General features: G+C 41.5%; 1 protein-coding gene and 2 pseudogenes across 1 annotated transcript; 2 read left to right on the top strand and 1 right to left on the bottom strand.

Moving 5' to 3' along the window:
- Positions 1-46,670: 46,670 nt before the first annotated feature.
- On the bottom strand, positions 46,671-47,360 carry LOC119562615. Its single transcript, XM_037875839.1, has 2 exons — positions 47,277-47,360; positions 46,671-47,213 (listed from the first exon to the last, which is right to left on the bottom strand). Exon 2 carries the CDS (start codon positions 47,101-47,103, stop codon positions 46,708-46,710), a length of 396 nt encoding a protein of 131 aa, XP_037731767.1. The 5' UTR covers positions 47,104-47,213; positions 47,277-47,360; the 3' UTR covers positions 46,671-46,707.
- A 1,999-nt stretch (positions 47,361-49,359) lies between these two features.
- On the top strand, positions 49,360-96,070 carry LOC119562610 (annotated as a pseudogene).
- An 8,345-nt stretch (positions 96,071-104,415) lies between these two features.
- LOC119562608 lies at positions 104,416-113,719 on the top strand (annotated as a pseudogene).
- The last annotated feature ends 30,460 nt before the right edge of the window (positions 113,720-144,179 follow it).

The following is a 144,179-nucleotide window of genomic DNA, read 5'->3' as shown; positions in this document are numbered from 1 at the left end:
CATTTTAATTGTGCGCAGAAGAGTTACTTAAGTCGTCTCTTTAAGTTAATATAATAAAGTCAGGTAAGTGCTACGTTAAGTTTAAGATGTTGTGCATTGATCTTAGTTTAAAGTACGTAAATTTTGAAGGTATTTAATGGGTTCCGTTAGCCGAAAGTGGATGACGAAATGTTTTGTGCCAAAAAAATCCTGCAAAGGGTTAAACACAGCTATTAAAGGTAAATATGCAAATAAACAAATAAAACGCATTTTTTAAACATATGTTTCTTCAGGAGCGTTAGCCAAGGATTCAGAGGACCCGGACAAAGGTTTAAGAACGGCGATGACTACCGTTAAAAATAAGCTTACGAAACAAAAAAACAGAAACAATAATAGTCCAATTTTTGAAAATTTAAGTAATACCATCTAATTTAAATGAAATTAAATATGTATGTATTTTAAATTCTATATTTTCATAATTGAAAACTCATCGGAAAAATTCTGATTTTAACAAGTGATTTCACTTGGGACGTGTCACTTGCAAGTGATTTCACAAGTGAGAACTCTTTGAAAAATTCTGATTTTCCCAAGTGATTTCACTTTGGACGTGTCACATGCAAGTGATTTCACAAGTGAAAACTCATGGAAAAATTCTGATTTTCACAAGTGATTCACTTGGGATGTGTCACCGGCACGTGACAGGCCATACGAAAAATGAGTATAAGGAACAAGTGAAATCCCGTAGGACTTCGAAAAACATCCCATACAACTTTCTATATTGAGCATCACTTGTTCTTCAGTTGTGCAAGAGGACATGTCCCACGTGATTCCCACGTATGTAGATTTTGAACCTGCAGTTCTTTATTAAATGAACATACCATGCAAAAGGCAGCAAGTGCGCCAAGCGGAAGAATCACTCACAATTTATCACAGTTTCGCGCTGCCGAGTGATCTATGAATTGCGTGCTCCAACGATGAGCTTCTAGCTGAGGGTGCTCCGACACTGAGCAAGTCAAGCTCCAAGTGTGACGGCAATCGGGGTGCTCCTGCGGTGAGCTCCAAATTGGACCTTTTCCAAGAGTCTCTGTTCGGCCGCCAAATGTTTTCGGTCCTGCCTGGTTACTCCTGGAACGCAAGTCTCAGGACTGCAAAGGCGCAAATTCGCCGCTAGTCAGATCAGTCGATTTTCAACCATACTTAATTCTTTTCTTATTTTTCATGGGTATCGATTCTACTCGATCATCGATATCAGCATCGATATTTATCAATGCGATACTATAATCGATATAGGCTTTAACAAATTACAATTCAATGTTTTCCAAAGTGAACTAAGCTTTATACTTCGAGTTTTTCATCCGTGCCGTATCTTTTGAAGCTTTCGGCGCTAACATACTCCCGGCCTTGGAACCTTTTTCCAACTATTCCTGCTCGCAGGGTAGAGGGCAAATCTTGGGAACGTTCCTCTTAAAGAGTCCCGAAGACGTTCGAATGGTATCCACCCGAACCATTCCGTCCGGTCCTGGGTGTGTCTCTGCAATACGGCCTAGAGCCCACTGGCCCGGAAGAGTGTTGTCCTCAGTGATGAGCACAAGAATTCCGGGCTCTATATTATTGAAGGCTGTCTTCCACTTAGATCGTTCTTGCAGCAATGTGAGGTAATCCAACGACCAGAAAGAGCGGTGAACTGCTATGATCCTTTTCCACCGATTGGTTGCTGAGAGCTTCACATCCTCGTTACTTGGTTCGGCGAGTCCATTTAATGGCTGACCAATTAAAAAATGGCCTGGGGTGAGTGCTTCGAAGTCATTGGCATCTAACGAAAGCGGCTGAAGCGATCTGGAATTCATTACCGCCTCTGCCTGAACGATCGCCGTAGACAGTTCCTCGTAGTTAAGCGAAGCTCCATTGAAACATCTCACAAGTAGCTGCTTGGCGACCTTGACCGCGCTTTTCCAGAGCCCTCCAATACGGGGCGAGCGAGGCGGTATAAAGTGGAAGTCCAGTGCGCTCGAATGGATGTATTCCGTTGCACTCTGCTTCTGGGAAGTGGTCCCATCAGCTTGTGTGCAATTCCGTACTGTTTTGCGAGCTATTATTCTCGCATTGACGACCCAGTAACTCTGTCGCACAAAAGCGCATACAGTTTAATGATGCCCCTTCGTGGCATAAGGGGCATCAGATTGCGAAAGTCGACCACCTACTCGAATTAGCTCTATGCCCTGAACTTTGTGGAGAAAAGGATTGAGGCCTTGGATTTTTGTTGACCTCTTCTTGGAAATGGAACCTCTACATACGTTAAGCCACCGTCCACTTCATCAGCGGTTAGAGGCCGATCCTTAATTACTTCGACCTTAGCCCGACATCGGCTCCATCTATATATGTATCTGAACACCCGGATAAGCTTAATAAATTGCGTCTATCTTACAGAGTGAGCTCGCTACCAAGACAAATTTCGACCGCTGCTGCTCTGGGAGTTCTTCTTTAGCGACCCAACGCGTCGATGGCCATTTATCCATAGACAGCTTCAAAAAGGGGGGCCCTTGCCACCACATAGACAATTCTTTTAGTTCAATAGTCAACAAACCGCGCTACTCTATATCGGCTGGATTCGATTTAAACTCAACCTTAAACCAATCTCTTTCTTGGTCGTCTCTTGAATAATTGCTACTCTATTTTGCTACGTAGGTTTTCCATCGGCTAGAATGTAAGGAGGTCCAACCCAGGACCGAAGTCGAATCCGTAAACTAATTAGTTTCAGATACTGCCCTTGGACAGCACTTCCATATTATGTCCGTTTCTTCCGTTAAAAGACGAGCGCCCTCTAGTTCCAGTCGAGGCATTGAAGTAACGCTCGCTGGAGATACCTTGGATTTGGCAGCTATGGACGTGACATGAACTACTCCAAGCGGGTCAGTCGCTCGAGCGTATATGCCCGCTCCGGAGACCAACGAGGAAGCGCCGGAGAATTCGGAAAGGTCCAGTGATACTATAATGATTGTGGTTGGGACTACGGTTCTAGGAAGTTGGCCAATTTCTACTTGACTTAATTCTCTTCTATATTTTTCCCACTGCAGGGCCAAGATTGGTGGTAACTCCTGATCCCAATCGATTTTTAACCGCCACAACTCCAGCATGAAGATTTTTCCTAAAATTATGACTGAACTTAGGAAGCCCAGCGGGTCAAATAGTTGAGCTAACTTAGACAGCACCCTACTCTTTGTAATAATTGTCGTTCCGTCTGCTGAGTAGGAAAACCGAAACGTGTCCTCAGCTGCTGACCAACAAATGCCGAGAGCCTTGGTGTCGGCCGTTTTGAAGACTAGAAGCTCCGAATTTAAAGTTCTATCCCTGTAAGAGTCGCAGTTAGAGTGCCACTTTTGAAGTTCGAACCGGCCCAAAATCAGTATTTCCGAGACTTCCTTTTTTAGGTTAACTAAATCAGCTATAGATTCGGCTCCGCACAGCATGTCATCTCTACAAAAGTTTCGCTCTATTGCACCCGTAGCCATGAGGTATTGCTCACCGTGAAGCTAAGCTAAGTAGCGTAGGCAGCGCACTGCAAGGAAGGGTGCTGAGTTAGTGCCATAAGTAACAGTCTTCAGGCGCAATACATTTATAGGCTCTTGGGTTGTTGCCCGCCATAATATGTATTGATACAGCTGGTCTTCAGGTTGAACTAGAATCTGTCTGTACATTTAAGAGATGTCGGCGGTTAAGGAATCGGAACCTGGACAAAGTGTTGAGCACATCTGGTTGCAGGAAGGGGCCAACGAGGCCTATGTCATTTAGAGACCTCCCATTACTGGTCTTACAAGAGGCGTCAAATACGACTCGAAGCGTGGTGGTTAAGCTGTCAGGTCGAATGACTGGGTGATGCGGAAAATTGTAATTTACTTCACGCATTGTCTCCGAAGGAACCTCTTCAAGATGATCAAACCTGCGATATTCTTCTAAAAATTCGGTCCAACTAGCCTTAGTGCCATGAGTTTGAAAAACAGATTCACTCCAATTAGCGTGTTAATTTCCTCTGCTGAGTAATATTACGGGTCAGCCTGCTTTATTTCTTCGGGGACTTAAAACCCACCCGCTGCAGTTTATATACTTAGCGATTTTTGACCATACGCTGGACTCATCAGTTGCCACAATATTTTTCTCTCGAGACTTAAATGTGGCTCTTACTTAGCCCGATGTTCTAGTTTCTGCATAACCTATCCCAGTCAATGAATGATTGATCTTTTGGATGTCGAGCTTCAGCGTGGCCGCAAAATTAGTTGACTACACGAATCGAGCACGCATCTGCATAACTGATAGTTGCCGTCTCGGTCTTGAACCGGCACTGCTGCTGTCGCTAAGAAGCTTGTCGATCGGTTTGAAAAGAGAGCGCTATGCACGCACTGGAGCTCAGCTCTTGCGTTGCCTGCCTCTGGATCTCCTCTATGTAACAGGTCATGATGTGGCTTATGACAAGCGGCACATCGCGCCGCGTTGCTCTGTTTGGCCTTATGGCGCTTGCCGAAGCACAGCAAACACAAATCATGCCTTTCGACTTCTTGATATCTTTGAACCGGGGTTAGGGATCTAAATTCCTGACAAGCCTTTACTCGATGAGGTGCTGAACAGGTATGGCAAAGCCCCGGGCAAGAGTTTGGTACGGACGCCACTAAACTAATCATTTTGGTGTCGCCTTTACTCTGGAATCTACTGTTCGCTGACCCCTCGATTATCTAAAAATGTACATAGCAATGGCCACGACGGTAGTTTGTGCAGTCATATTCTTGTTCCCATCTCTCTAGCGATTCCCCATCTAGCTTACTGCGCGCTAATTGAAATATAACTGCATTAAGAATTTCGGAATCTGTTCCTAAAGATCTGAGCGCGGTAAGATGGGAATTCACGGAGTTCACTAGGCCGCGTAAGGAATCGGCATCAGCAACCCTTATACCAACCCAATATGAGAGTGCACTATCAGAGCTCGGTTTTCAAACAAACCCTTTAGCAGCTGAATAGCTTTCCGATATTTACTCTGTGACAATTCCAAGTAGTCAATTGTTCGCAGGGAATAGGTCCTTAACATGATTTCAGGTGTACAAATTTAGTAAGCTCGTCCAAGGTGGCATCCGAATCAACTAAAGTGGTAAAGGACTTGAAACAACTAGTCCAACCCGTATGTTTGCCATTAAATTCTGGCAACTTTACAGATGGCAACTTTGCCACAGGTGTACCGATGATTAATGCACTGTTTCCTCCCGACCAGACGCCAGCGATGTTTGCCTCCCCTTACGACCAAGTGCCCTAATATGGCAGCCTTGATGCAATAGCTATCCTTAAATCCCTGTCTACTGTAACGAACTGATTTTGTGTGTCTGCTCGCTACGAGATTCGTGCGGTTAGCTCAGAAGATTGTGTGTTCGTCCCACCAAATTTATATGACGTGGCTGCCAGTAGATCAGTGAGAAAACAAAGGGTTCAAATGGTAACAGTGGGATTTATTCTCGTGGTATTAGTACAGCGGGTGTGTGGCTGGGCTGGGTTCTGTATGTCCTTGCTCTGGTTCCGCCGGCTGATGGTGCTCTTCTTTCTGGCTTGTCGATGCGTTGACTCGGCTTCTGCTGGCTCCTGGGTTTCGGGACGCTCGTAGTGGCCGCCTCTGCTTGCTTGCCGACGCGCTGCCTCGGGGTCGCTTGTTGCGCCTTAGACTCGCAGAGAGTTCGGCCTTGTGGGCTTAGGGAAGCGTCACCGTTCTCAGACTAGGTTAAAAAAGCCTTGCTCTCCAGGCCGACGCCTTTCGAGGCAATACCTGTCCTTTGCTCTGTCCCGGACGGTCCCGCTAGGTTCTTGCTCAGATCGCGCTGACAGTCAAGGCTGCCGCCAGGAAGCTGTCTAGCAGTTCACTTTGCTTTACGCCTAGAGCAGACGAACGTTCCACCCGGCTTCACCCTAACGCGTGACGTCCGCGACGCTCCTGCGCTCCCCAATGAGCTCCGCGCGGCGATGGTAACGTGGCTGCCGGAAATGTCTGCTGGCGTCGCTGTCGATGTCCTCTGCGCTGTCTTCTGACCAGTATCTCGTCGTTCTGGCACTCGGGGAGTTGGCCAGTTGCTGTTCGGGAACTTCGCCGGTAATCGCAGGGCTCTCCAGGCGACCGCCTCTTGAAATCGCAAATCGATCTACCGCTCGTCCGTCACGCCAGGTCCTGCTTGGTCGGGCAAGGTACGCTGGGTCTCAGACAACTTTCCTTCCCAAACTGACGGTTCTTTGTCGTAGGACTCTTCCGCTTGTCTCTGATAGACCCGCCGGGCGACTCGCCAGGGTGTGGTCGTGACAAAGTTGGAAAACGAACGCCTTGACTTAGCCGTGTGATGCTTTCTGGAACTCAGCCACTTGTGTCTTAATTCGGAGATTCCTGATGTCCCAATCCCGAACGTCTCGACGTGGCGATCTTGCTCCTTGTATGCTTCCCACGGCGCTGTTTCCGACGACTCGCTTGGTTGTGGCTCCCTCGTAGATTACTTGCTCGACTGACTGTTCACTTGGTACTTTAACTGATCTTGAAGGTTTGACTCCTCGTGATCGACTGATCCAGCTGCCAGCGCTCTGCGGCCTTATATAGGGCCTCCGGGATCCATTATTCCCCTTTTGCGCACGGCCCGCTGGATCTCTCCTCTCCGGGTCCAAAGTCCGTGCCTCCTGGTTGACCCACTTCTCCTTCACGTACCGCTCCCCAACCGATGCTCTGCCCACAGCTGCCTTCCCGCTGATTCCCGTGATGCTTGTGCCACGCCTGTGTGCCGCTCCACTGCCGAGATGTGGCACTTCTTCTCCCGGTCCAAAGTTCACGGGAGAGTCCAAAGTCCGGTGGAGTTCCGTTATCCGCTTTTGCACACGGCATTCTTGCCTTGCCCGCGAAGTCTCCATTCTCTCTCGATCTCCATCCTTGGTCTCCAAACTCTCTCATTCTCCATCCAAGTCTCCAAACTCTCTCGCTCTCCACCCTTGGTCTCCAAACTCTTCTCGCCGCGCCGTTACTACGCGAATTCGCCGCGTATCTGGTAAGCGGCCGGCCATCTGCTGCTGCTTCTATTTGTGGGGAGTTATTCAACTCCTCACCTTCCCCCCTTACTTCGGGAAACATTTAAAACTTGTTCCTACTCTCCGGCGTTTCCTTTCTTATCCTAGCCTTCGAGTCCTTGTGATTCCCGCTCCCTCGTTGCTCCCTCAATGCTCCCTCAACGCTCTTAACTCCGTTGAGTTTCCACAGCGTTGGTCATCCTCCTCGTAGCAACTTGAATCTCCCGCGCCGATATTCTCCCTGGCTCCACTGGGACATCGATACTCATGGGCTATCGATCCCCAGCTCGCTGCTCATTGCTGCGTTCCACTCCTTTTGTTGGTTCCTCCGCCTGGTCACACCATTCGTGCGTGATCGATGTTCATTCGCATATCGTTATCGACGGCGTTGCCACCTGCTCGTTGCGATATTTCCACCTTTGGCCGATATTACCATTTTCGTGTACCCATCGATCGCACTTTTATCTAGTGCCAATCGATCGCCTATCGAGGCGCCCCCTTCCCTGGCTCGTGGTGATTTTGCAACTTTTGATCTTACCGCACAGCTTCTGGCTGATCTGTCTTTTCCATTTTATCTTCTCAGCTCCTTCCAGCCTATGCCGTTCGTTGCCCTCAACCTCAAGTACAATGGCCCCAGCGGCCTTGAATAACGTCTGGCCTTCGTTTGTAGCAGAGCTTTTCTGGCCGTGGTGAGTTGCATTTTTGGTTTAACCGGCATTTACATTTCTTTCCTTTCAGGGTTTGCCCGTATTTTTATACCCGTTACTCGTAGAGTAAAAGGGTATACTAGATTCGTCGGAAAGTATGTAACAGGCAGAAGGAAGCGTTTCCGACCCCATAAAGTATATATATTCTTGATCAGGATCACTAGCCGAGTCGATCTAGCCATGTCCGTCTGTCCGTCTGTCCGTCTGTCCGGATGAACGCTGAGATCTTGGAAACTATGAGAGCTAGGCTATTGAGATTTGGCGAGCAGATTCCTGAGCTTCTTACGCAGCGCAAGTTTGTTTCAGTAGAGTGCCACGCCCACTCTAACGCCCACAAACCGCCCAAAACTGTGGCTTCTACAGTTTTGATGCTAGAGTAAAAATTTAAACTGAAATGAATTGTTCTCATCAATACCTATCGATTGACCCAAAAAAAAGTTTGCCACGCCCACTTTAACGCCCACAAACCGCCTACAAACTTCAAAAAATCGTAAATATGAACGCGGATATCTCGGAAACTATCAAAGATAGAGTATTGGGATTTCAGATTTAGATTCCGTAGCCTTGTACGCAGCGCAAGTTTGTTATGCGAATATGCCACGCCCACTCTAACGCCCACAAACCGCCCAAGCCTGTGGCGCCCACAACTTTTATGCTAGATTAAAAATTTTAACTGTAATGTATTGGTCTCGTCAATGCCTATCGATTGATCCAAAAAAAAATTTGCCACGCCTACCCTAACGCCCACAATGCTTAAATCTGTCTTCCGCCGGTAGGTGGCGCATTTAAATCTCGCTTTGCTGCTTGCATATCTCCATTTCCCTTTGGTCCCTTTAGCTGAGTAACGGGTATCTGATAGTCGAGGTACTCGACTGTAGCGTTCTTCCTTGTTTTTTCTCCTGTTAACTGTTGGTGCGCTGCGTGTTCCTATCTCTTGTGACCAACTGTCCTCCCCCTTTCCTCGGGTAACAACTAGACGAGCTCGTCCGGTGCTCCGTATAAAATCTCCGGATGCTACGGTGTATGTCTGGACTGCGCGCCTTGTTTTGCTTGTCTCCCTCCGCGCATACTCTCTTCTACGTGGCGTAATCGGTTGACTCTGGCTCGCGCCCGACGCTGAAACCTGTTGCCTTGCGGGTGGATCCCTTATTGTTACTCGTGTCTTTGTGTCGTTCTCGTAAGTGTCCTTTCCGCCTGGCGTAATCTCGGATGACTCTGGCAACTGCCCGACGCTGAATCCTGTTGCCTTGCGGTCGTCCATCCTTATCTACGTCCTTGTTACCTATCCTTGTAATTGTCCTTTATGCGTGGCGTGTGGATGACTCTCGCTTAGGCCTGACGCATAATCCTGTGGCCTCGCAGACTGGATCAATGTGAATTCCTTATCCATGTCCTTGTGACCTATCCTTATGGTTGATCTTCTGCGTGGCGTGTGGATGACTCTCGCTTAGGCCTGACGCAAAACCCTGTGGCCTCGCAGTCTGGATCAACGTGAAATTCTTATCCATGTCCTTGTGCTATCCTGATTGTCCTTTCCGTGTGGCGTATGGATGACTCTGGCTTCGGCCTGACGCCGAATCCTGTCGCCTCATACCTGTCGGTAGACATCTGACGTGTCTGCTGTCTGCTCGTTTTGTTGTCCTCGCCAACGTGAACTGTATTTTCTTTCTTCGACTGTGTGTGGCAAATTTTGCAGATCACTGGAGACAACCTGGTTAGGGCCATCGTACCTCGGGGCTAGTTTTGCAGCGAATCCTTCAGCCGCTTTGGACAGGTGATGCTCCTTGGCCCACACTATGTCGCCCACCGCTGGTGACCATTGCCTCCTTCTCAGATTGTAGTGTCTGGCTTGGTCCTGGGACGCCTTTTCCATATTTCGTCTCACGATCTCGAATACCTCCCTCAGTTTGTTGGCCTTTTCCTCAAGGATCTCCGTAGCTCGTCCAGTTCCTAGGGTTTCCTTGTCATATAGGCTGCTGGGTAGACGTGGTTCCCTTCCCTGGGTAAGAAACGCCGGTGTATGGCCGGTGGATTCCGATGTGCTCGTGTTCACTGCTAGCATAATCTCCGGCCACTTCTCGTCCCAGTTTCTCTGGTCCTGCCCTGCGAACCGCGCAATCATGGTCTTGACCGTTCTGTTTGCTCGTTCGGTCGGATTCTCTTGTGGTGTGTAAGTCGCGGTGAATTGTTGACTGATACCCATCTCAGCCAGGAAATTTTTAAATATGCGGCTTGCAAACTGTACTCCTTTGTCCGTTATGACCACCTTCGGGACCCCGTACCTTGCGATTATGCGCTCCCTAAACGCCTTTTTGAGCGACTCTGCTGTCGTACTGCGCAGGGGCACCAGTTCCGTGCACTTCGAAAATCTGTCTATCATGACCAGCAGCATTTGATTCCCGTGCTTAGATCTTGGTAGGGGTCCAACGAAGTCTGCACATACCGTGGCCCATGGTTCCTCCGGCACTTGGGTCAACATTTTCCCGGCCGCCTGCATCTGATTGGGCTTAAACCGCATGCAAATCTCGCATTTTCTTACTTGGGCTCGGGCGTCTCTATGCATGCCTGGCCAGTAGTATCGGGCTGCCAACCGTGCAAATGTCCTCCGGCTTCCTACGTGTCCCGCAGATGGTGCGTCGTGGTTTTCCCTCAACACTGTTTCTCGTAGCGACTTTGGGACGCACATCTTCCATGACGCGACGTCTTCACTGCCTACTCGGTGAGGTATGTTTCTGTACAGTGTCTCACCATCCATAACATAGTCCGAGTACTTCTGCGGTTGGGTCCTTATCTTTTCGCCCATGTCCTTGATCCAGCTGCACCCTCCTGAAGTTATTGTTGCCGATGCCTCTTTTACTCCTCGTAGCGTCTCTGGTAGCGGTTGTCTTGATAATGCGTCGGCCACCACGTTTAGCTGACCCTTTCTGTACGCTATCTCAAAGTCGTACTGTTGTAGCTCCAGGGCCCATCTGGCGATCCTTCCTGAGCCACTTCAGGGCCATGTGGTCGGTTACTACCTTAAAGTGGTAACCTTCCAGATATGGCCTGAGCTTCCGGATCGCCCAGACGATCGCCAAACACTCCTTCTCCGTTGTCGAATAGTTCTTTTCCGCGCCGGTCAGTGTTCGGCTCGAGTAGGAGATTACTCTTTCGCCCTTTTCGGTGTCCTGGGTCAGTATCGCTCCGATGCCGTAGTCGCTGGCGTCTGTTTGCAGGATGAAAGTTCTACTGAAGTCCGGGCATGCTAGCACTGGATCTGCCACGAGTCTTGCCTTAACTTCCTCAAACGCCATCTGGTGCTCTGGTGTCCACTCCCACTTACTGCCTTTGCACAGCAGGTCGTTCAGGGGTTTGACGATTCTGGAAAAATCTGGTACAAATCGGCGGTACCACGACGCTACTCCTAGGTATTGTCTGAGCTCTTTGACAGTCGATGGCGGTTCTAGTTCGGCGATGGCGGCTCCTTTTTCTGGATCTGTTCCTATTCCCTCGCTAGTCACTCGATGTCCCAGGTACAGCAGCTCCTTTTTGAAGAATTGGCATTTTTCTGGATTCAGCCTCAGGTTTGCCCCCTTTAGACGCCGGAACACTTCCCTCAGGTTTCTTTTGTGTTCTTCCAGCGTGCGACCGATCACTATTATGTCATCCTGGTAAGCAAATGCGTGAGGTGACATCTCGGGGCCAATTACTTGGTCCAAGACTCGCTGAAACGTTGCCGACGCCGAGTGAAGTCCGAACGGCATTACCCTCCACTGAAACAGACCTTTGCCTGGTACCGTAAATGCTGTATATTGCCTGCTACTTTCTTCCAGTGGGATCTGCCAGTATCCTTCCTTCAGGTCCAAACTGCTGATGTACCGCGCTTCTCTTAGTTGATCTAGGATGTAGTTTATGCGGGGCATTGGGTAGGCATCCTTCACTGACTTCGCGTTGATCTGCCTGAAGTCGACACACAGTCTCCACTTGCCTGTCTTCTTTTTCACCATCACGATGGGGGAGCTGTATGGGCTCTTTGAATGCTCTATGAACCCCATTTGGAGAAGCTCGTCCACCTTTGCGTTGATTTCCCCTTGAATTTTTGGGTTCTTTGGGTAGTATCTCTGCTTGATTGGCTTGTCGTCCTTCATTTTGATCTGGTGTTCTGCCAAATTCGATGTTCCCGACATTGTGCTGAAGTCTGCCAGCTCTGTTTCAAGGAACGCTGTAGTATCGTCCAACTCGTTTACTTGTTGAACGACTGCTACTGATAGCTTCTCCTCGAGCCATCCATTGTGTCGGTTCCTGGCTGGTATTATTATTTCGTGTCCAGCACACCTTATCTCGGTTCCGACTTGTTTCAGGAAGTTCCATCCCAACACTAATGGATCCACTACCCCGGGTAAAATCAACAGGCTCATGGTCACTTGTTTGTTGCCGAATTTGACCTCCACCTCGAGCTGCGCATTAATTCCGCCGCACCTTCCATCTGCCAACCTAACTTGCCGTCTCGTCCTGGTAATCTTTCCTAGAGCAGCAATATTGTCCGCCAATTCTTCGCTAACGAAGCTTGCCGTTGCTCCGGTGTCGATTGTGGCTTTGTAGCTTTTCCCACCAATCATCACAGCTGCGGACAACTGCTGCTTCTCCTCGATTAGCTCGCCCGTTAGTTTGGAGAGGTGGCATTGTGCGATCCCCGCTCGCCTCTCTGCGGCTGAGATCGCTGGCCATTTCCCGATCGTTGGCAGCAATCAACGCTCCTAGCACCCACCTTGCCGCATATCCAGCAAAACAGCAGCCGCTGGTTACGACATCCTCTAGCCCAGTGTCCGTTCCCACCGCATTTCCGACAGGCCTCCTGCGGGTCTGTGATATGGGTGGCATGTTGTGGCCTCTGTGTGTTGCTTGGCGGCCTCCACAAGGTGTTGTTTGGATGTCTCTGTTGCTGTGAGGGTGGTATGCCATGACCTCCGCGTGGTGCGTCTGTTGCCTGCTGTCGTCTGGCTTGGTGTGGTGGTGACCATTGGTCGTTTCCTCGTATGTCCTGGTTATCTGTCTCCTCGCATCTTCTGCATGTCACCTGTGTTGGTGACGCCGACTTGGTCCTTGAGAACTTGTTCTCCTGTGCGAAAACTTCCCGTTCCTTTTCAAGTTCTTCGTACTCGTCTGCTAATATCATCAGCGTGTCCAGGTCCGACACTTTGTATGCCCTTAGGAAGATCCTTAGACTAGGGGTGCAGTTTTCCTTGATGATCCTTAGGGTCTCTTTAGCGGAGTAATTAAGTGGCCTCACCATCGTCTGCATGTCGATCATGTAGTCCTTGAACGACTCGCTGAAGCCTTGCTTCCTTTGCCGGACCTGGTCCGCCAGCCTGGTGAAGAAATCTCTTGGCAGAAAATATATGTCTAAGCTTTCTATGAATTCTGCCCAAGTTCGCCAATGCTTGTTGTTGGCTATGAACCATTTCAAAGCCTTTCCTTTTAGCAACTCCGGCATCGCTCGAGGGATCATATCAAGATCCAAGCCGTACGTGTTGGCGGACCATTCTACCTGCTCCAGGAGTTCAAATGGTTTTTCCGCCCCGTCGAACCTGAACGACCATTCGCGGACCTGTTTAGCGACCTTTGCATAGTCCGACTGGCTTGGTCTCGGGGTCAGCGCTGCCGTTTTCTTATCTTGGCTTGATTCTCTCCTGTGGGCCTCTTTTTGCATGTTGTCAATGCTCAGGCTTGCCACCAAGTTGTCCCCTTCAGCGTTCGTTAGCGTAATGCTTGGGCCGGCTCTGTCGTAGTATGTTGCCTCCAGCTCGGCCCAGATGTCGACGAGTTGTGGATCATTCTCTGTTTCGGAGTAGTATTCCGATAGTGCCTTCCTCATGTCGTCTAGCCTGCCCTCCAGGGCGACATTGAGCCTCTGTGCGACATGGGCGAAGTCTTCCTTCTTGAGGCGGTAAATCCACTTCTTTCCCATTTTTACTGTGCTGTTCTCACTGTTGGGACAATCACGTTGGGCGCCAGATGTAACGAACTGATTTTGTGTGTCTGCTCGCAACGAGATTCGTGCGGCTAGCTCAGAAGATTGTGTGTTCCTCCCACCAAATTTATATGACGTGACTGCCCCGTAGATCAGTGAGAAAACAAAGGGTTCAAATGGTAACAGTGGGACTTATTATCGTGGTATTAGTACAGCGGATGTGTGGCTGGGCTGGCTTCGGTATCTCCTTGCTCTGGTTCCGCCGGCTGCTGGTGCTCCTCCTTCTGGATTGTCGACGCATTGACTCGGCTTCCGCTTGGCTCCTGGGTCTCGGGACGCTCGTAGTGGCCGCCTCTGTTTGCTCGCCAACGCGCTGCCTCGGGGTCGCTTGTTGCGCCTTAGACTCGCAGAGAGTTCGGCCTTGTGGGCTTAGGAAAGCGTCACCGTTCTCAGACTAGGGTGAACAAGCCTTGCTCTCCAGGCCGACGCCTTTCGAGGCAATACCTGTCCCTTGCTCTGTCCCGGACGGTCCCGCTAGGTTCTTGCTCAGATCGCGCTGACAGTCAAGGCTCCCGCCAGGAAGTTGCCTAGCAGTTCACTTTGCTTTACGCCTAGCGCAGACGAACGTTCCACCCGGCTTCACCCTAACGCGTGACGTCCGCGTCGCTCCTGCGCTCCCCAATGAGCTCCGCGCGGCGATGGTAACGTGGCTGCCGGAAATGTCTGCTGGCGTCGCTGTCGATGTCCTCTGCGCTGTCTTCTGACCAGTATCTCGTCGTTCTGACACTCGGGGAGTTGGGCGGTTGCTGTTCGGGAACTTCGCCGGTAATCGCAGGGCTCTCCAGGCGGCCGCCTCTTGAAATCGCAAATCGATCTACCGCTCGTCCGTCACGCCAGGTCCTGCTTGGTCGGGCAAGGTACGCTGGGTCTCAGACAACTTTCCTCCCCAAACAGACGGTTCTTTGTCGTAGGACTCTTCCGCTTGTCTCTGACAAACCCGTCGGGCGACTCGCCAGGGTGTGGTCGTGACAAAGTTGGAAAACGAACGCCTTGACTTAGCCGTGTGATGCTTTCTGGAACTCAGCCGCTTGTGTCTTAATTCGGAGATTCCTGATGAGCCCTGATCTTGATCCTTGTATGCTTCCCACGGCGCTGTTTCCGACGACTCGCTTGGTTGTGGCTCCCTCGTAGATTACTTGCTCGACTGACTGTTCACTTGGTACTTTAACTGATCTTGAAGGTGCTTGTGCCACGCCTGTGTGCCGCTCTACTGCCGAGATGTGGCACTTCTTCTCCCGGTCCAAAGTTTACGGGAGAGTCCAAAGTCCGGTGGAGTTCCGTTATCCGCTTTAGCACACGGCACTCTTGCCTTGCCCGCGAAGTCTCCATTCTCTCTCGATACCCATCCTTGGTCTCCAAGCTCTCTCATTCTCCATCCAAGTCTCCAAACTCTCTCGCTCTCCACCCTTGGTCTCCAAACTCTCCTCGCCGCGCCGTTACTACGCGAATTCGCCGCGTATCTGGTAAGCGGCCGGCCTCTCCATCCTTGGTCTCCAAGCTCTCTTATTCTCCATCCAAGTCTCCAAACTCTCTCGCTCTCCACCCTTGGTCTCCAAACTCTCCTCGCCGCGCCGTTACTACACGAATTCGCCGCGTATCTGGTAAGCGGCCGGCCATCTGCTGCTGCTTCTATTTGTGGGGAGTTATTCAACTCCTCACACTACATTCAAATTTTTGAGCGTTTTGGCCTTGTACCTCACACAACTGCACAAACACAGACTCCAATAAACTAAGCCGAGCTTCTAACTCTGCGGCGGTCATGCCCTGACTATTATTCCCTTAAAATTGCCATTCTGCTCCAGCGAACTTAAAAAGCCGTCACGTGATAAAAGGATCTCATCTTCCTTTTTTTTCTAGGGGCCATGTTTAATCTCTTTGTTGATGAAGGTTACGGGCTAATACACGCAAAATTAATTACCAAGTTCGATAAAATTTCAAGGTTACAGAAAAACCGTTAAGTCGCGTGCCGCGCTATCACTCACACACGCACGCTTCTCCATAAAGCTCAGCAATACACACCTTCAAGCCTGTGCACCGCAATAATGTACACGTGTGTGTGTATGTAGTGCAGACCTTTTTCTCAATTTGATTCCCCCAAAACCACGTGCTCCACGTTTCTTACTACAAATTTGCTGCTTAATGTAGAATTGGAACCTGCAGATCTTTATCAAATGAACATACCATGCAAAAGGCACCAAGTGCGCCAAGCGGAAGAATCACTCACAATTTATCACAGTTTCGCGCTGCCGAGTGATCGATGAATTGCGTGCTCCAACGATGAGCTTCTAGCTGAGGGTGCTCCGACACTGAGCAAGTCAAGCACCAAGTGTGACGGCAATCGGGGTGCTCCTGCGGTGAGCTCCAAATTGGGCCTTTTCCAAGAGTCCCTGTTCGGGCGCCAAATGTTTTCGGTCCTGCCTGGTTACTCCTGGAACCCAAGTCTCAGGACTGCAAAGGCGCAAGTTCGCCGCTAGTCAGATCAGTCGATTTTTAACCATACTTAATTCTTTTCTTATCTTTTATGGGTATCGATTCTACTCGATCATCGATATCAGCATCGATATTGCTTAATGCGATACTATATTCGGTATAGGCGTTAACAAATTACAATTCAATGTTTTCCAAAGTGAACTAAGCTTAATACTTCGAGTTTTTCATCCGAGCCGTTTTTTTTGAAGCTTTCGGCGCCAACATACTCCCGGCCTTGGAACCTTTTTCCAACTATTTCTGCTCGCAGGGTAGAGGGCAGATCTTGTGAACGTTCCTCTTAAAGAGTCCCGAAGACGTTCGAGTGGTATCCACCCGAACCATTCCGTCCGGTCCTGGGTGTGTCTCTGCAATACGGCCTAGAGCCCACTGGCCCGGACGAGTGTTGTCCTCAGTGATGAGCACAAGAATTCCGGACTTTATATTATTGAAGGCTGTCTTCCACTTAGATCGTTCTTGCAGCAATGTGAGGTACTCCAACGACCAACGTCTCCAGAATGATCCCGAAAAAGTTAAATTAACAATTGCTTACTTATTCCGCGGCGTGGGAGAAATCTCTTGATCGCCGCTGTGATGGCATTGGTGCTGAGGTCCGAAACCAGCTCCACACGACAGGACTTTATAAGGAAACATGGTTAGGTTAGGTTAGGTAGGAGTGGTTGGAGACTAAATATTAGTCCCCTCACTTAGGCCACAATGGGCCCCTTGTGATACCACATGATCTCTGAAAGATCCGTTTCCCTAGCTCATGGGTTTTCTGCCTTCGCGAAGTATTCTGTTCTTCTCAAGAAACATAGTAGTTTTTGAATGCTTACGTCCTGAATGGCCGCAAGGTTCGGAAGTGTGTAGCTACCTAGGGTTTGAAAGCGCTTTAGGTTATGCGCTGGGCAGAAGCATAGGAGGTGTTCGATGCTCTCCTCTTCGTCTATCTCTTTGCAGCTGCGGCAGAAGTCGTGGTTACTTAGACCCAGCCTTATCGCATGAGTCCCTATAAGACAGTGGCCCGTGACGGCATTTAGGAGAGTGGAGATGTCCTCCCTGCTACATTGTAGGAGAGTTTTTGTTCTTTTCGTGTTATAGTTTGGCCATGTGAGTCTAGAATTGTGGCATGTTGAGATTGAGTTCCAACGGTTGTTGGAAAGAGTATACAATCTCTGCCTGAGATGGAGCTTGCAGGTAGCCAAGGGGCATCCCTACTGTGTCCTTATCACGAAGGATATCGGCGGTTGTCCCCTGTCTTGCCAGCTCGTCTGCTATGCAGTTGCCCTCAATGTTGCGGTGCCCAGGCACCCAGATGAGGTTGATTCTCAGATGAGTGGCCATCTCGTTAAGAGATTTGCGGCATTCAGAGATTGTTTTTGAGCTCGTTGTGTAGGAGTCTAGGGCCCTGAGGGCAGCTTGACTATCCGAGAAGATGAAGATATCACTGTCTTTATGTACAGACGTGTTCAGGTGGGTAGTGGCTTCCTGAATTGCCATCACTTCCGCTTGGAAAACACTACAGTGGTCTGGTAGGCGGAATGAGACTTTTATGTCTAGTTCGGGGGAAAAGACTCCCCCACCTGTTTGGGAGTTAAGCTCGGAGCCGTCCGTGTATATGTTGACGGCGTTTACGAATTGATGTGGGAGGCTGTCCCAGTCTGAACGGGTGCGTATATAAATTTTGTATCTTCTTTCGAAGTTGACTATGGGTGGGACGTAGTCTGTATAACGTGGTAGGGGTGAATGTTTTGATAGGATATTGGAGTGACCCGTGGAGCCCGTTGTCCATGCCGCTGCTTCACGGAGCCTCAGCGCTGTTGCGGATGCCCAGCTTTTGGCAAGTAGGTCCAGGGGTTGGAGATCGAGAATTGTGTTTAGTGCCTCAGTGGCGGTAGTGCGCAGCGCCCCACTGATGCAGAGCTCTGCGCTCCTTTGGATCTTGTGAAGGATCCGGAGGTTGCAGTTCTTATCTAGAGAAGGCCACCAAACGATGTTTCCGTAGAGGAGAATGGGCCTGACTATTGCAGTTATAGCCAGTGAACTATCATGGGGGAGAAACCCCACTTCCTCCCTATGGCTTTTTTACAAGCGAAGAGGGCTATGGCCGCTTTGCGTGTGCGATCTAGGATGCTATCAGTCCAGAGGAGCTTTTTGTCAAGGATGACACCTAGATACTTTGCTTGGTTGCTAAAGGTTAGGCGCGTTTGGTGTAGTTTTGGGGGAATTAGAATTGGTACCTTGTACTTCCTTGTAAAGAGAACTAGTTCGGTCTTTTCCGGGTTAACTCCCAGTCCACAGCCAGCCGTCCACCGGGAAAGGGTGGATAGGGCTGTCTCCATTAGATTACAAAGGGTTTGCGGGAATTTGCCCTGCAGTAGGATAACCACGTCATCCGCGTAGGCTACCACTTTTGTGCCCGCCTCTTCTAGAAGTGATAGCAGTTTGTTGACCACTAAAACCCATAGAAGAGGCGAGAGTACGCCCCCTTGTGGGGTTCCTCTACTGACATTCCTGGTCGAGTGGGCCGATCCCATAGTGGAGTGCACTACCCTGCTGGTTAGCATGGTGTGTATGAGTCCCACTATGGGCCGCTCAATGCCCAGTTCAGTCAGAGCACCAGTAATCGCCGTTGGGGTGACGTTGTTGAAGGCGCCTTCTATGTCTAGAAACGCTGCAAGAGAGTATTCCTTATTGTGGAAGCCTCGTTCTATACTGTACACTAGAGAGTGGAGGGCGGTATCGGTTGATCTACCCTTACGGTACGCATGCTGTGCGTCAGAGAGTAGGCTATGGTGGATGGTTAATCTGATATGGGTGTCAATTAGCCTTTCCAGGGTCTTCAACAAGAAGGAAGAGAGACTGATCGGGCGGAAGTCTTTTGGGTTGGTGTGGGAGGGCTTGCCGGCTTTCGGTATAAAAATTACCTTAACGTCCAGCCACCTTTTTGGAATATGGTTTAGAGCAAGGCAGCCGTGAAAGATGGCTGTCAGCCAGGGAAGGGACATATCTAATGTCCGTTGTAGCTGGGCCGGGAAGAACCCATCTGGACCAGGTGATTTGAAGGGCTTAAAAGAGTTAACAGCCCACTGAATGCGGTCAGGGTTTGAAATGTTGGCAATACTCTGGTCGTCTAGACTCACCTCTATGTGGAGGTCCTCCACTACCTGGGTATTGTTAGGGAAGTGTGTGTCTTACAGTAGTTCCAGGGTTTCCTGACTGTTTTCCGTCCAGCCCTCAGCATTGGTTTTAAGATAGCCAATGGTAGCTGGAGCTTTAGCTAGAATTCTTCTGAGTCTGGATGCCTCCGCAGTAGATTCTATGCTACTGCAGAAGTTAGCCCAGGCTCTTCGTTTTGATATTCTTATTTCCTTTTTGTATAGGCTTAGTTTTGAATGATATAGATTCCAGGAGGATTCGCTATTGTTATATTTAGCTTTATTGAAGTAAGTTCTACACTCTCTTTTAAGGTTCGCCAGGGTTGGGTTCCACCATGGGGGTTTGTGCTTTGTTTTGACTGTTCTACTTGGGCAAGCCCTTTTTAAGGCCTCACCGCAGATATCAGTAAAAGTGTTAACTTGGTTATCTAATTCTTGACGGTTGCGTTCCTGTTGAGGAGATTTTTGTAGTATCCCCAGTTGGTTAATCTTAGATTAGTGATGTTCTCGGCGGGAGGATGGTCTAGACTTATTGTAAATTCTATGTAACGGTGGTCTGAGAATGAGTGTTCGATCCCCACCTTCCATGCTTCTAGTTGGTTAAGTAGGGGATCAGATATTAGAGTAATGTCTAGTACTTCCCTCCTATTTCTAGTGATGAAAGTTGGGTCATTACCTTTGTTGCAGATGAATAGATTTGATTGAAGGAGATAGTCGTAGAGTAACTCACCCCTTTCGTTGGTGTTTGTACTTCCCCATTGTGTGTGGTGAGAGTTAGCGTCCCCACCCAGGATGAGTTCCTTAGATGAGTGAGTGCGTATGAGTTGTTGTGTAGTGGTGTTTCGTCGTGAGCCAGATAGAATGATGCTATGGTGTGATGGGTGTGTTCGTTTAGCTCCAGTCTGACCGTGGTAAGGTCGCCTTCGCTAAACTGTGGAATAAGAAATGTGTTAAAGTGTGTTTTTGTAAGAATGCAGGTTCTGGTTTTACCCTTGTCCTTGGTGAAAAATAGCTTGTATAGGGGGGTTGATAAGCCACAGATGTTGTTACCAACAATCCATGGCTCTTGAATGAGGACTACGCCTATGTTGCCTGTTGCCAGGCGGGTGAGGAGGGCAGCGGATGCTGCCTTGCTGTGGTGCAGATTTATTTGCAGAAACTGCACCATCTTTGGGACTGGGGTCGGGCTGGGTACCCTCCGCTTCCTCCGCTATGTCCTGGAGGACAGAGCGCCCTGGTCGGGTTGTGTCCTGGGTGCACAGCTGTTTCAGGCTCTCCGTCAGCTCCGAGTCGGTTGACACGTAGCCGGTGAGGGTGGCCTCTTCGTGATCTGGTTCGTCGTCGCTCGGGGGTTCGTACGACGCGCAGGCAGCCAGGTTGTCTGCCGCTATCTTATCGGTGTCATATATGCGAAGCTGCACCTTATCGAACCCGTAGTTCACTCTGTGCTGTTGGGCTGCGAGGGGTTCCAAGCAGGCCTGGTTCAGGAGGATAACCACGCTCATGGTGAATCGCTCGGTTTTCTCCACCTTGACCACCTTCCAACCGTCTGTTGGAAGTTTTGGGTTGAATCTGGTCAGCAGGCTGAGTATAGCCTCTGGTTCCAATGGTTCCGACGGCAGCCACACCCTCGCTCTCGGTCGAGACGGGATGTCTGCAGCCTCACAAACTGCCAGCTTGGCCCCGGGGTAGACCTCGCCGACTTTGGTAATTGCAGCCTTGTAGAGTGCTGCCGATCTCTCGTCTTCGCAGGCGATCAACTTTACGTTGCCCTGGTACCACCCTGCATCTGTGCAATCGGGTGGCGGGCCTGGTTTTTCGTCCAGCACTTTCAAGGCCACTGTCGCAAGGGCCCGTCTAACCAGACCCCAATGGTTTCTTGGGATCCTTCCGCCTTCATCGCTCTGGTCGATGACTCCAATGATCTTCCGATCCTTTACCACTTCCGCAAAGGATCTCGACCATGTGCCGCGGTTGGTTACTTTGGCCTTCTTGCTCGCTGGTTGAGCTTACTCCATCGACCTCTCTCGCTTATTGCTGGTAGTCATAGCGATGTCGAAATATGGGATAACTGCCTTCGCCAAGGCTATGTCCTCTTGGATTTTCATGTAATCCAATTTCGATGTCTGATCCTCACGTATCGGATTGGTGGCCAGCCGTTTGAGGATCCTAGAAGCCTTCTTTCTTTCAAGAGGTCCTGCCTGGTTAGGTGGTACCCTCTTAAACTCCTTTGCCCTGGTACTCACCACGAGACCGGCTTTGGCGCTCCCCTCAGGTTGGAGTGGCTGGTTAGCCACACCTACGCTGGTGGGAGGCTTGGGCTTGTCGCTATGGCGAGTTGGGCTTAGCCGGCTGCGTGGTTCGCTGGCCTTGGCAGAGGTGGACGTCACATGGACTGGGGTGGTCAGAGCCGTGATCTTGCTCTTTCTCTCGTCGTTGGTTGCGACTTCCGACTTAATAAGAGTGTCGGGCTCTTGTACTGTGCAGTCTTTTGGTTTTTTATATTTTAAATTCTCCATTCTTAAATTCCCACGAGCTGCGGAGAAAGGACAGGTCCACCCGGGCAGAGATCCGCCGTACCCGGGTAAGGCTGACTTAGAACAGGCGGTCGCCACTTGCCTGAGCTCACCGTTTGAGACTGAGTTATTTGATGACTCGGGCTCCCAGCCAGATTGACTCTCGGCACGGTACGAGTGACACCTTAGTCCAGCCCGGGGTGAGATGAGTTGTGTGGGTAGGGAAGAGGTAGGTTCAAAGAGTGTGGGAAGGGGTGTGTGTGAGCTATTTGTCGGAGGCGGCAGCACAACCGCGACGTCGGTACTGCTACGGCGCAGATACCCGCTGACTGTCCGGGGCTACTTATTTGCGCTTCGTGTTGGGGGCTTGGCGGTAGCCGGGCCGTGTCCAACTTCCACGCTTATTCGTAGCTACCCTGGAGAACCAGGGCGCTCGCTATCCGCAACCTGCGACCCATTTGGTAGCCTTCAGCTCGGCGCCCTCAGAGCCATCCCACTAGCTCTTTGGCCGAATAAGGAAACATACAAGGACGCACAAATTAATTTTGCTCGGTTTTCGGCCCCTCTGATTAAAGTGCATCCGTATGGATCCTGCATAGTCCAGTCCAGTGCGCTCGAATGGATGTATTCCGTTGCACTCTGCTTCTGCGAAGTGGTCCCATCAGCTGCTGTGCAATTCCGTAATGTTTTGCGAGCTATTATTCTCGCATTGACGACCCAGTAACTCAGTCGCACAAAAGCGCATACAGTATGCCCCTTCGTGGCATAAGGGGCATCAGATTGCGAAAGTCGACCACCTACTCGAATTAGCTCTATGCCCTGAACTTTGTGGAGAAAAGGATTGAGGCCTTGGATTTTTGTTGACCTTACAGCTTCCTGTTTTTGTAATTTGGCTAGTTCTTCTTGGAAATGGAACCTCTACATACGTTAAGCCACCGTCCACTTCATCAGCGGTTAGAGGCCGATCCTTAATTACTTCGACCTTAGCCCGACATCGGCTCTATATAGATGATATGTATCTGAACACCCGGATAAGCTTAATAAATTGCGTCTATCTTACAGAGTGAGCTCGCTACCAAGACAAATTTCGACCGCTGCTGCTCTGGGAGTTCTTCTTTAGCGACCCAACGCGTCGATGGCCATTTATCCATAGACAGCTTCAAAAAGGGGGGCCCTTGCCACCACATAGACAATTCTTTTAGTTCAACAGTCAACAAACCGCGCTACTCTATATCGGCTGGATTCGATTTAAACTCCACCTTAAACCAATCTTCTTTCTTGGTCGTCTCTTGAATAATTGCTACTCTATTTTGCTACGTAGGTTTTCCATCGGCTAGAATGTGAGGAGGTCCAACCCAGGACCGAAGTCGAATCCGTAAACTAATTAGTTTCAGATACTGCCCTTGGACAGCACTTCCATATTATGTCCGTTACTTCCGTTAAAAGACGAGCGTCCTCTAGTTCCAGTCGAGGCATTGAAGTGGCGCTCGCTGGAGATACCTTGGATTTGGCAGCTATGGACGTGACATGAACTACTCCAAGCGGGTCAGTCGCTCGAGCGTATATGCCCGCTCCGGAGACCAACGAGGAAGCGCCGGAGAATTCGGAAGGGTCCAGTGATACTATAATGATTGTGGTTGGGACTACGGTTCTAGGAAGTTGGCAAATTTCTACTTGACTTAATTCTCTTCTATATTTTTCCCACTGCAGGGCCAAGATTGGTGGTAACTCCTGATCCCAATCGATTTTTAACCAACCTAAAATTATGACTGGACTTAGGAAGCCCAGCGGGTCAAACCGAAACGTGTCCTCAGCTGCTGACCAACAAATGCCGAGAGCTTTGGTGTCGGCCGTTTTGAAGACTAGAAGCTCCGAATTTAACGTTCTATCCCTGTAAGAGTCGCAGTTAGAGTGCCACTTTTGAAGTTCGAACCGGCCCAAAATCAGTATATCGGAGACTTCCTTTCTTAGGTTAACTAAATAAGCTATAGATTCGGCTCCGCACAGCATGTCATCTCTACAAAAGATTCGCTCTATTGCACCCCTAGCCATGAGGTATTGCTCACCGTGAAGCTAAGCTAAGTAGCGTAGGCAGCGCACTGCAAGGAAAGGTGACGAGTTAGTGCCATAAGTAACAGTTCTTAGGCGCAATAACTTTATATGCTCTTGGGTTGTTGCCCGCCATAATATGTATTGATACAGCTGTTCTTCGCGTTGAACTGGAATCTGTACATCTTAGAGATGTCGGCGGCTAAGGCATACCTATAAAATCGGAACCTGGTCAAAGTGTTGAACAAATCTGGTTGCAGGAAGGGGCCAACGAGGGCTATGTCATTTAGAGACCTCCCATTACTGGTCTTACAAGAGGCGTCAAATACGACTCGAAGCTTGGGGGTTAAGCTGTCAGGTCGAATGACTGGGTGATGCGGACAAATGTACTTTACTTCACGCACTGTCTCCGGAGGAACCCCTCCAAGATGATCGGTGCAACTAGCCTTAGTGCCATGAGTTTGAAAAACAGATTCACTCCAATTAGCGTGTTAATTTCCTCTGCTGAGTAATATTACGGATCAGCCTGCTTTATTTCTTCGGGGATTTAAAACCAACCCGCTGCAGTTTATATACTTAGCGATTTTTGACAATACGCTGGACTCATCAGTTGACACAATATTTTTCTCTCGAGACTTAAATGTGGCTCTTGCTTGGCCCGATTTTCTAGTTTCTGCACTACCTATCCCAGTCAATGAATGATTTATCTTTTGGATGTCGAGCTTCAGCGTGGCCGCATAATTGGCTGTCACAAAATTCAGTTGACTACCGGAATCGAGCACGCATCTGCATGACCGATAGTTGTAGTCTCGGTCTTGAACCGGCACTGCTGCTGTTACTAAGAAGCTTAGAGGATCTTGGATCGTTTCCAACATCAGCTCGTTCGTTGCCTGCCTCTGGATCTGCTCTATGTAATAGGTAATGATGTGGCTTATGACAAGCGACACATCGCGGCGCGTTGCTCTGTTTGGCCTTATGGCGCTTGCTGAAGCACAGCAAACACAAATCATGCCTTTTGACTTATTGATATCCTTGAACCAGGATTAGGGATCTAAATTCCTGACAAGCCTTTACTCTAACAGATATGGCAAAGCCCCGGGCAAGAGTTTGGTACGGACGCCACTAAACTAATCATTTTGGTGTCGCCTTTATTCTGGAATCTACTGTTCGCTGACTTCCGAACTTCTCGCCCTGCTAAGTTGACCCCTCGATTATCTAAAAATGTGCATAGCAATGGCCACGACGGTAGTTTGTGCAATCATATTCTTGTTCCCATCTCTCTAGCGATTCCTCATCTAGCTTACTGCGCGCTAAATGAAATATAACTGCATTAAGAATTTCGGGATCTGTTCCTAAAGATCTGAGCGCGGTGAGATGGGAATTCACTGAGTTTACTAGGCCGCGAAAGGAATCGTCCAAGGTGGCATCTGAATCAATTAAAGTGGTAAAGGAGTTGAAACAACTAGTGCAACCCGTATGTATACAGGACCTTCAAATAGAGTTTGGATACGCACAAAAAAGGTCAACGCGCAGGCAGTGTTGTGTTCTTAGCAGGTAAATGTGGCCATTTTTGACTTTGAATCAAGAATTTTTACAACAATATTTCGTATGACAAAAGTTGAGGAATCTCAATTTGTAATCGTTTTTAATAAAACAGAAAAAAAAAACTTAAAAAATCGGAATAAAAAAACACTTTTGCCCATAACGGTGGTATTTAGACATAACACGTTAGAAAGGCGTACAAAGTATTTCAAAGTACCTTTCTATCCACATATAGCACAAGCCTGTAGATTTAGATATTCATAAGTTACGGTTGTTTTTAGCTATTTATAAAGTGGTAGAACTTAAGTTTCTTGTATTTAGTTATTTAACATCATCTAAAATTCCCAGGACCTTAAAATAGAGTTTGATACGCACACATTTGACATTTCAAAAAAACAAGAAAGGAAGTTAATTTCGGCAGCCAAAGCTTGTATACCATTGCAGTTATAATTATTAAATTTAATTAGAAATTCCGAGAAATACAAAAATGATATTCCCAATAGTATAAGATAATATGTCAAAAACACCGAAGCTATAATTTGTTTTATATTATTTTCCCACCAATTTTCCGATCGTTCCTATAGCAGCTATATGATAAAGTCGTCCGATTAGGATAAAATAAATTCGAAATTCAGAACTAATAAAAAAATGGTTTTTCAAAGCATAAGAGGTTATATGTATGTTAAAAAACACCAAAGCTATAATTTGTTTCATTTTATTTTCCCATCAATTTTCCGATCGTTCCTATGGCAGCTATATGATATATTCTGACTAAAATCAGAATACCCTCTGCAAGGGTATAAAAACACCAAAGGTAGAATTTTTTTGTTTGTTTTTTTTTCGATTATTCCTATGGGAGCCATAAGATATAGTTGTCCGATCCAGCTGGTTCCAACTTATATACTACCTGCAAAAGAAATACAACTTTTGGGGAAGTTTCAGCCCAATAGCTTTAAAACTGAAAGACTAGTTTGCGTAGAACGGACGGACAGACGGACATGGCTAGATGAACTCGTCTAGTGATGCTGATCAAGAATATATATAAATTATGGGGTCGGAAACGTCTCCTTCACTGCGTTGCAAACTTCTGACTGAAATCATAATACCCTCTGCAACGGTGTAATTAAGAAATCTAAATGAAAACAAGGAAGAACGCTATAGTCGAGTATTTCGACTTTCAGATACCCGTTACTCAGCTAAAGGGACCAAAGGGACCAAATGGAGATATGCAAGCAGCAAAGCGAGATTGAAATGCACCACCTACCGGCAGTATACAGATATTAGCGTTATGGGCGTTAGAGTGGGCGTGGCAAATCCTTAATTACTTCGACCTTAGCCCGACATCGGCTCCATCTATATATGTATCTGAACACCCGGATAAGCTTAATAAATTGCGTCTATCTTACATAGTGAGCTCGCTACCAAGACAAATTTCGACCGCTGCTGCTCTGGGAGTTCTTCTTTAGCGACCCAACGCATTGATGGCCATTTATCCATAGACAGCTTCAAAAAGGGGGCCCTTGCCACCACATAGACAATTCTTTTAGTTCAATAGTCAACAAACTGCGCTACTCTATATCGGCTGGATTCGATTTAAACTCCACCTTAAACCAATCTTCTTTCTTGGTCGTCTCTTGAATAATTGCTACTCTATTTTGCTACGTAGGTTTTCCATCGGCTAGAATGTGAGGAGGTCCAACCCAGGACCGTAGTAGAATCCGTAAAGTAATTAGTTTCAGATACTGCCCTTGAACAGCACTTCCATATTTTGTCCATTACCTCCGTTAAAAGACGAGCGCCCTCTCGAGGCATTGAAGTGGCGCTCGCTGGAGATACCTTGGATTTGGCAGCTATGGACGTAACATGAACTACTCCAAGCGGGTCAGTCGCTCGAGCGTATTTGCCCGCTCCGGAGACCAACGAGGAAGCGTCGGAGAATTAGCAAAGGTCCAGTGATACTATATTGATTGTGGTTGGGATTACGACTCTAGGAAGTTGGCAAATTTCTACTTGACTTAATTCTCTTCTATATTTTTCCCACTGCAGGGCCAAGATTGGTGGTAACTCCTGATCCAAATCGATTTTTAACCGCGACAACTCCAGCATGAAGATTTTTCCTAAAATTATGACTGGACTTAGGAAGCCCAGCGGGTCAAACCGAAACGTGTCCTCAGCTGCTGACCAACAAATGCCGAGAGCCTTGGTGTCGGCCGTTTTGAAGACTAGAAGCTCCGAATTGAACGTTCTATCCCTGTAAGAGTCGCAGTTAGAGTGCCACTTTTGAAGTTCGAACCGGCCCAAAATCAGTATATCGGAGACTTCCTTTCTTAGGTTAACTAAATAAGCTATAGATTCGGCTACGCCATAATATGTATTGATACAGCTGTTCTTCACGTTGAACTGGAATCTGTACATCTTAGAGATGTCGGCGGCTAAGGCATACCTATAAAATCGGAACCTGGTCAAAGTGTTGAACAAATCTGGTTGCAGGAAGGGGCCAACGAGGGCTATGTCATTTAGAGACCTCACATTACTGGTCTTACAAGAGGCGTCAAATACGACTCGAAGCTTGGGGGTTAAGCTGTCAGGTCGAATGACTGGGTGATGCGGACAAATGTACTTTACTTCACGCACTGTCTCCGGAGGAACCCCTCCAAGATGATCGGTGCAACTAGCCTTAGTGCCATGAGTTTGAAAAACAGATTCACTCCAATTAGCGTGTTAATTTCCTCTGCTGAGTAATATTACGGATCAGCCTGCTTTATTTCTTCGGGGATTTAAAACCAACCCGCTGCAGTTTATATACTTAGCGATTTTTGACAATACGCTGGACTCATCAGTTGACACAATATTTTTCTCTCGAGACTTAAATGTGGCTCTTGCTTGGCCCGATTTTCTAGTTTCTGCACTACCTATCCCAGTCAATGAATGATTTATCTTTTGGATGTCGAGCTTCAGCGTGGCCGCATAATTGGCTGTCACAAAATTCAGTTGACTACCGGAATCGAGCACGCATCTGCATGACCGATAGTTGTAGTCTCGGTCTTGAACCGGCACTGCTGCTGTTACTAAGAAGCTTAGAGGATCTTGGATCGTTTCCAACATCAGCTCGTTCGTTGCCTGCCTCTGGATCTCCTCTATGTAATAGGTAATGATGTGGCTTATGACAAGCGACACATCGAGGCGCGTTGCTCTGTTTGGCCTTATGGCGCTTGCTGAAGCACAACATTTCAAAAAAACAAGAAAGGAAGTTAATTTCGGCAGCCAAAGCTTGTATACCATTGCAGTTATAATTATTAAATTTAATTAGAAATTCCGAAAAATACAAAAATGATATTCCCAATAGTATAAGATAATATGTCAAAAACACCGAAGCTATAATTTGTTTTATATTATTTTCCCACCAATTTTCCGATCGTTCCTATAGCAGCTATATAATAAAGTCGTCCGATTAGGATAAAATAAATTCGAAATTCAGAACTAATATAAAAATGGTTTTTCAAAGCATAAGAGGTTATATGTATGTTAAAAAATCGATTTAGCGTCGCTTGTGACCGGTTGTGTTTATCTTGTGCTCTGTGATTTTTGTCAATTTGTCATTAATATCTGTGATACTGGTGCCTTGTTTTGTGACTTAGTCCTTCATAACCAGCCGTGCTTGTGTTTTAAATCGTCTGTTGATGTTTAATTGTCTATTTTATTGTAGAAATTTTAACAAAACCAAACTCTGTGTTTAGCCCGTGCATTTTGTTATTGTAACTTCTGTACGCTGTGGTGCTTTGGTTTCAATAGCTTTTGTTGTTGTTTCCCATAACCTTCTTGTAATCTCTCTCCCGTTTCTTGTCGTCTAAACTGTTGTCGTGTATATTTTCTTTGTGTTTCGCAAGCCACGCTCAGTCGACAGCCACTCTGTTGCGCTCTCTCGCTCTCGAAGTCTCTACGCGCTCTTATACTTTTGTGTTCTTGTGTGTCTACATTTTTACTTGTTTGATCCCAGTGTCAAATCAAGTGAGGTATTTATAATTCTTTTGATTCTTTTGTTTTATTAATAACTTTTTTTCTTAAATTAAAAATGGCTCTTTTTTGTAGCAAAAAAGATTGTCAGTTTGGATCGTCACCTAATGACGTTTTTATTTACTGTCGTCTCTGCAACATAGTCATACACCCAAAATGTACTGGACTTGTTGGCAGAGTAAAAGATTATATTGATCTGCGTGTTGGTTTTTCGTGGACTTGTGCCTCATGCGTGGAAATAGATCGTGATTTGGATGGCTATGTTGCGCTGACCAATGATCGTTTTATGAAACTGTTCGATAAACTCATGAGCGTAGTTGCTGATTTTAAAGAGTTTAGGGCGGACCTTGATAATAAAAAAATGTCAGTAGGGTCACCTAAACGCAAGAAGACTGCTCCTTCAAAATCTCTTTAAGTAAAGGCATCAGTTCCAAATCCCAACTTAGCTTCTAATATTTTTACCCGATCGGTAACGGCAGCAATGTCGGCGTCCACTGGGGCTGGGGGACCTAAAGCTTCTCTGACAGCAGTACCCATAGGTACCAAAAGCTCTGGAGTCCCTGTTTCTGCTAGTCAGCCTACCGTTTCAAACCTTACGCAGCTTTCTGTGCCTACGGTGGAAGTTAGCTCTATAGGAGTCCCTAGTCTCGATAATCAGACGAACGATGTTCAGATTGCTGGTGGTGGAAGAAAGAGCCTCTCGGTTGTTCCATATAGGAAGCAATTATTTGTGTCTCGTTTAACACCTGAAACCACATCTGCAGATGTTTTGGAATTTATACAACAGGAATTCCCATCTCAAAACATCACAGTGGAGGAGTTTAAATATTCATATCTGCTCCTCCGGAAGTATTTAATGTACTAAATTCTAAAAGTTTTTGGCTTAATGATGAATTGGTCATTAAAGAATTTGTTCCAAACAGACGGAGAACTAATAATAGGCCTTCCACGACAGTACCTGCGCCAAAAAACTGAGCAGTTTATTTTTGGCCTATCAAAATGTTAGGGGACTTAATATGAAGCTACCTAAGCTTTATGCTGACTCCTCTGCCTTTTCGGAAGACATTCTGGCCTTTACTGAGACTTGGCTGAAACCGGAGATATCAGACTCTGAAGTTCTGTCCAAAAATTTTAATACGTATAGAACTGATCGCTCTCCTCGTAGGGGGGTGGGGTGCTGGTTGCCGTTACCTCTACTTTAACATCGGAGAGAATATACTTTCTTAATACCAATGAAATAGAATTCGTTGGTGTTAAAGTTTCTTTGAAATCTTTTTCTATTTATGTAACTTGTTCTTATATTCCACCTGGATCCGACTTAACAATTTATAAGCAACATTTGTCTGCAATAAGAACTGTTTTATCTCATCTTTCCGAAAGGGATCTTTTGATTGTTTTGGGTGATTTCAATCTCCCTGACATTTCTTGGTCCCTTTCCACTGACTCACTTGTCTCTACCCCCTTATCTGACCATGAATTCGTTGACGGTCTGTTAGAACTATCATTACAGCAAGTTAGCTTTATACGTAATTCTCTAAACAGACAATTAGATCTTGTATTTGCTTTCGATCCGTCTGAAGTCACGGTATCTAGAATTGACCCACTAGTTATGCCAGAAGACCGGTATCATCCCACATTAGAACTTACAATTTGTCTTCCCTGCGTTGACACCCTCTCTCCTTCTCTTTCACCAACTAAAAGTAGATGCTTTCGTAAATGTGACTTTAGTAAACTCAATACCTTGATTTCACAATATAACTGGACAAATTTATATAATTGCTTGGATATTGAAAGTGCTACGGAACTATTTAATAGTGTCCTAAACTCTTTTTTCTGTGAATGTGTTCCTGATAGTTTTGCTCCTAAGTTAGACAGGCCTCTTTGGTTTACCAATCAGTTGCAAAGACTTAGAAACCTAAAAACAAACTTCTATAAAAAGTACAAAAAGTCGGGTAGGCCATCCGATTTTTCAAGATATGTGGTGGCTCGTACTAATTTTAATGTACTTAACAGTCATTGCTATTCCATGTATTTGAACCGATGTAAATTTGAATTTTCAAAGGATCCAAGGCAGTTTTATAACTTTGTCAATGCTAAGCGAAAGTCTTCAGCCTTGCCATCATCTGTACGATTAAACTCTATTGAGGCATCTACGGATCCCGAAATTGCAGATTTATTTGCTGAATTCATCCAATCTACTTATAGTTCTGTTTCTTGGTCTAATTCTAGCTACCCTATTCACTTAAACAGGGCCAATTGTATTTTTTCTCCTGTAATCACCGAAAGTTCTCTCTTAAGTGATTTAGAAACTATAACGCCAACCTATTCTCCGGGGCCAGATGGACTCCCTGGGTGTGTCCTTAAGTTTTGTGCCCGAACTATTTGTAAACCCATTCTTAAACTTTTTAATTTGTCTATCTCATCATCTGTTTTTCCTACTATCTGGAAAGATTCTTTTATTATTCCACTCCACAAAAAGGGTGCGAAGGTTAATGTTCAGAACTATAGAGGAATCTCCAAATTGTCTGCAATTCCTAAAATATTTGAACACATTATTACCTCTCAGTTGCAACATTTGTGCTCCTCTTTATTATCGCCGTGTCAACATGGTTTTGTTAAGCGAAGATCGACCACCACTAACCTGCTCGAATTGACATCTTTTGTAATAGATGGGTTTAACCAAAAAATGCAGACAGACGTTATATATACAGATTTTAGTAAAGCCTTTGACTCTGTAAACCACTTTCTTCTTTTATTCAAATTAGATCAGCTCGGGTTTCCGAATAATCTGTTAACTTGGATTTCAAGTTATTTGAATGGTAGATCTCAGTGGGTTTTATTCAAAAACGCTGTTTCCAAGATGATCAACGTGACATCTGGAATGCCTCAGGGCAGTCACTTAGGCCCTTTGCTGTTTACTCTGTTTATAAATGATCTTCCCTCTATAGTAACTCACTCTCGTGTACTAATGTATGCTGATGATGTTAAGCTTTGTTTTTCATATAATAATATTGAGTCTGGTTTCTGCTTGCAGTCAGACATTAATAGATTCCAGGAATGGTGTCAGTACAACCTTTTGAATTTAAACTATCTTAAATGCAACGTTATGACTTTTTATAATGGTACGCCAACGTTCATAAGTTACTCTCTTCAGAACATGTCCCTGGACCGAATATACTCAGTAGACGATTTAGGTGTTCTCCTAGATCCTAAACTTAAATTTGACTCCCACATAACCTCTACTGTAAATAAAGCTATGAGTGTTCTTGGGTTTATAAAGCGTTGGTCTAAAGAATTTGATGATCCATACACTACCAAATTATTATTTACCTCCCTTGTCCGTCCTAATTTGGAATACTGTTCTTCCGTTTGGAGTCCTCAGTATCAAGTGCACATTGACCGTATAGAGTCCGTACAGAAACAATTTCTTCTTTTTGCCTTACATGGTTTGAACTGGGATCAAAACGTCAGGTTGCCTTCTTACTCGAGGAGATTGCTTTTAATTAATTTGCCTAGTCCAGTAAGCTAGTAACTATGCTTGGTACTATTTTTATGAATAATCTTATCAGAGGCGATATTGATTCTGTAGATTTGGTAAGCCGCCTTACTTTTAATGTTCCTGTTAGACTAATGCGAAACTACTATCCTATAAACTTGCCACGATGTTCATCTAATTTTAGTCAGCATGAGCCTTTTCGCGTTCTTTGTAATAATTATAACAACCTATATCATTTAATTTGTTCCTCAACCTCTATCCCTGTATTAAAAACTAAAATCTTAGCTCATTTGCTTTAGTCTTGTTGATCTATGTTTTGTCCTGTCCTTGTTTGTTCTATGTACCTTCCTCGCGAACCGTATTTGCCCGAAATAAAAATAGGCCCGCGCGTAACAAGCACGTGCTTGGTGTCGTTTGGGCCACTTGTTTGTACTGCTCTTAGTGCATCAACGTTCAACAAATAATAAAAAACACCAAAGCTATAATTTGTTTCATTTTATTTTCCCATCAATTTTCCGATCGTTCCTATGGCAGCTATATGATATATTCTGACTAAAATCAGAATACCCTCTGCAAGGGTATAAAAACACCAAAGGTAGAATTTTTTTGTTTGTTTTTTTTCCGATTATTCCTATGGGAGCCAAAAGATATAGTTGTCCGATCCAGCTGGTTCCAACTTATATACTACCTGCAAAAGAAATACAACTTTTGGGGAAGTTTCAGCCCAATAGCTTTACAACTGAAGGACTAGTTTGCGTAGAACGGACGGACAGACGGACATGGCTAGATGAACTCGTATAGTGATGCTGATCAAGAATATATATACTTTATGGGGTCGGATACGTCTCCTTCACTGCGTTGCAAACTTCTGACTGAAATCATAATACCCTCTGCAACGGTGTAATTAAGAAATCTAAATGAAAACAAGGAAGAACGCTATAGTCGAGTTTTCGACTTTCAGATACCCGTTACTCAGCTAAAAGGACCAAAGGGACCAAATGGAGATATGCAAGCAGCAAAGCGAGATTGAAATGCACCACCTACCGGCAGTAGACAGATCTTAGCGTTATGGGCGTTAGAGTGGGCGTGGCAAATTTTTTTTTTGATCAATTGATAGGTATTGACGAGGCCAATACATTTCAGTTATAATTTTTTATCTAGCATGCAAATTGTGGGCGCCATAGAATTAGGCGGTTTGTGGGCGTTAAAGTGGACGTGGCATATTCGCGTAACAAATTTGCGCTGCGTACAAGGCTACGGAATCTAAATCTGAGATCTCAATTCTCTATCTTTGATAGTTTCCGAGATACCCACGTTCATATTTACGATTTTTTGAAGATTTTGGGGGGTTTGTGGTGGTTAAAGTGGGCGTGGCAACATTTTTTTTTGGCAATCGGAAGGTAATGATGAGAACAATAAATTTCTGTTTAAATTTTTATTCTAGCATCAAAACTCTAAGAGCCTCAGTTTTGGGCGGCTTGTGGGCGTAAGAGTGGGCGTGGCACATAGCTGAAACAAACTTGCGCTGCGTAAGAAGCTCAGGAATCTGCATGCCAAATCTCAATAGCCTAGCTCTTATAGTTTCCAAGATCTCAGCGTTCATCCGGACGGACAGACAGACGGACATGGGTAAACCGACTCGGCTAGTGATCCTGATCAAGAATATGTATACTTTATGGAGTCGGAAACGCTTCCTTCTGCCTGTTACATACTTTCCGACGAATCTAGTATACTCTTTTACTCTACGAGTAACGGGTATAAAACCTTTGCCCAGAATTTTTGAGCGGTTGTATTTAAACAAATTAAGTAAGAGAGACATTAAACGACATATAGCAGAAGACTGTAGTTTTAGTAGTTCAAAGGTTTTGGGTGTACTGACATTTAGCTATTTATAGGTGTTTTCCCGCCAAACTAGCGAGTTTTTCCATAAGTGGTATTTCAGTGGTAATTTTCAGGACTGACAAACTGACAAACAAAATAAAATTTTCATTTTGAGAAGTCCCCCAAAATCTTGTTTTGCGTATTGCTTTTGAACGGAGCATCCGCTTTTGACAGTATAGGTGTCATTCGACGCGTATCTTAAGTGAGAATACAAGTAGATTAATAGCGGGGGTATTTTTCCCCATCGGCCCCAACGGATCAAATTTTCTAAATTTTCACTTTTACACTTTTACCGCTTTTTCTCCCAAACCAAATGTTTCTTTTTAAGTCTTGTATGCATTCGTTTAAGTTTTTGCAATGCCTTTCGGTTGATATATCACTCGAAACAATCGAACGATTACAGTAGATTTTCATTTTTTTGTGTATATATAGTAGTCGCCTTCGCACACCCTGGTGCGCTTCGTCACTACGTGGACTGCCGCCGCAGTGATTTTTTATCTACTTATTTATTAAAATTTCTCAGTTCTGATTAACTTATTATTCGAGTTCTTATACAAATGAAATGACGGGAACTAGAATTTGTCTATATATTCAATTATAAAAGTGTATAGCCTAGCACCCACCACATAAGCTTGAGTCCTCGCAAATATTGGTAACCTTAATTAATTTAGTATATAAATAAATTTTGTTTAAAAGACTTTCGACATTATGTAAAATATTACGCAATTTGTTACGTGGGCATATTAGTGCCCGAGTCCTGACAAGGACTTGGGCCGAGGGAGAGGCGTCCGATATTCTGGCACCATTTGCCGGCATAAGCTACGTCGTATTCGGGTCGTGGGATCTTGGTAAGCCTCTCTCCTCTCCAACATAACGAGAATAAATATTAAAAGTGCCTGGAAAATAATATTACTTCATAAAGTTCGTCGGTCGTCAGTCCACACTGCCCCACAAGCTTAGCTGTAGCTTGATCGCAATACGATCGGGCTGTGTTTTGGCCATATTCCCTCCCCTTCACACATCGTGTGCCAATGGATCGTCGCGGGCCGCGCAATACGATCCCCTATTGTCAAGGTTGTCCGTCAAAAGTTATGTCATTGTTCTTGACCTACTCCACTTTTCGCGTCAGCACACCCCCTTAATAGAGCTCTAGCACTTCATGTTTTGATATCCTTTTACATTACAAATTTATTGGATAATATTTATATCGGCGAGTGCCGTGAATGAATAACATAATGTTGGCTAAATCATATGGAAATTAAACTAATTGACAATATTTGGTTAGCGGAGAGTATCGAATTTACCACCGGTGAAGGTGCACACATCAGCAAAATGCTGACTATTCACGACTACAAAACGTCGCTCAGAGATCTCTTGCAATTGTACATACAACAACAAGGCTGATACTCGCCGCTGGAAAAGTTTATATTAGTCTATAAAACGGTAGGATACTGCACGGATATTTATATATGTATGTTTATAAGAAAGGAACCGTGTTCCGACAAACTTACCCCCTCTTTAAATCCTGGGCGATGAGATCTCGACGCTCCGGATCCTGGGCTTTGGAAAATATTATATTGGATATATATATATATAAATATACGTGCACCAAAATACGGCTGTTCTTAGGTATACCAATTCACTTAAACACAAAATATATAGTTATATTATGCCAGAGGCATGCGACTTCTTCAACGGCTGTTCATCATGATTCGCACTTTGTCTATCGATTCGGTTGGTTTAAATGTATTTCAGTGCATGTTTGAATGCTTCCAATGTTTTTTGTTGATTTTCACTTGTTCTTCAATTGTATTATAAGAGGATATTTGTCTTGGGTTATGCTTCACTTTGGTTGGCTCGATTAACACATTTATATTGCATCACTACTTTCTCCGACGTATGCTATTGGTCGCTACGCCTCTGAACGGATGGCTCCTACAGCTGAACAATTTTCAGGAGCATGGATGGGGATCACGGGTACTGCGGCTACAAACATCACAGTATGACAGATGTCGTCCTTATTGTTGATCCTCTCCACGTTCTTTGATGACAATGGCGGCGCTGGTCCGACTCCTCAGAACCTTTCGAGCTGCGATTTGTGTCCTCCTCAAGGACTGTTGGATATGGTGGTTGGTCCTGGTGGCAGAAGACTCCGTGGACGACTACCCCAGGGAAAGTCATCTTCCCTCGGAGCTGCCGGCTTCCGTCAGCAAGACACACAAATGGATTCCCCTAAGCTCTATTTGTCTAAGGTCTTTTATACCAGACTAGAGCTTTTACTTGGCTGCCGGTATGGATCGGATAAACTAGGTGTTCCCACCTAGGATTACTTTTTCTTGATATCTGCTATCTTGGGAGTCAACGGCCGGCTGTTGCCCTTTGCTAGCTACCGGAGTATGGTTACCAGTAGGTTGATCGTGGCCGTTGTTCTGGCCACGCGACACCCGAGAATTGCCGAATTGCATTTTCTTCTGCCTTTACCAGTATGAGTCTGGTTAGTCACTTGCACCCCTCCTCCTGTCTAAAGATTCGTCGTTGTTTCTCTATGTGAATCTTTCTATGTGGAGGGCGTACGTAACAAATTCTCAAAAATTTTAAATATTTATTGTAAAGTTAGTTATAGACGGGCCTGTTAATTAAACACTTAAACTATATATGTATAACAAAAGCTTCAATAAATATTTAATTGGAGTATTATTTCGAATTAAATAATTAAACCGTATTAAAACAGGTTAAACCTAAGAGTTGAAGCAGCAGGTTTTTCTTCATCCTGAAGGAGAGAAAATTAATTAATATATCTTAACAGTGCATTAGTAAGTGTGTGTATAAGTGTACTTCACGACACATTCTTTCTAATTTTTGAGTTTTGACCTAAATTCCGCTCGGATCCTGCACTGCTCCCTTTTAGGAAAGATATGCAGCAAGTCGCTGTCGTTAATGTACTTAAGTCTCTCGAAAGTAAAACCACTGTTTGAAAACCATAATTATTAATTATTACACTACATTTGTTTTATAGTTACCAATTAGGCAGTCGTAACAAGACATGGGTAACTCTTCAGCGGTCAAAAAATTAAACAGTTCTACTTTCTCAAGCCCCGTAATTTTTTTCCTAAACAAGAAAGGAAGTTAATTTCGGCAAGCCGAAGTTTGTATACCCTTGCAGGTATAATTATTAAATTTAATTCGAAATTCTAAAAAATACAAAAAATAATAATCCCAATAGTATAAGATAATATGTCAAAAAACACCGAAGGTATAATTTGTTTCATATTATTTTTCAACCAATTTTTCGATCGTTCCTATGGCAGCTATATGATAGAGTCGTCCGATTATGATAAATTTAAATCCGAAATTCAGAACTAATTAAAAAATGTTATTTCCAAGCGTAGGAGTTTATAAGCTAAAAATTACCAAAGAAATAATTAAAAAAAAATTTTTTTCCGATTACTCCTATGGGAGCTATAAGATATAGTTGTCCGATCCGGCTGGTTCCGACTTATATACTACCTGCAAAAGAAAGAAGACTTTTAGGAAAGTTTCAGCCCAATAGCTTTAAAACAGAAAGACTAGTTTGCGTTGAAACGGACGGACAGACGGACATGGCTAGATCGACTCGTCTAGTGATGCTGATCACGAATATATATACTTTATGGGGTCGGAAACGTCTCCTTCACTGCGTTTAAAAGGGTATAAAAATAAAAGGAAGTTGCAAAATTCCAAATGTTTGAAGTTAGGAGAACAAAAAATGTTTATTCAAAAATGACATGCTCACATGTACATACAGTGTTTTTTATTTTAAGTCATTTATTACTATCTAATGACTTCAAGTTAAAGAAATATTATTGGAAAAACAACCATACTAACTTACACGAGTCAGGATATTTAAGATCAAGAAAAACAAGAAAGGAAGTTAACTTCGGCAAGCCGAAGTTTGTATACCCTTGCAGTTATAATTATTAAATTTAAAACAAGGAAGAACGCTATAGTCGAGTACCTCGACTATCAGATTACCCGTTACCCAGTGGGCGTGGCAAAGTTTTTTTTTGGATCAATCGATAGGTATTGACGAGACCAATACATTTCAATTAAAATTGTTTATCTAGCATGAAAATTGTTGAGATTGAAATGCGCCACCTGACGAGGCCAATACATTTCAAATACAATTTTTTATCTAGCATGAAAATTGTGGGCGCCACAGGCTTGGGCGGTTTGTGGGCGTTAGAGTGGCCGTGGCATATTCCCGTGACAAACTTGCTCTGCGCTCAAGCCTACGGAATCTAAATCTGAAATCTCATTTTCCGAGATATCCGCATTCATACTTACGATTTTTTTAAGTTTGTGGGCGGATTATGGGCGTTAAAGTGAGAGTGGCAATTTTTTTTTGGGTCAATCGATAGGTATTGATGAGAACAACACATTTCAGTTAAAATTTTTATTCTAGCATCAAATCTGTAGGAGACACAGTTTTGGGCGGTTTGTGGGCGTTAGAGTGGGCGTGACACTCTGCTGAAACAAACTTGCGCTGCGAACGAAGCTCAGTAATCTGCACGCCAAATCTCAATAGCCTAGCTCTCATAGTTTGCGAGATCTCAGCGTTCATCCGGACAGACAGACGGACAGACGGACAGACGGACATGGCTAGATCGACTCGGCTATTGATCCTGATCAAGAATATATATACTTTATGGGGCGGAAACGCTTCCTTCTGCCTGTTACATACTTTCCGACGAATCTAGTATACCCTTTTACTCTACGAGTAACGGGCAGTGTTGACAAATTTTGGGAGACACCATAAGCTAGATTGAAAGAAAAAAAAAGCTAGAATAAGCTAAAAATAAAAATAAAAAAGCTTAAAAATAAGCCAATCATAAAAACATAAAAATAAATGCTTTTAGAATTTTATTTGTATTTATATATTAAAGTATTACGTAGCCACGCCTTAAATTAATCAAAATTTAACCACAAATCGCGGAAATTTTGCTTTTAAGTTACTTTCGGCATTATTTCTAATTTGTGCAAAATTTCAGTGTGACCAAAACTTATAACCAAAAAACTTCCAAAATACGAGTTACAAATATGACTTTAGTACGATTAATCGATAAAATTAAAAAACTGACAATACAATCATAAAACAAAACTTGTTTTGCTCTTTTTTTTTTAAGCGGATATAAGCGAAATGAAATTTAAAATAAGCCAGATTTCAAGCCATAAGCATTTCAACTATTTTGTAAGCTATTTGATTTTAAAATAAGCTAAATCTAGCTTAAAATAAGCTAATATGGCAACACTGGTAACGGGTATAAATACAAAAAATGATCTTCCCAATAGTATAAGAAAATATGTATGAATAACATGTATGACCGTCTGTCCGTCCGTTTCTACGCAAACTAGTCTCTCAGTTTTAAAGCTATCGGGCTGAAACTTTCCCAAAAGTCTTATATCTTTTGCAGGTAGTATATAAGTCGGAACCAGCCGGATCGGACAACTATGTATATCTTATAGCTTTCATAGGAATAATCGGAAAAAAAATTTAAAATAATGTGTGTTTTTTAGCATATACCCTTCTAAGCTTGGAAATAACATTTTTTAATTAGTTTTGAATTTCGAATTAAATTTTATCGAAATCGAACGACTATATCATATAGCTGCCATAGGAACGATCGGAATATTGGTGGACAAATAATATGAAACAAATTATAGCTTCGGTGTTTTTCAACATATAGCCTCCTACGCTTGGAAATAACATTTTTTAATTAGTTATGAATTTCGAATTTAATTTTATCAAAATCGGACGACTATATCATATAGCTTCCATAGGAACGATCGGAAAATTGGTGGGAAAATATTATGAAACAAATTATAGCTTCGGTGTTCTTTGGATTATTATCTTATACTATTGGGATTATCATTTTTTGTGTTTTTAAATTTAATAATTATAGCTGCAAGGGTATACAAGCTTCGGCTTGCCGAAGTTAACTTCCTTTCTTGTTTAAAGCGCATTCTAAATTAATCTGGGCATAGATTACAGGTGCATTCAAAAATTGTGCGTACAACATATATTAGTTTTATGCATATAAGTGCATTCATGGGTACAGCTTACAGCTGCATTAAAAAAGAGTCCGTTGTGAATGTGTTCAGTTGGTGCATATAGATGTTTTCCTGGGTACAGATTAAAAAGGCGCACTTTGAAATAATGCATGTGTTTAGTTGGTGCATACAGGCGCATTCCAAATATATGCATCTAGATGCATGCAACGGGTACCTTGTTGGTGCGTTGTATAGCGGGGTCGTCTGGATGTGTTTCCGTATAGTGGATCCAGATGCACACCCAAACGGAAATTCGGGAACGCATTTCGAAAAAAAAAGTTATAGGACGCATGATCATTTTCCAAGGCAAATGTGCGTGTTTTGTGCATGTCATTGCTGTACTTTTTAAAAGTGTTTCACGTTAACAACAAAACTAAAGCACGAAGGTTGCCGTTGATCTTTTTTTTACGCTCGTTTTTCCTCTTGATAAACAAATAACAACGCCAAAAGGGAACATGAAAGGAAGCGCTCCGTTTTTCTTGCCGCTTGTATTTCTTATCAGTTGCATTCATAGTTTTTTAAAAATGTTGTTGCTTTCGTAATATTTTACAAGTACGTTAAGTGCAGTTAATGTAGATCAATATTAACAAAATGGAGTAAGAGTGAGAAGCGATAGGGGAGAGTTGGGTAAGTATAGTAAGAAAAGTTTGGTTGGACATAGCATCTATAAATAAAAAGTCATCACCATTAAGGTGATATCATTGGAAAGCCTGTTCTGTTGGCTATAACTTTTTTCTACACAACTTTGAAGTAAATTGCAAAGACTTCGAGAAAAGTCGCGAAATGTCAAAATTCTTGTTTCACTATCCTTGCTCCATTATTGGTGTTCAAATAGGTAACGTTGTCACATTTTTTTTTTTCGTCCCCGTCCGGGTTTTGGACCGCTTGGTTTAGTATTACTACATCTTGGGTCATCGAGATCTCGTTTACAGGTGCAATCACCGCTAGCACCATGAAAACTTTCAACTATGTTTTGAGTTGTTGCACAATAACACCAAGCAGGAAGAGCACAGACAAAAAATGAAAAACAGGTACGCCTTTGGCACAAAACTTAGCTTAAGAATAAAAATTCATTAAGAATCTCACGAGTGACCAAGGTCCAATAAAGTGTCTCTCTAACAGAATAAAAATAATTTATCAAATCTGACACTAACTTCTTCATCTGATGTCGCTTAAAGTTAAAATTGTTGGTAACTATCCTACCGCAAAGTCATATCTACATAACTACGAGTTACAAATTACATAAAACATTCCCTTCACTTCTGTGGTAGGGACGCGGTGACATGGCTCAAGGCAAAAAGCTTTTTTGTTTTTTTTTGTGCCTAAAACGCTGTGCCACTGTTGACGTCAGCAGAGAAGTCGACGCAACGTAGAAGACTCTCAACGAAAACGATCGTGCAACAAAGAGAGGCAGATATTCGGATATTTCTTTGACTTATAATCTGCCCTCGGCGCACTGACATTGTCACCTTCAAAAAATCATAAAAAATATAAGCAAAATGATTTTTGAAAGGGCACATAGCTGAAACAAACTTGCGCTGCGAAGGAAGCTCAGGAATCTGCATGTAAAATCTCAATGGCCTAGCTCTTATGGTTTCCGTGATCTCAGCGTTCATCCGGACGGACATACAGACGGACAGACGGACATGGCTAGATCGACTCGGCTAGTGATCCTGATCAAGAATATATATATGTCAGGGGCTGTGACATTTGCTGGTCTCCTTCTTGCATTTTTGTTGCAGATGCGCAGTGAGTCGCGGTCAACGTCTTCTCCGTTTAGATATCAAAAGCAAAGTGAAGTCGGCTTCCTTCTGCCGGCTTCTTCTGGCACACGCAAAAGCGTATTGCCTCATCCAATTGCAAATTCCCTTTTGATCTCTCTCTCTCTTATTTGCAATTCCTTTTTGGTCATTCTCTCTCTCTCTCAGAGACCTTGACCTTGACCATGACCGCGCCACACACGGCTGAGACGACACTCTCTCTCGTTCTCAATCTACGCTCTCAGCAATTATGCAAATAAAAAGAACCACAAATAACATAGTGCGTAGTTTATTTTATTCTTTATTCTTTCTCTTTCTTAATGCTTTACAGTTTCTTTTACATTTACTTTCTTCTTATACATCTCCGACATATACTTTATGGGGTCGGAAACGCTTCCTTCTGCCTGTTACATAATATCCGACGAATCTAGTATAACCTTTTAATCTACGAGTAACGGGTGTAATAACGGACCGGCCGAAATTTGTCTCGGAGAGCGCCGAGTACAGGCAGATTATAAGTCAAAGAAAGAGAGGGATCCTCCGAATATCTGCCTCTCTTTGTTGCACGATCGTTTTCGTCAGGAGTCTTCTACGCTGCGTCGACTTCTCTGCTGACGTCAACAGCGGCACAGCGTTCTAGGCACAAGAAGTTTTCACTTATGAAATCACTGGCAAGTGACACGTCCCAAGTGAAATCACTTGTGAAATTCAGAATTTTTCCAATGAGTTTTCACTTATGAAAATATAGAATTTAAAATAAATACATTTTTAAATACATTTAAATTTATTTTAATTAGATCGTATTATTTAGATTTTCAATTAAGGGACAATTATTGTTAGTATTTCTGTTTTTTGTTCTGTTAGTTTGTTTTTCACGTTCGTCATCGCCTTTCTCAAACATTTGTCCGGGTCCTCGAAGTCCTTGGCCAACGCTCCTGAAAAAATGCATGGGCATATGATTAAAAAATGCGTTTTACTTGTTTATTTGTATATTTACCTTTTAGTGCTGTGTATAAACCCTTTGCCGGACCTTTTCTGGCACAAAACATTTCATCATCCACTTTCGGCTAACTGAACCCATTGAATACCTTCAAAATATACGTACTTTAAACTAAGATCAATGCACAACATCTTAAACTTAATGTAGCACTTACCTGACTTTATTATATTAACTAAACGATTAAAGTAACTCTGCTGCGCACAATTAAAATGGATGATTCCCTTTCAATCACTCAAACAGAATGCACCAAGTCTTCTCACCCCTTTACTTGATTTCTTTGGTTTTCTCTTCGCTGTTGGCGCGTGCCACTGCACTTATACCCTTTCTAAGGCGAAATATATCCGACTAAATAATTTGTACTTCTTAAGTAAAAACAAGGAAGCACGCTATAGTCGAGTACCTCGACTATCAGATACCCGTTACTCAGCTAAAGGGACCAAAGGAAAGTGGAGATATGCAAGCAGCAAATGCGCCACCTACCGGCGGTAGACAGATTTAAGCGTTGTGGGCGTTAGAGTGGGCGTGGCAAAGTTTTTTTTTAATCAATCGATAGGTATTGACGAGACCAATACATTTCAGTTAAAATTTTTTATCTAGCACGAAAATTGTGGGCGCCACAGGCTTGTGCGGTATGTGGGCGTTAGAGTGGGCGTGGCAAACTTTTTTTAAATCAATCGATAGGTATTGACGAGACCAATACATTTCAGTTAAAATTTTTTATCTGGCATGAAAATTGTGGGCGCCACAGACTTGGGCGGTTTGTAAGCGTTAGAGTGGGCGTGGCATATTCGCGTAACAAACTTGCGCTGCGCTCAAGCCTACGGAATCTAAATCTGAAATTCCGTTTTTCTATCTTTGATATTTTCTGAGATATCCGCGTTCATATTTACGATTTTTTGAAGTTTGTGGGCGGCTTGTGGGCGTTAAAGTGGGCGTGGCAAACTTTTTTTTAGGTCAATCGGTAGGTATTGATGAGAACAATACATTTCAGTTAAAATTTTTGTTCTAGCATCAAAACTGTAGGAGCCACAGTTTTGGGCGGTTTGTGGGCGTTAGAGTGGGCGTGGCACTCTTCTGAAACAAACTTGCGCTGCGCAGGAATCTCAGGAATCTGCATGCCTAATCTCAGTATTGTAGCTCTTATAGTTTCCGAGATCTCAGCGTTCATACGGACAGACGGACAGACGGACAGACGGACAGACGGACATGGCTAGATCGACTCGGCTAGTGATCCTGATCAAGAATATATATACTTTATGGGGTCGGAAACGCTTCCTTCTGCCTGTTACATACTTTCCGACGAATCTAGTATACCCTTTTACTCTACGAGTAACGGGTATAAATACAATACCAATTTTTTTACACTAATACTACTAATGTTTTAAATATTGAAATCAATTTTAACGGACTAATTTTCTATAACTACACTAAATAATTATATTGTAATAAAAATGTATAATAAGTAAACATAACATTATAAGTAAGTTCAAATTACTTAATTTTACTATAATCAAATAATTTACTTTTATAAAACAATGTAAGTTGTTTATTTTCGATACACAATAATGGTCCTAAAATATTAGGGCATTCACATGTCGCTGCTCCACGAAAATTTTTCCGCCGAAATATTAGTCGCTAGCCGGAGAGACGCAAAAAAAATAACGGGCCGGTTGAAATTTGTCTCTGCAAGCGAGGAGTGCAGGCAGATTATAAGACAAGAAAAAGATTGAAATATCCGAATATCTACCTCTCATTGTTGCACGATCGTTTTCGTGGGCAGTCTTTTACGCTGCGCCGACTGCTCTGCTGACGTCAACAGCGGCACAGCGTTTTAGACACAAAAAAAACAAAAAAAACTTTTTTCCTTGAGCCATGTCACCGCGTCCCCTACCGCAGAACTGAAGGGTATGTTTTATGTAATTTGTAACTCGTAATTATGTAGATACACCAATGCGGTAGGATAGTTACCAAAAATTTTAACTTTAAACGACATCAGATGAAGAAGTTAGTGTCAGATTTGATAAATTATTTTTATTCTGTTGGAGACACCTTATTGGACCTTGGTCACTCGTGAGATTCTTAAAGAATTTTTATTCTTAAGCTAAGTTTTGTGGCAAAGGCGTATCTGTTTTCCATTTTTTTTCTGTGCTCTTCTTGCTTGGTGTTATCGTTCAACAACTCAAAACACTCCCTATGGGGGAAGGATAGTTGAAGGTTTTCATGGTGCAAGTGGTGATTGCACCTGTCAACGATATCTCGATGACCCAAGATGTAATAATACTAAACCAAGTGGTCCAAAACGCGGACGGGGACGACAAAAAAAAGGTGACAACGTTACCTATTTGAACACCAATAATGGAGCAAGGATAGTTAAAAAAGTATTTTGACATTTCGCGACTTTTCTCGAAGACTTTGCAATTTACTTCAAAGTTGTGTAGGAAAAAGTTATAGCAAACAGAACAGGCTTTCCAATGATATCACTTTAATGGTGATGACTTTTTATTTAAAGATGCTATGTCCAACCAAACTTTTCTTACTATACTTACCCAACTCTACCCTATCGTTTCGCACTCTTACTCCATTTTGTTAATATTGAACTACATTAACTGCACTAAACGTACTGTTGCAGTTGGAGTCGGATGGGAGGGACTTTATAGATAGGTTAGGTCGATAGGGCGATAGTTGCAGCAGCGGGATGACTCTGGCGGGCAATCTGGCCATTTGAAGATTAATCCCGGTTCGCTCTGGGATTACTTTAAATGGACCATGTATCCAATGACCCAATTGTGAGAGAGGCCATGTAATATGGCGGGGGGTATGAACGATGATCAGCAGATGTCGAGATAGTCGCGGCCATACTGTCCAGCCAGGTAGTTGCAGCTAGCAGCGTGATACCACAATTTTTTCTTTGTGCTTACAATTAAATAGTGAGTGAAGTTAAAGTTATAGTAGTTCAGTATTTAATATTTATCATTTATGAAGGCAACCGGGGTCCCAATACAAAGGGCCCCGGAAGATTTATTTGGAGTTCTGCTGACATCTGCGCGACTTCGCCATACCTGCCAGTCCGACTTGGCTGCCCAGCAAACGGTGTCCGTTCGACCCGTATCAACGACCAGCAAGAGAAGCCTTTCACAGTCGACGCCGACGACATCAGGAATTTCCCCGTGAGTCCGTTCCGGTGTGCCGCGTCCTCCTCATCTCGGGAGCTTCCAGCGGTCGCATCGCGGCGCTGAGAAGTATCGCCATTTTGTCTGGCAGCCGAATCTCGGACTGCCATTGCATAACTCACCGAAGAGCGCCGTTTTCCTGTGTGGAGATCTGTATCGCTGTTGGCCTCCGGCGAAAAGCATTCCGCCCGGGCTATCATCGCCTCCAGGCCCGGCCCAATAGTGGCTGAAATTTGGAAAAATTTAAATACACGTGTACCTTGATTATCCGAAGTTAGTCCCGAGAGCCTTTTTTGTCCTCGTTGTTTGCCTAAAATTTAAAAGGTCGCGAGCATTAGTTTTAAATGGTATAGCTTACAGTGCAGTTACGTACCTTTTGGCCTGTCCCTTCTTTTCCCTTGGAGCTCTTCAGGATTAGGTGACCATACACATGTGCATCGCGTATGTTCCTTTGAGGGCCGCGTTTCCATGCGAGCTCTACCAATACATGACTGGTAGAGCATAGTTTTCCCGGCACCTGTACCGTTTTCCAGCAAAACCAATCCTCTGCTTTGACCGCGTAAATATTGAAGACGGCGGGCAGGTTTCGGTCTTAAAGGCTGAGGAAGGATAGATCTGTTAAGAGGAGCATGTATATAAACGATTGTACTTACGATATTTATTAAACCTTTGTAATACCTACAATGTGTGAGTAAACTTTCCCAGTGCGGGAGATGGAACCGCCGTACTCGCGAGGAGGGGGCTCCTGCCGATAGAGAATGGGTGGTGCCCTGCAGCACCTCGAGGGCACCCATGGTTGGGTGGGAGCGCTTGGCTAGGTCACCGGTAGCCGCCAAATGTAATCCATTTTTCCGTCAATACTTGTAGTTTTTTTGGCTTTGTTTACGTTTTTGTCTTAGTGATGACCGATAGTTTAGTAATGTGAGACCGTGAAGTTATCGATATTTATGTTGCGAGCTGTGGCATTAGGGGTACTCTGCCCTGAGAAAAGACTGAGCTAGCGGCACTGCCACCGAAAAAAACAGTTCGTAACATATTGGCGCCCAATTTAAACAAAATAAATTATCGAGGCGATGACGTCTCGCCCATTTATGACCCTGACGCCCCCGCCATCACGACCTATGTCTTGCAACATAGATTGCAATTGCTAGGGAGTGGTGACGGGGAAGTCAGCTGTGTAGGGAAGTTTAAAGTAGAACGGGAGGCGGGTCGGCGGACATTGCCAACGATTTGCTCCTGGTCACAGGTTTAGCAGTGAACCGGTGATGGCATCTTGGAGCAAACCAAGATTTGCATCACGGGATGCACTGAAGAAAATCTGTGATAATTTCTGTGATAGAGTAGTTTTAAAGCTTGTATTTTGTTATTTATTTATATGAAATGTTTTTTGTTAGCATGTTGGGTTCCAGGGTTTTTCTCCCCGTCCTGGATTTCTAATTATATGTCGGTTGTAAGCTTAATTGCGTAATTAGTAACCCTACGCGCTGCACGGTTACCTCGATTTAAAATAGAAAAAGAAAAGCCAACAGGAGCCAAACCAGCCGATGTCCTTAACTGGCGGCTATCACCACGGGTGATAGCTAGTCCAGTTGACGAACGGCTAGGCGGTGACGGGAAAATAGGAGTTTGGAGAAAGCGCAAGAAAGTTAGGTCGGAAGCCCACCGGCGAGGGTCAGTTCCATCTCCCCAAGTCCAGAGTAGTAGGAAGAAAAAAAATAATAAGAAAAAATGGGAGATTTTGAAAGGTGTTGGAAAGTGAGGAAGATTTGTTTATTGTTATTTATTTTGGCTATTAGTTATTTTCGTATTTATTTTGATATTTATTATATTATTTAGTATTGTATTTATTTGTTGTCTTATTTATTTATTTATTTATCATATTATTTATTATCGTATTAGTAGTTATTAAGTATTTATTTAAAAATCCTTGTAAAGTCATGTCCGAGGGTAAGGACGTCAGGGATAGGCACGGCCACCAGCTCAGGTCGATGGGTCCTCCTGGCGACGACAAGGACGATGTCTGGTCCACGGATGTAGAGGGTGCTGCTGGGTTGCCGCGGATGTCGCTGGCTGGGGGTTTACCCCGAACGCCGGTAGGCGGTAGTGCGGAGGATCGGGTTAGGGATCAACCGGCGGACCTGCTGCACCATCGGTCGCTCAGGGTTCTGGATTTTAAGGCAATCGTCGGGGCGCAAGATCAACTTCTGGTTCCGGAGCAGACAGGTCCACAAAAGCTGAACACGGGACGGGATACAGCGGCGGAGTCGGCGATGAACGCAGCTCTTGCACAAGCGGCCCAAACCTATCGGGCATCGCAGGAGTTGGGAGTTAGCCAGGCGTTGCGGGACGAAATCAAGAACGGATTCATGGACATGATGAAGTTGCTGAACGATGTCCTTAGGCCAGCCGATAGCAACCCGCAGCCGCTCCAGGAGGGCGCGAGTCGCCAAGTGTCAATGGTGCCCACTCCGTCGTGTCCGGAAGGCGGCGCAAATGGGCCAGCGGAAGTTCAGCAGCGGCAGGAGTCAGGAGGAGGCTACCGAAGGCCACCGGAACTACCACCCAGGCAGCGACCTCGACTGCCGGTAAATGACTCTCCAGGGATCGACAGCAGCCTGAGCCAGGAACCCGAGTACCACCCGACAGGCAGGAGTGATCGCCATGCACGGCCGGTCACGTTCTACCTTTGCCCATACCTGGAACAAACTGCCTACTTCGGAGTCGACATCTGGCGAGCCTTCGGGCTAGCTCCAGCCGTCGTGGGGAAGCCGGTGACGAGAGGCGTCAAGGCAACGGAGGAAATCAATGCCAGCCAGATGGAGCACTACGCCGATCAGGAAGATGAGGACGAGGTAAAGGAGGAACCCCAATCCTGGAGCCTTTCTGCGGAGGAAAAGCTGGCGTTAGGCAAGGTCAAGGAGGAGTTCCTTACCTTTGAAAGGGACGGCCTCGGAGTCACCAGCATGGAGAGGCATTCCATTGAGCTGATGGAAGGAGCTCGTGTCTTTAAGGATCGTCCGTATCCGATGTCTCCGGCGAAGCAGAAGGTGGTCGAAGATGAAATCGACAAGATGTCATCGAGGAGAGCAAAAGCCCGTGGAGTAATCGCACAACAGTGGTGTCGAAGCCAGGGAAAGACAGGTTCTGCTGGATGCCCGGAAGTTGAACGCCTTGACTTTTAAGGATGCATACCCTCTGCCCAGCATTGAGGGAATCCTCTCCAGAATAGATCAGACGCATTTCATCTCCAGCGTTGATTTGAAGTTTGCGTTCTGGCAGATCGAACTGGATGAGAAAAGCAAGGAGTACACTGCGTTCACGGTTCCAGGCAGGCCGTTGTACCAGTTCCGAATGATGCCGTTCGGGCTGTGCAACGCGGCACAACGCTTGGTGCGGCTCATGGATCGGGTGATACCAGCAGAGCTCAGATCCAACGTCCTCGTCTATTTGGACGACCTGCTAATCCTCGCTCCAGATTTTCAGACGCACTTGAAATACTTGAGTCGAGTAGCCCACAGTCTGAAAGCAGCCGGATTGACCATAGGGTTAAAGGAATCGAAGTTTTGCTTCAAATCTTTGACTTACCTAGGGTTTATAGTCGGAGGTGGACTGCTGCGGATGGATCCTGGACGTGTTTCGGCAAACCAGAAGATGCCTTACCCGAAATCCATGAAGGAAGTACGTGCCTTCCTCGGCACAGCGGGATGGTATCGACGGTTCGTAAAGAACTTCGCTACGCTAGCCGCACCACTCTCCGAGTCCTTGAAGAAGGCTGGAAACACAAAGTTTTCCTTAAGTCCCAGCGCCACCCAGGCAGTGGATGACCTGAAGTTGGCCTTGACGAGCGCGCCGGTCCTGGTTCATGCGGATTTCAAGTAGCATTTCTACATCTAGTGCGACGCATCCCACGTTGGCGTCGGCGCGGTATTGTTTCAGCGGAACCAGGACGGAGACGAGCAGCCCATCGCGTTCTTCTCGGCCAAGATGAACAAACACCAGGTGAATTACTCGGTCACGGAAAAGGAGTGTCTGGCGGCCATCCTAGTCATTCGGAAGTTCAGACCGTATGTGGAAGGGATGCCGTTCACTTGCATTACTGATCTCGCCAGCCTAAAGTGGTTGATGACGATTAAGGATCTGTCCGGACGACTCGCAAGGTGGTCTCTCCAGCTGCAGGGCTACGATTTCAGCATTGAACATTGCAAAGGCAGCGAGAACGTAGTCGCCGACACTCTATCCCGCATCATCGAGGAAGTCCGGATAGATCCAACGGAGTTACTGGGATTCGAGACGACCGAATTTGCTGCGGAGGACTACAAGGAATTAGTGTAAGACGTGGAGTCCAACAGGGAGCACTTACCGGACCTCAAGGTGGACGACGGACTTATCTTCAAGCGCATGAGTATTCCCAAAATGGACGACGAATTGGAAGGATCCGAATGGAAGCTGTGGATCCCGCAAAGCCTGACGCACAGCTTGGTAGAGCGTGCTCATTCGGACCCCAAGGCTGGCCATGGTGGGATGACGAAGACCTTGGAGATCCTGCGACGCCAGTTCTATTGGCCAGGGATGACTATCCAGGTACGGGCATACGTCCGGCGTTGCGAGGTGTGCAAGGGATCCAAAGCGCCAAACTTCCGGATGCAGGTCGGAATCGGAAGAAGGGTAGAGACGGAGAGGCCATTCCAGAAACTGTACATCGATTTCCTGGGCAAGTATCCGAGGTCCAAGAGTGGACACGCCTGGATATTCATCGTGGTGGACCACTTCTCCAAGTACACCTTCTTGAAGGCGATGAAGGAGGCGACGGCCTCGTACGTTGTAAATTTCCTGGTAAACGAGGTATTTTACAAGTTCGGGGTGCCTGAGACGATACATTCGGACAAGGGCAGTTCGTATCCAAGGCGTTTGAAGAGATGGTGGATGGTTTCGGCATCCAACACATGAAGACTCCAGTATATTCACCACAGAGCAATGCCGCGGAGAGGGTAAACCGGAATGTCTTGGCCGCAATTCGCAGCTTCTTGAACGAAGATCACCGGGAATGAGATGCACATCTGCCGGAGATTGAGGTGGCCATCCGAAACTCTGTCCACTCAGCCACAGGGGAAGCGCCGTTCTTCACCGTATTCGGCCATCACATGTTCCTCAACGGTTCCAGCTACAAACTAGCCAGACGAGGTCTCTGGTCGATCATGAAATGGCCGGAATGCAGACCAAGGACAAGCTTCGGGTAATCCACGCCAAGGTGCAAAAGCAACTGGAGGGTGCATACCAGATGAGCCGGCAGCGCTACGATAAGCGAGCCCGTACGCTGCTCGCCAAGCCAGGCCAAAAAGTCTTTCGCCGCAACTTCGTGCTGAGTGATTTCAGCAAATCTTTTAACGCCAAATTTGCTAGCAAGTTCCTTAAAGCCAGGGTGGTCAAATCCGTCGGCAGCAATGCATACTTGCCGGAGGACCTCCAAGTCCGCAGTCTGGGAGTGTATCACGCCAAAGACATCCGGTTGTGATCTGAAAGAAGGACAAAACAAAGTATACGAGCATCGCGATCACATCTGCAATACATCCCGTCATGCGTGGGCCCCGCGTTAGGCGCCGATCGAACTGCAGGATGATATCAGTGCCGTGTTGAATCCCATCGCATCTCCAAAGCTACCAATTATTTCATCGTTCTGCTGAAACTCCGGGCAGCGCCTCTCGAAATCTTTGGTTGATGTTGCAGTTGGAGTCGGATGGGAGGGACTTTATCGATAGGTTAGGTCGATAGGGCGATAGTTGCAGCAGCGGGATGAGTCTTGCGGGCGATCTGGTCATTTGAAGATTAATACCGGTTCGCTCTGGGATTACTTTAAATGGACCATGTATCCAATGACCCAATTGTGAGAGAGGCCATGTAATATGGCGGGGGGTATGAACGATGATCAGCAGATGTCGAGATAGTCGCGGCCATACTGTCCAGCCAGGTAGTTGCAGCTAGCAGCGTGATACTACAATTTTTTCTTTGTGCTTACAATTAAATAGTGAGTGAAGTTAAAGTTATAGTAGTTCAGTATTTAATATTTATCATTTATGAAGGCAACCGGGGTCCCAATACAAAGGGCCCCGGAAGATTTATTTGGAGTTCTGCTGACATCTGCGCGACTTCGCCATACCTGCCAGTCCGACTTGGCTGCCCAGCAAACGGTGTCCGTTCGACCCGTATCAACGACCAGCAAGAGAAGCCTTTCACAGTCGACGCCGACGACATCAGGAATTTCCCCGTGAGTCCGTTCCGGTGTGCCGCGTCCTCCTCATCTCGGGAGCTTCCAGCGGTCGCATCGCGGCGCTGAGAAGTATCGCCATTTTGTCTGGCAGCCGAATCTCGAACTGCCATTGCATAACTCACCGGAGAGCGCCGTTTTCCTGTGTGGAGATCCGTATCGCTGTTGGCCTCCGGCGAAAAGCCTTCCGCCCGGGCTATCATCGCCTCCAGGCCCGGCCCAATAGTGGCTGAAATTTGGAAAAATTTAAATACACGTGTACCTTGATTATATATATTGATATCTACTTCCCTGTTTGTGAATTTATCCGAAGTTAGTCCCGAGAGCCTTATTTGTCCTCGTTGTTTGCCTAAAATTTAAAAGGTCGCGAGCATTAGTTTTAAATGGTATAGCTTACAGTGCAGTTACGTACCTTTTGGCCTTTCCCTTCTTTTTCCTTGGAGCTCTTCAGGATTAGGTGACCATACACATGTGCATCGCGTATGTTCCTTTGAGGGCCGCGTTTCCATGCGAGCTCTACCAATACATGACTGGTAGAGCATAGTTTTCGCGGCACCTGTACCCTTTTCCAGCAAAACCAATCCTCTGCTTTGACCGCGTAAATATTGAAGACGGCGGCCAGGTTTCGGTCTTAAAGGCTGAGGAAGGATAGATCTGTTAAGAGGAGCATGTATATAAACGATTGTACTTACGATATTTATTAAACCTTTGTAATACCCACAATGTGTGAGTAAATTTTCCCAGTGCGGGAGATGGAACCGCCGTACTCGCGAGGAGGGGGCTCCTGCCGATAGAGAATGGGTGGTGCCCTGCAGCACCTCGAGGGCACCCAAGGTTGGGTGGGAGCGCTTGGCTAGGTCACCGGTAGCCACCAAATGTAATCCATTTTTCCGTCAATACTTTTAGTTTTTTTGGCTTTGTTTACGTTTTTGTCTTAGTGATGACCGATAGTTTAGTAATGTGAGACCGTGAAGTTATCGACATTTATGTTGCGAGCTGTGGCATTAGGGGTACTCTGCCCTGAGAAAAGACTGAGCTAGCGGCACTGCCACCGAAAAAAGCAGTTAGTAACAGTACTTGTAAAAAGAGAGAACAGTACCGAGAAAAAACGAGCGTAAAAAAACGATCAACGGCAACCTTCGGGCCTTAGTTTTGTTGTTAACGTGAAACACTTTTAAAAAGTACAGCAATGACATGCACAAAACACGCACATTTGCCTTAGAAAATGATCATGCGTACTATAACTTTTTTTTCGAAATGCGTTCCCAAATTTCCTTTTGGGCATGCATCTGGATCCACTATACGGAACACAGCCTGACGACCCCGCAATACAACGCACCGACAAGGTACCCGTTGCATGCATCTAGAAGCATATACTTGAAATGCGCCTGTATGCACCAACTAAACACATGCATTATTTCAAAGTGCGCCTTTTTAATCTGTACCCAGGAAAGAACCTATATGCACCAACTGAACACATTCACTACGCACTCTTTTTTACTGCACCTGTAAGCTGTACCCATGAATGCACTTATATGCATAAAACTAATACATGTTGTACGCACATTTTTTGAATGCACATGTAATCTGTGCCCAGATTAATTTAGAATGCGCTTTAAAAAAGGAAATATCTGTTAGCTTTCCCAAAGAATACATAAAGCCGAATTTCAATTTTATAGTTGTTGTTTTATTTGTATACCCTTGCAGAGGGTATATTGATTTCAGTCAGAAGTTTGCAACGCAGTGAAGGAGACGTTTCCGACCCCATAAAGTATATATATTCTTGATCGGCATGACTAGACGAGTCGATCTAGCCATGTCCGTCTGTCCGTCTGTCCGTCCGTTTCTACGCAAACTTGTCTCTCAGTTTTAAAGCTATCGGGCTGATACTTTCCCAAAAGTCTTATATCTTTTGCAGGTAGTATATAAGTCGGAACCAGCCGGATCGGACAACTATATCTTATAGCTCCCATAGGAATAATCGGAAAAAAAAATTTTAAAAAATTATATATTTGGTGTTAGCTTGAAAATAACATTTTTTAATTAGTTTTGAATTTCGAATTCAATTTTATCGAAATCGGACGACTATATCATATAGCTGCCATAGGAACGATCGGAAAATTGGTGGAAAAATAATATGAAAGAAATTATAGCTTCGGTGTTTTTCAACATATAACCTCCTACGCTTGGAAATAACATTTTTTAAATAATTCTAAATTTCGAATTTAATTTTATCAAAATCGGAGGACTATATCATATAGCTGCCATAGGAACGATCGGAAAATTGGTAGGAAAATATTATGAAACAAATTATAGCTTCGGTGTTTTTTAACATATAACCTCCTACGCTTGGAAATAACATTTTTTAATTAGTTCTGAATTCCGAATTTAATTTTATCAAAATCGGACGACTATATCATATAGCTGCCATAGGAACGATAGGAAAATTGGTAGGAAAATAATATGAAACAAATTATAGCTTCGGTGTTTTCTGACATATTATCTTATACTATTGGGAATATCACTTTTTGTGTTTTTAAATTTAATAATTATATCTGAAAGGGTATATAAGCTTTGGCTTGCCGAAGCTATCTTCCTTTCTTATTTTACATATAACCACGTAAGCTTGGAAATAACATTTTTTAATTAGTTTTGAATTTGAAATTAATATAGATTTATTTAAAAAAAAATGTATTATAGGTTTTATTATTTTAAAAATAACATTTTTACTTTAAAAATACAATTAATGCATAAAATATTTTACTACTAATACTAATATCAAACAAAAACACCTCTTAACGAGGTAAAAAGTAGTGGCGAACGCGCCTTTAACAAAAATTTCTGATATCAACAATTGTGACGAAAAATGATATTATATTCGATAAAATAAATAAACTATAATAAATTTATGATTTCGGCCCGCAACAGTAAATATTTACTTACCTACACGTAAATTTTCTATAAATTATATAAATTTAATATAGTTAATTTATTTTATCGAATGTAATCTTTTCAGAGATATATAGCACGTTTCTGTAGCATTAGTTGATTAGATACTATAAGTATTTTAAATCTGGCTTTTGTTTTGATTTTCCGCCAAACTAGCGGGTTTTTTCAAAAGTCGTAGAACAAACGTTTTCTATTTTATGCTACTTTATACACCCATAGGGTTTCCAAAACCCTAAAACTAAGATGAAATGCATACAAACCCACAAAGGGACAAACATTTTCATTTTGGGAAGATGAAGAAAATCTTGTTTTTGGAATTACTTTTAAACGGGACATCGGATTTCAACAAATGAGGTGTCATTCGACGCGTGTTCTCAGTAAGAATAAAACTAGCTAAACAGCCAGGGGCTTTTAATCCCACCGTATTCAGCAGCTCCAAATTTCTAACTTTTTACCTTGACACTTTCACCGCTTTTTCTCCCAAACAAATCAATATTTTGAAAGTCTTGGTATGCAATCTTCTTAGCATTTGCGATACCTTTCGATTGGTGTATCACTCGTTACGATCGGACCATAATGGCAGATTTTCAATTCTGCGGCTATATATACCCTTCCGTTCTGCAGTACGGACGCGGTGACATGGCTCAAGGCAAAAAGCTTTTTTTGTTTTTTTTGTGTGCCTAAAACGCTGTGCCGCTGTTGACGTCAGCAGAGAGCAGTCGGCGCAGCGTAGAAGACTGCCCACGAAAACGATCGTGCAACAAAGAGAGGCAGATATTCGGATATTGCCCTCTCTTTCTTGTCTTATAATCTGCCTGCACTCCGCGCTCGCAGAGACAAATTTCGGCCGGTCCGTTATTTTTTTTGCGTCTCTCCGTTATGTTCGGCTAGCGACTAATATATCGGCGGAAAAATTTCCGTGGAGCAGCGACATGTGAATGCCCTAATATTTTAGGAGCATTATTGTGTATCGAAAATAAACAACTTATATTGTTTTATAAAAGTAAATTATTTGATTATAGTAAAATTAAGTAATTTGGATTTACTTATAATGTTATGTTAACATATTATACATTTTTATTACAATAAATTTTTTTAGTGTAATTATAGAAAATTAGTCCGTTAAAATTGATTTCAATATTTTGTAATATGTTTAAACGAGTAGGGTTTTCCATAAAAGCCCAAATAATATAAGTCCAATTCATTTGGGTTAGATATCCATTTGGATGATTACTACGTTACTCGTAGAGTAAAAGGGTATACTAGATTCGTCGGAAAGTATGTAACAGGCAGAAGGAAGCGTTTCCGACCCCATAAAGTATATATATTCTTGGTTAGGATCACTAGCCGAGTCGATCTAGCCATGTCCGTCTGTCCGTCTGTCCGTCTGTCTGTCCGTCCGGATGAACGCTGAGATCTCGGAAACTATAAGAGGTAGACTATTGAGATTAGGCGTGAGCTTCTTACGCAGCGCAAGTTTGTTTCAGCAGAGTGCCACGCCCACTCTAACGCCCACAAACCTCCCAAAACTGTGGCTCCTACAGTTTTCATGCTAGAATAAAAATTTTAACTGAAATGTATTGTTCTCTTCAATACCTATCGATTGACCCAAAAAAAGTTTGCCATGCCCACTTGAACGCCCACAAACCGCCCACAAACTTCAAGAAATCGTAAATATGAACGCGGATATCTCGGAAAATATCAAAGATAGAGAAATGGGATATCAGATTTAGATTCCGCAGGCTTGAGCGCAGCGCAAGTTTCTTACAAGAATATGCCACGCCCACTCTAACGCCCCCAAGCCGCCCAAGCCTGTGGCGCCCACAATTTTCATGCTAGATACAAAATTTTAACTGAAATGCATTGGTCTCGTCAATACCTATCGATTGATCCGAAAAAAATGTTGCCACGCCCACTCTTACGCCCACAACGCTGAAATCTGTCTACCGCCGGTAGGTGGCGCATTTCAATCTCGCTTCGCTGCTAGCATATCTCCATTTTCTTTTGGTCCCTTTAGCTGAGTAAAGGGTATCTGATAGTCGAGGTACTCAACTATAGCGTTCTTCCTTGTTTTTATTTGTATTGTATTCGGGGCAGAGCAGCCGTTGTTGCCGCTCTGAGCTCAGAAGAGTTTCTTGTCGAACTTAATTTACTTAGGAGCTAAGGAGGTCTAAGTCTCGTAGCGGCGCTGCTAACAGCGGCAGCGGAGAGACGGCCTATATATTCTTAAGTATATAGCTATGCTCACTTATTCTGGAGCGCGGAGGTATATGCTTGTACTTGAGTTTGGCTGAGCGGCCGGCGTGCATCAGAATGCTGACACTTGCACTTTCTGTGTACGCCGCCGATCGACTCATGTTTCGGCCGCTTAGGTTTATGACCGCTTAGGTTTATGACCGGGCCTTTGGTTATGTAAACACTGCAACAAAGTGTTACAGTGTGTTTGCTTCAAGTACTCTTGGTACAGTTAATATTCAATATAAGTGCATACTACATCTCCCTCCTTTTGAAAAATAACCTAATATAATGGAGTTATTTTCTTTTATATTATTTATAGCAATCAGATTAAAAATTTTTTTTTGTTTTTAATTTGTTTTTCTATTTTTTTTTTTTTTTTTTTTTTTTGTGTATACTTATTTAGATATGGTTATTCTATATGTTCTTATATTATGTATGGCCATACGTGATATATTTATTGAATAAAAATTGATTATGAAATAAAGAGTTTTAATCTATCTTTATGTACTATTTGTTTTTTATTTTTATTATTTAGTATAATTATGTTATCTCTATCTCCTATTTGTTCTACCTTATACGGACCTGTATATTTGAAATCTAACTTATGTCCTGTTTCATTTTTTAATAAAACCTGATCTCCTATTTTTAAATCGAAATCTAAACTAGTTTTGTCGTAATTAACTTTCTGTTTTAACTTATGAGATTCTAGCATTATTCTAGCTCTCTTAATTGCCTGTTCTAATCTAAATTTGGATTCCTTAGCATAATCTTCTATATTATAAAGTGGTTTTATCTTATCTATGCTATTAAAATGTTTTGGTAGGTTTGAAATTTTACCAAAAACTAGCTCATATGGACAATAGTCATGTGCCATAGATGGGGTTGTATTAAAACAATAGACGAAGTATCTTAGCCATACATCCCAATCTGTTTTGTCAACTGAGATGTATGAACGAATGAACTCATTGAGTGTTCTGTGGCTTCGCTCCACGGTGCCTACAGTCTTGTGGTGGTGTGCAGTTGAAGTTATGTTTTTAATATGTAAGTATTTACATAGATCTTCAATAATTGAATTTTTATATTCTGTTCCCATGTCCGTAATGAACGTCTTCATTGGACCGTACTTTAGAATAAAATCTTCAAATATAGCTTTTGCTACTTGCACTTTTATTTGGTATAGGTATAGCTACTAGGTATTTGGTTAAATCGCAGATGAGTGGTACTGCGTATTCGTTTCCATTATTCGATTTTGGAAGTGGACCAATAGTATCTACATTTACTCTATCAAAAGCTCGTTGTGGAGTTTCGGTTATAGTTAGTGGGGTCTTAGTATGTTTAGTCGTTTTCGACTTTTGGCATTTAGGACATTTCTTTATGTACTCTTTTATGTCTTTGGACATATTTTTCCAGTAATAGTGTCTCTGGACCTTGGCCAAGGTTTTTGTAATGCCTGTATGACCACCTTGTATTGGATCATCATGGATTGTAGACAATATAGCTTCTTTATCTTTATTATGTTTTATTACGGTCACCGGGTTGAGTAGCGCTACTCTCAATGATTTCAATATTTTATTGCCCATAATTTTAAAATTATCAATTGAAACAAGTTCAAAGATATTTTCCCAAGGTGCCACTTTGAGTTGGCTGACTTTGTGAATACCGGCCTGCTTTTCGAGCCTTTGAAAGAATTGACCTAAGTCAAAGGTTCCATTAGTATACAAATCGCTAACATCATACCATAAATATATGGTCTGAAGTGTGTTATTGCCCAGTGAATGGATGCTAATTCTTGTTCTGTAGTGCTCTTGTTGCTTTCACCTTTCGTAAAGGATCTTGATGCGTATGCCACTGGAAGCTGTAGTCCATTTTTGTTTTGAGTTAGGACTGCTCCACAAGCGTATTTGCTAGCATCTGTGATTATGCAAAATTCTTTGCTAAAATCTGGGTATTGCAACAGAGTAGGATTTATTAATGCTGATTTAAGATGTTCGAAGGCGTTTTGACATTGTGTTGTCCATTCGAATTTTACATCTTTCTTACATAATCTTGTTATGTGACGGGAGTATTCAGCAAAATTCTTTATAAAACGTCGGTAATAATTGCAAAATGCAACGAATCTTCTAGCGCCGTCCGCATCATGTGGGACTGGATAATTTTGAAATACGTCGTATTTTTTGTCGTCGGGCAAGATTCCTTTATCTGTGCATTTATGTCCTAAGAAAGTGACTTCATGCATGAAAAATGAACATTTTTCAGGATGTAACTTCAGGTTGTGTTTCCTACATTTCTCGAAAACATCAGTTAAGTTCTTGAGCATATGTTTTTCGGAACAACCTATGACTATTAAGTCATCCATATAAAGAAATGCTTGCAAAGGTTCTAATCCAGAGAAAGCTATAGTCATCATTCTTTGAAAAGAGTTTGGCGCTATTTTTAAACCGAATGGTAATCGCGTGAAGCGGTACGAACCATTGTTTGTTGAAAAAGATGTTATATCCCGTGAACTTTTTTCCAGTTCAATTTGATGGAAACCTGACATTAAGTCAAGGCATGAGAAGTATTTTGCTCTACCTAGTTGATCTAAAATATCATCGATTCTAGGCAGTGGAAATTTATCAGACAAGAGTTTTTTATTAATTTGACGATAGTCAATTACTAATCGCCATTTTTTATTTTCCGTATTTGGAAGTGACTTTTTTGGTACTAACAGAAGTGGGCTATTATAAGGTGATACAGAGGGTTCCACTATTTCATCATTGATGAGTTTTTGGACTTGTTTTTGAATTTCGTCTTGTTGACTATGAGGATTTCTATAATTTTTTATATATACGGGTTCATCATCAATTAATCTCAGCTTTTGTTTATAAAAATTATTGGTAGTGATCGATTCGGTTTCTAGTCCGAATACATCACTATACTGGGTGCATAATGTTGTAAGTTGTTCATTGAATTGAGGCGGGAAGTTTTTTGCAAGTTGAGATAATACAATTTTTTGTCTGGCTTCTAAGTCCGTTTTTACTATTTCGTACTTTGAAAGTGGTTCATGATGAATGTTTTTGATATAGACTACTTGATCTGTGTTTGTAGTATTTAGTAATCTTATATATGCATTTTGGACTGTTGCTATGGTATTTGCGATATAGATACCATGCTGAATTTCTTGATTCGGAATTAATACACTGTCCTCTTCTGAATTTATTTCAATTTTTCGGCCGACTTGGGATCTTGCTGGCAGAATTAGGGAGTTGTTGCCAAAACTGTATGCTATTGGAACATAAATTGGATATTTTAAGTTATTTGGTCTTATTATGAGCCAGTCTTCAGATGGCTTGAAGTCTAATTGACAGTTGTATCTTTTGATAAAATCGATTCCTAGTATTCCATCACATGGAATAGCGAATTGCATATTTACGATATGGAAATCATGTGGAATTATGTACTTAGAAGTTTGAATTTCAATAGAAGTTAAGCCTTTTGATTTGGTAACTTCCTGACTTATCCCCTGTATGTTTATGATGTGATTATCTTGAATGTTTTGGATATTATCAGAATTTTCCTTCAATATGGATATTTCCGCACCTGTGTCTAGTAGGAGAACTAATTCTTTTCCTGTTGCTACGTTCGTGAAAGTGACAAATGTATTTTGACTGAGATTTAGAGTGTGAATTTTGATGTTGTTTACTGTCGTGTATCTAAAGGTGGTTGGGAGTTTCCCGAATTTGTTTGTGCTACCCTAACGTTGTTATTGTGGTTGTTGTTGTTTCCCCCACGGCTGTTTCCGCCGTTGGTGTTTCCACCACGGTTGTTGTTTCTGTAATAATTGTTACTTTGGTTATTGTTATTTCTGTTATAACCATTATTTTGATTATGTCCGTTATTCTGATAATATCTGGTATTGTTATAATTACCTCGATTATTACCTCTACCGCGATAATTGTTTTTATAGTTATTACCGCGATAATTATTTCCACGTTGGGTGTACAATATGGAATTGGCATTGCCTGTCATCTCAGTACTACTTTGTATGTACTTGGCGACGGCTTCATTCATGTTTGCAAAATTGCCTGCTTCCAATATTGTTTTGAGTCGGCCATGCTCACAATTTTTGACCATTGTGGTGATGGCTTCCTTAGTGCTGAATTTGTCAGCGTGTTCGGCCGATAGGCCTTCATCAATGTACGAAGCTTCTAGGAGCTTTCGTAGGTTGTCGATTTCTGTGGTGAATTTGTCTGCAGTTTTACCTTTTTGGCTTATTTTTGCCATTTTGGCTTTAACTACGTCGGATGTTTCTCCGACTATAGTATCTTGCAGTTTTTGATTATAGCTTCTATTGTGGTTTCGTTTTGGACTCTGTATAATGTCGATCCAATTATTTTGGATTTGATGACTTCTACAGCCAAAACCTAGAATGTACCTTTTGTAAGATTAACCAACTTCAAAGCTGTTACGAATCTCTGAAGGTGTATTCTTTGCCCGTTAAACTTCGGGATGGCATTCGATATTTCTTTAATATATGCCCTTTGGGCTGCTGGATCTGCCATTATGTTTTCTTTCGTGTCTGGCACGCTTACATCTGATTCTGTATCTTCTTCTTCTTCTGCTTCAGTTACTGTTATAACTGCAGGAATTGTTAGATCATGTAGATCTTTTTCTCTTATTTCGATTCCTTCGTTCGAATCGGAATCTTCGTTTTCTGTTAGGTCTATGTCTTGATCTACTGTCAAAGGTGTATTTAAGAATGTCGGTATCAATATATTTAAATTATACCTATCTTTGACTGTTATTAGATTTGTGCGAAATTTGATCAATAATTTAGATAACTTTGACCAATTCGTTTTATTTATCGCTGCCCTATTTTCATGTACTAAAGTTCTTGCAGCATAGAATGAATCTACAAGAATCTTTGCATGTTTATTAATAGTGTCTTTATGTATTGGCCTATTTTGGCTTATACATTTGTAAGACTTGTCAAATGTGTCCTTCAATTCTCGTATGTGGAGTGTTAATTGCTCCCATTCCATACTAAAAACTTTTTTTTGTATTAGTTGTGCGTAATTTTTGGCACATTTATATGTCTTAGTACTGGGTGTATGTCTACTTCCGAAAATACTTTACAGTTTCTTACCGTAGACAGTACTATTGCTTTTTGAGTACCGCTGCAATGAATGAGCGGGGAAAAATCTAAGTCGTACCTATTCATATATTCGTCCTCAAAATCTGAAATTAAAAGAGGCTCTGCTCTGTTTCTAAGTATGTCTAACACCCTATTCTCAAAATTGGGTTCCCTATCAAGAGTAATTCTAATACACTCTGTAGTGTTCATATTTTATTTTTGTTATTATTTTTTTTTATTTATTTATTTGATTTCATTGTACTTTTAGATAAGGTTGTTTGATAAAATATTATTATTATCTGTATTCAATATATCAATATATGGACATACATATTTTTATTAAATGTTTTGCTCTTTTGTTTGTATTTTATTTTGAACATCTTTTTTTAATTATTGTTGGCGCTTTATGTGTTTATATTTTGTCCAGATCATTGGCCTGGCTTTTATTTATGGCTCTCTTTGATATACATTTATTATGAAACATATATGCCTTGTATAAAATAAACGTTTGCTGTGGTCCCTCGCACTTCTTTGTAAATTTTGGTATTTCTTTTTTTCTGTGGTGCAGGCAATTTTTCATTAGTTTTTTCAAGACTTTTAATTGCAGGGTAGGTGTGTGTGTGGCTGTGGCTTTTCTTTCACTTATCAAAGTTTTTATTTGTTCGAGTTCGGCATGTAATCTGACCGAATCGTTCCAATTTAATTTACTTCCGCTATTTAGTAGCTTCAGTAATTCAGCCCTTCTGGCTTTTAGTCTCTTTACCACACCACTGCGTTTTGCACACATCACACTCTACTCACTGCGATATTATTTTTTTTTTTTGTCTGCTGCTAATGAAATTCATCAATTTCTGTCCTCCAGTTGTTCCTTTCTAGGTCCAGCGTCACGGTGAAATTGAATCGTCTTTAATTTCCTTGTCCTTCAGTGTTTCTTTCCTTGGTCCTCCAGGACCTTCGTCACGGTCGCCATGTAATATGTTTAAACGAGTAGGGTTTTCCATAAAAGCACAAATAATATAAGTCCATTTCATTTGGGTTAGATATCCATTTGGATGATTTTTATTTGTATTGTATTCGGGGCAGAGCAGCCGTTGTTGCCGCTCTGAGCTCAGAAGAGTTTCTTGTCGAACTTAATTTACTTAGGAGCTAAGGAGGTCTAAGTCTCGTAGCGGGGCTGCTAACAGCGGCAGCGGAGAGACGGCCTATATATTCTTAAGTATATAGCTATGCACACTTATTCTGCTTGTACTTGAGTTTGGCTGAGCGGCCGGCGTGCATCAGAATGCTGACACTTGCACTTTCTGTGTACGCCGCCGATCGACTCATGTTTCGGCCGCTTAGGTTTATGACCGCTTAGGTTTATGACCGGGCCTTTGTTTATGTAAACACTGCAACAAAGTGTTACAGTGTGTTTTCTTCAAGTACTCTTGGTACAGTAAATATTCAATATAAGTGCATACTACAATTTAAAACATTAGTAGTATTAGTATTAACATTTTTAAAAAAATCGTATTTTTTACTTAAAAAGTACAAATTATATAGTCGGATATTTTTCGCTTTAGAAAGGGTATAGGTGCAGTGGCACGCGCCAACAGCGAAGAGAAAACAAAAGAAATTAAGTAAAGGGGTGAGAAGACTTGGTGCATTCTGTTTGAGTGATTGAAAGGGAAGCATCCATTTTAATTGTGCGCAGCAGAGGTACTTTAATCGTTTAGTTAATATAATAAAGTCAGGTAAGTGCTACATAAAGTTTAAGATGCTGTGCATTGATCTTAGTTTAAAGTACGTAAATGTTGAAAATATTCAATGGGTTCCGTAAGCCGAAAGTGGATATATATAGTGGATATATATATATGTGGATATATATATATATATATATATATAATAAAATAATATGTATCTATATAATAATATTCATTAATATATATATATATATATATATCACTGTGAACGGCAGTACACGTAGTGGCGAAGCGCGCAAGAGACCGTGCGAAGACAACTACTACCCTTCAGTTCCAAAAAAAAAGTTTCTCTTGTGAATCACCTTGGGAATCACGTGGGACATATTATTCATAAAAATTATAAATAATAATAATAATAACATAATTAAATAATATTTATTATCTGATATATTATTCCCCTATAATATAACTAATAAAAATTATAAATTTATGTATAAAAATATATTTATTATATTTATTTTTATTATAAATAAATATTAATATAATAAAAATTTAGTTATACTTAATTATTATATTTATAACTAATAATTTTTGTTAATTTATTAAATTGTATTACTAAATAATTGTATTAAGTTCATAAATAAAACATATTAATACAAAAAATTTTTATCAATAAATTAAAATTTATAATAATTTAGTAAAAACTATTAATTAATAAAATGTATTAATTAATAATTTTTTTTATTCACTAAATCTGATTTTTTATTCCCCCTAAAAATATAATTCAATAAAAATTTATAAAATTTTATCTATATAATATAATTTATAATTTATTTACATTAACTAATTTTATATAAATAAATATTTATAATTATATATTAAAATCATATTTTATTATTATATTTGTAATAAAATAATTTATTAATTGCCTAAATTAGTTACACTAAAATAATTTTTTTTAGTAAATTTATAAAATAAAATAAAGTATTAAATAAGAAATATTTATAAGTATAATAATAAAATTAATTACTCCAAATTTTATAAATAAATATAAATATTTAATTTTTACATTTAAATTAAAAAATTAAATTTTTATAATTAAATACATTTTTTAAATTTTTAGAAATAATTAAAATAATAAAAAATCCTTTTTTTTTTTTTGTATACTTAGTTCAAGATTAATAGATTATCTATATATATATAAATATTTAATAATTATCATATGGTTAACAATTAAAATATAAAATTTCGCAATCCAAAAATGTAGACATAAATGGTAAAAACAAGAAAGAACGCTATAGTCGAGTACCTCGACTATCAGATACCCGTTACTCAGCTAAAGGGACCAAAGGGAAATGGAGATATGCAAGCAGCAAAGCGAGATTGAAATACGCCACCTATCGACGGTAGACAGATCTAAGCGTTATGGGCGTTAGAGTGGGCGTGGCAAATTTTTGGGTCAATCGATAGGTATTGACGAGACCAATACAGTGCAGTTAAAATTTTGTATCTAGCATGCAAATTGTGGGCGCCACAGGCTTGGGCGGTTTATGGGCTTTAAAGTGGGCGTGGCATATTTGCGTAACAAACTTGCGCTGCGCACAAGGCTACGGAATCTAAATCTGAGATCCCAATTCTCTGTCCTTGATAGTTTCCGATATATCCACGTTCATATTTACGATTTATGAAGTTTGTGGGCGTAAAATTGGGCGTGGCAAACTTTTTTTTTATCAATCGAAAGGTATTGATGAGAACAATACATTTCAGTTAAAATTTTTATTCTAGCATTAAAACTGTAGGAGCCACAGTTTTGGGCGGTTTGCGGGCGTTATAGTGGGCGTGGCACTCTACTGAAACAAACTTGCGCTGCGTAAGAAGCTCAGGAATCTGCACGCCAAATCTCACTAGCCTAGCTCTCATAGTTTCCCAGATCTCAGCGTTCATCCGGACAGACAGACGGACAGACAAACATGGCTAGATCGACTCGGCTAGTGATCCTGATCAAGAATATGTATACTTTATGGGGTCGGAAACGCTTCCTTCTGCCTGTTACATACTTTCCGACGAATCTAGTATACCCGTTTACTCTACGAGTAACAGTTATAAAAATCTATATTCAAATATTTATGTAGTATGCACTTATATCGAATATCTACTGTACCAAGAGTACTTGAAACAAACACACTGTAACACTTTGTTGCATTGTTTTTATAAACAAAAGGCTCGGTAAAAAACCCTAAGTGGCCGAAACATGAGTCGATCGGCGCGCTCAAAGAAAGTGCAAGTGTCAGCATTCTGTTGCACATGCCGGCCGCTCAGCCAAACTCAAGTACATACACATGCCCTCGCGCTCCAGCCAAAGAGAGCATAATTAAATACACGTTATATACATAAGATATACATAGCCATCTCTCTGCCGCCCAACTGTAAGCAGCGCAGCTACGAGAATTAGGCTTACTTAGATCCTAAGGCAAATTGTAAAATCAGAAACAACTTGACGTTGGAAGCGGCATTAACGCTGCTCCAATCATGCAAACCAAATAAATAAAGAATATAATAAAACTACTCAAAAGGATGTGTTCTCAATAAATGGATAAAGATTATTAACATTTCCAACTCAAGGAGTTTCACACAACATGGCGACCGTGACTTTGGTCCTAAAGGATCTGGACCTGGATCTGGACCTGGATCTGGACATGGATCGGGACTTCGAAAAATAAGAAGACAGCAACAAAGACAACAGCAACAGCAAAGGCAACAACAGCAAAAACGGCAACAACAACAAGAACAAGAGAAGAAACGCAGTGAGTAGAGTGTGATGTGTGCCAAAAGAAGTGGCGTGGTCAAAAGATTAAAAGCCAGAAAGGCTCATCTACTAAAGCTGCTCAACAGCGGCAAAGCAATACAGTGGAACGACTCGGTAAAAATACATGCCGAAGTCGAATACCTAAAAAATTTGCTATCAGAACGAAAAAATCAGACCACAGCTACAGCCACATCCACCTACCCTGTAATCCAAAATATTTCAAAAAATAAAAAAACATTGCCTCCTCCAGAAAAAGTTGCCATCCCAAAACTAAAGAAGACGTGCCCAGATGACTGCGAGGGACCACTGTGCTCCCCGTTCTGCGAGTACACCTGTGTAGCCAGCACCGGTGCCCCACCATGAAGTACACCTGTGCAGCCAGCACCGGTACCAAGGAAGTGTGAACCGACAGCGCTACCAAGAGCGCATATTTTTTTATCTTTGCACTGCGTTGCAAAAATTTTTTTAATTGCACTGCGATGCATATTTTTTCATTTATTTTATAAATACAATTGTAAAAATTGAGCGACATAAAAGTTGCCCGATTAGAGTATGGCCTGAAAACTATACACAAAATAGGCAGGAAATTATGTGTAAAATATGATAATAATTGGTCAAAAACAAAAAAGTAAAATCAAAATTAATAATATTAAACTAGTTGTTTATGAATAACATTAACAACATTTACGAATTGATTCAAAAATCCAAAGAATTTGACAGACCAAGATATATATTAAGAATACCAACCCCAAAGATGGGTTTAATAGATACAAAAACAGTGGATTCCACTGCAAATGTTATTAATAAGGTAGAATCAAACCCCATAGATTTAGAATTAATTCATACATTGCTTATAATAATTGTTGTAATAATGTGCGCAAACTGTTTCTATAAACTTTATAAATTGCACAATAAATGTCTTAAAAAAAATATATGAGCCAGGCAAATGATCTGGACAAAATTTAAACATTTTGGCACAAACAACATTATTATAAAAATATTGCTGTATTGAAATCTTAAAAAGTTAAAGAAAATGGAATAAAATACAAATAAATAAATAAAAACAAATTAATTAAAAATGGCTACACTAAAAGCAATTGCAAACACATATGATAGGGACATCTATTTTAGAGAAAGAATTCTGCAATTAGTTGCACCAACTTCAGTAAGCATTTACGAGTTAGAAAACTTATATATTGAAACATTTAATTTAGATGCCTCTCCACTAATTCATTGCACAAGCACCCAAAAGGCAATTGTCTTATCAACCATCCCAGGGGTACAGGTTAGATCAGTAGTAGACGAACACCCAATACTAGGTAAAACAATAGTAATGATGGTCTTCAAGAAATAATTCATCTCCACAATATAATGGAATGGAATGAATTATATAAGCAGCTAAATAACCTAAAAGTTGACTTTGACAAATCATATAAGTCACTTACTCAAAACAGGCCAATTCAAAAGAATACCATTAAAAAACATGTGGAAATTCTAGTAAAATGCTTTAATGAAGCACGAATACTAATATATGGCCAGAAGGAAAAATTAAATCAAGATCATTGGTCCCAAGTATCAAAATTTTTGATCAGACTACGATCTAATTTAATATCAATTAAACAAAAGTTTAAGTTGGACATATCGGTACCAACTATACTTAACACCTCCCTAGCAGTTGAAACTGGTGATGAATCGGAATCAACAAAACAAACTGACAGTGACCAAATAGAATCAGAAGACCTTACAGAAACAAATCCTAAAATAGAAGAGCAAGATTTAAATAATCTTACTATTCCAGCTTTTTTAATGTCAGATCTGGATAATTCTACAGATTCTGATGATAATTCCATAATAGAAAATAAAATAAGAAACAATATCACAATGGCACAATCTAATATTGATTTCATTAACACAGCATCCGAGCTTATACCAGTTTTTGGTAAATCTGAAAACTTAAAAAGTTTTATGGATGCATTAGAAATAATAGAATCAATAAAAGGCGAACACGGACAATTAGCAGTTTCAATTATAAAAACAAAGCTAAAAGGTGTCGCCAGAAATCTAATCGGAGATGAAACAACAATAGCTGAAGTCATTTCCAGATTAAACAAGGAAGAACGCTATAGTCGAGTACCTCGACTATCAGATACCCGTTACTCAGCTAAAGGGACCAAAGGAAAAGGGAGATATGCAAGCAGCAAATGCGCCACCTACCGGCGGTAGACAGATTTAAGCGTTGTGGGCATTAGAGTGGGCGTGGCAAGTTTTTTTTAAATCAATCGATAGGTATTGACGAGACCAATAGATTTAAGTTAAAATTTTTTATCTAGCACGAAAATTGTGGGCGCCACAGGCTTGGGCGGTTTGTGGGCGTTAGAGTGGGCGTGGCAAACTTTTTTTTAAATCAATCGATAGGTATTGACGAGATTAATACATTTCAGTTTAAATTTTTTATCTACCATGAAAATTGTGGGCGCCACAGACTTGGGCGGTTTGTGGGCGTTGGAGTGGGCGTGGCATATTCGCGTAATAAACTTGCGCTGCGCTCAAGCCTACGGAATCTAAATCTGAAATCTCGTTTCTCTATCTTTGATATTTTCCGAGATATCCGCGTTCATATTTACGATTTTTTGAAGTTTGTGGGCGGTTTGTGGGCGTTAAAGTGGGCGTGGCAAACTTTTTTTAGGTCAGTCGGTAGGTATTGATGAGAACAATACATTTCAGTTAAATTTTTTGTTCTAGCATCAAAACTGTAGGAGCCACAGTTTTGGGCGGTTTGTGGGCGTTAGAGTGGGCGTGGCACTCTTTTGAAACAAATTTGCGCTGCGCAGGAATCTCAGGAATCTGCATGCCTAATCCCAGTATTGTAGCTCTTATAGTTTCCAAGATCTCAGCGTTCATACGGACAGACGGACAGACGGACAGACGGACAGACGGACAGACGGACAGACGGACATGGCTAGATCGACTCGGCTAGTGATCCTGATCAAGAATATATATACTTTATGGGGTCGGAAACGCTTCCTTCTGCCTGTTACATACTTTCCGACGAATCTAGTATACCCTTTTACTCTACGAGTAACGGGTATAAAAACAACGTCAAAGGCGAAACTGTAGAAGTGTTGTCAGCAAAACTGATGAGCCTACAACAACGCAATAAAACTGCCAACCAGTACACACAAGAGGTTGAGCAGATGAGGAAATCCTTAGAAGGTGCATTTATAACAGATGGCTTATCCCTAGAGTTAGCCAGACGTTATTCCACTTGGCATGCAGTGAAAGCAATGACTAAAAATTGCCAAATAGATAAGGTAAAAACTATAATGCAAGCCGGTACCTTCAATACAATGAATGAAGCCATATCCAAATTTGTAAGCAGTTGCACAGAAGCAACCGGACAGCCAAACACTGTCCTATATTACAAAAATTACCCGCAGCGCGATGGAAATCGCGGACGAGGTAATAATCGAGATAATAATCGAGGTAATTATAACAATACCAGATATTATCAGAATAACGGATATAATCAAAACAATGGTTATAACAGAAATAACCAAAGTAACAATTATAACAGAAATAACAACCGTAGTGGAAACATCAGCGGCGGAAACAGCCGTGGGGGAAACAACAACCACAATAACAACGTTAGGGTAGCACAAACAAATTCGGGAAACTCCCAACCACCTTTAGATACACGACAGTAAGCAACATCAAAATTCACACTCTAAATCTCAGTCAAAATACATTTGTCACTTTCACGAACGTAGCAACAGGAAAAGAATTAGTTCTCCTACTAGACACAGGTGCGGAAATATCCATATTGAAGGAAAATTCTGATAATTTTCAAAACATTCAAGATAATCACATCATAAACATACAGGGGATAAGTCAGGAAGTTACCAAATCAAAAGGCTTAACTTCTATTGAAATTCAATCTTCTAAGTACATAATTCCACATGATTTCCATATCGTAAATATGCAATTCGCTATTCCATGTGATGGAATACTAGGAATCGATTTTATCAAAAGATACAACTGTCAATTAGACTTCAAGCCATCTGAAGACTGGCTCATAATTATTTATTATTTGATGGACGTTGATGCACTACGAGCAGTACAAACAAGTGGCCCAACGACACCAAGCACGTGCTTGTTACGCGCGGGGCCCTTCTATAAATTTGGGCAAAAATGCGAGTTCGCGAGGAAGATACAAAAAACAAATAGAGACGGGACACAAATGAAAATAAAAGAAGCAACTAAGAATGAAGCAAATGAGTTAAAATATTAGTTTTTAATACCGGGATAGAAGATGATGTGCAAATTAAATGGTAAAGATTGTTATAATTATTACATAGTACGCGAAAGGGCTCGTGCAGACAAAAATTTGATGTACATCGTGGCAAATTTAGGGGATAATAATTTCGTGTTAGTCTAGCAGGGACATTGAAAGTTAGGCGGCTTAAAAGTTCTACAGAATCAATATCACCTCTAATAAGATTTTGCATAAAAATAGTACCAAGCATTGTTCTACGATTTACAAGTGTAGGTAAATTAAGCAATAGTAATCTACTCTGATAGGAAGGTAGCCTTACGTTTTGATCCCAGTTCAAACTACGAAGGGCAAAAAGAAGAAATTTTTTTTGTACCGACTCAATACGGTCAATGTGCACTTGATATTGTGGACTCCAAACCGAAGAACAATATTCCAAAATAGGACGGACAAGGGAGGTAAATAATAATTTGGTTGTATAAGGGTCATCAAATTCTTTTGACCAACGCTTTATAAACCCAAGAACACTCATGGCCTTGTTGACAGTGGACATTATGTGGCAGTCAAATTTAAGTTTTGGGTCCAGAAGAACGCCTAAGTCATTAACGGAATATATACGGTCGAGTGACGTATTTTGAAGAGAGTAACTAACAAAAGTAGGAGTACCCCTATAAAAAGTCATAACGTTGCATTTAAGGCAGTTCAAATTTAAAAGGTTATACTCACACCATCCCTGAAAACAATCAATATCTGACTGTAAGTTGGAACCCGACGCTATATCGTTATATGATAAACAAAGCTTAACATCATCAGCATACATTAGTACACGAGAATGTTTTATGGTAGAGGGAAGATCGTTAATAAACAAAGTAAACAGGAAAGGACCCAAATACTACCCTGAGGCACTCCAGATGTCACGTAGATCAATTTTGAAACAGCGTTCTTGAATATAACCCTCTGAGTCCTACCATTCAAATAACTTGAAATCCAAGTTAATAGCTTACATGGAAACCCAAGCTGATTTAATTTGAATTATAGAAGAGAATGGTTGACAGAGTCAAAGGCCTTACTAAAATCTGTATATATAACGTCAGTCTGCATTTTTTTCTTAAATCCATTTATTACAATAGATGACAATTCAAGAAGGTTGGTGGTGGTCGATCTTCGCTTAACAAAACCATGCTGACACGGTGATATTAGCGAGGAACATAAATGTTGCAAATGAGAAGTAATAATACGTTCAAATGCTTTAGGAATTGCCGACAATTTGGAAATACCTCTATAATTCTGGGCATCCGCCTTCGCACCCTTTTTGTGAAGTGGAATGATAAAAGAGTCCTTCCAGATAGTAGGAAAAACTTATGATGAAATAGACAAATTAAAAAGTTTAAGAATCGGTTTACATATGGTTGACGCACAAAACTTAAGCACACACCCGGGGAGTCCATCTGGACCGGGAGAATAAGTTGGCGTTGTTGTTGCTAAGTCTCTTATGAGAGAACTTTCCGTAATTTCAGGGGTAAAAATACAGTTTGCCCTATTTAAGGGATTAGGGTAGTTAGAATTTGACCAAGCAACCGAACTATAAGTAGTTTGGAAAAACTCGGCAAATAAATCAGCAATTTCAGAATCCGTCGATGCCTCCATTGAGTTAAAACGTACAGATGAAGGCAATGCCGACGACTTACGCTTGGCATTAACAAAGTTATAAAACTGCTTCGGATCATTTGAAAATTCGAATTTACATCGACTTAAATACATAGAATAGCAATGACTATTGAGAACATTAAAGTCCGATCGAGCCACCACATATTTCGAAAAATCAGATGGCTTACCCGATTTTTTATACTTTTTATAGGTGTTTGTTTTAAGGTTTTTAAGTCTTTGAAGCGCATTGGTAAACCAAGGAGGCCTGTTTAGCTTTGAAGGAAGCCTATCAGGAACGCATTCATTAAAAAAAGTATTTAACACTATATAGAATAGTTCAGTGGCACTTTCAATATCCATACAATTGTACAAGTCTGTCCAATTATAATGAGAAATCATATCGTTAAGTTTTTTATAGTCACATTTTCGAAACATTTCATTTTAGTTTGAGGAACTAAAGGAGAGAGGGTATCAACGCATGGGAGGCAGATTGTCAATTCCATTGTTGGATGATATCGGTCTTCAGGTACAACAAGAGCGTCAATTCTAGATACCGTGACTTCAGACGGGTCTGAAACAAACACAAGATCTAGTTGTCTATTTAATGAATTCCGTATAAAGCTTACTTGCTGTAACGATAATTCTAGAAGACCATCTACAAAATCATGGGCGGATAGAGGTATAGCGACAAGTGAGTCAGTAGGAGAAGACCAAGAGATATCAGGAAGATTAAAGTCACCCAAAACAATCAAAAGGTCTCTGTTAGAAAGAAGGGATAGAACAGATTTTATGGCAGACAGATGGTGCTCATAAATTATTAAATCAGAGCCAGGTGGAATATAGGAACATGTTACAAAAATAGATATGGATTGCAAGGAAACTTTCACACTAACAAATTCAATTTCGTTATGGGTATCAAAGTAAATTTTTTCAGATGTGAGGCTAGTGGTAACGGCAATCAGCACACCGCCTCCCCTACGTGAGGAGCGATCGGTCCTATAGGCATTAAAGTTATTAGACAGAACTTCAGAGTCAGATATCTCTGGTTTCAGCCAAGTTTCCGTAAAAGCCAAAATATCTGCAGTAAATGCAGAGGAGTCAGCATAAAGCTTGGGTAGCTTCATATTTAGTCCCCTAACATTTTGATAAGCCAAAAATAAACTTTTTAGTTTTTTGGCGCAGTGGAGGGTCTGTTATTTGTTCTCGGTTTATTGGGAACAAATTCTTTTATTACTAAATCATCATTAAGCCAAAAGCTTTCAGAAAGTAGTACCTTAAACACATCAGGCGGTGCAAATATTTTAAAAGAGGATATACTACGAGCGTATGAAAATCGAAATTGTTCAACTGAAATGTTCTCGGATGGGAATTTTTCACGTATAAATTCCAAAACATCCTCAGATGTAGTATCTGGGGTGAACCTAGAAACAAATAATTGCTTCCTATGAGGAACAACTGACAGTTTCTTACGTCCCCCAGCAGCAGATTGAACCACACTAAGCTGAGAGCCAGAATCGGTTCCTACTGTACCTATAGGTACGGTCGGCACCGTAGCCGGCACTGAAGGTTTTTTTACCACCAGACTTCGAGAAACAGTGACTCCACCTAAATCAGCTGTATCCCTAGGCGCAGTTGGTTCGCTTACCCCAGTGTCGACAGAAACTGCTGCAGCTACCAAGTTCGGATTAGGGGAGGATACCGTGACCGTGTTAACTGCCGCTAAGCTGGCTTTTTTGCGTTTAGGCGACTCAGTTAGTAATTTTTTATTATTAAATTGGGCACAAACGGAATTGAACCCCTCATTGAGCTGTTTAAAAGCACCTATGAGATTCAAAAGGCTGTCTCGAGTCTGCTTCATAAAGCCGCTCATCTCAACTACCATTTCCTTGCAGGATCCACATGACCACATGAGACCAGAATTCAGATCAATGAAGTCTTTGACTCTGCCAGTAAATCCTGCGCATTTAACGTGCATCATCGATTCGCAGAGCCAGCAGAAAATAAAAGGGTCTTTAGTTGAAGCCGAAAGAGTACAATATTTCTTACAGCAGACAAGAGCCATTTTAGGAGATGAAATAAAAATAAAATAAAATATGAAAAATACCTTAAGTAAATTTGGCACTGGGATCAAATTCCAAAGCCACAAAGGCACAAAACACGAAAAAAAATAAGAGCGCGAGATCGCGTTTTAGTTTAAATGTAAGAGAGCACGAGAGAATAAATCTTCTATCGACTGAGCGTTGCTTGTGGGACACTGACAACTTTACGCACGAACAGTTACAATGTAAAGCAAGCAAGAGAGAGAGAATAAGAGAAAAGCACTCCAAAAATCTACCAGAAAATCGGCAGGTTCCAAGAAAGTTTAAACTACAGTTGTAATATAGAGCGGGAGAGAGAGTGGGAATAAAAAGAGTTTTAGCAAGATTAGTGAGTGTAAAATTACACTAACAAAGCTAGGAGGTTAAACAAATCTAATAGAAATGTTAAAATATCTATAGCCACATACCCGTTTAATGGGGGATCAAGTCAAAAACACTAACACAAACTATTAGGCTAAGCTTTGTTAAAAAACAAACACAAGAAACTCGCAAAAAATCACCGAAAAAGACAAAAACTCAGAGCACAAAAGTAAACACATCTGTTCACAAGCGACGCTAAATCGATTATCGACGATTATCGATTAATAAGACCAAATAACTTAAAATATCCAATTTATGTTCCAATAGCATACAGTTTTGGCAACAACTCCCTAATTCTGCCAGCAAGATCCCAAGTCGGCCGAAAAATTGAAATAAATTCAGAAGAGGACAGTGTATTAATTCCGAATCAAGAAATTCAGCATGGTATCTATATCGCAAATACCATAGCAACAGTCCAAAATGCATATATAAGATTACTAAATGCTACAAACACAGATCAAGTAGTCTATATCAAAAACATTCACCATGAACCACTTTCAAAGTACGAAATAGTAAAAACGGACTTAGAAGCCAGACAAAAAATTGTATTATCTCAACTTGCAAAAAACTTCCCGCCTCAATTCAATGAACAACTTACAACATTATGCACCCAGTATAGTGATGTATTCGGACTAGAAACCGAATCGATCACTACCAATAATTTTTATAAACAAAAGCTGAGATTAATTGATGATGAACCCGTATATATAAAAAATTATAGAAATCCTCATAGTCAACAAGACGAAATTCAAAAACAAGTCCAAAAACTCATCAATGATGAAATAGTGGAACCCTCTGTATCACCTTATAATAGCCCACTTCTGTTAGTACCAAAAAAGTCACTTCCAAATACGGAAAATAAAAAATGGCGATTAGTAATTGACTATCGTCAAATTAATAAAAAACTGTTGTCTGATAAATTTCCACTGCCTAGAATCGATGATATTTTAGATCAACTAGGCAGAGCAAAATATTTCTCATGCCTTGACTTAATGTCAGGTTTTCATCAAATTGAACTGGAAAAAAGTTCACGGGATATAACATCTTTTTCGACAAACAATGGTTCGTACCGCTTCACGCGATTACCATTCGGTTTAAAAATAGCGCCAAACTCTTTTCAAAGAATGATGACTATAGCTTTCTCTGGATTAGAACCTTCGCAAGCATTTCTTTATATGGATGACTTAATAGTCATAGGTTGTTCCGAAAAACATATGCTCAAGAACTTAACTGATGTTTTCGAGAAATGTAGGAAACACAACCTGAAGTTACATCCTGAAAAATGTTCATTTTTTATGCATGAAGTCACTTTCATAGGACATAAATGCACAGATAAAGGAATCTTGCCCGACGACAAAAAATACGACGTCATTCAAAATTATCCAGTACCACATGATGCGGACGGCGCTAGAAGATTCATTGCATTTTGCAATTATTACAGACGTTTTATAAAAAATTTTGCTGAATACTCCCGTCACATAACAAGATTATGTAAGAAAGATGTAAAATTCGAATGGACAACACAATGTCAAAACGCCTTCGAACATCTTAAATCAGCATTAATAAATCCTACTCTGTTGCAATACCCAGATTTTAGCAAAGAATTTTGCATAATCACAGATGCTAGCAAATACGCTTGTGGAGCAGTTCTAACTCAAAACAAAAATGGACTACAGCTTCCAGTGGCATACGCATCAAGATCCTTTACGAAAGGTGAAAGCAACAAGAGCACCACAGAACAAGAATTAGCAGCCATTCATTGGGAAATAACACACTTCAGACCATATATTTATGGTAGACACTTCACTGTCAAAACAGACCATAGAGCACTGACATACTTATTTTCAATGGTAAATCCAAGTTCCAAACTAACACGAATGAGACTTGAATTAGAGGAATATAATTTTACGGTGGAGTATCTAAAGGGTAAATATACAAACAAGTAATAAAATTCTGAAAGTCACTACCAGAAACCAAAGTAGACAGAAATCCTGCGCAGTTAAAGAACAAATAGAATTGCATAAGCAATCTATAGAAAAAGCTTCAAAGCCCAACGTATATGAAGTCATAAACAATGATGAAGTACGTAAAGTAGTGACCTTGCATGTAAATAATAAAATGTGTTTATTTAAGCACGGAAAGAAAATTACAGCAAGTTATGATGTTAGCGATTTGTATACTAATGGAACCATTGACTTAGGTCAATTCTTTCAAAGGCTTGAAAAGCAGGCCGGTATTCACAAAGTCAGCCAACTCAAAGTGGCACCGTGGGAAAATATCTTTGAACTTGTTTCAATTGATAATTTTAAAATTATGGGCAATAAAATATTGAAATCATTGAGAGTAGCGCTACTCAACCCGGTGACCGGTTAAAAAAGATAATAAAGAAAAAGAAGCTATATTGTCTACATTCCATGATGATCGAATACAAGGTGGTCATACAGGCATTACAAAAACCTTGGCCAAGGTCCAGAGACACTATTACTGGAAAAATATGTCCAAAGACATAAAAGAGTACATAAAGAAATGTCCTAAATGCCAAAAGTCGAAAACGACTAAACATACTAAGACCCCACTAACCATAACCGAAACTCCACAAAGAGCTTTTGATATAGTAATTGTAGATACTATTGGTCCCCTTCCAAAATCTAATAACGGAAACGAATACGCAGTAACACTCATCTGCGATTTAACTAAATACATAGTAGCTATACCTATACCAAATAAAAGTGCAAATACAGTAGCAAAAGCTATATTTGAAGATTTTATTCTAAAGTACGGTCCAATGAAGACGTTCATTACGGACATGGGAACAGAATATAAAAATTCAATTATTGAAGATCTATGTAAGTACTTACATATTAAAAACATAACTTCAACTGCACACCACCACCAGACTGTAGGTACCGTGGAGCGAAGCCACAGAACACTAAATGAGTTCATTCGTTCATACATCTCAGTTGACAAAACAGATTGGGATGTATGGCTACGATACTTCGTATATTGTTTTAATACAACCCCATCTATGGCACATGACTATTGTCCATATGAGCTAGTTTTCGGTAAAACTTCAAATCTACCAAAACACTTTAATAGCATAGATAAAATAAAACCCCTTTATAATATAGAAGATTATGCTAAGGAATCCAAATTTAGATTAGAACAGGCAATTAAGAGAGCTAGACTAATGCTAGAATCTCATAAGATAAAACAGAAAATTAGTTACGACAAAACTAGTTTAGATTTCGATTTAAAAATAGGAGATCAGGTTTTATTGAAAAATGAAACAGGACATAAGTTAGATTCGAAATATACAGGTCCTTACAGGGTAGAACAAATAGGAGATAGAGATAACATAACTATAATAATTAACAAAAATAAAAAACAAATAGTACATAAAGAAAGATTAAAAATGTTTATTTCATAATTGCATTTAACATGGCCATGTTTAGAAATACTTATGAGTGTAACCATGTTTAGAAATACTTTTACACTCCATGTTTAAAAATACTTCTTCTTTTAATACGTATATTATTCCCAATTCCATTCTCTTAAAAAAAAAAATAAGTAAGAAATTTAAAAAAAAAAGATTAAAAACAAAAAAAAAAAATATTCCTTTAAGTAAAATATATTAACAAAATAACTTCATAATATTACGTTATTTTTCAAAAGGAGGGAGATGTAGTATGCACTTATATCGAATATCTACTGTACCAAGAGTACTTGAAACAAACACACTGTAACACTTTGTTGCATTGTTTTTATAAACAAAAGGCTCGGTCAAAAACCCTAAGTGGCCGAAACATGAGTCGATCGGCGCGCTCAAAGAAAGTGCAAGTGTCAGCATTCTGTTGCACACGCCGGCCGCTCAGCCAAACTCAAGTACATACACATGCCCTCGCGCTCCAGCCAAAGAGAGCATAATTAAATACACTTTATATACATAAGATATACATAGCCATCTCTCTGCCGCCCAACTGTAAGCAGCGCAGCAACGAGAATTAGGCTTACTTAGATCCTAAGGCAAATTGTAAAATCAGAAACAACTTGACGTTGGAAGCGGCATTAACGCTGCTCCAATCATGCAAACCAAATAAATAAAGAATATAATAAAGCTACTCAAAAGGATGTGTTCTCAATAAATGGATAAAGATTATTAACATTTCCAACACAAGGAGTTTCACACAACATTTATCTAACATTCTTGGATTTATATAAATAATATAACTATTTAATTAATTATTATAAATTTATAAATTTATATGTTGTTGATAATTTATATAACATATATATATAGAAAAATTAAATTATTAAATTTGATCAACTAATAATAAGAAAAAATTCACTAAAATGTGTTATCTAATACAAATTTCTAAATATTTTTAAATTGTAATTTTTAAAAAAATTTATAGTAAATAAATAAAAAAAAAAGAGGATTTTTTATTATTAATGAACTGCCTGAATGAACTTACCCTGATAGGGTAAATCATGCAGTTTTCTGCATTCATTGACCGATTTATATGTTATTAATGATAAAGATTTTATATTTAATAGAATTAAACTATTTCTAAAAGTATCAAAAACTTTTGTCCATCATACACCAAAATATATTTATTATTTATTATTATATAAAAAGATAAGCTAATTAAGATACTGGGTTCATACCCCATTTATAAAGGTTATAATCCTTTTCTTTTTAATTTTTAATAATTCATCAACAATTTTATTTGTTAAAATTATAATTATTGGAACACGAATTACAGTTACATCTAATTCTTGACTAGGAGCTTGAATAGGTTTAGAAATTAATTTGTTGTCTTTTATCTCCCTATTAAGAGACAATAACAATTGAATATTAACAGAAGCCTCTTTAAAGTATTTTTTAACTCAAGCTTTATCATCAACTGTATTATTATTTTCTTCAATTTTATTAATATTGAAAAATAATATAAATAATGAAATTAATGAATCTTTTATATCAATAACACCAGTTTACAAAAAAAAATTGATGAAATACGCCTTTCAAGAAACCTTTGTTTGCCGGTAAGATACATCTCCCTGATTAAGAAAAGGGCACTTACAATTTTTTCTATGGTACCAATTTTCTTTTAAGTGTAAAAAACGTTTTCGCCGTTTTTTATTTTTTAACTCGAGTTGTGATATACCGAATTCGGTCATCAAAGACTAATTTTACAGGTAATAGAATGCTCTCTAACTTTCTTATACACATCATAGAGATCCATTCATTAGTTTAGAAGCTACAATTCGTCAAAGTTGAAAAAGTTAGAAAAAGTGAAAAAACGCTGGCATAACTGGCTTCTTTAAAAATACACGCCTAAAAACCGAAATTAGTTTATTATTGTTTTCTTCAAGGCTGAACCTTAACGGAGAATATGCGCCATCGATCGCGACAATCCGTTTGTAAATCGATTTTTTACAGATTTGTAAAGGTTCAAGTTCAGTATTCGGGTGCAGCGGCCGTTAAACATTATTTTAAATTTTCAGTGTTGGGGAACGTAAGAATTTGGCGCAAGTTGTAATGCATAAGGTTAACCAAACTAATAGCCTTTGTTTGTGCCTAACCGAAGTAGACACTTCTGGGTCACACCGCGGGACAAGGGGGTAATGAGCACTTGTCGCTGGCACGGGGACGCTTTGTTGGCAGGACGATCGCGTCGCGGCAATGGTAACGAGGTTACTGCGATGACGGACCACAGGCGATGCTGAGCTGCGCTGAGGTTGAGCTAACGTGGTTAGCTGCTAATTGAGATAGTGTATTACGAGCCCTATTCCCAGAGGTACGAAGTAGATCCGCGGAGTTATGAGGTGTGTTGATAACTGATTTATTCTTCATTTGATACCTGCTTATATTCTACTTGGTACACGGAAGTTTAGTGTAATGGTTAGTGACATAAGCTATAATCTAAAGTAGGTCAGGGAATTATGATTATGGTAGCAGTTTGCGTAGTTGGCTCGGCTGACACCGCAAATGTGCTGACTGCATTGGCGGGTCAGCGTACCGTTGTAACGATGAGACGGTGAGTTAGTGAGACATATAATATGCTGATCAGCATTTCTCATCAGCAGTGGTATTGTTTCCAACTTGGCTACTGCTTGATTTGTTGGGTTTTGGTCATGTTGAGCACCCTTGGGTACGAACATTCTCCCCCCCATTGAGGGGTACCCTCAATCAAGGCGTGATGTCGGTCAGCCCTTGGCCGAATTGTATAGAAAGCACCTAACAATCATTGACCGAGGAGGATCCTTCCTTCAACTGCGGCGGTTCCTGTATGTGACTCAGGTGCTTCACATCTTTTTGATGCTGCTTAAACACTCCCCTTTGCGATAAAATTGACATTACCGTGGGGACTGAAATTGTGCCCTCGTAGAACTTGATCATTTGGCACGTCTATGGTATGTGGACCTTCTGCAACAAATCTAAGATATGTCTTGGTTAAGTTTAGAAATGTTGAACAAAAGTCAGACTTCTTGTTGGTTTTAAATTGATGAGAAGTCGGTTCTATATTAATTGGTTTTTCTCTTGCAGTATAAAGTTTAGTCAGCTGCAATGAACCATTATATGTATCGGTTGATTCTCGATCGGACGAGTCAGTGTCGCTAGTTTTTGATTGGCTACATATATCTTTAGGCTCTTTTTTTTTATGATCCATCAATGCTACGTTTGTTGAATGAATCTCTTCTTCATCAAGTGAAATCTCACTCTGCCGTTTGCTTTCTTCGATATCAAATTGATTATTATTCATCGGATTTTTATCTTTCGTTTGCTCATAAACAGCGTTCGGTCCTGCAAGATAATCTCTGTCTTCTACCAGAATAGGGTTGATTTCCGTATCAGATAAGGTTTCTTTATTGAGATAACCTGTGATTACATAAACAAGCCTTGTGCCTTGTGCCAAAGGCTTATTAGGTCCTAGTTCAAGAAGCTCACCGGGTATTACACGAGAATATACCTCAATCCCTAATGTGAGGTCAATGGGTCCAGGTTGCCGAAAGTCACGATCTGCTAACGGCAGTCCCTCGGCAATATTAAGATCGGTATCAATCGGTATTGACGGTTGGTCTGTAATGACTGTGGGAATAATAAATACCTCTATTAGTGTTTCAAGCCCTGATGTAACTGATGAGAGCTTTAGTGCTGATCTGATTACTGTTGATATTTTTCCTCCGATTCCAGATATTCCAATCAGTGACATTTTCTTAAGAGATAGCAGATCTGCCATCCTCCTTGAGATAAGATTCACCTGTGATCCACCATCTGTTACAGTGCGACATGTTTGTAGTTAACCGTTTGGCCCTTGTAATGATACCTTGGCGGTCGCGAGCAGAGTATATCCTCCTAAGTGGTCGTAGCCTGCAATGGTTGCTGCTCCGGCCACTAGATTGCTAGTCGGTACTTGGTGTAACAGTGAATGATGCCGTTGCTGGCAGCCTCGACAAGTGGCTGGTGATCCACAGTTTTCAATCTTATGAGCTGTAGGAAAACAATTTGTGCATGCTCCTACTCGAATAATGTCTTGGCGCCGCGTTTTGGGGTCCATTTCCTGGAAACGGCTACATGCTCAAAAATGATGTGGTCTTAGGTGACAAATCTTACAGCTCTCTTCGTTGTGAACTGACTGATGGCGGAATGTTGCTGTAGGTTGAGCGCTTATCGTCTCCAGCATGCAAGCGCGCCGCTCAATAAACGTCAGTACACTCCTTAACGTTGGGATTTCCGTTGGTGCATCCGCCGAATTCTCCAGAGCAGCTAGAGACTGTTGGTCTAGTTTTCTTCGGATAATAAAACACAGGATTGGATCCCAGGATTTTGTAGTGACATCGAGGTTTTTAAGAATACTCATTGAGTTTTTGATAGTGTCATGTAAGGCCCTTAGTTTGCGCGAGGAGCCGTCTATAGGCTTATAGTCAACCATTTTTGCTATAGCGGCGAATACTATTATCTTTCCATTCTGGTACCTGGCCTTCAATCGCAACCAGGTGTCGTCATAGCCACCCTGTGAGAAGGCTGTGTCTGTCAAGACGTTCCTCGCTTCACCACGATGCGAGCTCTGTAGAATATGTAGTTTTTGACTGGCCGAATATGGTTTGTTATGTACCAATTCCACAAAGAGATCATGGAACCGTGGCCAGTCTAGATACTCGCCGTTGAACTCCGGAAGGCTAATTGGCGGAAGTGCCAAGTTTAGGCTCATTCGCGCGTCGTTTTCTCGAAGCAGGTTCATTTCGTAATCCTCATATAATGTGTGGAATTGAGCTAGCTCTGCTACTGCCAGAGCTGCGGCCCCAGGTGTGCTGTCCAATTCGTCGTGGGCTTGCCTCAGTAACGCCCAATGGAGATCCAAGTGCCTTTGTAGGGCTGGGGTGACGGTTGGGGCGTTCGAGGCTAATGTTAATGATGACTCCAATTCGTTGCATCTTCTCTGCGACTGTCGGATCACCGTGTCAATTGGGGAATCTCCTTTGACTTGAACTCTTGTTGTGATCTTGATGTTGGCCGAAGTTCGTTTGGGGGCCTTCGGAAGCCCGCTTCCAGTCGGCATGTTGTCCAGAAAGATATTCTGATATTTTTCGACCAGCTCCTTAAGTGCTACTAGTCGTGAAGAGTACTCACTTCCAGCTGTGAAGCTGGATTAAGCTGAGTTCCTGTGACGCTGGAAGAAGAAGCGTATCCTGTGAAGCTGGACTAAGCTGAGTTCCTGTGACGCTGGAAGAAGAAGCGTATCCTGTGAAGCTGGATAAAGCGGACGATCCTGTGACGCTGGATGACGAAGCGTATCCTGTGAAGCTGGATGAGCTAGGGTTTCCAGGGCGGGTGGATGTAGTGAACTTAACGGGTCTTCTCACCAGTCAGAGGTTCAGCTTTTGGTAGGAAGGGGGTTGCTGAAGTGTGATCCTTTGTTGGTAAAGGATCACGTCGGGGTCACCAATGTTTGTGCCTAACCGAAGTAGACACTTGCAGGACGATCGCGTCGCGGCAATGGTAACGATGGTTACTGCAATGCCGGACCACAGGCGATGCGGGAACTGCGATGAGGTTGAGCTAACTTGGATAGCTGCTAGTTGAGATAGTGTATTACGAGCCATTTTCCTAGAGGTAGGAAGTAGAACCGCGGAGTTATGAGGTGTGTTGATAACTGATTTATTGTTCATTTGAGACATTATTATATACTACTTGGAACACGGAAGTTTAGAGTAATGATAAGTGAAGTAAGCTATATTTTAAAGTAGGTCAGGGAATTATGATTATGGTAGCAGTTGCGTAGTTGGCTCGGCTGACACCGCAAATGTGCTGACTGCATTGGCGGGTCAGCGTATCGTTGTGACGGTGAGATGGTGAGTTAGTGCGACCTATAATATGCTGACCAGCAATTCTCATCTGCAGTGAGTGCTACTGAGCGCCTGGTACTGTTCCCTTGGCTACTGCTTGATTTGTTGGGTGTGGTCATGTTGAGTAACTTTGGGTACGAACAGCCTTCAAAGCTGTAAGTAAAGGGTGTTCCTTTAAGCCTTAGTAAAATTTTATTTATTGACTATAAGATCAATTTAATTGATTTGATTAAGAAGAATAACTCTTATAAATAAATTTACAATCTATCGCCTAAACTTCAGCCACTTAATCCAATCGCGACAATGATTATTTTTTACAAATCATAAAAATATTGGAACTCTATATTTTATTTTTGGAGCTTGAGCAGGAATAGTAGGAACATCTCTAAGAATTTTAATTCGAGCTGAATTAGGTTGTCCAGGAGCATTAATTTGAGATGACCAAATTTATAATGTAATTGTTACTGCACATGCTTTTATTATAATTATACCCGTTACTCGTAGAGTAAAAGGGTATACTAGATTCGTCGGAAAGTATGTAACAGGCAGAAGGAAGCGTTTCCGACCCCATAAAGTATATATATTCTTGATCAGGATCACTAGCCGAGTCGATCTAGCCATGTCCGTCTGTCCGTCTGTCCGTCTGTCCGTCTGTCCGTCTGTCCGTCTGTCCGTCTGTCCGTATGAACGCTGAGATCTTGGAAACTATAAGAGCTACAATACTGGGATTAGGCATGCAGATTCCTGAGATTCCTGCGCAGCGCAAGTTTGTTTCAAAAGAGTGCCACGCCCACTCTAACGCCCACAAACCGCCCAAAACTGTGGCTCCTACAGTTTTGATGCTAGAACAAAAAATTTAACTGAAATGTATTGTTCTCATCAATACCTACCGACTGACCTAAAAAAATGTTGCCACGCCCACTTTAACGCCCACAAACCGCCCACAAACTTCAAAAAATCGTAAATATGAACGCGGATATCTCGGAAAATATCAAAGATAGAGAAACGAGATTTCAGATTTAGATTCCGTAGGCTTGAGCGCAGCGCAAGTTTATTACGCGAATATGCCACGCCCACTCCAACGCCCACAAACCGCCCAAGTCTGTGGCGCCCACAATTTTCATGGTAGATAAAAAATTTAAACTGAAATGTATTAATCTCGTCAATACCTATCGATTGATTTAAAAAAAAGTTTGCCACGCCCACTCTAACGCCCACAAACCGCCCAAGCCTGTGGCGCCCACAATTTTCGTGCTAGATAAAAAATTTTAACTTAAATGTATTGGTCTCGTCAATACCTATCGATTGATTTAAAAAAAACTTGCCACGCCCACTCTAATGCCCACAACGCTTAAATCTGTCTACCGCCGGTAGGTGGCGCATTTGCTGCTTGCATATCTCCCTTTTCCTTTGGTCCCTTTAGCTGAGTAACGGGTATCTGATAGTCGAGGTACTCGACTATAGCGTTCTTCCTTGTTTTTTTTATAGTAATACCAATTATAATTGGATTTGGAAATTGATTAGTTCCATTAATATTAGGAGCCCCAGATATAGCATTCCCACGAATAAATAATATAAGATTTTGATTACTACCTCCTGTTCTTTCTTTATTATTAGTGAGAAGAATGGTTGAAAACGGAGCTAGAACAGGTTGACCCACCTCTTTCTGCTGGAATTGCTCATGGGGGAGCTTTAGTAGATTTAGCAATATTTTCATTACATCTAGCCGGAATTTCTTCAATTTTAGGAGCTGTAAATTTTATCACAACTGTAATTAATACACGATCAATTGGTAATACATTAGACCGAATGCCTTTATTTGTTTGATCAGTTGTAATCACTGCTTTTTTACTTTCATTATCATTACCAGTACTAGCTGGAGCTATTACTATATTGTTAACAGGTCGAAATTTGAATACATCATTTTTTGACCCAGCAGGAGGAGGAGATCCTATTTTATACCAACTGTTGAACTAAAAAGCTTTTTTATTAGTTATTGCTAAATTAAAAAATACGAATTTCAGGTTGCTTTATGCTTGTTAACAATTTATTAGCGAAATAGAGTACAGCAGGCGAGACGAGAGTGCATTTAATGTAGAGATCAGAATTCGTACTGATTTACAAAGGGACGGCCAGCCGAAATGCTGGGCCCAAGAATGCAAGTCAAAAAAAAACCAGAGAGCTAGAATGGCAAGAGCTACCTTTCGCGATGCAATTAATATAAGTGATTGAATTAAGACGGTAATTAGCTGCTGCGGCTGCGTGACCCGACATACTCCCCCCGTTGGAAGCCTGGGTTTCAACATCATTCTTAAGGGGTAGCAGACACAGCTTGTTTACCGCCCGCTTTGTCACTCCTGATGCTGTCTTCAGAACGGCAACTCTAGCAACCCCGTCTCCACCGAACAGAAGCTCGATCACTCTGGCGAGGGGCCACTTCATGGGAGCCAAGTTTTCGTCCTTGACCAGAACTAAGTCATCGACAACCAGGTCAGGATTTGGGGTGCGCCATTTGGAGCGCTGCTGCAGTAATGTTAAGTATTCTTCCTTCCATCGGGACCAAAAGATCTGCTGCAAGTATGCCACGCGTTGCCATCCATCCAAGCGATTGAAGTTAAGACTGGTCACATCCGGCTCGACGAAAGAGGAAGGAGGACCACCATTCAAAAAATGCGCTGGTGTTAATACATCCAGATCAGCGGGGTTTTCTGAAATCGAGACTAATGGTCGAGAATTAACAACCTCCGAAATGTGACACACCAGGGTCCGCAACTCCTGAAAGGCTAAAACAGCAGTGCCAACAGCGCGGTAGAAATGATGCTTAGCGATCTTCACAGCCGCTTCCCAAAGACCGCCAAAGTGTGGCGACCTAGGAGGAATGAAACACCAATCAATAGCCTCCGCTAGGCAAAAGTTCAATGTAGCTCTCTGATGATCACTGCTGAGGAATAGGCGCCTTAGTTCGAGCAGCTCATCGCGAGCTCCAACAAAGTTGGTTGCATTATTAGACCAAATCTGCCGCAGCCTTCTTCTAGTGCATATAAATCGTTTGAGGCCATGTAGAAACGATACCGTAGAGAGATCCTTTACCAACTCCAGATGAATAGCCTTCGACACAAACGTTACATTTTACGCAAAAATCAATGCCAGTGACTTCGAAAGCATGAGATCCATCAAGTCGTTCCTTTCGAAGGTCCGCCATTACATGCTCCACTACTCGAGGCTTCATTCGAAAGCATCTAATGCACTTGTTGACCGCCTTCATCACCGTCTTCCTCCCCCCAATAGGTCAATATTGGGATCGAATTATGCCGAGTAGCGCCCGTGGCCCAGTGTGCAGATTGCGTTCATGAAAGTGAGTAATAATGGCAATAGGGACCGAATGACTCCGTGGTAATATAATTGGATGACGCCCGTTAAAATCCAGAGAAGAATTCCTTAGCCGGCCATCCACTCTAAGAAGCCCAAATTGGTCAATGAATGGCGAAAGAGATGCGAGCGAGCTAGAGGAGTGCACCATTCCCCTTGACTGCAATGATTTGATGTCATCCCATAACTGTGAGCGCTGGACAAGACGAAGCAACAGCAGAGTACCGCCTTGAAGGTCAGACACCGTGAGCGTAGGGCGCCGGATGCGATTACTAAACTTATAGACGTATCCGAAAATTCTTTGAAGGGCCGCAAAGGAATTGGCAAACTTTGAACTGGCCACTATGTCTTCGTATGGAGATTTTGTTTGTAGAATCCTCCGGCGAACCTCAAGAGTTGGCTTTTCAGCAGTGATTGGGGTAGGCCAGTCAGCTTTGGAGCCACAGAGGAATTTTGGTCCGTGTGCCCAGAGAGGAGACTCGTTGAGCTCAGCAGGAAAAGCACCTCGGGAGAGAATGTCAGCTGGATTTAAAGAAGTTGGACCATATCGCCACTCCACTGACTCAGTTAGCTCTTGAATGGCAGCTACTCGGTTCGCTACAAAAATATTGAATCTGGACGGCTCATCTCGGATCCATGAAAGCTCAACAGCAGAGTCGCTCCAGTAGTAAAACTTTCCATCAAATGCACTCGTCCCAGCCACTTCTGCGATGAGCATAGACAGGAGTTCCGCCCCACACAGCTCCAGCTTGGCCACAGTGAGTGTTTTCAAGGGGGCTACCCTTGACTTTGAGCAAAGTAATTGAGATCGACCGTTGCAAACGATGTAGACACAGGCACCATATGCTTCTATGCTGGCATCACAAAATCCATGAATTTCACTCTCAGAGTTTGGAGAACGAACCAGCCGAGGGAATGACGCATGCCTAATCTGCCCAAAACTCGTACATATAGCACTCCATTCCGTATTTTGTGACTCCGGAAGGCTTTCATCCCAGGATAACTTCTCCTTGGACAGTTGTTGAAGGAAAATTTTCGATTTTGTGATCACAGGTCCAACCAACCCGAGAGGATCGTAAGATCGCGCTATTGCAGACAGGACAGATCGCCTGCAGGGGCTTGAGGTTGACTGTAAGACCGAAAAGGAAAACAATAGTTGGTCAGAAACTGGATCCCAAGCGAGACCTAAGGTTTTTGCAAAATCAGTGCCATCATCAAACTTCAAATAGGACTCCTTATCCTTGTCTGCAACATCATCCAAAACAGCCGACACATTTGAGCACCACTTTCTAAGCTTAAATTTTCCCTTGGATAGAAGTTTTGATGCCTGATCCATAATGATGACTGCCTCTTCCTTGGACTTGGCTCCAGATATCAAATCATCCACATAAAAATCGCGACGAAGGACCTCAGCCCCAAGCGGAAACGCTGTATGCTCGTCTGCTGCCAACTGATGCATAGCTCGCACAGCCAGAAATGATGCTGGCTTCGTGCCATAAGTAACGGTGTCTAGCTTAAACACCCGCAATTGATCCTGGGGGGAATCCCTCCACAAAATGCATTGCAAATGGCTGTCCTCAGGCTGAGCCCTAACACAACGGTACATTTTGCAAAGGTCTCCTGTGATTGCTACTGGGTGTGAACGAAACCGTAGAAGAATCTGGAACAGCTTAGGCTGAATAACAGGGCCTGCCATAAGAACATCGTTGAGAGGATAGCCTGAGGAACTGGTCGCCGATCCATCAAAAACTACGCGAAGCTTTGTAGTGGAGCTATCTTCCTTTATGACGCAATGATGAGGCAAGAAGTATCGGCACAGCCCGATGTCAGCGGCAGAAACTGATGACATATGTCCTAGATCGAGGTATTCCTTTATGAATGCAGCGTATTGAGCCTTCAAGGCTGGCTGACGATTCAACTTTCGCTCTAGGGACAAGAATCTTCGATAAGCTTGCTGGTAGGACTCTCCCAAAAGATCTAGATTGAACTTGTCGGGCAGCCGAACTGAATAATCACCAGCTGGCAAACGAACGACATGTCTTACGAAGTGTGCTTCACAGTCCAATTCTTCCTTAGTAGCGCGTATAATTGGCTCGGCGCAGCTTCCCACTTCCCAAAATCGCCGAAGAAGATCATCTAACCGATCGAAACTATTCTCTCTACTAGCGAGAAGTACATCTTGAGACGACATTAAGGACGAGCCATTGGAAAGGCCATAACCTCCAGAAACAACCCAACCCAGACGCGCCTTTTGAATTAGGGGTAATCCAGGTGGGAGCTTGATTTGGCCAACGCACAACATCTCGATAAAGAGGCTGGCTCCGATTAAAAGATCCACCCGCTGGGGAGCATAAAACCTTGGGTCAGCTAACTGTATATTTTTGGGTATGTTCCAGCTGCCAATGTCGGCGTTGAAGCTAGGCTGTCGCTCTGTTGTGTTCGGAGCAATCACCGAGGTAATGCTGGCCGAGTATCCGGAAGTTCGGGACTGAATCGTAATATTGACCGAGTGACCATCCGTCACAAAACTGGAATCTCCTATTCCAGTTACAGAGGCTGAAGACTTTATTTTCTTTACTTGAAGCTGATTTGCGAATTGGGACGTTATAAGATGCAGTTGGGAGCCCGAATCGAGTAGAGCTCGACAGGGAACGAAAACCCCGGAACGGTTTATTACTAAAACGATAGCCGTTGCTAAGAGCACTATATCATTACTAAGCTCCTGTGCAATAAGAGCAGTCGAAATGGAAGGCAGTGCTGAGGGTGAGGCAGAGGGAAGTGCTTCTTGAAGCTGTGCCCCTTCTTGTAAAGAAAAGAAAGGTGATTTTCCCAGGTGAAGCAGGGTGTGGTACTTAGATCCGCATGCACGACAACTACTGGAGTTTCATTGCCGAACTTGATGACCAACCTTAAGACAATTTATGCAGAGACCGAGCCGTTTCGCTTCTTGAAGCCTATTCGCAGGAGACAGGATTTTAAAATTCTGACAATAAGAAATGGAGTGCCCAGCATCATTACAGAATATACAAATCCAAGGGTTAGCATTCGAGGCAACAAATGCTGATCTACGCGCATTGGGTATTCTGTTACTTCCCACCTGATTGCCCGGCGCATAGTTTGCCATGGCGAAATCCATAGTCTCCAACGTCCTGCATCGCTGCTCCAGAAATGATGCTATTGACTCCCACGTAGGAATTAAATTGACAAAGGCAGGGTCCTCTAAACGCTCTTCCCACTTTGCCTGACTTGCCGGATCCAACCTTTGGAACAGGACTTGGACGATGAGGCATCCTGCGATTTGGTCCGTCGTGCCCAGTCCTTTAAAAGCACGAATATGAGCGTTGAATTTATCTGACAGCTCCCGAAGTGTCGAGACGGATCCACTCTGCACCGCCTTAAGTCCCAGGATCTCAGTAATGTCTGCCTGAAAAACCAAACGTCGATTATCAAATCTATTTTGAAGCAAATCTAAGGCAATTGCGTAGTTGCCATCCGAAATTTCCAATGAGCGAATAGTTTCCAACGCTGCGTCCATCAGGCATGATCGTAGATGCTGCAGCTTTTCTACGTTGGTGAGGTCCAGATGACTATCTATGATCGTGGTAAACATAGAATAAAAGTCAGACCAATTTGCATAGCTTCCAGCGATTACCAGCGATTGACCCCAAACAAGTTTGCACCGCCCACTTTAACGCCCACAAACCGCCCACAAACTTCAAAAAATCGTAAATATGAACGTGGATATCTCGGAAACTATAAAAGCTAGAGAATTGGGATCTCAGATTTAGATTACGTAGCCTTGTACACAGCGCAAGTTTGTTACGCGAATATCCCACGCCCAATCTGACGCCCACAAACCGCCCAAGCCTGTGGCGCCCACAAAATTTTCCACGACCACTCTAACGACCATAACACTTAAATTTGTCTACCGCCGGTAGGTGGCGCATTTTAGTCTCGCTTTGCTGCTTGCTTATCTCCATTTCCCTTTGGTCCCTTTAGCCGAGTAACGGGTATCTGATAGTCGAGGTACTCGACCATAGCGTTCTTCCTTGTTTTATTTACAGTAGGGGGTTTAACCGGAGTAGTATTAGTTAATTCATCAGTTGATATTATTTTACATGACACTTATTATGTAGAAGCTCATTTTCATTATGTTTTATCTATAGGAGCTGTATTTGCTATTATAACAGGATTTATTCATTGATACCCTTTATTTACTTAAAAAGTCAATTTATTATCACTATGGACGGCAGTACACGTAGCGACGAAGCGCGCAAGAGAGCGTGCGAAGACAACTAACTACTACTTGTATATATAACCGCAGAATTGAAAATCTGCCATTATGGTCCGATCGTAACGAGTGATCACCAATCGAAAGGTATCGCAAAAACTAAGAAGATTGCATACGAAGACCTTCGAAATATATATTTGTTTGGGAGAAAAAGCGGTGAAAGTGTAAAAGGAAAAAATATGAAAATTGGAACTGCTGGATACGGTGGGGAGAAAAACTGTTTTGCTAGTTTTATTCTTACTTAGAATACGCGTCGAATGACACCTTATTTGTTGAAATCCGAGGTCCCGTTCAAAAGTAATTCAATAAACAAGATTTTCTTCTTCTTCCCAAAATGAAAATGTTTGTCCCTTTGTTTGTGGGTTTGTATGCATCCCATCTTAGTTTTAGTGTTTCGGAAACCCTATGGGTGTGTTAAGTAGCTTGAAATAGAAAACGTTTGTTCCACGACTTTTGAAAAAACCCGCTAGCTTAGCGGAAAAAAAAAGCCAGATTTAAAATGCTTATACAAGGTAAGTTCCAAAGTAATCAGGACTTTTAAAAAAAAGACAGGACAAATAGTTTTTTCGTCAAAATCAATTTATTTTATTCAAAATAGTCGAACGAGTGTTTTAGCTCGTTGCCCGGTATGGCCGCCAGTATGGCGGTGCAAGCCTTTTGAATGGCCTCTATGTCTGCATAACGCTTTCCTTTTATCGGCAAATGCATTTTTCCGAAAAGGTAGAAGTCGCACGGTGCCATATCAGGTGAATACGGGGAGTGGTTGATGGTTAAAATGTGATTTTCGGTCAAATAGTCGGACACATGCGTCGATCGATGAGACGGCGCATTATCGTGCAACAAACGCCAACTTCCATCTTCGCGATATTCGGGCCGAAGACGTCGAATACGGCGCACCAAACGCTTCAAAACTCCAAGGTAGAATACCGCATTAACGTTTTGGCCGGGTGGAACAAATTCTTTGAGGACAATACCCTTGGAATCATAAAAACAAATCAGCATTGCCTTCACTTTTGGCTTCTCCAGGCGCGATTTTTTGGGCTTCGGCTCGTCCGTCATATGTGTCCACCTCTTTGAAAACGTTGAAACCACTCGTGCACTCTGCTACGAGATAGGCAATCATCGCCATAAACTTGTTTCATCAATTGAAACGTGTCGGTAAAAGTTTTATCAATTTTAAAACAAAATTTAATGTTGGCTCTTTGTTCGAAGCTCATTTTCGCACCGATGACAAAAACATACTGACACTTAAAACGCAATAACCTCACTTCCAATAGATTAAATGTCATGAAATTTTTACTGGAAGTCGATAAACGATAGCAGATTCTAACGCACCAGTTGACATATAGATGGAGCCACTAGAGGGCGCTAGATTCAAGAAGTCCTGTTTACTTTGGAACTCACCTTGTAGTATCTAAACAACTAATGCAACAGAAACGTGCTATATATCTCTGAAAATACTCTTCAGATAGTAAAATTGTCTGATAATAGATTTAGAGTTATGACAAAAAGTTATTTTTTAAAACCACTTTTTGACTATTTTCTCAAAATTGAGTCGAACGATTTCCTTTTAAATTTCATATCATATAGCCCTTGAGATTCCTTATCTTTTGATCTATAACACGTTTTGCCCCAAAAATTACCATTTGGAAGATATTAAGCGATACAAAGGGCAACTCGTTTCAGGTCCGTATACGAAATATTTCATATTTATTGGAATACACAAGAAAAAACCAATTTGATGAAAAATATTCCTATTGGATTTCTTTCAAACGGAAATGTTATGGTTTTAGCGTCCTTTACTTGCATAAAGCTAATCGAAATAGGAAACTTGATCTATTTGTTCTACCACTTTGGAAAAACCCGCTAGTTCGGCGGAAATGTAAGAAACGACAGATATCTCTTGCAATCTGAAACTATACAGCCCTTGAGATTCCAAACATGTTCTTTTAAAATAGGTAATTGAAGCGATAAAACTTGTTTTGCCTAATTTAAGGTGGCGGTCAGCTAAGATTAGAAGTCGAATCTGTGTGTTTGGTTTTTCAATAGCCAAGCCATATGGGGACGACTCCTAGTCATGGTATTGGGGTACTTAAACTCTTGAGCAAAAAAAGCTTCTGATATCAAATAAAAACACCTCTTAGCGAGGTAAAAAGTAGTAGCGAACGCGCCTTTAACAAAAATTTCTGATATCAACAATTGAGACGAAAAATGATATTACATTCGATAAAATAAATAAACTATATTAAATTTATGTATTCGGCAGGCTACAACATAAAATTTACGTGTAGGTAAATAAATATTTACTGTTGCGGGCCGAAATCATAAATTTAATAAGTCTATTTATTTTATCGAATTTTATCGTCACAATTGTTGATATCAGAAATTTTTGTTAAAGGCGCGTTCGCCACTACTTTTTACCTCGTTAAGAGGTGTTTTTATTTATTTATATTTATTGGTGTAAATTTGACATTTTTCATTCAACACTTTTTATGACTAGCTGGAATACCTCGACGTTATTCAGATTACCCTGATGCTTAAGCAACTTGAAACGTAGTCTCAACTATTGGGTCTTTTATTTCATTATTGGGTATTTTATTCTTTTTTTATATCATTTGAGAAAGTTTAGTTTCCCAACGACAAGTAATTTACCCAATTCAATTAAATTCATCTATTGAATGATACCAAAACACTCCACCAGCTGAACAAAGCTATTCTGAATTATCACTTTAAACAAATTAATTTTTAATATGGCAGATTAGTGCAATGGACTTAAGCTCCATATTTAAAGTATTTTACTTTTATTAGAAAATTAATGTCTACATGAGCTAATTTAGGTTAACAAGATAGAGCTTCTCCTTTAATGGAACAATTAATTTTTTTTCCATGATCACGCATTATTAATTTTAGTAATAATTAATGTATTAGTTGGATATTTAATATTTATATTATTTTTTAATAACTATGAAAATCGATTTCTTTTACACGGACAATTAATCGAAATAATTTGAACTATCTTACCAGCAATTATTTTATTATTTATTGCTCTTCCTTCTTTACGTTTACTATATTTATTAGATGAAATTAATGAACCTTCAGTAACTTTAAAAAGAATTGGTCATCAATGATACTGAAGTTATGAATATTCATATTTTAATAATATTGAATTTGACTCATACCTAATTCCTACAAATAAATTAGCAACTGATGGATTTCGATTACTAGACGTTGATAATCGAATTGTTTTACCTATAAACTCACAAATTCGAATTTTAGTAACAGCTGCCAATGAAATTCATTCTTGAACAGTCTCAGCTTTAGGTGTAAAGGTTGCTGGAACTCCAGGTCGTTTAAACCAAACTAATTTTTTTATTAACCGGTCAGGTTTATTTTACGGTCAATGTTCAGAAATTTGTGGAGCTAATCATAGAATTATACCAATTGTTATTGAAAGTGTTCCTGTAAATTATTTTATTAAATGAATTTCTAGTAATAATTCTTCATTAGATGACTGAAAGCAAGTACTGGTCTCTTAAACCACTTTATAGTAAATTAGCACTTACTTCTAATGAAAAAAAAATTATTTAAAAATATAACATTAGTATGTCAAACTAAAATTATTAAATTATTAATATTTTTTAAACCCACAAATAGCCCCAATTAGATGACTGTTATTATTCATTATTTTTTCTATCACATTTATTTTATTTTGTTCTATTAATAATTATGCTTATATTCCAGCTACCCCTAAATCAAATGAATTAAAAAATATTAATTTAAATTCAATAAATTGAAAATGATAACAAATTTATTTTCTGTATTTGACCCTTAAGCTATTTTTAATTTATCATCTAATGATTAAGAACATTCTTAGGACTTTTAATAATTCCTTCAATTTATTGATTAATACCTTCTCGATATAATATTTTTTGAAATTCTATTTTATTAACACTTCATAAGGAATTCAAAACTTTACTAGGACCTTCAGGTCATAATGGATCTACATTTATTTTTATTTCATTATTTATATTAATTCTATTTAATAATTTTATAGGTCTATTCCCATATATTTTTACAAGAACAAGTCATTAAACTTTAACTTTATCTTTATTTTTAGCTTTATGAATATGTTTTATATTATATGGATGAATTAATCATACACAACATATATTTGCTCATTTAGTACCTCAAGGAACACCTGCAGTTCTTATACCATTTATAGTATGTATGTAGGATTTGAATCTGGCGGGCTTATTACACGGCACACTCGAAGCGGGTTAAGTTATATGGCAACTCTTAATCAGTTCGCAATCTGAAATCCTCGATAAAGTACTCGATTCTTTTAATGCTGCCGATACCTACACGAGTGAGCGGGGAGCCGTTGTTTAGCGTTCGTGAAGACAACAATAAAATTCATGTGACATTGAAAGTCCTTTGTAAAATTAATCTAAGCACTTCTATGTTTAAACTTTATCCCAATAAAATATTGTGAATCTAACGATTCCCACAATTTGGGGGCTCGTCCGGTATTTGACCCAAACATTAGAGTGCAGAAGTGCGTTTTAACAAACACAACTACAGTGTGTTCAAAAAATACGACGACAAAAACCAGAATTCGGCAGATGTGTGTGAAAACACGCAAGGGAAACGCTTGGAGCCAATAGCGACTAAAATCCAGGAGGTAGTGCATCATAGATCCCCAGAGCGTCGGTCTGAGATCCGGCCAGTCACGGTGAACTGGTAACTTGCAGAGGCTGATCTGTGGAAGGCGTTGAGAGCAGCGATAGACAGAGGCGAGCGGAGCAAGTTAGCGGGCTTTGGAGCAAAGGCGGGTTGACGGAATCTGGAGGGCAAGATTTCCAAGAAGAGCAGCACTGAGTCTGGAGTAGCAGATCTTGGTGGAAGGCAACGACGTCAGCGGACAAGCAACGGCAAGAACTTTTCAAGTTGAATAGTCAAGAAGAAAATCCAATTGGCAGGCAAGCAGTCTTGAGAAGCAGTGCATCGAAAGGGGTGGTAATCAGAAAGCTGACCAAATCAAATTGAAAGTCGGTCACAAGCAGTAAAAGTAGACTGTATGTATAAAACCAAAATTTGTCATTAACTGAAAAGTTATTCATATAATCTATATTTATAATCATATAATCTTTTTGTTACTGTTAAGCTAATATCAATACATTTTAAGGAAATTTCATCTCAAAATGCAACTCGACGAGATAATGTTAATGCGATGCGACGGTTTGCGCGCAAAGCTACTAGAACTTAATTTACCCACAGCCGGTAGAAAGCACGTTTTACAGGATCGACTCCTGGCTCACTTTGGTATTCAGGACGATGATGATAGCAACGACTCGGATGGAGTAGAATCTGTAGCTACCGCTCTCGATTGTCCAGTGCAGGCAGCGCCTATAAGCCGTTCTTTGTTTACACTTAAAGATATAGAAGGCAGGGTTTCAAGTCTTGCAGGTACAGGAAGTCCAGATATAGATAAGTGGATCCAGGAGTTGGAGGAATGTGCTTTGAATGTGCAGTGGAGTCAGCTTCAACTATTCATTTATTCTAAGCAGTTGCTCAGTGGGACTGCAAAATCGTTCATTCGCAGTCAGGTTAACATTCGCAACTGAAATTCTCTAAAGGCAGCATTACGTGGCGAATTTGCTGTTAAAATATCATCTGCTGAGGTTCATTGCAAGCTAGGTCAACGTGCACAGAGAAAAGGAGAGACACTTCAGAAATATTTGTATGCTTTGATGGAAATAGCCAAGCCAGTTAACCTAGACGAAGAGAGTTTGATAGAGTATTTTGTGAAGGGAGTTCCAGATGCTAAGGCAAACAAAATAATGTTGTATCAGGCGAAAACCATAAGGGATTTGAAGGAGCAGATTGAAGTATACAAGAAGGTTCGCGGCTCATACAAAATGCCCTACAAAAATTAAGCGCGTGTAGCTGAGGCAGAAGGATCCAAAAGCTTCGACTCAAAACACGAGTTTTTACGTAAATGCTTTAAGTGCGGGAATCCGTCCCATTTAAAGAAAGATTGCAAGAAGAAGGATAACAATAATTGTTATCGGTGCGGACAGCCAGGTCATCGTGCTGCACAGTGCAAAGTCGAGGTTGAGGTAAAACAGGAGAGCAATGCTAATGCCATTCACGTGGAGAACGCAGTTACTAAGCCAAAAAGCGAGTTTACGGCTTCCGGCCTTGAACTAAAACTTATCAAATCTTCCTGCGCTCAATTCAAAGGACTCGTCGACACAGGCTCAGATCTATGCCTAGTGCGCAGGAACATTTTTCTCAAGCTGGGCAACGAAATTCTTACCGGAAAAGAAAAGTGTTTGACGGGAATAGGCGAGAGTCAAGTTCTAATTTTTGGGAGCATTGTCATTCCTGTTGAAATAGACAACATGCACATGAAGGTGGAGTTTCACGTGGTTGGGCAGAACTATTCTGGATATTATGGACATGAAAGTTACAAAAGAAGGCACTGAGTTTATGCGACGGAATGAATCCAAAAGTAACGAAGATAAACATATCAATTTCGGATCCGAGCTTCTGCAAGACTTTAAGGGCATGTGTGCAGAACAGGCATCAGTTTCGGATCATGTTGACTTATCCCATTTAAATCAGTCACAGCAGTCTGCGGCCAAAAGTTTGATTGAAGAGTATGCACTCGAGCGCAACGCAAATGCTCCGGTACAAATGAAAATCATTTTGAAGGATGAAATGCCTGTCTATCAGCTTTCACGTCGTTTACCTGTCTGTGACCAGAAAACAGTTGACGATCAGGTCCAGGACTGGCTTGCAGAGAAAATCATCCAACCAAGTACCTCAGAATACGCATCGCCGGTAGTTTTGATGTCCAAGAAAAACGGAAAGAAGAGACTGTGCTGTAACTACCGAAAACTAAATGAGAAACTTATTCGAGACAATTTTCCGATGGCTCATATGGAGACCGTGCTAGACAAGCTGCAAGGGTCCAAGATATTCACTACTTTGGATCTAACAAACGGCTTCTTCCGCGTTCCGATTGAACCAGGCTCTCGAAAATATACATCATTTGTTACCCAATCTGGACAATTTGAATTCCTTTATGTACCATTTGGCATATCAAACTCACCTGCGGTTTTCACAAGATTCATCATGGCAGTTCTAAGGGAGCTCATCGCCACTAATGTTGTCGTTGTGTATATGGACGATGTAATCATACCCAGTCAAGACTTTGAAGAAGGACTTGCTAAGTTGAAAGATGTCTTGCAGGTTGCTTCTCGGAACGGTTTACGTATCAACTGGAGTAAGTGCCAAATATTTCACAGTAAAGTACAGTTCCAAGGATACATCATTCAAATTGGAACCATAACCCCAGGTCCAGAAAAGGTTCAAGATGTGAAAGAGTTTCCCACACCACATGACAAAAAAAGCGATTCAGCGATTCCTTGGTCTGACTTCTTACTTCCGAAAGTTCATAAACGGGTACGCATCCATTGCCAGGCCCTTGTCGGATTTACTGAGAGGCGTTTCCAAGTATGAATTTGGAGAGAAACAACAATTTGCGTTTGAAAAGCTGAAGACTGCTCTTATTAGCGAACCAGTCCTAAAGTTGTATAATCCTAACTTACAAACGGAAATCCACACAGACGCGTCCAAGTACGGTTTTGGCGCAGTCTTACTGCAGAAGGACCCCGTAGACAGTCCAATACATGAGCCGAAAAACATCACCATTCGAGGAAAAATACGATTCGTATGAACTAGAAGTACTGGCTATTATTGGAGCTCTAGTCAAGTGGCGTGTCTATGTGTTAGGCATAAAGTTCACAATCGTAACTGATTGTAATGCGTTCAAAATGACAATGAACAAAAAGGAAGTTCCTCTTCGCGTAGCTCGTTGGGCTTTATATTTTCAGGACTTCAACTACAAGATCGAACATCGGTCGGGGACTCACATGAAACATGCTGATGCCCTGAGTCGAGTCTCATGTTTCATTTTGTCAGACTCTATTACTCATCGCTTAAAGGAAGCCCAGATTAACGATGATTGGACAAAAGCAGTTCGGAACCTTGTAGAAAAGGATGCATACCAGGACTTCTATATACAGAATGACGTTCTCTTCAAAGATCCGACTCGTGAGCTGGTCGTAGTACCTTCGACTATGGAAAATGAAATAATTCAGAGCGCGCATAGCGCACTTATAGGGCACACATAGGGCACTTTTCTGCCAGAAAGACACAGGATATAATCGAAAGGTCGTATTTCATTCTCAATCTCAAAGATAAAACAGATCGAATCGCCGAGAGTTGCCTCAGATGCATAATCGTAAATGCCAAAGCCGGATAGAAAGAGGGATTTCTAACTTCAATTGACAAAGGCGATTTACCCTTCATTATATACCACATCGACCACGTCGGGCCCATGGAAATGACGACCAAGCGATATAACCACATCCTTGTCATAGTAGGGATTCTCAAAATATGTCTGGCTCTACCCAACTCGTAGCACTGGTGTAGACGAAGTTCTAAACTGTCAGGATAAGCAAGCCGTACATTTTGGAAATCCTTACCGCATAGTGTCGTGCTGACATCGAGGTTTTTAAGAGTACTCATTGAGTTTTTGATAGTGTCATGTAAGGCCCTTAGTTGGCGCGAGGAGCCGTCTATAGGCTTATAGGCAACCATTTTTGCTATAGCGGCGAATACTATTATCTTTCCGTTCTGGTACCTGGCCTTCAATCGCAACCAGGTGCCGTCATATCCACCCTGTGAGAAGGCTGTGTCTGTCAAGACGTTCCTCGCTTCACCACGAAGCGAGCTCTGTAGAATATGTAATTTTTGACTGGCCGAATATGGTTTGTTATGTACCAATTCCACAAAGAGATCATGGAACCGTGGCCAGTCTAGATACTCGCCGTTGAACTCCGGAATGCTAATTGGCGGAAGTGCCAAGTTTAGGCTCATTCGCGCGTCGTTTTCTCGAAGCAGGTTCATTTCGTATTCCTCGTATAATGTGTGGAATTGAGCTAGCTCTGCTACTGCCAGAGCTGCGGCCCCAGGTGTGCTGTCCAATTCGTCGTGGGCTTGCCTCAGTAACGCCCAATGGAGATCCAAGTGCCTTTGTAGGGCTGGGGTGACGGTTGGGGCGTTCGAGGCTAATGTTAATGATGACTCCAATTCGTTGTATCTTCTCTGCAACTGTCGGATCACCGTGTCAATTGGGGAATCTCCTTTGACTTGATCTCTTGTTGTGATCTTGATGTTGGCCGAAGTTCGTCTGGGGGCCTTCGGAAGCCCGCTTCCAGTCGGCATGTTGTCCAGAAAGATATTCTGATATTTTTCGACCAGCTCCTTAAGTGCTACTAGTCGTGAAGAGTACTCACTTCCAGTGGGTAATGCCGCTTGTTGGACTTCTTCATCTAGGTCGCAAAACTGCTGCCAGAGATCGTTTAACTGAGTTAGCTTACCGGAATAATAGCCGTCTCGGTGGCGTCGGTCGACAGAATCCTTGCCATAATTCTTAATGAGCTGTTGGATTTTTCCTTGCAGCTCGTTTTGGGTGTCTAGTAATCGATTGTGTAAATCGATTCTTGTGTGACTTGTTTCCTCTATGAATGAAGTAGACATGTTGTGTGTCTGGGAAACCAAGAATCCTGTGAAGCCGGATAAAGCTGTGAGTCCTGTGAAGCTGGATGAAGCTGAGTATCCTGTGAAGCCGGATAAAGCTGTATGTCCTGTGAAGCTGGATGAAGCTGAGTATCCTGTGAAGCTGAATGAAGGTGAGTATCCTGTGAAGCTGGATTAAGCTGAGTTCCTGTGACGCTGGAAGAAGAAGCGTATCCTGTGAAGCTGGATAAAGTTTATGATCCTGTGACGCTGGATGACGAAGCGTATCCTGTGAAGCTGGATTAAGCTGAGTTCCTGTGACGCTGGAAGAAGAAGCGTATCCTGTGAAGCTGGATTAAGCTGAGTTCCTGTGACGCTGGAAGAAGAAGCGTATCCTGTGAAGCTGGATTAAGCTGAGTTCCTGTGACGCTGGAAGAAAAAGCGTATCCTGTGAAGTTGGACTAAGCTGAGTTCCTGTGACGCTGGAAGAAGAAGCGTATCCTGTGAAGCTGGACTAAGCTGAGTTCCTGTGACGCTGGAAGAAGAAGCGTATCCTGTGAAGCTGGACTAAGCTGAGTTTCTGTGACGCTGGAAGAAGAAGCGTATCCTGTGAAGCTGGATTAAGCTGAGTTCCTGTGACGCTGGAAGAAGAAGCGTATCCTGTGAAGCTGGATTAAGCTGAGTTCCTGTGACGCTGGAAGAAGAAGCGTATCCTGTGAAGCTGGACTAAGCTGAGTTCCTGTGACGCTGGAAGAAGAAGCGTATCCTGTGAAGCTGGATAAAGCGGACGATCCTGTGACGCTGGATGACGAAGCGTATCCTGTGAAGCTGGATGAGCTAGGGTTTCCAGGGCGGGTGGATGTAGTGAACTTAACGGGTCTTCTCACCAGTCAGAGGTTCAGCTTTTGGTAGGAAGGGGGTTGCTGAAGTGTGATCCTTTGTTGGTAAAGGATCACGTCGGGGTCACCAATGTTTGTGCCTAACCGAAGTAGACACTTGCAGGACGATCGCGTCGCGGCAATGGTAACGATGGTTACTGTAATGCCGGACCACAGGCGATGCGGGAACTGCGATGAGGTTGAGCTAACTTGGATAGCTGCTAGTTGAGATAGTGTATTACGAGCCATTTTCCTAGAGGTAGGAAGTAGAACCGCGGAGTTATGAGGTGTGTTGATAACTGATTTATTGTTCATTTGAGACATTATTATATACTACTTGGAACACGGAAGTTTAGAGTAATGATTAGTGAAGTAAGCTATATTTTAAAGTAGGTCAGGGAATTATGATTATGGTAGCAGTTGCGTAGTTGGCTCGGCTGACACCGCAAATGTGCTGACTGCATTGGCGGGTCAGCGTATCGTTGTGACGGTGAGATGGTGAGTTAGTGCGACCTATAATATGCTGACCAGCAATTCTCATCTGCAGTGAGTGCTACTGAGCGCCTGGTACTGTTCCCTTGGCTACTGCTTGATTTGTTGGGTGTGGTCATGTTGAGTAACTTTGGGTACGAACAGCCTTCAAAGCTGTAAGTAAAGGGTGTTCCTTTAAGCCTTAGTACAATTTTATTTATTGACTATAAGATCAATTTAATTGATTTGATTAAGAAGAATAACTCTTATAAATAAATTTACAATCTATCGCCTAAACTTCAGCCACTTAATCCAATCGCGACAATGATTATTTTCTACAAATCATAAAAATATTGGAACTCTATATTTTATTTTTGGAGCTTGAGCAGGAATAGTAGGAACATCTCTAAGAATTTTAATTCGAGCTGAATTAGGTTGTCCAGGAGCATTAATTTGAGATGACCAAATTTATAATGTAGTTGTTACTGCACATGCTTTTATTATAATTTTTTTTATAGTAATACCAATTATAATTGGATTTGGAAATTGATTAGTTCCATTAATATTAGGAGCCCCAGATATAGCATTCCCACGAATAAATAATATAAGATTTTGATTACTACCTCCTGTTCTTTCTTTATTATTAGTGAGAAGAATGGTTGAAAACGGAGCTAGAACAGGTTGACCCACCTCTTTCTGCTGGAATTGCTCATGGGGGAGCTTTAGTAGATTTAGCAATATTTTCATTACATCTAGCCGGAATTTCTTCAATTTTAGGAGCTGTAAATTTTATCACAACTGTAATTAATACACGATCAATTGGTAATACATTAGACCGAATGCCTTTATTTGTTTGATCAGTTGTAATCACTGCTTTCTTACTTTCATTATCATTACCAGTACTAGCTGGAGCTATTACTATATTGTTAACAGGTCGAAATTTGAATACATAATTTTTTGACCCAGCAGGAGGAGGAGATCCTATTTTATACCAACTGTTGAACTAAAAAGCTTTTTTTATTAGTTATTGCTAAATTAAAAAATACGAATTTCAGGTTGCTTTATGCTTGTTAACAATTTATTAGCGAAATAGAGTACAGCAGGCGAGACGAGAGTGCATTTAATGTAGAGATCAGAATTCGTACTGATTTACAAAGGGACGGCCAGCCGAAATGCTGGGCCCAAGAATGCAAGTCACAAAAAACCAGAGAGCTAGAATGGCAAGAGCTACCTTTCGCGATGCAATTAATATAAGTGATTGAATTAAGACGGTAATTAGCTGCTGCGGCTGCGTGACCCGACATACTCCCCCCGTTGGAAGCCTGGGTTTCAACATCATCCTTAAGGGGTAGCAGACACAGCTTGTTTACCGCCCGCTTTGTCACTCCTGATGCTGTCTTCAGAACGGCAACTCTAGCAACCCCGTCTCCACCGAACAGAAGCTCGATCACTCTGGCGAGGGGCCACTTCATGGGAGCCAAGTTTTCGTCCTTGACCAGAACTAAGTCATCGACAACCAGGTCAGGATTTGGGGTGCGCCATTTGGAGCGCTGCTGCAGTAATGTTAAGTATTCTTCCTTCCATCGGGACCAAAAGATCTGCTGCAAGTATGCCACGCGTTGCCATCCATCCAAGCGATTGAAGTTAAGACTGGTCACATCCGGCTCGACGAAAGAGGAAGGAGGACCACCATTCAAAAAATGCGCTGGGGTTAATACATCCAGATCAGCGGGGTTTTCTGAAATCGAGACTAATGGTCGAGAATTAACAACCGCCGAAATGTGACACACCAGGGTCCGCAACTCCTGAAAGGCTAAAACAGCAGTGCCAACAGCGCGGTAGAAATGATGCTTAGCGATCTTCACAGCCGCTTCCCAAAGACCGCCAAAGTGTGGCGACCTAGGAGGAATGAAACACCAATCAATAGCCTCTGCTAGGCAAAAGTTCTATGTAGCTCTCTGATGATCACTGCTGAGGAATAGGCGCCTTAGTTCGAGCAGCTCATTGCGAGCTCCAACAAAGTTGGTTGCATTATCAGACCAAATCTGCCGCGGCCTTCTTCTAGTGCATATAAATCGTTTGAGGCCATGTAGAAACGATACCGTAGAGAGATCCTTGACCAACTCCAGATGAATAGCCTTCGTGGCGAAACAAATGAAGACACAAACGTTACATTTTACGCAAAAGTCAATGCCAGCGACTTTTAATGCATGAGATCCATCAAGTCGTTCCCTTGGAAGATCCGCCATTATATGCTCCACTACTCGAGGCTTCATTCGAAAGCATCTAACGCATTTGTTTACCGCCTTCATCACCGTATTCCTCCCCTCAATAGGCCAATATTGGGATCGAATTATGCCGGGTAGTGCCCGTGGCCCAGTGTGCAGATTGCGTTCATGAAAGTGAGTAATAATGGCAATAGGGACCGAATGACTCCGTGGTAATATAATTGGATGACGCCCTTTAAAATCCAGAGAAGAATTCCTTAGCCGGCCATCCACTCTAAGAAGCCCAAATTGGTCAATGAATGGCGAAAGATATGCGAGCGAGCTAGAGGAGTGCACCATTCCCTTTGACTGCAATGATTTGATGTCATCCCATAAATGTGAGCGCTGAACAAGACGAAGCAACAGCAGAGTACCGCCTTGAAGGTCAGACACCGTGAGCGTAGGGCGCCGGATGCGATTACTAAACTTATAGACGTATCCGAAAATTCTTTGAAGGGCCGCAAAGGAATTGGCAATTTTGAACTGGCCACTATGTCTTCGTATGGAGATTTTGTTAGTAGAATCCTCCGCGAACCTCAAGCGTTGGCTTTTCAGCAGTGATTGGGGTAGGCCAGTCAGCTTTGGGGCCACAGAGGAATTTTGGTTCGTGTGCCCAGAGAGGAGACTCGTTGAGCTCAGCAGGAAAAGCACCTCGGAAGAGAATGTCAGCTGGATTTAAAGAAGTTGGAACATAACGCCACTCCACTGACTCAGTTAGCTCTTGAATGGCAGCTACTCGGTTCGCTACAAAAATATTGAATCTGGACGGCTCGTCTCGGATCCATGAAAGCGCAACAGCAGAGTCGCTCCAGCAGTAAAACTTTCCATCAAATGCACTCGTCCCAGCCACTTCTGCGATGAGCCTAGACAGGAGTTCCGCCCCACATAGCTCCAGCTTAGGCACAGTGAGTGTTTTCAAGGGGGCTACCCTTGACTTTGAGCAAAGTAATTGAGATCGACCGTTGCAAACGATGAAGACACAGGCACCATATGCTATGCTGGCATCACAAAGTCCATGAATTTCACTCTCAGAGTTTGGAGAACGAACCAGCCGAGGGAATGACGCATGCCTAATCTGCCCAAAACTCGTACATATAGCACTCCATTCCGTATTTTGTGACTCCGGAAGGCTTTCATCCCAGGATAACTTCTCCTTGGACAGTTGTTGAAGGAAAATTTTCGATTTTGTGACCACAGGTCCAACCAACCCGAGAGGATCGTAAGATCGCGCTATTGCAGACAGGACAGATCGCCTGCAGGGGCTTGAGGTTGACTGTAAGACCGAAAAGGAAAACAATAGTTGGTCAGAAACTGGATCCCAAGCGAGACCTAAGGTTTTTGCAAAATCAGTGCCATCATCAAACTTCAAATAGGACTCCTTATCCTTGTCTGCAACATCATCCAAAACAGCCGACACATTTGAGCACCACTTTCTAAGCTTAAATTTTCCCTTGGATAGAAGTTTTGATGCCTGATCCATAATGATGACTGCCTCTTCCTTGGACTTGGCTCCAGATATCAAATCATCCACATAAAAATCGCGACGAAGGACCTCAGCCCCAAGCGGAAACGCTGTATGCTCGTCTGCTGCCAACTGATGCATAGCTCGCACAGCCAGAAATGATGCTGGCTTCGTGCCATAAGTAACGGTGTCTAGCTTAAACACCCGCAATTGATCCTGGGGGGAATCCCTCCACAAAATGCATTGCAAATGGCTGTCCTCAGGCTGAGCCCTAACACAACGGTACATTTTGCAAAGGTCTCCTGTGATTGCTACTGGGTGTGAACGAAACCGTAGAAGAATCTGGAACAGCTTAGGCTGAATAACAGGGCCTGCCATAAGAACATCGTTGAGAGGATAGCCTGAGGAACTGGTCGCCGATCCATCAAAAACTACGCGAAGCTTTGTAGTGGAGCTATCTTCCTTTATGACGCAATGATGAGGCAAGAAGTATCGGCACAGCCCGATGTCAGCGGCAGAAACTGATGACATATGTCCTAGATCGAGGTATTCCTTTATGAATGCAGCGTATTGAGCCTTCAAGGCTGGCTGACGATTCAACTTTCGCTCTAGGGACAAGAATCTTCGATAAGCTTGCTGGTAGGACTCTCCCAAAAGATCTAGATTGAACTTGTCGGGCAGCCGAACTGAATAATCACCAGCTGGCAAACGAACGACATGTCTTACGAAGTGTGCTTCACAGTCCAATTCTTCCTTAGTAGCGCGTATAATTGGCTCGGCGCAGCTTCCCACTTCCCAAAATCGTCGAAGAAGATCATCTAACCGATCGAAACTATTCTCTCTACTAGCGAGAAGTACATCTTGAGACGACATTAAGGACGAGCCATTGGAAAGGCCATAACCTCCAGAAACAACCCAACCCAGACGCGCCTTTTGAATTAGGGGTAATCCAGGTGGGAGCTTGATTTGGCCAACGCACAACATCTCGATAAAGAGGCTGGCTCCGATTAAAAGATCCACCCGCTGGGGAGCATAAAACCTTGGGTCAGCTAACTATATATTTTTGGGTATGTTCCAGCTGCCAATGTCGGCGTTGAAGCTAGGCTGTCGCTCTGTTGTGTTCGGAGCAATCACCGAGGTAATGCTGGCCGAGTATCCGGAAGTTCGGGACTGAATCGTAATATTGACCGAGTGACCATCCGTCACAAAACTGGAATCTCCTATTCCAGTTACAGAGGCTGAAGATTTTATTTTCTTTACTTGAAGCTGATTTGCGAATTGGGACGTTATAAGATGCAGTTGGGAGCCCGAATCGAGTAGAGCTCGACAGGGAACGAAAACCCCGGAACGGTTTATTACTAAAACGCTAGCCGTTGCTAAGAGCACTAAATCATTACTAAGCTCCTGTGCAATAAGAGCAGTCGAAATGGAAGGCAGTGCTGAGGGTGAGGCAGAGGGAAGTGCTTCTTGAAGCTGTGCCCCTTCTTGTAAAGAAAAGAAAGGTGATTTTCCCAGGTGAAGCAGGGTGTGGTACTTAGATCCGCATGAACGACAACTACTGGAGTTGCATTGCCGAACTTGATGACCAACCTTAAGACAATTTATGCAGAGACCGAGCCGTTTCGCTTCTTGAAGCCTATTCGCAGGAGACAGGATTTTAAAATTCTGACAATAAGAAATGGAGTGCCCTGCATCATTACAGAATATACAAATCAAAGGGTTAGCATTCGAGGCAACAAATGCTGATCTACGCGCATTGGGTATTCTGTTACTTCCCACCTGATTGCCCGGCGCATAGTTTGCCATGGCGAAATCCATAGTCTCCAACGTCCTGCATCGCTGCTCCAGAAATGATGCCATTGACTCCCACGTAGGAATTAAATTGACGAAGGCAGGGTCCTCTAAACGCTCTTCCCACTTTGCCTGACTTGCCGGATCCAACCTTTGGAACAGGACTTGGACGATGAGGCATCCTGCGATTTGGTCCGTCGTGCCCAGTCCTTTGAGAGCACGAATATGAGCGTTGAATTTATCGGACAGCTCCCGAAGTGTCGAGACGGATCCACTCTGCACCGCCTTAAGTCCCAGGATCTCAGTAATGTCTGCCTGAAAAACCAAACGTCGATTATCAAATCTATTTTGAAGCAAATCTAAGGCAATTGCGTAGTTGCCATCCGAAATTTCCAATGAGCGAATAGTTTCCAACGCTGCGTCCCTCAGGCATGATCGTAGATGCTGCAGCTCTTCTACGTTGGTGGGGTCCAGATGACTATCTATGATCGTGGTAAACATAGAATAAAAGTCAGACCAATTTGCATAGCCTCCAGCGATTACCAGCGATTGACCCCAAACAAGTTTGCACCGCCCACTTTAACGCCCACAAACCGCCCACAAACTTCAAAAAATCGTAAATATTAACGTGGATATCTCGGAAACTATAAAAGCTAGAGAATTGGGATCTCAGATTTAGATTCCGTAGCCTTGTACGCAGCGCAAGTTTGTTACGCGAATATGCCACGCCCTCTCTAACGCCCACAAACCGCCCAAGCCTGTGGCGCCCACAAAATTTTCCACGACCACTCTAACGCCCATAACACTTAAATTTGTCTACCGCCGGTAGGTGGCGCATTTCAATCTTGCATTGCTGCTTGCTTATCTCCATTTCCCTTTGGTCCCTTTAGCCGAGTAACGGGTATCTGATAGTCGAGGTACTCGACCATGGCGTTCTTCCTTGTTTTATTTACAATAGGGGGCTTAACCGGAGTAGTATTAGCTAATTCATCAGTTGATATTATTTTACATGACACTTATTATGTAGTAGCTCATTTTCATTATGTTTTATCTATAGGAGCTGTACTTGCTATTATAGCAGGATTTATTCATTGATACCCTTTATTTACTGGACTTACATTAAACGCCAAGTGATTAAAAAGTCAATTTATTATCACTGTGGACGGCAGTACACGTAGTGGCTACTACTACTACTAATACTACTAACTACTACTTGTATATATAACCGCAGAATTGAAAATCTGCCATTATGGTCCGATCGTAACGAGTGATACACCAATCAAAAGGTATCGCAAAAAAAAAGAAGATGGCATACCAAGACTTTCGAAATATAGATTTGTTTGGGAGAAAAAGCGGTGAAAGTGTAAAAGTAAAAATTTAGAAAATTGGAACTGCTGGATACGGTGGGGAGAAAAACTGTTAAGCTAGTTTTATTCTTACTTAGAATCCGCGTCGAATGACACCTTATTTGCTGAAATCCGAGGTCCCGTTCAAAAGTAATTCAATAAACAAGATTTTCTTCTTCTTCCCAAAATGAAAATGCTTGTCCCTTTGTTTGTGGGTTTGTATGCATCCCATCTTAGTTTTAGTGTTTCGGAAACCCTATGGGTGTGTAAAGTAGCTTGAAATAGAAAACGTTTGTTCCACGACTTTTGGAAAAACCCGCTAGCTTAGCGGAAAAAAAAGCCAGATTTAAAATGCTTATACAAGGTAAGTTCCAAAGTAATCAGGACTTGTAAAAAAAAGACAGGACAAATAGTTTTTTCGTCATAATCAATTTATTTTATTCAAAATAGTCGAACGAGTGTTTTAGCTCGTTGCCCGGTATGGCCGCCAGTATGGCGGTGCAAGCCTTTTGAATGGCCTCTATGTCTGCATAACGCTTTCCTTTCATCGGCAAATGCATTTTTCCGAAAAGGTAGAAGTCGCACGGTGCCATATCAGGTGAATACGGGGAGTGGTTGATGGTTAAAATGTGATTTTCGGTCAAATAGTCGGACACATGCGTCGATCGATGAGACGGCGCATTATCGTGCAACAAACGCCAACTTCCATCTTCGCGATATTCGGGCCGAAGACGTCGAATACGGCGCACCAAACGCTTCAAAACTCCAAGGTAGAACACCGCATTAACGTTTTGGCCGGGTGGAACAAATTCTTTGAGGACAATACCCTTGGAATCATAAAAACAAATCAGCATTGCATTCACTTTTGCCTTTTCCAGGCGCGATTTTTTGGGCTTCGGGTCATCCGTCATTTATGTCCACCACTTTGAAAACGTTGAAACCACTCGTGCACTCTGCTACGAGATAGGCAATCATCGCCATAAACTTGTTTCATCAATTGAAACGTGTCGGTAAAAGTTTTATCAATTTTAAAACAAAATTTAATGTTGGCTCTTTGTTCGAAGCTCATTTTCGCACCGATGACAAAAACATACTGACACTTAAAACGCAATAACTTCACTTCCAATAGATTAAATGTCATGAAATTTTTACTGGAAGTCAATAAACGATAGCAGATTCTAACGCACCAGTTGACATATAGATGGATCCACTAGAGGGCGCTAGATTCAAGAAGTCCTGTTTACTTTGAAACTCACCTTGTAGTATCTAAACAACTAATGCAACAGAAACGTGCTATATATCTCTGAAAATACTCTTCATATAGTAAAATTGTCTGAATATAATAGATTTAGAGTTATGACAAAAAGTTATTTTTTAAAACCACTTTTTGACTATTTTCTCAAAATTGAGTCGAACGATTTCCTTTTAAATTTCATATCATATAGCCCTTGAGATTCCTTATCTTTTGATCTATAACACGTTTTGCCCCAAAAATTACCGTTTGGAAGATATTAAGCGATACAAAGTGCAACTCGTTTCAGCTCCGTATACGAAATATTTCATATTTATTGGAATACACAAAAAAAACCAATTTGTTGACAAATATTCTTATTGAATTTCTTTCAAACGGAAATGTTATGGTTTTAGCGTCCTTTACTTGCATGAAGCTAATCGAAATAGGAAACTTGATCTATTTGTTCTACCACTTTGGAAAAACCCGCTAGTTCGGCGGAAATGTAAGAAACGACAGATATCTCTTGCAATCTGAAACTATACAGCCCTTGAGATTCCAAACATGTTCTATTAAAATAGGTAATTGAAGAGATAAAACTTGTTTTGCCTAGTTTAAGGTGGCGTTCAGCTAAGACTAGAAGTCGAATCTGTGTGTTTGGTTTTTCAATAGCCAAGCCATATGGGGACGACTCCTAGTCATGGTATTGAGGTACTTAAACTCTTGAGCAAAAAAAGCTTCTGATATCAAATAAAAACACCTCTTAGCGAGGTAAAACAAAGCCTTTAACAAAAATTTCTGATATCAACAATTGAGACGAAAAATGATATTACATTCGATAAAATAAATAAACTATATTAAATTTATGTATTTGGCACGCTTCAACATAAAATTTACGTGTAGGTAAATAAATATTTACTGTTGCGGGCCGAAATCATAAATTTAATAAGTCTATTTATTTTATCGAATTTTATCGTCACAATTGTTGATATTAGAAATTTTTGTTAAAGACGCGTTCGCCACTACTTTTTACCTCGTTAAGAGGTGTTTTTATTTAATTATATTTATTGGTGTAAATTTGACATTTTTCCCTCAACACTTTTTTTGACTAGCTGGAATACCTCGACGTTATTCAGATTACCCTGATGCTTAAGCAACTTGAAACGTAGTCTCAACTATTGGGTCTTCTATTTCATTATTGGGTATTTTATTCTTTTTTTATATCATTTGAGAAAGTTTAGTTTCCCAACGACAAGTAATTTACCCAATTCAATTAAATTCATCTATTGAATGATACCAAAACACTCCACCAGCTGAACAAAGCTATTCTGAATTATCACTTTAAACAAATTAATTTTTAATATGGCAGATTAGTGCAATGGACTTAAGCTCCATATTTAAAGTATTTTACTTTTATTAGAAAATTAATGTCTACATGAGCTAATTTAGGTTAACAAGATAGAGCTTCTCCTTTAATGGAACAATTAATTTTTATTCCATGATCACGCATTATTAATTTTAGTAATAATTAATGTATTAGTTGGATATTTAATATTTATATTATTTTTTAATAACTATGAAAATCGATTTCTTTTACACGGACAATTAATCGAAATAATTTGAACTATCTTACCAGCAATTATTTTATTATTTATTGCTCTTCCTTCTTTACGTTTACTATATTTATTAGATGAAATTAATGAACCTTCAGTAACTTTAAAAAGAATTGGTCATCAATGATACTGAAGTTATGAATATTCAGATTTTAATAATATTGAATTTGACTCATACCTAATTCCTACAAATGAATTAGCAACTGATGGATTTCGATTACTAGACGTTGATAATCGAATTGTTTTACTTATAAACTCACAAATTCGAATTTTAGTAACAGCTGCCAATGAAATTCATTCTTGAACAGTCTCAGCTTTAGGTGTAAAGGTTGCTGGAACTCCAGGTCGTTTAAACCAAACAAATTTTTTTATTAACCGGCCAGGTTTATTTTACGGTCAATGTTCAGAAATTTGTGGAGCTAATCATAGAATTATACCAATTGTTATTGAAAGTGTTCCTGTAAATTATTTTATTAAATGAATTTCTAGTATTAATTCTTCATTAGATGACTGAAAGCAAGTACTGGTCTCTTAAACCACTTTATAGTAAATTAGCACTTACTTCTAATGAAAAAAAAATTATTTAAAAATATAACATTAGTATGTCAAACTAAAATTATTAAATTATTAATATTTTTTAAACCTACAAATAGCCCCAATTAGATGACTGTTATTATTCATTATTTTTTCTATCACATTTATTTTATTTTGTTCTATTAATAATTATGCTTATATTCCAGCTACCCCTAAATCAAATGAATTAAAAAATATTAATTTAAATTCAATAAATTGAAAATGATAACAAATTTATTTTCTGTATTTGACCCTTAAGCTATTTTTAATTTATCATCTAATGATTAAGAACATTCTTAGGACTTTTAATAATTCCTTCAATTTATTGATTAATACCTTCTCGATATAATATTTTTTGAAATTCTATTTTATTAACACTTCATAAGGAATTCAAAACTTTACTAGGACCTTCAGGTCATAATGGATCTACATTTATTTTTATTTCATTATTTATATTAATTCTATTTAATAATTTTATAGGTCTATTCCCATATATTTTTACAAGAACAAGTCATTTAACTTTAACTTTATCTTAATTTTTTGCTTTATGATTATGTTTTATATTATATGAATGAATTAATCATACACAACATATATTTGCTCATTTAGTACCTCAAGGAACACCTGCAGTTCTTATACAATTTATAGTATGTATGTAGGATTTGAATCTGGCGGGCTTATTACACGGCACACTCGAAGCGGGTTAAATTATATGGCAACTCTTAATCAGTTCGCAATCTGAAATCCTCGATAAAGTACTCGATTCTTTTAATGCTGCCGATACCTACACGAGTGAGCGGGAAGTCGTTGTTAGCGTTCGTGAAGACAACAATAAAATTCATGTGACATTGAAAGTCCTTTGTAAAATTAATCTAAGCACTTCTATGTTTAAACTTTATCCCAATAAAACATTGTGAATCTAACGATTCCCACAATTTGGAGGCTCGTCCGGTATTTGACCCAAACATTAGAGTGCAGAAGTGCGTTTTAACAAACACAACTACAATGATTGCCAAATTTCAAGTCTGGTGAAATGACAATTTGAGACAACTGCGCAGTTAATTTGGCAGTGTGTTCAAAAAATACGACGACAAAAACCAGAAATCGGCAGATGTGTGTGTGAAAACACGCAAGGGAAACGCTTGGAGCCAATAGCGACTACAGTCCAGGAGGTAGTGCATCATAGATCCTCAGAGCGTCGGTCTGAGATCCGGCCAGTCACGGTGAACTGGTAACTTGCAGAGGCTGATCTGTGGAAGGCGTTGGGAGCAGCGATAGACAGAGGCGAGCGGAGCAAGTTAGGAGCGTGAAGCGGGCTTTGGAGCAAAGGCGGGTTGACGGAATCTGGAGGGCAAGATTTCCAAGAAGAGCAGCACTGAGTCTGCAGTAGCAGATCTTGGTGGAAGGCAACGACGACAGCGGACAAGCAACGGCAAGAACTTTTCAAGTTGAATAGTCAAGAAGAAAATCCAATTGGCAGGCAAGCAGTCTTAAGAAGCAGTGCATCGAAAGGGGTGGTAATCAGAAAGCTGACCAAATCAAATTGAAAGTCGGTCACAAGCAGTAAAAGTAGATGTATAAAACAAAAATTTGTCATTAACTGAAAAGTTATTCATATAATCTATATTTATAATCATATAATCTTTTTGTTACTGTTAAGCTAATATCAATACATTTAAAGGAAATTTCATCTCAAAATGCAACTCGAAGAGATAATGTTAATGCGATGCGACGATTTGCGCGCAAAGCTACTAGAACTTAATTTACCCACAGCCGGTAGAAAGCACGTTTTACAGGATCGACTCCTGGCTCACTTTGGTATTCAGGACGATGATGATAGCAACGACTCGGATGGAGTAGAATCTTTAGCTACCGCTCTCGATTGTCCAGTGCAGGCAGCGCCTTTAAGCCGTTCTTTGTTTACACTTAAAGATGTAGAAGGCAGGGTTTCAAGTTTTGCAGGTACAGGTAGTCCAGATATAGATAAGTGGATCCAGGAGTTGGAGGAATGTGCTTTGAATGTGCAGTGGAGTCAGCTTCAACTATTCATTTATTCTAAGCAGTTGCTCAGTGGGACTGCAAAATCGTTCATTCGCAGTCAGGTTAACATTCGCAACTGGAATTCTCTAAAGGCATCATTACGTGGCGAATTTGCTGTTAAAATATCATCTGCTGAGGTTCATTGCAAGCTAGGTCAACGTGCACAGAGAAAAGGAGAGACACTTCAGAAATATTTGTATGCTTTGATGGAAATAGCCAAGCCAGTTAACCTAGACGAAGAGAGTTTGATGGAGTATTTTGTGAAGGGAGTTCCAGATGCTAAGGCAAACAAAATAATGTTGTATCAGGCGAAAACCATAAGGGATTTGAAGGAGCAGATTGATGTATACAAGCAGGTTCGCGGCTCATACAAAATGCCCTACAAAAATGAAGCGCGTATAGCTGAGGCAGAAGGATCCAAAAGCTTTGACTCAAAACACGAGTTTGTACGTAAATGCTTTAAGTGCGGGGATCCGTCCCATTTAAAGAAAGATTGCAAGAAGAAGGATAACAATAATTGTTATCGGTGCGGACAGCCAGGTCATCGTGCTGCACAATGCAAAGTCGAGGTTGAGGTAAAACAGGAGAGCAATGCTAATGCCGTTCACGTGGAGAACGCAGCTACTAACCCAAAAAGCGAGGTTACGGCTTCCGGCCTTGAACTAAAACTTGTCAAATCTTCCTGCGCTCAATTCAAAGGACTCGTCGACACAGGCTCAGATCTATGCCTAATGCGCAGGAACATTTTTCTCAAGCTGGGCAACGAAATTCTTACCGGAAAAGAAAAGTGTTTGACGGGAATAGGCGAGAGTCAAGTTCTAATTTTTGGGAGCATTGTCATTCCTGTTGAAATAGACAACATGCACATGAAGGTGGAGTTTCACGTGGTTGGGCAGAACTATCCTTGATATTATGGACATGAAAGCTACAAAAGAAGGCACTGAGTTTATGCGACGGAATGAATCCAAAAGTAACGAAGATAAACATATCAATTTCGGGTCCGAGTTTCTGCAAGACTTTAAGGGCATGTGTGCAGAACAGGCATCAGTTTCGGATCACGTTGATTTATCCCATTTAAATCAGTCACAGCAGTCTGCGGCCAAAAGTTTGATTGAAGAGTATGCACTCGAGCGCAACGCATATGCTCCGGTACAAATGAAAATCATTTTGAAGGATGAAATACCTGTCTATCAGCATCCACGTCGTTTACCTGTCTATGACCAGAAAACAGTTGACGATCAGGTCAAGGACTGACTTGCAGAGAAAATCATCCAACCAAGTACCTCAGAATACGCATCGCCGGTAGTTTTGGTGTCCAAGAAAAACGGAAAGAAGAGACTGTGCTGTGACTACCGAAAACTAAATGAGAAAATTATCCCAGACAATTTTTCGATGGCTCATATGGAGACCGTGCTAGACAAGCTGCAAGGGTCCAAGATATTCACTACTTTGGATCTAACAAACGGCTTCTTCCGCGTTCCGATTGAACCAGGCTCTCGAAAATATACATCATTTGTTACCCAATCTGGACAATTTGAATTCCTTTATGTACCATTTGGCATATCAAACTCACCTGCGGTTTTCACAAGATTCATCATGGCAGTTCTAAGGGAGCTCATCGCCACTAATGTTGTCGTTGTGTATATGGACGATGTAATCATACCCAGTCAAGACTTTGAAGAAGGACTTGCTAAGTTGAAAGATGTCTTGCAGGTTGCTTCTCGGAACGGTTTACGTATCAACTGGAGTAAGTGCCAAATATTTCACAGTAAAGTACAGTTCCAAGGATACATCATTCAAATTGGAACCATAACCCCAGGTCCAGAAAAGGTTCAAGATGTGAAAGAGTTTCCCACACCACATGACAAAAAAAGCGATTCAGCGATTCCTTGGTCTGACTTCTTACTTCCGAAATTTCATAAACGGGTACGCATCCATTGCCAGGCCCTTGTCGGATTTACTGAGAGGCGTTTCCAAGTATGAATTTGGAGAGAAACAACAATTTGCGTTTGAAAAGCTGAAGACTGCTCTTATTAGCGAACCAGTCCTAAAGTTGTATAATCCTAACTTACAAACGGAAATCCACACAGACGCGTCCAAGTACGGTTTTGGCGCAGTCTTACTGCAGAAGGACCCCGTAGACAGTCCAATACATGAGCCGAAAAACATCACCATTCGAGGAAAAATACGATTCGTATGAACTAGAAGTACTGGCTATTATTGGAGCTCTAGTCAAGTGGAGTGTCTATGTGTAAGGCATAAAGTTCACAATCGTAACTGATTGTAATGCGTTCAAAATGACAATGAACAAAAAGGAAGTTCCTCTTCGCGTAGCTCGTTGGGCTTTATATTTTCAGGACTTCAACTACAAGATCGAACATCGGTCGGGGACTCACATGAAACATGCTGATGCCCTGAGTCGAGTCTCATGTTTCATTTTGTCAGACTCTATTACTCATCGCTTAAAGGAAGCCCAGATTAACGATGATTGGACAAAAGCAGTTCGGAACCTTGTAGAAAAGGATGCTTACCAGGACTTCTATATACAGAATGACGTTCTCTTCAAAGATCCGACTCGTGAGCTGGTCGTAGTACCTTCGACTATGGAAAATGAAATAATTCAGATCGCGCATAGCGCACTTATAGGGCACACATAGGGCACTTTTCTGCCAGAAAGACACCGGATATAATCGAAAGGTCGTATTTCATTCCCAATCTCAAAGATAAAACAGATCGAATCGCCGAGAGTTGCCTCAGATGCATAATCGTAAATGCCAAAGCCGGATAGAAAGAGGGATTTCTAACTTCAATTGACAAAGGCGATTTACCCTTCATTACATACCACATCGACCACGTCGGGCCCATGGAAATGGCGACCAAGCGATATAACCACATCCTTGTCATAGTAGGGATTCTCAAAATATGTCTGGCTCTACCCAACTCGTAGCACTGGTGTAGACGAAGTTCTAAACTGTCAGGATAAGCAAGCCGTACATTTTGGAAATCCTAACCGCATAGTGTCCGATAGAGGCACTGCTTTTACATCTCTCGCATTTAAGGAATACTGCAAGTCACACAACATACAGCATCTGCTTATAGCGACAGGTGTACCACGCGGAAATGGCCAAGTCGAAAGACTTCACAAGATCGTCGTACCAATGCTAGCAAAGCTGAGCTATGAAAGTCCATTAGCTTGGTTTAAATACGTGGGACGAGTTCAGCAAATTATCAACAGCACTGAGCCGAAAAACACCAAGATTACGCCATTCAAGCTTTTAACTGGAGTTGATATGCGATTAGCCGGCTGCCATGAACTGAAGGACTTGATGCAGGAGTTTGCGATAAAAGATCTAGATGAAAAAGAGAGAAGTTTCGCCAAACAGCCAGAGAGAACATCAAAAAGGTACAAGACGAGAATAAGAAACCGTTTGATTTGAAGCGGAAACAAGAAAGAGTCTATCAACTCAATGATTTGGTAGCAATCAAAAGAACTCAGTATGGTGTCGGATTAAAGCTTAAGGGGAAGTTTTTAGGGTCCTACAAGATTTTTGCAGTAAAGGATCATGGGCGGTACGAAGTAGAACGTAAAGGTAATTCAGAGGGTCCATTTAAAACATCTACGGTTTCCGAGTACATGAAACCTTGGTCAGGTCCATTCGAGGCGAATGAACAGTCAGGAATGCCGAATGTATGATTTGAATCTGGCGGGCTTATTACACGGCACACTCGAAGCGGGTTAAGTTAAATGTCAACTCGTTATGCTGATGCCCTGAGTCGAGTCTCATGTTTCTTTTTGTCAGAATCTATTACTCATCGCTTAAAGGAAGCCCAAATTAATGATGATTGGACAAAAGCAGTTCGGAACCTTGTAGAAAAGGATGCATACCAGGACTTCTATATACAAAATGACGTTCTCTTCAAAGATCCGACTCGTGAGCTGGTCGTAGTACCTTCGACTATAGAAAATGAAATAATTCAGAGCGCGCATAGCGCACTTATAGGGCACTTTTCTGCCAGAAAGACACAGGATATAATCGAAAGGTCGTATTTCATTCCCAAGCTCAAAGATAAAACAGGTCGAATCGTCGAGAGTTGCATCAGATGCATAATCGTAAATGCCAAAGCCGGATAGACAGAGGGATTTCTAACTTCAATTGACAAAGGCGATTTACCCTTCATTACATACCACATCGACCACGTCGGGCCCATGGAAATGACGACCAAGCGATATAACCACATCCTTGTCATAGTAGGGATTCTCAAAATATGTCTGGCTCTACCCAACTCGTAGCACTGGTGTAGACGAAGTTCTAAACTGTCAGGATAAGCAAGCCGTACATTTTGGAAATCCTAACCGCATAGTGTCCGATAGAGGCACTGCTTTTACATCTCTCGCATTTAAGGAATACTGCTAGTCACACAACATAAAGCATTTGCTTATAGCGACAGGTGTACCACGCGGAAATGGCCAAGTCGAAAGACTTCACAAGATCGTCGTACCAATGCTAGCAAAGCTGAGCTATGAAAGTCCATTAGCTTGGTATAAATACGTGGGACGAGTTCAGCAAATTATCAACAGCACTGAGCCGAGAAGCACCAAGATTATGCCATTCAAGCTTTTAACTGGAGTTGATATGCGATTAGCCGGCTGCCATGAACTGAAGGACTTGATGCAGGAGTTTGCGATAAAAGATCTAGACGACAAAGAGAGAAGTTTCGCCAAACAGCCAGAGAGAACATCAAAAAGGTACAAGACGAGAATAAGAAACCGTTTGATTTGAAGCGGAAACAAGAAAGAGTCTATCAACTCAATGATTTGGTAGCAATCAAAAGAACTCAGTATGGTGTCGGATTAAAGCTTAAGGGGAAGTTTTTAGGGCCCTACAAGATTGTTGCAGTAAAGGATCATGGGCGGTACGAAGTAGAACGTATAGGTAATTCAGAGGGTCCATTTAAAACATCTGCGGTTTCCGAGTACAAGAAACCTTGGTCAGGTCCATTCGAGGCGAATGAACAGTCAGGAGGGCCGAATGTAGGATTTGAATCTGGTGGGCTTATTATACGGCACACTTGAAGCGGGTTAAGTTATATGGCAACTCTTAATCAGTTCGCAATCTGAAATCCTCGATAAAGTACTCGATTCTTTTAATGCCGCCGATACCTACACGAGTGAGCGGGGAGTCGTTGTTTAGCGTTCGTGAAGACAACAATACAATTCATGTGACATAAAAAGACCTTTGTAAAATTAATCTAAGCACTTCTATGTTTAAACTTTATCCCAATAAAACATTGTGAATCTAACGATTCCCACATGTATTGAAACTATTAGAAATGTTATTCGGCCGGGAACATTGGCTGTTCGATTAACAGCTAATATAATTGCTGGACATTTATTATTAACTTTATTAGGGAATACAGGACCTTCAATATCTTATTTACTAGTAAAATTTTTATTAATAGCTCAAATTGCCCTATTAGTTTTAGAATCAGCTGTAGCTATAATTCAATCATATGTATTTGCTGTATTAAGAACTTTATACTCTAGAGAAGTAAATTAATTTTAATTAATGTTTACACATTCAAATCATCCTTTTCATTTAGTTGATTATAGCCCATGACCTTTAACAGGAGCAATTGGAGCTATAACAACTGTATCAGGCATAGTAAAATGATTTCATCAATATGATATTTCATTGTTTTAATTAGGTAATATTATCACTATTTTAACAGTTTATCAATAACGTATCACGAGAAGATACATATCAAGGGCTTCATACTTATGCTGTAACTATTGGACTACGATGAGGAATAATTTTATTTATTTTATCAGAATTCAAATCATCCTTTTCATTTAGTTGATTATAGCCCATGACCTTTAACAGGAGCAATTGGAGCTATAACAACTGTATCAGGCATAGTAAAATGATTTCATCAATATGATATTTCATTGTTTTAATTAGGTAATATTATCACTATTTTAACAGTTTATCAATAACGTATCACGAGAAGATACATATCAAGGGCTTCATACTTATGCTGTAACTATTGGACTACGATGAGGAATAATTTTATTTATTTTATCAGAATTTCTATTTTTTGTTAGTTTTTTTTGAGCTTTCTTTCACAGAAGACTATCACCAGCAATTGAATTAGGAGCTTCATGACCTCCCTTAGGAATTATTTCATTTAATCCATTCCAGATTCCTTTATTAAATACAGCTATTTTACTAGCTTCAGGAGTAACTGTAACTGTAAAACTACTCAAGGTTTACTTTTTACTGTATTATTGGAGTTTATTTTACAATTTTACAAGCTTACGAATATATTGAGGCTCCATTTACTATTGCTGATTTAGTTTATGGGTCAACATTTTATATGGCTACAGAATTCCATGGAGTCCATGTTTTAATAGGAACAACTTTTTTATTAGTATGTTTATTAGTAGTATATAATTAGCATATTAATGGCCCCCGCCCCCCTACCCCCACTCATTTACGTATGCGGGTTCTGGGACAATTAGCATAATCCAATAAATAAAGTGATTTTAATGGACTTTGAACTCATAAAAATGTCACGATCATGTCCACGCCCCCACATCCCCATGTGACAATATTGATCATGTATCCTTCCCCTCATTCTGTGCAATTAATAGTCAGGTGAGAAAGGTGCACGTGAGAAAGGTCGCACAACCATAGTATCCAAAGCTTGTTATCTTACAGGAACATATCCGATCATGTTGGGGAAAGGTGTGATCACGTACCCTTTTGCCTCATTATCACAGGTGTTGCTGTGCACGTGTGAAAGGTCGCACACCCAAAGTATTCAAAGATGGTTATCTTAGAGGAACATGTCCGATCATGTTGGGGAATAATGTTTCCTATGATTATAAAACTAATTTAGAAATCAAAAGAACCCCAATAAAATAAATTTCACAAGTTAATGATTCTCAGATGTGGAATATTTTCAAATACACATTTTTGTTTCCGCCCCAGAAGGTTTAACTGGTAAATTGTCTATATTCTCTCCTTTCCACAAATGGGTCATAAACATGTCATAAACGGGATTCAAGCAAGAGCTACCCGAACATGCACACCTGTCAATTACCTGACCGCAATAAAAGGGACACATGCACAAGCCTGAAGGCGCACGCTCATTGACAAGATCATGGGCCTCACGCCAACGACCTCTCGGCTGACTGCTAGCTCTAATACGTTCCCATAATAGGGGTTGAAATCACGACCGCGCAACAACTCGCAAGTAGCCGACATATCTCAGTCAAGGAAATATTTTCCATTCTCCTTACCTGTAATTTTAACTCGAAATAAAAAGTCAGAAGTTTATTTTGTAGCATAATAATACATTTATTCATTTATTTTGGTTTATTTTACGTTCTTTAATCTTTTTCATTCTTTTTTCTAGATTATAGTATGTATTCATAATGTTGAGTGCTTCCTTTTTGTAATCCGAAATTCGATGGCATACACAAGTATCAACTCCCTCGGTTTTCCATGAATAGATATTTTCATATTACCTCCATCACATTCAAAGAGTTTTGATTGTATGAACTGGAGCCGTACATAGTGTGCATTGAACAGAATTCCGTCAAATACATTCAGAAAGATATTTATTTTAAGTGAATGCATGTTGTCTATCTAAGTCAACAATCTCGTCTTACCCTTTTAAATATGCTTACACAATTTATAAGGAAATTTTATATAGTTTTTCCTCTTTTTCTTTTACCCAAAAATATGCATTCTCGAAATTCAACAAATGAAAATCTTTGATTTTTCCTCATCTTTTACCCAAACACCACTACACAAGAACTCATACGCACTCACTCATCTAAGGAACTCATCCTGGGTGGGGACGCTAACTCACACCACACACAATGGGGAAGTACAAACACCAACGAAAGGGGTGAGTTACTCTACGACTATCTCCTTCAATCAAATCTATTCATCTGCAACAAAGGTAATGACCCAACTTTCATCACTAGAAATAGGAGGGAAGTACTAGACATTACTCTAATATCTGATCCCTTACTTAACCAGCTAGACGCGTGGAAGGTGGGGATCGAACACTCATTCTCGGACCACCGATACATAGAATTTACAATAAGTCTAGACTATCCTCCCGCCGAGAACATAACTAATCTAAGATTAACCAACTGGGGATACTATAAAAATCTCCTCAACAGGAACCTACTCGCTCCTCCGACACATATACGCAACCGTCAAGAATTAGATAGCCTAGTTAACACTTTTACTGATATCTGTGGTGAGGCCTTAAAAAGGGCTTGCCCAAGCAGAACAGTCAAGACAAAGCACAAACCCCCATGGTGGAACCCAACCCTAGCGAACCTTAAAAGAGAGTGTAGAACTTACTTCAATAAAGCTAAATACAACAATAGCGAATCCACCTGGAATTTATATCATACAAAACTAAGCCTATACAAAAAGGAAATTAGAATATCAAAACGAAGAGCCTGGGCTAACTTCTGCAGTAGTATAGAATCTACTGCGGAGGCATCCAGACTCAGAAAAATTCTAGCTAAAGCTCCAGCAACCATTGGCTATCTTAAAACCAATGCTGACAGCTGGACGGAAAACAGTCAGGAAACCCTTGAACTACTGTTGGACACACACTTCCCTAAGAACACCCATGTAGTGGAGGACCTCCACATAGAGGAGAATTTAGACGACCAGAGTATTGACAACATTTCAAACCCTGGCCGCATTCAGTGGGCTATCAACTCTTTCAAGCCCTTCAAATCACCTGGCCCAGATGGGTTCTTCCCGGCCCAGTTACAACGGACACTAGATATGTCCCTTCCCTGGCTGACAGCCATCTTCCACGGCTGCCTTGCTCTAAACCATATTCCAACAAGGTGGCTGGACGTTAAGGTAATTTTTATACCGAAAGCCGGCAAGCCCTCCCACACCAACCCAAAGGACTTCCGCCCGATCAGTCTTTCTTCCTTCTTGTTGAAGACCCTGGAAAGACTAATCGACACCCATATCAGACTAACCATCGACCATAGCCTACTCTCTGACGCACAGCATGCGTACCGTAAGGGTAGGTCAACCGACACCGCCCTCCACTCTCTAGTGTACAAGTTAACAACCAACCCCCAGCTTAGGCTGAGCAGGCCAGTTCTTACTTACCTTATTAATGTTAATCATTTATCATGTTTACCATTCTCTAGTATTAATCACTTTTTATTATTATCAATATTATTATTACATTTCTCCCTCATGCATGGTCCACCCTAAATCGGGTCCGACTTATTGGCCCTAGAGCTGAGCCAGCACATTGTACCATTCCGAGCCGTGGCTCCTTTTCATTGGCTGACAACGATCGTATGACTTTTGCAAAATGTGCAAGGTCAGCGGTCTGCCACGGGCACCCGGCTATGCATGAGTTTTTGTTCAATCTTAAGTTTAGTTTTAATTTGGATTTGAAATAAAGAGCTCCAGCTCGTTCATAAAACTCCGGCCTTAGCCGTTATATTATTTTGATTATCGAATTTGGTTATCGTGCCTTAAGGGCCGTGACATCGGAGATAAGTATCTCCCACCGTATACTTCGGAAGAAGCAAGGGAGTCGAAGCTACCACCCGACTCCGCTGTGGCTGCCAATCTTGGTGGCCGCCAACAATCAATCAGCGGGCAGTACTCTACTGCCACCCCCCTACGGATATATCACCTACCGGCTCTACCCCTGCCGCGGAGGAGCCGCCAGCCGGCACGGATAATTAAATAATTGTCGCCCAACGGATTAATATTATTACTAATATTCGAATCCCACCCCTGAAGTTGTAAATTATGTAAGTAGCTGAGCGCCGACAATAGCCAAGGTCTACACATACACAACACACATATGCCATACAATTTCCTACGCCCAGCAATAAGAATTTTTTACGTATAAAAAGTGACTCGATTTTCGATTTCTGATTCAGATTTTTATGAGTGCGTGGCAAATAAAAAATATACATATAACTCAAGTTACGTACACTCGTACTGGCAATTTTTATGTGAATAAATTATTCAAATATTAAATTACAATAAACTTCCATGTTCTGCGTGTTGATTTAATTTTGTTCGATCTGGTTTTTTTTAAGTGCATTATAATAAAAGAAACCATACGTCTCAAATAACGCACACTGGTGCCAAGGCGATCGACATTTACACGATTTAATTATGCAAAGGAATATTGTATTTCTTTGTTAAGGTTGGTTCCTATACGCATTCAGAGGGCCCAGTCGTTTTTCTCCCTTTGTTTGTTACAAATTTACCTACTGTGCTTATATTGAGTTTCGTACCAAAGTTATCCAGTGTGTCTGTGCTAATAATATACCCAGTCGAATTGACCTATACTTGCTGTCACCGTTCTGTATTTTAATTTTGTTCTTGGGAAAAATTAATCCAACATCTTTGTGTTTTAGGTGACGATCTATTATTTTTCGCTAAATTTTTCGACTTTAAATCACCAAAGTGGCCCGTTGAAACCTTTTGTCTTGAGCCCAATCGTCAAATCCTCGTATCTACCTCGCGCCCTTTAACTGCCAATGAATTGGGAGTATAGAGAAGTAAAACAGGAAATTGATAGCGACGATAGCGAAAGTAGCGAATAAGTAGGATTTCGCCCCGAAGTTAGGGACACAGATCAACCAGAAATGAACGCAGAAATGGTCCAAGAGATTGTCGCAAATGCGGTCAGCGCCGCTCTTAGCGAACAAGAGGAGCGGTTAAGAATCGATTTCACCACAGAATTAGATGCGGTTAGAACACAGGTTAACGCGCTGTCAGTCCAAGCGCCGCAGGTGGAGGTTTACAAAAGAGTAGTACCAAACCCTGCAGTAAGATGCGATGTCAAGTTGGACATAGTAAAGTCTCTGCCAACGTTCAGTGGAAGCCACGATGAGTATGTTTCGTGGAGGCAAGCTGCATCAGATGCCTATGAGGTATTTAAGAAATACGACGGCAGCGAGGCACACTACGAGGCCGTGGTCATAATTAAAAACAAAATTTGCGGACCCGCTCGGTCACTACTCACTCGGTCACTCAATACAGTGCTAAACTTCGATGCAATTATAGCCAGACTAGATTGCACATATGCGGACAAAACGTCCTTGAGAGTGCTGCGGCAAAATTTAGAAATGGTTCGGCAAGGAGACTCCGATCTTATGGCATACTATGACGAGGTCGAGAGGAAACTCACGCTTGTCACTAACAAAATAGTCATGTCACATAACTCGGACACAGCAACTATCCTAAATAAGGAGGTTAGGGATGATGCCCTTCATGCGTTCACTGCAGGGCTTAAAAGACCACTCAAGTCACTCGTGCTGCCAGCACAACCCAAAGACCTTCCGTCTGCACTAGCGTTAGCGCGAGAGGCCGAGAACAGCATTGAGAGAAGTGCGTTCGCGGCATCCTACGCGAAAGCTATAGAAGACAAGTCCCATTGCAATGAGGGCAACAGGCGCAATAGTAAGAGTCAGGGAAAGCAATGGAGAGGCGAGGATAAGAATCCGCACTTTGTCCCTAAACAAAACCAAAATAAATCTCATGAGAACAATCCCTGGCCAAAGCACAGGGATACTGAGCCACTAGACCAGGATAAAGTTCAACCCATGGAGGTAGACCCCTCAACGGCTAGATTTAGACAAGAAACAAGCTGGGGAAAGCCTCAAAGTAACAACAACTACAAAAGGCAGAACTCGTCCCAGCGTCAATCAGGCCAAAGACGCCAACGCGTCAACAATATAGCCCAACCCCAACAGGAGGCGACGGATTATGCCACCACAGCTGAGGCCGAGGTTGCCACCATCGAGGAAGATAGCGACTCCGCCGAGCTTAACGACCTCCTCCATTTTTTAGGGAGCGTTCCCGACTGCCGTTCGTCGAGCGACAGTTGGCTGGCAAATCAATAAAAATTCTCATCGACACCGGGGCGGCAAAAAATTACGTGAAGCCCGTAAAGGAGCTAAGAAACGTAATGCCGGTCGAAACCCCCTTCACTGTGAGCTCTATTCACGGCTCCAGTGATGTCAAATACAAGTGCATAATGCGCATTTTTGGACTAGACGTCCCATTTTTCCTCTTGGATACATTTAGCACGTTCGATGCTATAATAGGCTTCGATTCGCTAACGCGAGCAGGAGTAGCATGGAACCTAGGCAGCAGCGTGATAAAATATGCAAATGTCACTGAAAAGCTCAAATTTTTTGACTGTCAAAATGTCAATTTCACCAAAATCGATGACATAGTGGTGCCAAGTTCGGCTAAAGCCGAATTCAAAAAAACTATTCTGAAAAGAATTAAGGTGTTTTCAACCTCTAACGAGGCGCTCACCTTCAACACATCGGTCATCGCTACTATTCGAACTACGAGTGACGAACCTGTCTACTCCAAGTTATACCCCTACCCTATGGGGGCAGCAGACTTTGTAAACAACGAAATCAAAGAACTGCTGCAAAACGGCATAATCAGGCCGTCCAGATCCCCATACAACAGCCCTGCCTGGGTAGTTGATAAAAAAGGGACTGATGATAATGGCAGTAGAAAGAAGCGATTAGTAATCGATTTCAGGAAGCTGAACGAGCGAACAGTCGCCGATCGCTATCCCATGCCGAGCATACCCATGATTCTAGCGAACTTGGGAAAAGCCAAATTTTTTACTACCCTAGACCTGAAGTCAGGGTACCACCAAATATACCTGGCTGAAAAGGACAGAGAGAAAACCTCGTTCTCAGTTAATGGTGGGAAGTACGAATTCTGCCGACTACCCTTCGGCCTAAAAAACGCAGGGAGTATTTTCCAAAGAGCCATCGACGATGTGCTGCGGGAAGAAATCGGCAAAATATGCTACGTCTACGTTGACGATGTTATCATCTTTTCCGAAAATGAAACGGAACATGTCAAGCATATTGACACGGTGCTTAAGCGCCTACTCGATGCCAACATGAGGGTGGCACGAGAAAAAACAAAGTTCTTTAAAGAGAGCGTTGAATTCCTAGGGTTCATTGTTACCAGAGGAGGGACAAAAACAGACCCAGAAAAGGTTAGGGCAATAAAAGAGTTCCCAGAACCAAAAAATCTGTTTAGCCTCAGGTCCTTCCTAGGCCTGGCGAGCTATTACAGAAGCTTTGTAAAAAACTTTGCATCTATTGCTAGACCCCTGACCGCCATCCTCAAAGGGGAAAACGAGACGGTCAGCAAGAATATGTCGAAAAAAGTAGCTGTCAGGTTTAATGAAACCCAGCGAAATACATTCGACCACCTTCGTAACATTTTGGCATCCGAAGATGTCATATTGACATCCCCTGATTTCAAATCACCGTTTGAATTAACCACTGACGCCTCAGCGAGTGGAATAGGCGCGGTACTGTCCCAGAATAAAAGACCTATTACTATGATTTCACGCACGCTAAAAGACTGCGAGCTGAACTACGCCACAAACGAAAGAGAATTATTGGCGATAGTCTGGGCAATAGGCAAACTCCAGAATTACCTGTACGGTAACAATGAGGTACGGATCTTCACAGACCACCAGCCTCTCACGTATGCGGTATCCGACAAAAATACCAACGCTAAAATCAAGCGATGGAAAGCATTCATTGATGAGAACAACGGGAAAGTATTTTACACACCCGGAAAACAAAACCTGGTAGCTGACGCATTATCAAGGCAACCCCTGAATAACTTAGAGGCTGAAGCCCAGTCTGACGCGGCTACGGTGCATAGTGAGCTTTCACTCTCGTACACCATAGATACCACAGATAATCCTCTTAACTGCTTTAGAAACCAAATTATTTTGGAAGAAGCGGACCATCCGCTTCGGCGAGATTTCATAGTCTTTGGAAACAGAACTCGTCATATCATCAATTTTAATAACAAGGACTTGCTTGTTGAATCCGTTAAAGAGATCATCAACGCCAACGTTGTGAACGCGATTCACTGCGATTTACCTACCCTAGCTCGCATCCAACATGCCTTGAGGCAGGAATTTCCTGCGACAAAGTTCTGGCATTGTAAAACCTTTGTCAGTGACATAACCAACGCTAATGAACAGTTGGAAATCACTAACACCGAGCACAATCGCGCCCATAGGGCTGCCCAGGAGAACGCAAAACAAATTCTCCGGGATTATTACTTCCCGAACATGTCAAAATTAGCTAGCGAAGTAGTCGCAAATTGCAAGGTCTGCAATAAAGCCAAATACGACCGCCATCTCAAGAAACAGGAATTGGGAACTACGCCCATCCCATCATACGTTGGGGAAATGTTGCATATCGACATTTTTTCGACCGACAAAAAAATTTTCTTAACTTGCACTGATAAATTCTCCAAATTCGCTATTGTACAGCCCTTGATTTCCAGGGCAATAATAGATTATCGAGCACCTATTCTTCAGTTAGTAAATTTTTACTCTAACACCAAAACTATATACTGCGACAATGAGGCCTCCTTTAACTCAGAGACAATCACGTCATTGCTGAAAAACCAATACAGCATCGACGTTGTCAATGCGCCACCGCTACACAGTAGCTCCAATGGCCAAGTTGAGAGATTTCACAGTACCCTGGCGGAAATTGCCAGATGCCTCAAAATTGATAAAAAAATCGAGGACACTGTGGAACTAATATTGAGGTCTACTATAGAATACAACAGGTCGCTACATTCGGTCACAGAGTCTAGGCCGATAGAGGTCATCCACGCAAGCAGCGATGAGATGAAGCTGGCAATTAAAGCCAAGATTGACAAAGCACAACAATCCAACCTAGATAGGGTTAATCCTTCTAGGCAAAACAGAGTCTTCGAAGTCGGCGAAAGAGTACACCTTCGCAACAACAAAAGATTAGGGAATAAATTGACACCGCTTTATTCAGAAGAGCGTGTAGAAGCAGATCTGGGAACATCTGTTCTCATTAAGGGGAGGGTGGTCCATAAGGACAACATTAGGTAGGCACTCCACTCGCCACATTCGCCCTTATATTAAAACCCAATCTTTGCTAAATTCCCACAGGCTCTCCATTATATGCATCATACTGCTGTCCACCGCGAGCGCGAGAATCACTGATTTCTCGCACGCTAAATACATCCCGGTGCTAGATGGCAATGTCTTAATATGGGAACAGTACGGCCTGGTCAGGCACTCGACAAATCTGTCCGAGTTTGCCATCATTATCGACTCCACAATCAAAATGCTAGAACTGTTCCCACAGTCCCATATGAGGAAGCTGCTGGAAGTGGACATTGAGCATGCTCAAAACCTATTGGAGGAACTAAAGATACACCATAGAATGGCCAGGAGCCTTGATTTTTTGGGCTCAGTCCTTAAGGTCGTAGCGGGTACACCCGACGCGGAAGATTTAAGTAGAATCAACACCAATCAAGCGTCGCTTATCGAGGCTAATAACAGACAGGTTGTAATTAACACAGAGACACAGAAGCACATCAACCTTCTCACAGACACAGTAAACAAGATACTCAGGGAGAAGAGGGACGGGCTTGTCGACTTAGGCCAAATGTATGAAACACTCCTTGCCAGGAATAGAATGTTAATATCAGAAATCCAGAATTGCATGATCACCACCACTCTTGCTAAAAATAATATCATCAATCCTACCATTTTTAATCACAATGACCTAGAGGCTATTTTCGACGAACAGCTAACAGAGGTCCCTATAGTTAGCCTTATGGATGTATCTAAGATTAAAATTCTTCAAAATAATGTTCTTGTCCACGTTATAGTCCAGTATCCTAGAGTTAAGCGTATTTGTAAAAAGGTCCTGCTCTTCCCTGTTGCACATTACCATACTATGCTACAAATAGAAAACAACATCGTGGCTGAATGTGACGACGGAATCCTAGCAGTCTCAGGTTGCACTTCTACCAATTTGGCCACATTTTGCAAAAAAGCGCCCCAAGACACCTGTGCCAAGCAGTTACATGCAGGCGGGGCGGCTACATGCCGGACGCGGCCCAGCAATCTGGAACCCCTTACAATTGTGGACGACAGAGTAATTATTATTAATGAGAAACTGACGAGGATTACCATCGATGACGGTCCCACAACGACCATAATAGGGACCCACCTCATTACTTTTGAGAGAAAGGCGGTGATCAACGACTCCGTATATTTGAACCTCAACCACTCAGTGAATATGAGCCCGGGTATTGCGGCCTCCCCCTCAATTAACATCACGGGACACGATCACATACTGAGTCTACCATTGCTACAGCGGATGAACGAGCATAACCTGCGTTTACTGCAGGAGCTACGGGATGACGTGTCGGATGGAGGTTCCCCGAGGATTTGGTTCGCCGCAGGAGTTGCCGTCAGCCTCATGCTATGCGGCTTGGTCCTGCTCCAACAACACTGCAGGCGCAAACGAGAGGCAGCCCAGCTACAAAAGTCCATCGACGAACTGGCTGTCACCGAGGACGGCGTCCAATTTAAGGGGGGAGTAGTTAACAACCAACCCCCAGCTTAGGCTGAGCAGGCCAGTTCTTACTTACCTTATTAATGTTAATCATTTATCATGTTTACCATTCTCTAGTATTAATCACTTTTTATTATTATCAATATTATTATTACATTTCTCCCTCATGCATGGTCCACCCTAAATCGGGTCCGACTTATTGGCCCTAGAGCTGAGCCAGCACATTGTACCATTCCGAGCCGTGCCTCCTTTTCATTGGCTGACAACGATCGTATGACTTTTGCAAAATGTGCAAGGTCAGCGGTCTGCCACGGGCACCCGGCTATGCATGAGTTTTTGTTCAATCTTAAGTTTAGTTTTAACTTGGATTTGAAATAAAGAGCTCCAGCTCGTTCATAAAACTCCGGCCTTAGCCGTTATATTATTTTGATTATCGAATTTGGTTATCGTGCCTTAAGGGGCGTGACATCGGAGATAAGTATCTCCCACCGTATACTTCGGAAGAAGCAAGGGAGTCGAAGCTACCACCCGACTCCGCTGTGGCTGCCAATCTTGGTGGCCGCCAACAATCAATCAGCGGGCAGTACTCTACTGCCACCCCCCTACGGATATATCACCTACCGGCTCTACCCCTGCCGCGGAGGAGCCGCCACCCGGCACGGATAATTAAATAATTTACAGTATAGAACGAGGCTTCCGCAATAAGGAATACTCTCTTGCAGCGTTTCTAGACATAGAAGGCGCCTTTAACAACGTCACCCCAACGGCGATTACTTGTGCTCTGACTGAACTGGGCATTGAGCGGCCCATAGTGGGACTCATACACACCATGCTAACCAGCAGGGTAGTGCACTCCACTATGGGACCGGCCCACTCGACCAGGAACATCAGTAGAGGAACCCCACAAGGGGGCGTACTCTCACCTCTTCTATGGGTTTTAGTGGTCAACAAACTGCTTTCACGCGGATGACGTGGTTATTCTACTGCAGGGTAAATTCCAGCAAACCCTTTGCAATCTAATGGAGACAGCCCTATCCACCCTCTCCCGGTGGACAGCTGGCTTTGGACTACCGAACTAGTTCTCTTTACAAGGAAGTACAAGGTACCAATTCTAGTTCCCCCGAAACTACACCAAACGCGCCTAACCTTTAGCAACCAAGCAAAGTACCTAGGTGTCATTCTTGACAAAAAGCTCCTCTGGTCTGATAACATCCTAGATCGCACACGCAAAGCGGCCATAGCCCTTTTCGCTTGTAAGAAAGCCATAGGGAGGAAGTGGGGTTTCTCCCCCATGATAGTTCACTGGCTATATACAGCAATAGTCAGGCCCATTCTACTCTACGGAAACATCGTTTGGTGGCCTTCTCTAGATAAAAACTGTAACCTTTGGATCCTTCACAAGATCCAAAGAAGCGCAGAGCTCTGCATCAGTGGGGCGCTGCGCACTACCGCCACTGAGGCACTAAATACAATTCTCGATCTCCAACCCCTGGACCTACTTCCCAAAAGCTGGGCCTCTGCAACAGCGCTGAGGCTCCGTGAAGCAGCGGCATGGACAACAGGCTCCACGGGTCACTCCAATATCCTATCAAAGCATTCACCCCTACCACGTTATACAGACTACGTCCCACCCATAGTCGACTTCGAAAGAAGATACAAAATTTATATACCCACCCGTTCAGACTGGGACAACCTCCCACATCAATTCGTAAACGCCGTAAACATATACACGGACGGCTCCAAGCTTAACTCCCAAACAGGTGGGGGAGTCTTTTCCCCCGAACTAGACTTAAAAGTCCGCCTACCAGACCACTGTAGTGTTTTCCAAGCGGAAGTGATAGCAATTCAGGAAGCCACTACCCACCTAAACACGTCTGTACATCAAGACATAGATATCTTCATCTTCTCGGATAGTCAAGCTGCCCTCAGGGCCCTCGACTCCTACACAACGAGCTCAAAAACAATCTCTGAATGCCGCAAATCTCTTAACGAGATGGCCACTCATATGAGTATCAACCTCATCTGGGTGCCTGGACACCGCAACATTGAGGGCAACTGCATAGCAGACGACCTTCGCGATAAGGACACGGTAGGGATGCCCATGGCTACCTGCAAGCTCCATCTCAGGCAGAGATTGTATACTCTTTCCAACAACCGTTGGAACTCAATCTCAACATGCCACAATTCTAGACTCACATGGCCAAACTACAACACGAAAAGAACAAAAACTCTCCTACAATGTAGCAGGGAGAACATCTCCACTCTCCTAAATGCCCTCACGGGCCACTGTCTTATAGGGACTCATGCGATAAGGCTGGGTCTAAGTAACCACGACTTCTGCCGCAGCTGCAAACAGATAGACGAAGAGGAGAGCATCGAACACCTCCTATGCTTCTGCCCGGCGCATAACCTAAAGCGCTTTCAAACCCTAGGTAGCTACACACTTCCGAGCCTAGCGGCCATTCAGGACGTAAGCATTCAAAAACTACTATGTTTCTTGAGAAAAACAGAATACTTCGCGAAAGCAGATAACCCATGAGCTAGGGAAACGGATCTTTCAGAGATCATGTGGTATCACAAGGGGCCCATTGTGGCCTAAGTGAGGGGACTAATTTTTAATCTCCAACCACTCCTACCTAACCTAACCTAACCTACCCAAAAATGTGCATTCTCGAAATTCAACAAATGAAAATCTTTGATTTTTCCCAAACTCGAAATGATTTTTACCAAACTACCTGAGTATGATTGTGTGTATAAATTGACAAGATCTTTCCTTTCCCACCTACAGCAAAGTATGTGCGACCTCCTGACCGAAATAAAAGGGACACATGCACAACCCAGAAGGCGCACGCTCATTGACAAGATCATGGGCCTCACGCCAACGACCTCACTGCTGACTGCTAGCTCTAATACGTTCCCATAATAGGGGTTGAAATCACGTTATTTTGTAGCATAATAATACATTTATTCATTTATTTTGGTATTGTGAACATTTTTATTATATATAGAAATTAATTTTCTGCTTTGATTCCGGCGATTTGCATACGTCAATTTCCTCATGAAATTTGATTTTTTAAATTTTGTTTTCTTGTAGGTCCTTACACATCTAGTCTCAACTTTAAAATGATGTAAACAAATTATTTTATTGTTTTGGAGCTACTTTTAAAAAATGTCAAAATAATGTATGCATTGTTAAGAGCACAAGCCCCGCCCTTAAGGTGTGTTTCACAATAGGGAAACTGGTTTCCTTTAAACCTGTTTAATGACGGACAGCCCATTTCCTCGATATTAATGAGCTGACGACTCCCAAAAAACGTCTGTAGAAATCGTTTCTTTTCCACACCTTTACAAATAATTTGTTTTCCGCTTGAAATTGTCCTTAGATACTTTCGAGTTTGTGAAAAACTGTTTTCTCCATCGTTCCAAAAAATTTTGTGATGTGTATTGGTTAACCAAATTGCAGTCTTTCGAGATTTTGTATTTAGCAAAGTAAAATCATATGGTGGTTCTATTAAAAAACTATTATTCAAGTTTGGATCTTTTTCGAATACAATTCCAATTTCCTTTAGAATAAAATTATTATTATTATCAAAGAAACCTTGAACATCAATCGAAAAAGTATCTTTCAACATTTTTCTAATGTTAAACAACTCCTTGTACTAGTCCGTTTAATGGGTTATATTCAATTAAACGGTCATGTATGAGGAGACAGTATGCTTGGGTATTTTCATGACTTGGTGTCTTTAGTTCAATTAAAATTCTCACATCAATAGGACCAATTTTTACTGATTCGTTTTGATATGAAAGATCAACCACAATAATAGGGGTCTTCAATTTAAATTCATTTGGGGTCAAAAATGGTTTTGATTCACGATTATAGTAACTCGATTGAAATCTTGTATACATTTCATATAGGTGAGCATACTAATTCTTACTAATATCGACATTCAGATATGACTCAGAATTCATGTGAACTTTCATGTTTGATAAGTTATTTGTGATAAGTTCTCCATTTAGTGTAAATCCAATTATGGCAAATCTTGGTTTTTCAAGGTTAACCGACAATTTCACATTTCAGCTCTGTTGATTCCCATACCCCAATTTGGGGTTAACATATAAACCCCAACTCTGGAATGCGATTGGTAGGTTTACACAACTTTTAATAATATCGTACATCTTAATTTTTGCAAAATCGCTCAGAGTTACATGGGGAACTTTTCAGGTTTTATTCGTAATTTCCAGTTTAAAAGTTTGTTCATTTCTGGTTTGTTCAAGATTCACCACGATTCTTAGTTAGCATCAACACTAGTTCATGTTTACAATTTAGCAAAACTTTTTTATAATCCTCAGCAAATCCCATCATATTTTTTAATGGTACAGAAAAGTTAAAGTGGGGTCCCGTAGAAATTTCGTCTCCACTGCTCCATCCTGAATTTAATAGATTTTGACTTTGAAGATTATCCAGAGATATATAATTTTTTAGGGTAGTACTCATATTGACATGGACTTGACACGTTGAACACGTTGTATTTAGTTGTTACCTAGCAGTATTTTGATGGTTACTTTCTGTTTAGTTTTGTTTTTGGATGGTTACTTTTTGTATAGTACCTGTACAGTACTTGTTTTTAGATGGTTACATGTTGTATAGTACCTGTACAGTACTTGGTTTTGGATGGTTACTATCTGTATAGTATTTGTAAAGTACTTGGTTTTAGATGGTTACTAAATGTTAACAAGTATTATGAGTTGCTATAGTCTCTTATTAAGAATTATCAAAGAACACAAGTTAAAGTTTCTAAGATGTGTTAGCCAAACACACTTGCAGTGAACTATCATTACCTGACCGTCATCAAAGTCACATGCCCAAGACCCAAGAACATTGAATAAAATACTTCCCCTTCATTTGTACCTGTAGTTTTAATTACAGTCAGAAACAAAATTTGTAGGATCATTCAATATTTTTTTATTTATTTTATTATTGTAAACATATTTCATTAAATTCATAATTAATTATATTTTATGTATATTTGTATATAATTAATTTTCTTACTCAATCCCTCTGTAAGAAACATGTCGGTTATTCCAAAAGCAGATTTTCGCTTGGTTCCCATAGATAGATGTAAAATAGGTCTCACAATGTAATCTTTCTCAGATGTTGGATTATTTTTAAAGCATTCATTTGTTCTAACCCATAATAATATTATAACATATTTCGAAAGCATCATTAGCTAGCATAGGAGCGTCTTTCAATTTAATTTCTGATTCAAGTTTATGACAGAGGTGTTGAGACCTGGTAATATCGGTTTTTGTTGTCAACTATTTTTCTAATTCTAGTTTTCTAGTTCTATTCTAATTGTATACTATTTGTATGAGTAAGGCATCATTGTCTAAGATTCTGAATAAGCTTAATAAACTCTTTTATTACAATACTCATCTGGTTTTCGTGATTCATGATGGCGGTTGAGCTGCTTGGACTTTGATTACTAGCTATTATTTGATGGTTACTATCTGCTTGGTAGATGTCTATTAGTTGCTTGCTAGTTTTTATTAGCTGGTTACTATATGTTTAGTAGATGTATACAAGTTGTTTAGTATCTGGTTTTTATATGTTTAGTAGATGTATACAAGTTGTTTTCTAGCTGTTTAGTATCTGGTTTCTATATGTTTAGTAGATGTATACAAGTTGTTTAGTAGATGTATACAAGTTGTTTAGTATCGGGTTTCTATATGTTTAGAATCTGTTTACTTGATGTTTGCTATATACATGAGAAAGAACGCAAAGCCAAAATATCTCAAGATTGATATATAAATCTTAGAGGAACATATCCGATTATGTTGGGGGAAGATGTATCCTGTGATTGTAAAACTAATTAGGAAATAAATTGTTCACAAGCTGTCTAAAAACTGTTTAGAAGCTCTTTTGATAAACAATTTTGATTCATTATGACAGATATTAAGAAAATATATTAATATCATCCACTTTAACTAGTATATTGTTAAAATAAAACATTTCCATTTTTCATGTTCTTTCATCTTATGTAGGTATAATAAATGTAATCTTAACTACGATAGCTAGCCTTACACACCATAACTATAGTTATTAGCTACAATAAAATGTCTAGAAAGAACATAATATATGAATGTCAAAAAACGATTTCAAACTAACTATAATTGGGAAAGTAATTGAAATCGCTCCGGCGTAATACAGTAAAAACAAAAACACTGGGATTATCCCATTTTCTATCACCATAATAAATGTGTATACCCACACCTATATGACCAATTGTATCCTTTGACCAAAAATGTCTGTGACTTTCACTTATAAATTTGTCACCGATAATTTAAATCCCATTAAGCAAACCACCCATTGCTAACCATACCATAACCCCTGAGTCAAGTTGGTTACCTGCAATAAACATAGGTGATGGTGTAAAGGATTGCTAAAATGCCTCGACGGAGGCGCAAAGGTCATAAAAAAATGGTCATAAAAAATATAATTAGGAAAGTATTTTTTATTTGCGAACCATTTATAACTGTTACCAACAACACAAACAGTTGTTACAAAGGATTTGCTTAAATGCATCGACGCAGGCGCAAAGGTCAAGGTATTGGAAAAAATTCATGGAATATTATCCCTTCATAAAAGAGGTCATAAAATATATAATTAGGAAAGTATTTTTTATTTGCGAACCATTTGTAACTGTTACCAACAACACAAATAGTTATGATACAAAGGATTGCTAAAATACCTCGACGAAGGCGCGTGAATTTTTTCCAATACCTTGACCTTTACGTCTGCGTCGATGCATTTAAGCAAATCCTTTGTAACAACTGTTTGTGTTGTTGGTAACAGTTATAAATGGTTCGCAAATAAAAAATACTTTCCTAATTATATTTTTTATGACCATTTTTTTAAGACCTTTGCGCCTCCGTCGAGGCATTTTAGCAATCCTTTAAACCATCACCTATGTTTATTGTAGGTAACCAACTTGACTCTGGGGTTATGGTATGGTTAGCAATGGGTGGTTTGCTTAATGGGATTTAAATTATCGGTGACAAATTTATAAGTGAAAATCACAGACATTTTTGGTCAAAGGATACAATTGGTCATATAGGTGTGGGTATACACATTTATGTAGAGAAAGGCTTCCATTGGCTTCCGTAAATATATTTAAAGATTATTAATAGTATATTCTTTGATTTATACACTTCATTGATACAGTTTTTTATACTTAAGTTCACATATTTTTTATTACTGAGACACACGCGACCTTCTTCTGCTGATGCTCAATCTCTACTACCCTTGCGCAATTTTCACGCTTTATAACACTACTTAAAAATGTTACGGAACAGAACAACTGATCTGTTATTAATAGAGCTGCCAATCCTACATTCGGCTATTCTGACAATTCATTCGACCCGAATGAGGATGACCACAACTTCATATATTCAGCGACAGTGTTCGTTTTATTCGGACCTTCATCATCTCCTACTTTTTCAACAAGGTATCGACCATGTCTCAACTTACGAGTAACGGCGTAAGGCCCTAAGAACTTATTTTTCAATTTCAATCCGGCACCAAACTGTGTTCTTTTAATAGCTACTAAATCTCCGAGCTTGTACTCACACTCTGGCTTCCTTGATTTGTTTAATGACTTGCGATTCTCGTCCTGAATCTTTGCGATGTTTTCTTTAGCTTCCACTCGAATCTTCTCCTTCTCTTCCTGTAACTCCTCTAAGAAATCTTCCTCTAATAGCTTGACTAACTCCTTATCGTACTTGGTCTTCATATTGATCCCAGTAAGGATCTTGAATGGAGCTATCTTTGTGCTTCTAGGAGGAGAGGAATTTATAAACTGTTGAACCCTACCTACATGCTTATACCAAGATTTCGGGTCTTCCGCACAAAGTTTCGTCAATATAGTGATGACAATCCTGTTGATACGCTCCACTTGACCGTTGCCACGTGGCACTCCTGTGGCTACCAACAAATGCTGGATATTGTTAGCCTTGCAGTACTCCTGAAAAGCATTGGCTGTGAATGCCGTTCCACGATCCGTGATTATACGACTTGGATTACCGAAAACATCAGACTGCCTCTCCATTCTATCCACTACCTCGTCAGCGCCAGTACTCTTAGTGGGGTAAAGCCACACAAATTTAGAGAAAGCGTCGACCTGGTAGTGGTCATGACTTGACTTGTTGACATGACATGATTGTATTGTTTCTTTGTCATATCCATGGGGCCAATGTGGTCAATATGATAGGTCTGTAAAGGTTCGTCTGCCTTGTTTATCGGGTTTAAGAAACCCTCTTTTTTCCCATACTTAGCCTCGCCAACTATGCACTCTACACAGGACTTCACGATAGTTTGAGCCTTCCTCTCTAACTCTGGAATGTAATAATCGCGCTGAACCAAGTCAATTGTCTTTTTGATGCCAAAATGTCCTTGTCGGTGAGCTGTGTTGATTATTTCGTTCTCCATGGCTGATGGGATTACTATGAGTTCTTTTATAGGATTCTTGTGAAGAACTTCGTGCTTCAGATAGAAGTCGTCGTAGGTATGTGTTTCCAGGACCTTACAAATGGCTTTTATCCATTCATCCTGACGTTGTGCCTGTTGAATTCGATGTCGGACTGACTCTTGGAGCAACAAGGCATGTACGCGGCTTAAGGCGTCGACATCTTTGTGCCTGGACGATGCTCTATTGTGTACTCAAAGTCTTGTAAAAACATGGCCCAACGAGATACTTTCACTGGTACATCATTCTTTCGCATGGTCATAGCAAACGCATTGCAGTCGGTGACGATCTTAATCTTTCTTCCCAGCAAGTAGATTCTCCACTTCTTCAGAGCCTGTACTATAGCGAGTACCTCTAGCTCATAAGAAGGATATTTCTCCTCGGTATCTGTTGTCTTGCGGCTCATGTACTCTACTGGGTGAAATTCTTGATCAGCTGAATCCTTTTGAAGAATGACCGCTCCATATCCGTACATGCTTGCATCACAATGGACTTCTGTAGCACTCTTTTGATCGAATAATTTCAGAACAGGCGAACTAGACAAGGATAATTTCAATTGATTAAACGATGCTAGCTCTTCCTCGCCCATCTTAAAGGAAGTGTTCTTTCTAAGCAAGTTCGACAAAGGTCTGGCAATGATAGCGAAGTCTTTCACAAACCTTCGGAAATAGGATGTTAGGCCAAGATACCGCTGAACTCCTTTTTTGTCTCGCGGGACTGGGAAGTTTTCGACTGCACAAGTCTTCTCTGCTGACGGTTGGATAGTTGCGTTTTCGACTATATAGCCAAGGAATTGGACCCTCTTCTGTAAGACCTGACACTTTTCCCACTTTATACGCAGACCTGAACACATTGCGACATCTAAAACTTTCTTCAATTTCTCTAAACCTTCCTGTTCGTCCTTTGATAAAATAATCAAATCATCCATGTACAGGACAAGGGTACCGTCTTCAATTAATGGCCTGAGCACTGCAAATATGTATCGCATAAACACTGCAGGAGAATTGGAAATTCCGAATGGTACGAAGCAGAATTCGTATTGACCACTTTGGGTGACGAACGCGGTGTATTTGCGAGAGCTTTCTTGGACGGGGACATGGAAAAATCCGTTTGATAAGTCCAGCGTTGTAAATACTTTCCCCTTCTGAAGCTTATGTAAAACATCGTCGATCAAGGCCATAGGGAAGTTGTCGCGAATAATCTTCTGGTTCAATTTGCGGTAGTCGCAACAGAGTCTTTTAGTGCCATCTTTTTTAGCAACCAACACTATGGGTGAGGCGTATTCGGAAACACTTTGACGAATGATTCCTTCCTTAAGCCAATCCCTGATCTGCTTGTCGACTTTCTCAGTTTCCTCGTACGGTAAGCGCCTAGGTCTCTGATAGACTGGGACTTCATCGGTGAGGAGTATTTTCATTTCTACTGGGCTTGAGTCTGGCTTTAATGGCTTGTAATTTTGAACTAACCCAACCACTGCTGATCTTATGTCGTTGCTCAAGTGAAGCAGATCTAAATCTGGCATGAAATTTTCTTCAATGAAGTTAGATGAAATTAACTGATGAAAAGTTTCTGTCAAGTCTGAAATGCCAGTGGAAGACGCATCTACAGTCAAATTTTGATTGTCACTATAATGAGTGAGGTTTATGTCATGGCTTGGACTAATTTCATCTTTACCTAAGGTGAGATCAGACAAATGTCCAAGATCTACTAGATGAACTGCGTGGAAAACGACTCCGTTTGCTCCAATTGTTGCGGTTACTGTATTAAGGACATCGCTACCGATCACACCTTCATAAAGGGTATCCTTGTCGCGCACTACATGAAAGCACATATCAACGTCAGCGTCATCTAACTTAGTCGCAACTGTGAACGAACCTAGAGTGTATATCTTCTTGCCACCTATTCCAATTAGCTCTTTAATATCAGGTTTGAGAATGTCGGGGTGGATGCGAGTGTAAGCCGTCTCGCAAATGGTACAAATGTCGCTGCCAGAATCGAAAAACGCCGTAATCTGGTTGCTACCAATGTTTATGTTTTTAAACGCTCTGTTGAAAGTTAACTGTGACAGCTGCTGAATGTTTGACTTTTCATTTTTCACTTCCTTACGAGCTTCCTTGGTACCGCATTGATTTGCCTTGTGACCAAACTGATTGCATTTGAAATATTTTATACCTACTTCCTTACAATCCTTTGCAATATGATTGCTGCCACCACACTTAAAGCAACGTCTGCCATCTTGGTTAGTTTTAACTAAAGAACTCTCAAACTTCGGCTTTGGTTTAAACCCCTGACTCGCGCTAATCTTCTCGTAAACCTTAAGTTTCTCACGAAAGTCCTTAAGATTGGACGCCTGGTACAAACAACTTTTATTTTGCTTCGAGTCTGGTATACCCTCCACTATGTATTCTATAATACTTTCTTCGTCCAACTTCGACTGATTTGCCAATGCGGTCATACTGTAGAAGTATTCTATCAGACTCTCTTTCTGGGTTTTCTTCCTGTTTTCTAGCATCTTGTGCACCTGTTTTGCTGTAAGCTTTTCTCCAAATTCGTTTTTTAAAGCTTCTTTTAGTGCTCCCCAATCATTTATTCCTGGTTGGCTGCCCA

The sequence above is a fragment of the Drosophila subpulchrella genome, unplaced genomic scaffold (genome assembly GCF_014743375.2).
Source record: "Drosophila subpulchrella strain 33 F10 #4 breed RU33 unplaced genomic scaffold, RU_Dsub_v1.1 Primary Assembly Seq72, whole genome shotgun sequence".
Taxonomy (NCBI): domain Eukaryota; kingdom Metazoa; phylum Arthropoda; class Insecta; order Diptera; family Drosophilidae; genus Drosophila; species Drosophila subpulchrella.
This window is presented reverse-complemented; position numbering and strand designations above follow the sequence as displayed.

Coding starts and splice junctions, on each gene's coding strand:
- LOC119562615 (XM_037875839.1), bottom strand. CDS start 47,103: ATGATAGCCCGGGCGGAATGCTTTTCGCCGGAGGCCAACAGCGATACA.